Raw genomic sequence first — 110118 nt, forward strand, 5'->3', positions numbered from 1 at the left:
ACAATAACAAATAATGTGACACAACATAAAAAACACAGCCAGTCACTCTTCAATCTTCAGCACTTATTGCACACTGTTATATGAAGCAATTCTAGATGAAAGAAGAGAGGATCAAAGCGTCCTTTTCACCAGTGCATCAGAGACAGCTCCACTTGTGCATCGGCTCTCTGTGTTCCTTTCTTCTCATCGCGGGCGCTTCAAATCATGCATCCATCCATCAACAGCACCAACCTTTCCGCTGAGCAAAGCGGGGCTGTTAAAATGCTGCCCATTACAGGTGCAAAAAAGCGCAATCGCCCCAGAGCTGTCCAGTGATGACAGTCAAATGGCACCGACATCCCGCTGCCGAAAAGGCACAACCGCTCAGCACAGTCTCCTCTAGATGAATGTCGTGGCCAAAAATGCTGAAAAACAATCCGCATCCACACGATGCATAACAAGACAAAGTAACAAAAGAAAACTGCTTGCTGACGGTTGCCTACTCTGGTGCCATCTTGGACTTCAGTAAAACAACTCAGACTTCCTAAAGGAACACAAGTTGGTAAAAGCACAGCACTGCAGTTGAGTTCCCCAATAAATGAAAAGTGACTCACAATGGATGTTGTGCCTCCTTCATTCAGTTGTTTTTCAACAAAATTCAAAATGGCTGAAGTGACATAAAACAAATGGAATGGTGTCAGCATTTACATACACTGTTTGATCATAAACCTTAAAGACATGTTGGTGTGCACTAGCAAACTTAATGCCGGTCTGTCTGAGGATCTTCTTGATTTTAGGAACATTATGGACAATGTCAGGCCATATGTGCCAGTGTGTTCTATGTGTTTTCATTTTGCAAATTTGATTTTGCACAATGTCATTGGTGAACATGAAACTTTTCAAGAAACCCAAGACGATCAGGCACCACTCATGCAGTGAGAGAGGCGCTCGCGGTGAACACGTCAGCACGGAAGGAGGCACACACCACAGGCAGGGCTGCCTCTGAGGTAGCGCTGTGGCCGAACTAGGATGAGGAGCGCTCTATAAGAACACAAGCCACCGCGGAGAGGGCTCACATTGTCCAGAAACGACGATGACGTAAAAGCCACGAGACAGGGAGAGAGGGAAGCGCGAAAGAGAGAGCAGTGAGCGGGATGATCGAGACTAGTTTTAGTCCCGATCAGGCTGAGGAGTGAGCGCCTGGTGCGAGAGAGAGTAACGAGCCGGCGAGTTTCAAATGGCAGGAGGGCGAGCTGCTGCTTCTTTAAGTGTAACGTTGAGCACCTGGGTGGTTGTTTTCTCCCTCGACACCATCCTCGTCCATTAACTTGACTCCAGCCCTTCAATGTCACCACTTGTAATTTGACTTTGAGCCCCGGGAAGTCTGGAACAAGTCACTGAGGAAGGGAGACATTTGCCTCAATATGTACCAGGGGCATTTACAGGTAAGAGCCACTTTTATCATTGGTGTTATTTTGATGTGCATGCTTTGATTCATATTCATTTTGGAACAAGATGCGTTGTTCCAAAACATAGTTTACGGCGAAGTTCCGAACGTGTATGTAAGTCGGAATGCGACGTTGTCTGCCTCCGACCAACGTCACGATTCCAGTAAATGTTTTCTGAGAAAGCACTAAGGTCATGAACACACCAATTCGTAATTCGGAGCGGCGTATGATGGTACCGTGGTAAATTAATGACCCCTTTACATGTTTGTGCTTTAAAACCCGCACTGGAGCTAACCTGAAGACGAACTGGAGGAAGCTGACGCATACACGCTCGTGCGCACATCCACGCGCACCCAGACGCACAGACATAAACAGGGGGCACAAGGATCTTGCAAGTGCATATCACATGTAAACAGCTCTGTATCTAGAAGGACTTTGCGATTTTTCCAATATGCATACCTCTCGTGTGACGTCACCAAACTGGATATCAATTTGCAGACAGTAGAATCATTTGTTACATCACAGGAGCAGAGTGAATATGAAAACTTAGGCCATCCCCCCTGAGCGCCGAAAAATGTGACCTTTTTTTTCAAGTTATCAATATATTTTTGAAGTTTACAATTCTGTTTCTGGTGGCATGTCCTTTTTTTGGGGATGCAAGTTTGCAAAGCGAAAATATACTTTGCGCTCTCATTACGCAATGAAAAACTCCAGAGTCAGTATTCAGGAGCATTAAAGACCAAACTTGAATATTTCATGATATTACTCAAGCATGTGGTGTTCATTGAAAATGCATGAAAAGTCAGTCGGCAGCTCTTGTCTGATTTTGCATTGATATTTGTCACAGCCCAAATGAAAAACCTGTTCGGTTATGTGACGTAATAAAAAATATGTGAATTTCTCTATGATGTTTTGATTAATGACATGCCAGGGCTCTGAAATTTTCTTTTTCCCGTGTCATGCCATTAAGGTCAAATGTATATTGCATATATATGCTGCTAAATTCGATAAGATGCCTGAAAACATAGCTGAAGTATTCAATTTGATGTTCTCTAGGACTAATTTGTGTGGACAAATTAGGGATGGGAATACTAATTAAGAATAATGTTCACTGTACGGCAAATGATTGTCGATTAAGCCTGTTCACAATCGATCAAGGAAATGTTGTCTTCTGTGCAGTCAGTACTTGCTCAAAGCCTTGCTTGTGCCCATATATGCTCGATATAAACAGCTCAGACACATATTTGAGGGACAAAGTTAATCCCTAAATCACAAGTGGGGTGATATAAGAACGAGAGTGGTTCGAAACAACACCTAATAACGAACATTCACTTCTACCGCACTGTTAGAATTCTCTAGGAAGTGTTTTCCACATTACATCTGATGTTGACATGACTGCGCATCAAATTGGAGGATGGAAATGTATTGTCCTGAGTGAGAATTTGCTTTTGTCATTGTTCAGTGAGACCCGTGTATGCCACACAGGTCTGAATCAGGTTCCTGTACTGTACTTCAGAGAGCACTGCAGCATAAGTCATTTACTCTTAACAAGGATGATCAGATTTCCTTCCTGACATAGAAGCCTGTCGTGCCATCACTGTCAATCTGTCAGTCTTGTTAAATTAAAGAAGCCACACGGTTATTTAGTTTTGGACGGTCTCATTATGAACGTCTGTACAAAGATGCAGGATGGTTGCACTGTACACTATTACGGTTGCAGTATCGTTTTGACTCCGCAAATGATGAGATAATATCAGGTGGATCAAATGTCTTGGCATGAGTCGGGTTTCACAAACGATGCAAAAATCTTGTGTGATTCGTGACAACTTGGCAGAGCCTAATCGGAAAACAATTCGACACTGCAGGCTTTCATTTTTCCTCTGGAGAAAATGCATCCCAGACAAGGCCTAAAAGCGTGAAAGCATGACAGTATGCCTTTACTAACTATTATAAAAGTAGGCAATCTGCAGTAATTTTCTAGTCGAGGAAGTACTGGACTGTGTCGACATTCCAGGTCTTTGACCATTTGTGGTATGCTTTTTGTAATCCCTCCCTCCCCCTCCCCAATTATGTATATCTATCAGAAATTTAATTATGGGAATGCTTCTATTATAGGAACACAATAGATCTTGGATTAATGGAAGAGAGACAACAAGGCCTTTGGTTGTTTGCTCTGGAAAGCAGAGGGTGATTACATAATTTGATTGCCATAATGTAACTCCCTGCAGAAAAGGTCTGCGGGGAGTTTATCACTGATCAGAAGTAGATGAAAGTCTCAGGATTATTGTCATTGCATGGTTGAAATAAATCGTATATTTGAATGTTAAATGATGGGGGAGGAGGGTGTAAATGACACGAAGATTGTCAGAAAGATATTGATAGGCTTCTGCAATTAAACTGAATCTGAACCAGGCCAAGATTTTTAGCTTCCAACACTTAACTGGTTACAATGCACCAAGACAACTCAAATTCAGCTATGAGACATCATATGTGTCTGCATCCGTTGGTTCAAATTCGGGCTACATTTGCATAGTCTCATGTTGGCATAAGCTTCTCACCTTTCTTACCTTACCCCTTCACGGGATGTCATATGTCGGCATTTCTATCAAGAATTCTGCTACTGCTCAGCTGGTCAACCGAAGGTGCGTGGACTGAGGTCTTGGAAGCTATTTTTATCGCGATGCTTCAAGTCTCCTTATGTAATGAACCGTGGTCTTGATTAAAACCTATTTAATAGGCCTGCCAGGTTCAGGAGCCAGAATAATGAGGGAGATCAGGTGCTCCTTGACAGCATTTCTGTCAGAAATGGTTACGACAAGGTAGGAAAAGAAATAAGTTTATCAGTGGAAGGTAATAAATCCCCAAACTATAGTTTTAGAACCTCAGGTGAAATAAATGTATTGTGCATTGTGAACATGAGAGAAGATTATTTGATAGTCACCTCTTAATCAATGAATTAACCAAATTTACCTCCGAAGAAAATTTGATGCTTCCGTCTTTTAGTTTTTGTCTGGTAGATCTTCTGTTCAAGTGCCTTTTACTCGAACAAAGGTTGAGAGCCACACCATCAGGAGTCAAATGTCTATCAGGTGAGTGGACAACAATTCCCACAGACATGTTGTCAAAAACCACCATGGTAGTATAGAATACCTGTCATACCCAATTTCATTAATTGTTTTCACTTCTTGACTGGTACTCGTGAGAGTGATCACATAACTCCTACTCAGGCATCCCTTCACTGGCTCCCTATACATTTTAGTTATTTTCAAGATCTGATTATTTTCTTTCAATTCTTTAAATGCCTCGCTCCTCCTTACCTCTTCAAGCTCATCCACCCATACACACCTTCCCGGCACCTCCGGTCTGTTGAACAGACGTTACTACTAACTAATCGGAGGCTCGGAGGGGATTGAGCCTTTTCCGTTGCTGGCTGCAAGCCCCCTTCCCCTTGCTGCCCATCTTTAAAACCTGCCTCAAAACTCACTTGTACTCTTTGGCATTCGACTCAGCATGATTCCGACTTGATCTTGGTTTTACTCCCTGGTGCTTTCTTCTACCTTTGTCACTGCTTCATATTCTGTACCTGATAGTTGTCCATGTTACGCGCTTTGAATCTGAAGCCATTGTTTTTATTCTAGAGCAAGGCATGACGTAGTGGCGTGACGTCACGAAGAAGGGGGCGGGACCTTCTGCAACTGAAACTTTCTGAGGTCATTTTGAAGTAGTTTTGGGACACTAAGTCATTTTTATCTGTGTTTTTCATTTGACTAAAAATATCAGCCTGTGTGTTTTGGGTATTTTAGATGCTACAAAACGTTTTTCTGATGTCAGTTAGGAAACCAAAGAATGGTGTTGGTTGTCCTTTAAAGCTTCAGCTGTTGGTAAAGCGCTATATAAATCAATATGTATTGTATTGTATCGTACTTCCCATGTTTGTTCAGGTGTCCCTATACATTTTTCCATATAATGTAGGTCATACTGTAGTCCAGGAAAGGAACGAGCTCAGCATGCCAAATCATGTCAATTTCTATCACATTTGTTTGTGGCTTTGTGACAAGAATGAATTTACTCTGAAGCAAATTAAAATGGCATTTTTATTTCAACAGCGTCCGCAACGACTATGAGTAATGTGACAGGTGCTGTTTGGAGGGGAGAAATATCCTCCGACTCTGTCGTTTTTGGATCAAAAGCCACGACAAGTTAAAAAAAAAATATGGATGGGACAAGAAATGGATTTACAATGCTTATGAATACTTAATGTCGCTTCCAACAATGTCGCTGGATGATGCTCAACACTCAGCCTTGACACACCTTTTTTGTCATCAGATTAATAAAAAATAGAAGTTCAAAGTCACAACTTCATTCGTGTTTGTGACGTATTTCATAACGACTCACATTTTCATCATCAGTCAAGATGTTACAAAAAAGCTTCTAAAAAAACATCGTTTTGCGTGCACTATAAGAAAAATGGCTGTTTCAGAGATCTTTATCGTGAAATAATTGCTGCCATTTTAATGAGTTTTAAAGCATTCACATCCACTTTAGCTGAAATGAACTGCACCACAGGTCTCTCGTTTGAGTGGTCTAATTGCATTTGTTTAGTACTCACCTGGGTTCAGAAGAGTATTCTTTTTCCAACCTTTATGTAACGGTTAACATAGCATCCATCACACAACACATTGGCATACCTCGTAGAACAGCACGGTGTAATTGTTGACTAATAAGGTCAGTTGATGGATTTTCTCTGCTGCCATTCATCATTATACGCTCAAATAAGGAGCTTGTTTGAATTGCAAGTTACAATGTTAAAAACGGCTCCATCTGTAGGCAGTTGTGGGAGACATTCTTGTGGATAGTTTGACGGCTTATTTTGTCGCTGAGTGGTGAATATTTTTGCAACATGAAAAAGTGGTTTGAATTATTTGCATGTGAAACAAGATGTTGAGCTCTTTTGTAGCTCTTTCAGCATGGAGTTGATTAAACAGTTTCAATTTTAATTGCTTGGGCGACTGGACGCTCATCTTGAGATATGAATAATGCTGTCTGACGGGATTACACATTTTGAACTGTATTTCCAGGCTTGCATGTGCTGAAACGGGCACCCCAAAAAGGGGACTCCACTCATGCCCGAGAGTCCATAAATTTGAAGGACCTTAATGTACCTGCTTCATGGTCATACATCAGTTTGACCCTCAGTAGATTCCCTCTGTTTTGCCTCCAAGCGTGTTAGCAAAGAAGACCAGCGAGCCCCACATGGAAAGTCCTCTGAGCTGCTGTACAGTCCCCCCCCACTCACAAAAGTAGGACACGCCTCAGCATCTTTGTAACTCGGAGCAGAGGGCTGTGCAAAAGAATAGGTGGCCCATCCATCTCTCTCTCTCTCTCCCTCTCTCTGTCTCTCTCTATCAACCTATCTCACTGGCTCTCTATCGCTCTCTGTCTCTCGCTATGTCTCTCTTGTGTATCGCTCTCGAGAATTTTGAAAGGTTATAAATGAAATGTATTATTATTATTATTATTATTTATTATATTCCTCTCTCTGTCTCTCTCTATCAACCTAGCTCAGTCTCTCTCGCTCTCTGTTTCTCTCGCTCTGTCTCTTGCTATCTCTCTCTCTTTCTCTATCTCTATCTTCCTCTTTCTGTGTCTCTCTCTCCCTCTCCCTCTATCTCTATCTTTCTCTCTGTCTGTCTCTCTATATCTCTCTTTCTATCTCTCTTTCTATCTCTCTGTATCTTTCTTTCTGTCTCTCTCTCTCTCTCTCTCTCTCTCTCTCTCTCTCTCTCTCTCTCTCTCTCTCTCTCTCTCTCTCTCAATCTCCCTCTATCTACATATCTCTCTTTCTCTCTCTGTCTCTGTCTCTGTCTCTCTCTCTTTCTCTATCTCCATCTCATCTCTCTCTCTCTCTCTCTCTCTCTCTCTCTCTCTCTCTCTCTCTCTCTCTCTCTCTCTCTCTCTCTCTCTCTCAGTCTCTCTCTCTCTCTATCTCTCTGTCTCTTGCTCTCTCTGTCTCACTCTCTCTCTCTCTCTCTCTCTCTCTCTCTCTCTCTCTCTCTCTCTCTCTCTCTCTATCTCTGTCTCACTCTGTCTCACTCCCTCCTCTCTCTCTCTCTCTCTCTCTCTCTCTCTCTCTCTCTCTCTCTCTCTCTCTCTCTCTCTCTCAAACAGTCTCTGTCTTTGTCTCTCTCTCTTCAAAGCCATTCATAACAGTCATTTTCCAGTAGGGAATTAATTTGCTCCAGAAACCAGGAGTCTCAGTGCTCAAGTTGAGGCAGCATATATTCGGTCCTCCAAGGAAATATGAGGTATAACGCTGATGAGAGCACTTGATAAACAAATATGTGCTTCAGTGTGGCAGATGTGAACAAGATCTTCATATACTGTATTTTATTTAATCTCTCGCAGAAATGCTTATTTGTGTATAATATGGGATAACAATCTTGATGTCGCACCTTGTTCTGAAACTTTTTTAACTGCATTTCACAGATATACTTCGTATTCACCATTGGTGGTTTCAAAGATAATAATGTGCTGAAGATAACACGGGAAGTCCTTCAATTTGGCCCAAAAGGATGGAGGTTTAGGGATGGACTGCTATGAGATTTGGTGCTGACTTTTATGGCCAGTGGGTGAATCTTTTCAACTTTGAGAGCTTTCATTTCTGAGCAGGAGTGAGTGCACAATACTCTTACAAATGGAAACATTTTCGTTCTGCATCTTAAACAACCACACCACAAAGTCTAATAAACATTGAAAATTAAAAAAAGATGTTCTCTCGGATCCGCACTGCATTTCCTACAGATTGCTGCCCTATTTTGCACCCAACTGGAACAGATTCTCAGATTTTCAAATACATTGTGAAAACGCCACCTTTGTCTGCTGCACAGGCCAGGTTTGCTAAGCATGGCTGTTTTGCTGAGAAAATGTGCTTCATGTGCCTGGAGCAAGGAATGCTCATCTTTTGATATGTTGACTCCTAACAGTGTACCTCTAGATTTCTGCTCACGGGTTCACTCTTCACTCATGGTCCAAGAAATAATTATTTCTTTTCAGGTATATGTGCTTGTCATACAAATGAAAGGAAATGCTCCATAAAAACAAAGGTGCAATGTATGTGGTTTAATAACCCTATTAAATCTGGCTTGTGGGGACAGCTACTGTTAACGCTCATCATACGTCTCACCCACAAAGGTAGCTTTGATACTATGAAGGTAAACAAATTAAGAAGATTTTGTATCCGGTGCGTTGCAGTGGAACTTCACTCACACAAAAGTGTAGGACATACGTGCGGTAACACTTCAGCTAAATCAATGTGACAATCCAACATTTTCTGCAGAGACAGATTTACAACAGCTGTTGTTCCAATCAGGGGTCTTCTAACTGTCAGGCACACCTCCCCAGGGGGGCCGTGGGAGATGTGGGTACGAAGTGCAGAGTCAGAGATGAGAGGCTGTGATTCGTCAGGCAGCGGGACGGGTGGGGAATGAGGGGAACTGGCTGGTCAGCTGAATTAAACACACAAAGCAAGTGCTATTGTGAAGTAGCGGAAAATAGATCTAGAATTGTACAAGAATTTGAATTGTAATCTAAACAACACTGTATTTTCCGGAATATTCGGCACACCTAAAAGCATTGACTTCTCTCAAAAACCCATTTTATAATCTGATGTGCTTACACAGTACATGGCCATTGAGTGATTTGCTTGTTTGTGTTTCTATTCCATCTAGTGGTGATTATTTGCGGGAACCTAATGTAATGTGAAATGGTTCTGGCGGACACTGTAGGTTTTGGGTGATGGTGGTAGAGCAGTGGACCCCAAAAAACGGGGAGGCAGGGAGATGCAGGATAGACCTAACAGACACGTGCATTTTCCAACACGCACTCACGCAGATAACTACTTTGTGAGTTCTGTGCAGACATTATGAAACAAAGATGACCAAACCAAAAGCATAGCGAACTACTGACTAAATGAAAAAGCAAGACTTGTGTGCCTTTTTGTTGAATCGATTATAATTATAACATTTGTCCTTTTTGTTCGACTTAATTGGAAAAAAATGGAAACATTTTCTCTGAAAAAAATGATAAAAAACTGTATTTTTATGTTATTTGTGTCATGCTTCATGTTACATCCTGAAGGATGTACATATGGATCAATATTCTGATTTCTTGGGAATACTGTATTTTCCGGTGTATAAGGCACACAAGAGTATAAAGCGCACCATAGTATAAGACGCACCCCCAATGAAAGGTGTACTTTCAAACTTTTTCCATATATAAGATTCACCGGACTAGAAGGCGCACCTTCAATGAAAAGGTTTTCTAAATATAACATATCAATATATAAAAGATTTCCAAATATACGGTAAGGCACACCACATTATAAGGCGCTACAGTGGAGGCTGGAGTTATGCATGACTTCTTCTACAGGGGGAAATGAGTCGGTAGCTGCTGACAGTAGCTGCGAGACCTGTTGCGGCTCATCATAAGGTGCACTTGAGATATAAGGTGAACCTGCGTATAAAGTGCATTGTCATGTTTTGAAGAAAATTAAGATTTTTGGGTGCGCCTTATACACCTTAAAATACGGTAACTCCATCCAACTCCAACTTACCTCCCGAGATCGACCCTTTGTTCGCACGCACATAGACACGTAATGTGAAACAGCCTGACACAGAGGCATGCGACACACTTTTGCAGCCTGTTAACTATCATAGCTCACACATACCATTTTAAAGTGCTTCACGATGCCCTCTAGATTTCTGTTCTTTGACTGTGCCCTCGGTGAATATTACACGAAACAAACTCTGAATGAGAAGAATGATAACGATAAAAGATACAGCGCAACAGCTCTGTTGAGCGCGAACAACTTCTGGTGATGCAGGTAACTTGCCACCATATTTTAAAGATTTACGGTACAGTACCTGCTTTTTTATTTTATTGCTTAAATACGTTTTGTGAAAATGAAACTGATGGGAAGTTTCGGGTGAAGTGCATTTTTTTTCTCCTCGACACCACTCACGATTGACTTGGTACCAGTCCACAATTTACCAGTCAATCACGATAAGTCATGGGCACCTCTGATCGAGTGAATCCATAATCCATGGCCATCATTATATTCCATTCTATATGCCTTATAATGTAGTGTGCCGCATGCATAAAAACAGTTTTAAAATAGGCCATTCATTGAAGGTACGCTTTGTACTTCAGATCACCTTATCGTGTGGAAATTACGGCGCTCTTTGTGTGTCGGATGTCCGTAAGGTTACGGACAGAATGAGACGAGAAAATGTGGATACAGAAACATTGATCTAAGAAAAATATTTTCTGGACTATAAGGCACACTAGATTACTGTATAAGGTTCACCTTCAATGATTGACATCTTTTAAAAGTTTTTCCATATATAAGGCACACCGGACTATAAGGCGCACCTTCAATGAATGACATTTTTTATTGCTATATACGAGCATCGCATTATCAGGCGCACCTTCAACAAATTGGATTGGATTAGCCTTTATTATTCTTGCAGTGGAGAAATTTACATTTCACAGCAGCAAAGTAATGATGAAAGTAAGAGGAAAAGAAAGGAAGAAATAGAAAAACAAAATACAACACCTATGACAAAGGCAGCCACTCTTGCGGCGCCATCTTTAAATGTGTTCCACATATATAAGGCACACTGAATTATAAGGTGAATGGTCAACTTTTGAATAGAATTTAAGTCCGTTAGGTGCACATTATAGTGCGGAAAATACAGTACTAAAAAAAGGCGTAAGGCTGACAAATTGCAAATGATAACGCTGGGCAACAAGCCAAAAAGAATGCATTTATAATGCATTGGCAATTGATTCCGACTTGATCTTGGTTTTTCTCCCTGGTCCTTTCTACTATCATTGTGACTGCTTTATTTCCTGTATATGATAGCTCTCCATGTTAAGCGCTTTGTGGCAGCTTCAGCTGTTGTTAAAGCACTATTTAAATCAATATGTATTGTATATATTGTACATATTATAAAAAGTGCTTGCACGGGGCAAAGGAAAACACACACCAACAAAAATAACTTGTGTAACAAATTACAATAAAGACCAAACCATGGGGAGAGCACACCATGGAGAGATTTAAACACACTAAGAACAACTTACTTGAATAATGAAGGACACAAGCAAAAGCAAGAGCCAAAATAAAAGGCCCTTCTCTTCAACTAGACCTCAGTGCTGCCCAACATGTTACTGCACTAAATTTGGACTTGCCTGTGTATTGTAAAAACCTGTAAAAAAAGGTTCCGTAAAAAGCTGCAGTTTAGTCCAGGATATCAGCAATAAACTGCAATTTAGTGAAAAAAAACGCTTGATTCATTCAGTCACTTCAGAAGTTTATGTCAACACCTTTCATGATGTTTGCCAGTGTGCATCACTCCTTGAGCGTTAGGTGGATGCCCCATGAATCAACTACCATACGACTAATGAATTCCCAGGCAAAAGTTGAAGGCTGGGTTATGGTGTGGATCGTGGCGTGAGGATGGCATGTATGCAGAGTTCAAGGGTGCACCCGCTGAGCGGATTAAGTCAGATCGGTTTGTCAACCAGGACACGATCACTCACCTGCAGCGGTTCCCAGTCACACTTTTTATTGCGTAGGTTTGTGTGTGTGTGTGTGTGTGTGTGTGTGTGTGTGTGTGTGTGTGTGTGTGTGGCACGGATCACAGGTTGAGATTACATTTTCTGAACGCAGCACCTGAATCTCTGCACATCTGTTTGCCCACAAGCAATTATGCTCACAAAAGTAGAACTAATGAGAGAATACACAGATGTGTGATCCATATTTACCTATACGACAGGGCCTGGTCAACAGCGTGTTGTTGAGAGGGTCAAAAGGCTTCCTTTTCACGCACAGCAACAGAACATTGTTGGTGAGAGCCAAGATGCATGTGACGAGCATGTGTCACAACCAATAAGATTGCATGACCAATGTGTTTTGGTCCTTTTTGTCATAGTGGTCTGTTTTTTGTAGTACTGTACTTGCGTGGCTCAAACTACCCGGAACAAATTATTTAGTGTATTCTTAATCAGATGATTCTGATTCTGATGAGCATGGCAAATATGAGCATGGAAATATGCTAGCATGCAAAACATGAGTGCAAAAATCCAGCAATTAGTAGATACTGTAAACACAGACAAGGACAAGATGGTTAACCGAAATGCGCATCTACAAAACACAAGGCTGACAAAGTACAAGGAAGGCGATGTCAACAAATAAACAGGAAAAGGCGAAAATAAACAATTGCAAAAGTTGCAAAAGACAAGGAGCAAGATAAATTTAAGGACAAGGAAATGGATAAATAAGAATATACATGAAAAAACATAGAAATACGGATATGATTGATTCCATAGATTCCCCATTCATCCATCCATCCATTTTCCAGACCGCTTTATCCTGATTAAAATGGAAACTGTAACAAAATGGAACTGTATAGTGCCACTTAGCAGTTTTTTTGACAACGATACTAGTGCAGCGTGTTCTACCGGAAACAAATTCCTTGTGTGTTCTACATACTTGGCAATAAAGATGATTCTGATTCTGATTCTGATTAAGGTCGTGGGGGGTTGGAGCATATCCCAGCCGTCTTCGGGTATTAGGCGGGGGACACCCTGAATTGGTTGCCAGCCAATCGCAGGGCATACAGAGACAAACAACCATCCGCTATCACATTCACACCCCAGGACAATTTGGATTGTTCAATCACCCTGAGAAAACCCACATTGGCCCAGGGAGAACATGCAAACTCCACACAGGGAGGCCGGAGCAGGATTCGAACTCACGACCACTGCACTGTGAAGCCGGCATGCTCACCACTCGACTACCAGATTCCCATTCTTGATCCAAATTATTATTCTTGTACACATTACTACAGTAAAGATGACTGAAGGTTTTCTTATTTAAATCAGAATAATTGAACAAGCATGTCAATAACCGTGCCGGGATGTATTTTCTTAATTGGTCAAATGTGAAGACCAGGTTCCTGCGATCACAGAAAACAATCAGAAAAACACGGATCCATTACAATACATTGTATAAAGGTGTGACAAGCCAAACATTGTTCTATTGTATCTCGCAATTCATTCCCTTCTGTGTGTAATCCATCAATGACAGAGGCAATGAGTGCGTGTCCATGGCACTGTCGGTATCATCACACTGGGGGCTGTGCGCCATTAAGAGCTTTGCTAGCCAAGTGAATAACAGATACAACATTTTAGTGCTATTTTTTGGTTGTTGAAGCTTTTTGTCGATTTGGGGCTATATTCAAGGGAGACAAAATTATCAACCGATCAAAAGAGGTGCATGCACAATAACTTGACGGTTTTGCTAGGAAGCAAAAGAGAGAAGAAAAGCCAGCTGGAACATCATAACTTTGTTTGAGTCAGAGTCACTTTAAATTGTGGCAGATGTGCGCTGACTCCCCTCTGAACTGTGATTGAATTCTCTCTATCTCTCTCTCTCTCTCTCTCTCTCTCTCTCTCTCTCTCTCTCTCTCTCTCTCTCTCTCTCTCTCTCTCTCTCTCTCTCTCTCTCTCTCTCTCTCTCTCTCTCAGTCTCTCTCTCTCTCTCTCTCTCTCTTTCAGTCTCTCTCTCTCTCTCTCTCTCTCTCCGTCTCCATCTGTCTGTTTGTATCTCTCGTTCCGTCTGTCTGTCTCTCTCTCTCTCTCTCTCTCTCTCTCTCTCTCTCTCTCTCTCTCTCTCTCTCTCTCTCTCTCTCTCTCTCTCTCGCTCTCTCTCTATGTCTTTATTTAAAGGACAACCGACGTCTCCGGACAAGTTGTGTCCATAATTTGTAAAATGGCTTCAAATGACTTCTACTGAGCGTATTTAATAAGATTCCACCGCATATAGCTATATTTTACGTGATAAGACTCGCACTGAATATTCAGGAAGTCTTGTTTTTGAGTTGGTGACGAGTCCGTACGTGACGTCACTAAAGGACCGCCCTTTACCGCAAAAAAGACGCATTGTAGCGGTCCTTCCATCACGTCAATGTATTTTGCTGTACTTGTTTGGTCTGGGGACCTCGTGTTGCACCCAAAAGCCGCCAGAAGGCCAGAAGAGGGCGTCCAAGCGCCATATCAGGAATTCATCAGCCTGTGTCAACGGAGGTGGCTTCAGGATGTCGCCATTTCGTGCCTCTTTTTTTGGGTAAGAGATTTTCCCCCAATGTTGCCTCAAAATGGCACAAATAAATTCTTTAATCGATTGCAAACCTTTCCTCTTCAGAACTATTTGAATCATATCCATCACTGGATGTGTAACAAGAAAGCATATTCTCCGAATCTGAAGCCATTGTTTTGATTCACTAGCAATGCAAGACGTCCTGGCGTGACGTCATGAACTGGGGGCGGGAGAGACAACCTAATACAGGCTGCGGCAGTTCAAGTCGGAGTCCATGTATTAAATCGCCCAATGATGACAGGTGGAACATTGGGTGATGGTATGATCCAAGTTCGGTTCTGAAGCATCATGTAGTCTGCGGCAGCCCTTACAGTCTTGCTCAATGCACTAAAAATATCTCTGGGTTGTGTTTGTTTAACATGGTGGTTGGTGCCTTGCTTCGTCTCAGATTTTCTTCAATGAGCACTACATGCAGAATACCCCGCTCAGGGTTAGGTATGTTTGTTTTTTTTCCCCAGAAGTCCTCCTAGGAATGTTTTTTGCCACTAAGTCCGTCAAAGTGCATTTTCTGCATCCTCCTTACCTTGCGTTCTGTTTTATAGATTCTCTGATGTTTATGATATATGTGTTGCCTTCATTGATCCCGGCCTTGGATGTACGTCATTGACTGGTTTCAGGGCCAAATGGAATGATCTTTGCAAAGGAGGTGGACTGATCATTGCATTTCAGGGCAAACGTAAAAAAAGAGCTGTTCAAGCAGTTGCAAGCAGGTAACATCTATGTTGATCATACAATTGATCTTGAGAAGTTAGTATCTTAGTTAGTTCTTATTAAGATATCAAAGCAATACGTACGGAGGGACAGATTCTTCGAATTTTCATTTTGAAATTCCCCATTTGATACCCAAATTCTCTTTTACAGTTCAACTTTCTGTTATGCATACTTTTCCATGTGAAATGGCACTTGCGTGTGGTTATGGCTAGTCACTGTTCACAGAGAAAACAAGAGGTTAACACTGTATCTCACTGGTATCTGAAAACTGGCAAAAGTTTTTTCAGCCTGACATGCTCCCCTCCCCCAAAATCTGTAGCCTCATGAAAAGGTCATGAGTGCATTCAGGAAAGCGCCACTCATACAGAGTTGTCAGTACATCTCAAGACAGCAACCATTTTAGCAGCATCCCGGGCTGCCACTGTTGGGGGAAGGAAGAACAAGAGGAATGTATCTACCTCTTCTTTCATTGTTGTCATCCATACTGGTGAAGAGCGGATGTTTCGATGCACTCAAGTGCATCCTTTCTACTTTTCACATTTCACTTCCCATTCTTTTCTCTCGCCCTCCTCTGACCTCAGGAATGCTCACATGTCAATTAAAGCATATCTTGAATACATCATATACTGTACCGTACAGTACCCAAGAGTGGGAAGACAGTCTGTCGTATAAAGGCCAGGGACTACTTTAATGATGGTGTAGTGACAAAGAAAGCTATACAGAGTACCGGTAATGCTGTTCGGAGGGGCATGCTTGACCTAAAACAACAGACAACTGTTCACACGCATTTCTCATTTTGTTCTCCCAATCTGTTATAGTTCATCCCACGGGTACTTGATGGGATTGAGGTCAATGCTCTCTGTTTCTTCAACGTCAATCTCATCCAATCACAGTAATCTATTTTGCTTTGCACCCAGGGCAAAGTCATGCCGGAATAGAAAAAAGCCTTGGCAAAAATGTGGAGAATATATACAGGTCAAATATAAGCATTCAGTTTTTGGGATTATCCCAACATTTTTGTTCACACAGTAGACGGCCAATGTCGAGATATGTGTTGTGACGGAAAAATGACTTGCTTTCACGCTACAGTGTCTCGCCTCTGTAAAGTGAAGAACTTGAGAGGAAAATTGGAGTGTGAGCTCTGGCTCCCTTACGCTTCAGTGGCACAATCGCCTCTTTAGATTCAGAGAGGAACTATGCAATAAGATGCTTGGACACTAGCTAGTTGAAGTCCCCCTCTTGTATTGGTTTAATGTGTTTGTCTCCAAAAAAGGCATGCAAAATCAATCTTTAATTTATTTGTTTGTGACGCGTTTCATATAGTTTGTCAATAAAAGCATGCAGTGAGTAAGTTTTCATGAGGGTTCTGTTGACAAAAACAAAATATGCAGGCAGATGACCCGTCGAGCTGATAACACATGACATTGAGGATTATTTACAGGCGGGACCCGCTTGATCCTGGGAGGCCAGTCTTGTCACATTACGACAATGCACACCCTACTTTGCAGTGTAACCAGGAACGGAAACCACTTTGCTTCGCATGACTATCATATGATAAAGAAATATCACACAAGAGGGACTGTTGATTGAAAGCACAACTTTACAAGGTTGGGCGTGATATTGCTTTTGTACACCAGATCCACAAGCGGCATTTATCAGGAACAGCAATCAATGACAACAAATTAATTTTTTGCCAACCCACACTCATGCTCGCCAACCACTGACTGTTGATCTGATCATTTCAAATGTCAAATAACTCCAATTGTTGTTAAATGAGATAGATGGCAGATTTGCTTATGGAAACATATAATCTACTCATGTTCCCAATTGCAACTCATAAATGCAGAGTGAAAGTTTTCCAGCACCCAAACCTCCATTGAATGTTACATTGCGTCATTCTCTTTGTAGAAATGCAAATGTGCTGTGACTCGAGAGATAATGCATTGTATTCTCACATGCAATTTTCTGGCAATTTTACAGCTCCAACTCCAATCACTATGAGTGGGACTAAACTATTCTACAAACATTTCCATGATTGTATTGCGAGCCTCTCAATCCTTTTTTTTTGAGGGGGGGCTCATGAAGTTTTCAAAAGGCATCCAGTTGCACTTCTGGCAGCATGAGGATTGCTAATAAACTAAGCTAGATGACGTGCCTATGTGCGCCTCACAAGCTCCTTGTGTAATCAGCTCCACCACTCGCATCTAATCATGTATGAGGGGCACCCATGACACACACACACACACACACACACACACACACACACACACACACACACACACACACACACACACACACACACACACACACACACACACACACACACACACACACACACACACACACACACACACACACACAGGCACCGTCAAAACACTGTGGACGATCAGTGGTGAAATTGCCCTTTGATGGCTTCTCAGTATGGAGATTTATGCTGAAAATAAGACAGTACCGTGTGCACCGCGTGACACTCAAGTGACCGGGCGTGAGAAATTGGTCATGGCGAATTTCATTCACACCGATGAACATTTGATGGCTTTCTCACATTCGTTTTCATTATATTTTGCAGAATGAAGTGCAATGACGCACAGTTCAAATACATTGCACTAACCTTACAACAAATATGTCATATTCAAAAGTGATCTGATTTCAACGTCTCGTTTTGACATTGCAACATTGCAATCTTGAAAATGAGGATTCCATTAGTGGATATGAGACTCCATTTGGAAAACAAGGAAGCAAGTTTAACCAGATTAAATCTTAATCACAACAGATCAGACAAAGGCAACGTTAATGGAAATAGCAGAGTTTTGCGGATTGGCCAGTCCTCTATTTTAGAAAGAGACAGCACCACAGGTCTTCAGAGGAATTCGGTGCAATAACAGGTCCTGGCTGACTGCCATGTTTCTCAAGGCAGCCATGATCTCTCACAAAGCTGTTGTCATGTTGTTTTTCTTTGCGGGAGCTGTCCAATCAGCACATCATTCTTCCTCAGATGAATGGCTCAAGGAGAAAATCCTGCCACAGATACTTTTTGATACGCCGCCCAACCCGCCCACCCTTTTTTACATGCATTAAAAGATACCTGGAAAGCCTCGTTGGCAGTTTGAAACAATTAACTGTCACTTTACAAGAAGAATTATTGAGTTCAAAGCAAGTTAGGAAATGAGCGGAGCTCCTTCAGCACATCCTATACATCCAATCCCATTATTTATGTATAATTTGTACTCCACAATATAGCAATCTCACTCAGTGCCACTGCCTTGTCTTTCTGCTTACAGTATGTTCACATATACGTGACCAGAGCAAATCTGGCTCAGCACACTGCCTAAATCAGACATCGGCAACCCGCGGCTCCGGAGCCGCATGTGGCTCTTTCACCCCCCTGCTGCGGCTCCCTGCGGCTTTAGAAAATAAATAATGAGTATTTAATTTAATGTATATTATTTTAGTTTGTTCGTTTTTAAAATGTAATTCTAAATTTGAAGATTATGGTGATTATAAATAATACAAAATAAAACGTATTCAATTTTTTTCTCGCTCGTAATATACGTCACAACCATCGACAGTGGACGTATATCCGGTCACAACAGCCAAATTGCGCACGATTTGTTGAATTTTTCGACCCCTAGGTAGGCCAACTATGGATAAATCTAAGAAAAGAAAAGTGTCTGAAGAAAACAGAACGTTTAATGATACGTGGGCAGATTCGTTTGCCTTCACTGCTGACGAGACGGGTTTACCGTATGCTTAATATGTAATGAGAAGTTAGCAAATAACAAAAAGTTAAATGTCGCAAGACATTTCCAGAACAAACACACAGCTTTTGCTGTGGACGTATATCCGGTCACAACCGCCAAATTGCGCACGTTTTGTTGAATTTTTCGACCCCCAGGTAGGCCAACTATGGATAAATCTAAGAAAAGAAAAGTGTCTGAAGAAAAAAGAACGTTTAATGATACGTGGGCAGATTCGTTCGCCTTCACTGCTGACGAGACGGGTTTACCGTATGCTTAATATGTAATGAGAAGTTAGCAAACAACAAAAAGTCAAATGTCGCAAGACATTTCCAGAACAAACACACAGCTTTTGCTCAAAAATATCCGGATGGAGATGAGAGAAAAAGAGCAGTTTCGGAACTGATGCGGAAGGCTGATCAGAGCAAAAATCATCTTATGAAGTGGATGAAATCTACAAATTCAGCTACATATGCTAGTTTCGTGGCCGCTCAGGAAATAGTCAGGCACGGGAAGCCGTTCACAGATGGAGAATATATAAAAGAATCATTCATTAAGATGTCAGAACATTCACAGACTTTAAAAACAAGAGTGAAATTGTGCAGAAAATTAGGGACATGCCCCTCTCTGCCCCTCTCATTAAAAACAGACATCGCTCACGCCTGACAGATGACAGCTTACAGTCCTGTGTGAAGATGAAGGTAACGTCATACAGCCCTGATGTGCAGAGGCTGTGCGCTGAGGTGCAGGAGCAGAAATCACATTAACCAGGTGATAAATATTGTATTTGCCATTTTGCAAATATTCTTTTTTTTTCAAATAGACATTGAGTATTATATTTGAAAGTAATCTTTAACCCAACGTCTTTTTTTCCGAGTTTAAAATGTTTTTGTTGCGTGCAGTAATGTAATTTCGCTTCTCTGTAACAGTTCATCGATTCATAAATGCAACACGCTATAGTTTGTTTATGCATATATAAAGGTAAGAAACGATGATGGAAAGATGCAGTGTTGTCTTCATTTCAAATGTCAAAAGGATTTTGTGGCTCCCAGTATTTTCTTTTTTGTGGGAAATGGGTTCAAAGGGCTCTTTGAGTCTTAAAGGTTGCCGACCCCTGGCCTAAATTGAATTTTGCAGACACACACATGTAAAAAAAGTGAACTTGTCAAATTAAAAACAGTTGTTTTGATAGAAATATGTTGTTGCACTCTCCAGGTCTGGTATATAATTACTTGAGTTGAAACACGCAATGATTTATGCACAAATCTGCATATGTATCCTTTTCATAAAAATGCACACAAAGATGGATCATCCGTGCATATGCACGCTTTTCATCAGGTGCAAAGCAGCACTGATGCATCATCGCCTTTTTATCTTTAGCCATGAGTTGACTTCCACGGGTAAACCAAATGCGAACCTCATCATAGGAGACAAGGTTTGAGCTCAACTATTACACAGGAAAATTAGAACAGTTGGATGACACACGGGATGGAAAATTGTTGGTGAAGACTTTATTTCCTGTGATAACATTTCAAACACATGTATGGATATGAACGTTGTGTTGACTGACTGTGGAGATTTACAATGTTTTTTTCTATGTTTATACATTTCTATGGTTTAAAAATTCCTGTCTGAGAAAGTGCACGTCAGCATATTTATGGCACATGAGGTAACATGGATCAACTAAAACAATGACTGGTTTCACTGGGCACGTCCAATAACAGCTTTTAAAACGTAAGCAAGCACAAAAGATTTGCTAAGTGCATGCTTAATAATGGTCACCTTCTTTTCCTTTCGGCTTTTCCCTTCAAGCAGTCGCCACAGTGAATCAGTGTCCTCCCTCTTCAGAGATTTGAATCGCAGGCTAGTTTTGGCCAAGCTTTTACATCGGATGCCCTTCCTGACACAACCCTTTGTATTTATCCGGGCTTGGGACCGACACAACAACACACTGGCTTATGTCCCCATATTGGCTACAGAACAAGCAACTCTATGAACTCAATAAAGATGAAGATGCTCAGTAAAAGGCTCCCAAACAAAAAATGGTCATCGGCACAGCAACATTCAAGCAAAGCGTGACAGCCATTTTGATACAGTATGCTGAGCCTGTTTTGTTTTTGCTGCACATGATTATCCTTGCTTTATTTTCTTATAAAGCCCGGATAAATACAGAGGGTTGTGTCAGGAAGGGCATCCGACATAGAGGCTTGGCCAAAACAAACATGCGAATCAAACCTCTGAAGATGGAGGACACTGATTCGCTGTGGTGACCCCTTGAAGGGAAAAGCAGAAAGGAGAAGAAGAAGATTTTCATGTAATAGTAATATCAGTAATGGAAAGTAATTAAGGTGAATATTTTTTATTTTTTACTTCAAGCAGTTCAGTCAGTAAAGACAAGAGGACCGGAAAATGTCTTATACAAATCATGACCAAATGTACAACTCAAAAACCACTACTTAGATGCAAGCAAACAGCTAATGTTTACGGTTTTGTTCCGCAGTGCTAACCCTTTTGCCTGTTTAAAAGCTCTTGCTAGTGCTAGTGCTGCTCCTTCTATTTGGAATATGTGTCTTAAAAAAAGCAAACTAACATTTTAAAAAAAGCAAAACACACCACTCATCCTCTTTAGTCTGTCTGACTTTTGCGGGATGTCGAAGTGTTTACTTATGAAATTTGTAAATTCCACCGTAATTGCTTTTGCCAAAACAGTCACACCCACCGGTGTTTATATGACATGCAAATGAACAGGGAGAGTGTTAATTTCCTTTCTCAGTATGGGAGAGGATCCTCAAACAATAAGCCCTCACTAGCAGCCCATCCTGTTAGGCCTGCTGGGGCCCCGATCAGCCCCAGTGAAGGACTGGTGAACAAGAGGTAGGCATAGACGACAGCATTGAAGAGGAGTTCAGTGTCAAGGTTACAAGAGAGGGAGTGTGCATGGCTTTAATCAAGGCGAGGAAGTGGAACATCATTTCAGGAGACCTACACTTGACCTAGGATATGCAATGATATGATTAGCAAAGCAAGCATTAGCAATCACCCCCCGCCCCAAATATGATCACGACTTTTCTTAAATAAGAATCAAACCCCGTGTGCAAAATGTATTATTCTTGTGCAATGTACATGACTTTGTATGTGTTCATATGCTATCTATACAGGGTACATTTGTGTATTGTATAAATCCGCATACATTGCTAGAAATGACATTTTGTTTTCATTTTTTTTTTCATTCGACCGTGTTCCTAAGAGGTTCTCTGACAATTTTCAGCCCTTAAAATAGATTAATATTGACATGGGGACAAGCCAGTAGAATGAAAATATATGACACTAATCATAAGTGCACAAAGGTTTCTGCCCATCAGGGGCCATTTGTCATTTGTTCACAAAACACCAGTTGACAAAGTATGAAAACAATATCCACGATTCATTCTGTGGAAAAGTTCAAAGCTAACAAAAACTGGCGCCTCCCACACGAACAGAAATAGTTTGACCATCAATTTGATCGTCGTTTAAAAAAAAGCCAGGGCGGCCCAATGGTCCAATCGCATCGACCTCAGTGTGTCACATCCTGATTGGCATCAGGTGCGCGCCCCTACCCTCCCTGATCTCTGGGCTCACTCACCTGATTCCAATCCCATTGATTGTGCCTTCTGGCTATACTGTGCACCTCCTACCCGGACTTCGTGGCAGAGATTCGCCGGGTATTCCACCATCCGGTCACGGAAGTCGAGGTAGAAGGAAGACTCCTCGACTGCGTCCAGGGGTCCCGCTCGGCTGCAGAGTACTCCGTCGCCTTCCGGATTCAGGCCGCTGGCAGCGGCTACGACGACCGAGCGTTGAGGGGGGTGTTTCGTCGCGGGCTTAACTCCGATCTCAAGGACGAACTGGCTACACGCGACGCTGGCACCACCTTCGACGACTTGGTCGACATAGTCATCGGCCTTGATCACCGCCTCCAGGAGCGACGGAGGGAGCTGAGCGGTCGGCGGCCCGACGAGCCACGAACCCGGTCGTTGAGAACCAACGCCGGCAGCGAGCGCGTGCGACGTCGGGAGATTTCCCCCGAACCCATGCTGATTGGTGGGGGGAACGACCGCATCGAACCCGGGGCTCGCCGCACCCAAGGCCCCCAACCAAAGACCTCCGGCACATGTAAGTCCCTGTCGAAGAAACGACATAGGCGACCGCGGGAGGCAAAACCCCCTACCCCCGTAACGCGATTGGAGCTGGAAAGTGAATTGACTGGGCCTTCCAGCTCCCAAACAGTGCGGGCATTAGTGGACTCGGGGGCCGACGGGTGCATTATCGATCCCGAGTTGGCAGACTCATTGGGCTGCCAACTTATCGACCTCCTGCCCCCCAAGGAGTTCGTGGACCTGGACGGAGGACTATTAGCGCGAGTCACGCACATCACGGCCCCGCTCAAACTTCGGGTAGCGGGGAACCATGTGGAGCACCGCCAATTTTTAGTCATGCCCTCCCGGAATGCGCCATTGGTATTGGGTCTTCCCTGGCTCAATACCCACGACCCATCCATCTCCTGGGAGGGTCCCACCATTCAGGGCTGGAGCCCCTACTGCTACGCCAACTGCCTACGGTCGGCTACGGCAGGGCAAGATCCCTCCCGCGATGGCCCGCCCGAGGCCATCTGCCTCAAGGGTGTGCCACAATGTTACCATGACCTGCGGGAGGTGTTCAGCAAGGACAGAGCCCAATCCCTGCCACCCCACCGACCGTATGACTGTGCCATTGACTTGCAGCCAGGGGCTCCATTACCGGACTCCAGACTTTACCACATTTCACAACCGGAACGGGAAGCCCTGAGCACTTACATAGACTCCTCTCTAGCGGCGGGACTCATTCGCCCGTCGCGTTCCCCGCTGGGCGCAGGGTTTTTCTTTATCGAGAAGAAGGACGGATCCCTGCGCCCATGCGTTGACTACCGGGGCCTGAACGACATCACCATCCGTAACAGATACCCTCTCCCCCTCATGGATTCGGCCTTCGCGCCCCTTCAGTCCGCCACCATGTTTTCTAAATTAGACCTTCGCAGCGCCTACCATTTGGTCCGTATCCGTGAGGGGGATGAATGGAAAACAGCATTCAAGACACCTTTAGGGCACTTCGAATACCTGGTGATGCCGTTCGGGCTCACGAACGCGCCCGCCGTTTTCCAAAATCTGATAAATGATGTGCTCAGGGACTTCCTCAATGTTTTCGTTTTTGTTTACCTCGATGACATTCTTATTTTTTCCCGCTCTGCAGAAGAACATCGGCAACACGTCCGACGGGTCCTGGCGCGGCTCCTGCAAAACCGGCTCTACGTGAAGGCAGAGAAGTGCGACTTCCATGTCCGCTCTCTGTCGTTCCTGGGGTTTGTCGTGGAGCAGGGGCAGCTCAGGGCCGACCCCGCCAAAACCAAAGCGGTGGTGGAATGGCCGACCCCTAAGACGCGCAAGCAGCTTCAGCGGTTTTTGGGGTTTGCCAACTTCTACCGCCGCTTCATTCGCGGGTATAGTCAGAAGGCACTTCCCCTCACTAACCTCACGTCCACCAAGCTCCCTTTCAGGTGGACTCCCGATGCTGAGGGGGCATTCAACCGCCTCCGTCGTGCCTTCACCAACCCCCCTGTCCTGCGTCATCCCGACCCCGAGCTTCCGTTCACGGTCGAGGTTGACGCATCCGAGTCCGGAGTAGGGGCCGTCCTTTCCCAGCGCTCTCCCACCGACCAGAAGCTACGCCCATGCGCCTTCTTCTCCCGCCGGCTCAGCCCCGCCGAGGCCAATTATGACGTCGGCAATCGGGAACTGCTGGCGGTCGTCCTGGCCCTGCAGGAATGGAGACACTGGCTTGAGGGAGCTAAACACCCCTTCACCGTCTACACGGATCACAAGAACCTGGCGGCCATCCGGTCTGCCAAGAGACTTAACTCGCGACAGGCCCGATGGTCACTCTTCCTCACCCGGTTTAACTTTTCTCTCACCTACTGCCCAGGGTCACAGAACACCAAGCCCGATGCCCTATCCCGCATCCATGAGCCGGCAGAAAGGGAGGAGACCACCACCAACATCCTGCCGGCCCAACGCATCCTGGGTGCCCTGAGGTGGGAGGTTGAGAGAAAAGTTCAGCAAGCCCTGGGGACGACCCCCATCCCCAGGGGCTGTCCTAAGGATCGCCTGTTCGTCCCCGCCCCTCTTCGCACGGAGGTGCTCGTCTGGGGGCACACCTCCAAGATTGCCTGTCACCCGGGGGTCAACAGGACGATCCAACTCATCGCCCAACGGTTCTGGTGGCCGGGGTTCCGAAGGGACATCACCAGCTTCGTGAAAGCCTGCCCGACCTGTGCTTGTGGGAAAGCTTCCCACCAGCCCCCGGCAGGACTCCTCCAACCGCTACCGGTGCCGTCCAGACCCTGGTCTCACATCTCCGTCGACTTCGTGACAGGCCTCCCCCCCTCCCGTGGCAAGACGGTCGTCCTCACCGTTGTGGACCGATTCTCCAAGTCGGCCCACTTCGTCCCGTTAACCAGGTTGCCGTCCGCCATCGAGACGGCTCAACTCCTGGTTAACCACGTCGTCCGTCTCCACGGGATTCCGACGGACATCGTGTCGGACCGGGGACCGCAGTTCGTGTCCAAGGTATGGAAGCGTTTCTGTCGGTCCCTAGGGGCGTCGGCGAGCCTGTCATCTGGATACCATCCCCAGACCAACGGACAGACGGAGAGGAAGAACCAGGACCTGGAGGCGGCCCTCCGGTGCGTGTGCCTCCACAACCCGGCGTCGTGGGCCCTGCACCTACCCTGGGTGGAGTACGCCCACAACTCCCTGGTCTCCGCAGCCACAGGTCGGTCCCCATTCATGTCCGCCTGTGGCTATCAGCCGCCCTTGTTCCCCACACAGGAGGGCCAGGTGGAGGTCCCGTCTATTGAACATCACCTCAGACGGGCCCACCGAGTCTGGAAGGAGACCAGGGACGCCCTGACACGCACCGCATCCCGGAACCAGCGGTTGGCGGACCGTCATCGGAGACAGGCACCCAACTACCAGGTCGGGCAGGAGGTGTGGCTGTCCACGAGGGACCTTCGGCTGGCAGGGTCTTCAGCCAAGCTGGGCCCACGCTTTACGGGTCCCTTCCCCATCGAGGCCATCCTCAGCCCGGTCTCGGTGAGGCTCCGGCTGCCACCCACCATGAGGATCCACCCCGTCTTTCACGTTTCCCTCCTCAAGCCAGTGGAAACCAGCTCCTTAGCCCCCACGCCCACCCCCCCACCTCCCCCCCGGATGTTGGCCGACGGACCGGTCTACACCGTGCGGGAGATACTGGACTCCAGGCGCATGGGCAGAGGAGTGCAGTACCTGGTCGACTGGGAGGGCTATGGACCGGAGGAACGACAGTGGGTCCCACGTGCCTGGATCCTCGACCCATCTCTCATCCGGGCGTTCCATGCGGCTCACCCTTCCAAACCTGGTGGGCCGCCAAGAGGCGTCCGTTGAGGGGGGGGCACTGTCACATCTCGTCGCCGTCCTGGGCGCGCCCCGCCCCTCCTGTCATCTCCTCCGCTGCTCCCTGGAGACGGCCCCTCCCATCATCACGCACCTGGGTTCCCACAGCTGTTTGTCATTCCCGTGATTGTGCCTTCTGACTATATCTACCGATTGCGCTATCCAGTCTCCGTCGGAATATTTCGGAAGTCACCCCCACTACTACCTTGCTGTCAGGTTCGCTATTTCTTCCATTGCCTTTACGCACATTCCCCACTTTATGAGTTTGTTGTTTTGCATGCGTGTTCCAGTAAAAGACTTTACCCTGATCTCTGTCTCGCCGTTGCATTTCGGATCCAAGCCTTCCCTCCTTCCCTCGCCACTCGAGCCCGGCGTCCTTGCCTCGAGTATCGTAACAGCTATAAAAGCCACCCGGTTTCACTCGGTTTTCACCGGTGTATTCATTCATTCCATGACCCTGTCACCCAACTGTACAGTAAGGTTGGTCCCGCTCGGCTATCGTGCCTGTCTGTTCGGTTGCCTTACCTTCGTTTTTTTCCCTGCATGTCTCAGTAAAACCCTTTTTTGAACTACACCATTGAGTATTTTGTATCCAGCTCCCTTCTTTTTTGGTCCGATCTGTTGCCACTTCTCGTACGGACGTGACACAGTGCAAAGGTCATACCTTCCATTTCTGCTCTGGTCTTCTTGTGTGGAGTCTGCAAGTTCCCTCCCAGATTCCCAAAACATGCTGGCAGTCTGATTGAACACTCTAAATTGTCCCCAGGTGTGAATGTGGGTGCAGATGGTTGTTTGTGGTTGTCGTACGATTGTCTGGCAACCAGTTCAGAGTGTACCACGCCTACTGCCCAAAGATGGATGGGACAAGCTCCAGCACCCCCGCAACCCCCGTGAGGATAAAATGGATGAGAAACTCGATGGATGGATGGATGGATGGACGGATGAAAAAAGTAAAAACGTATTCTGTATCATAGTATCAAAAAAGCTTGTCAGATTTTGCCATTTTGAGATCTAGGTGGCTTGTCTGGAAAATAAATACGTTTGGCATGTCGGTGGTGTCTTGTTTGTTTTTTTTTGATGACATGCTCTCATCCACTTTCCATTACCTCTCTCTTGCTCTATTTACTATTTTGGTGTAACTAACAAAATTACATGTATTTTTTCTCATCCACGATTATGACTGATAGTATTAACAAAAATGCCATTGTCTGAAGTGCCAATAATCAGGCATGTGTAGATTCACTCTGATGCTTGTTCATCGTGATTAGACAACATAATTCCTCAGTCACAGAATCAGAATCATCTTTATTGCCAATATGTAGAACACACAAGGATAAAAAAACAGTGACAATAATTTTTGTTCTACTCTTGGTTGTCGACAAGAGTCTGTCACTTTTTGTCTCTCTCCTGCCATAAATAGCTCATCATCTATTTTGGTACCACAGGACGCTTGAGATCGAACAAACGGATAACCGTTGGAGTGAATTTTTAGGCTTGTATCCAAATGACAAAAGGCACAGTTTCCGCTTGAAGTCAACTCATCCGAAAGATCGCTTTGAGACTATCTCCCAGCTCTGAAGTTGCATAACACGGTCTGGTGTTTAAATGGCTCGTGCTGTCCACTTCTCAGTTGTACTCCCCGGTGGGACGCTGTGGCTAATGTCTTCATAATTGAAAGGAGGCCAGATCCGCATACCTCGGTGCGAAGGGGTGATTAAATCAAAACGAGAGAAGGAGCGCACCAAGAGTGAGAAAGCCGTAATTTACCACGGCTGCTTCCCAAGCAAAATGAAAAAGTCACTTAGAGAAGCCAGCAACCTCTGTCTGGAGGAAAGCAGCGGGAAGCTCAGTGTGAGAAAGGAAAGTGAGAATGTGAAGCCGTTTTCAGAGCAAGTCGCGAGTAATCAGGTTACACCCGCCTCATGCTCAGAAAAGATCTTCCTGCTTTTTGCTGCCATCCCTCATCATTAGCGGCTGCAGGCCAAGCTGCGAGCAACACAGCTAGAGCGTACGTAATGACTCGGGCTGACTGCAAGAGGGCCTTTGTGTCCTTGCTTGCCAGTTTTCCTTAATGGGAAGGTAATGGGCAAAGAGGAAATTGGCATCGGGAGCAAGGAGATGGCTTTCGTTCTGTCAAGAGGTGACAAGTTAGCAAAGAGGAAGGTAACTAAAGTGGAAGCCAAGAGAGAATTCTGCCTCGGTGTTCGAGCCCATCTTTCATTACCTTTCTTGGCTTGCAAGGTCATCATGGACTTCCCTTTAAGCTGTTAATGTCACTCCTTACCGAACAAGCTTGTGGGTGCTCTCAGTGAGAGAACAAGATGGGACATATGCACAGCAGGTCAGTGTGGAAAATTAAACAAGTCACATGTTAAAATCTCTTGCTTTGCAGTGGATCCTCACGCCGAACAATTTGGAGTCCAGCAAACATATGTCAAAAGATTTCTGCAACCAGCATTAAAAACAGTGTTCCATTCGTCCTCATTCATTTGGCACCATAAACGTGATTGCTCTATTCTTTACAATGTCACAGGAAATAGTTGAAGGGAACACAGTAAAGGACTGAATCAGCTTCTTGTAAAATGACTTTGTAGGGATTAACTTCATAAATTTGGAATTGCAGAGACAATGAAAAAGTGTTTCCCTATTAAAAAAGTGTCCCTTTGATTAAACTGCAGCTGAAGTGTTTCATAACAGGTCTAAATGGCTTCTGCTTCCCTTGTAATGCATCCCTTGAATTATTTACAAATCCTTAAAAGCAACAATACCTGAAATAATCTCTGTCATGATGAAGCATGACTTCATCATGACAACTCACCCTGCAGGGTGTGTTGCCGTTTAATTTTTATTTGTGCAAAATTGAAATCCAATGATAAAATGATTCAGCCACAGCAGTCTGGCACATTATATCATATTTATTGTCTTTCTTTTCTTTCTGTTCTTTCCATGCGGCGATAACTATATAGTGGCTTGAGAAGATAGATCAATACTGTACAAAATCTTCCAGTGTTCTACTTTTCCATTAGGTCTCACTCAACAGTTATTGGTCAGTGTAATCATTGGACAGGCTCACATTATCTACTAAAGCTGTGTGCTTAAAACTTTACCTTGAATTCAACACCATTTAACTGCTCCAGTTATATTTAAAGTAGAAAAGACAAGGAGAACGAGCGGGGCAAAAAAGGTTATCATTTGATGCCATGTAATAGTGCAAAAGTCTCAAGAGGTTCCACACAGCTTGAGAAGAAACAAGGTGAGTGGAGAGGCGATTGAACGAGCAGTGCATCAGACGACCGTTTGAGAGGCTGCAAGAGCGTGTTAACATTTGCCTCCTACATGTCAATAGCATGCCACGAATGAGGACCACAATTAGTGACAAAGGACCCAAATGAAATGCAACTCAGGCATGCAAACGAAAGCCATATGGCCTCTCACATCAACAGCCTCCTCTCCTTGAAAACAAGATGTACCCGTCTCATGGTGAATGCCTGTGAAGACTGACATTGATTGTGACAAAATGCATATTTAGCTGACTCGTTGGATTCCATGAATTTCTCCATGCATACATGAATGCAGAAACTATGGGAATCTGGAATACACATGACAGAAAAAAATACACGCACATAATTAGAATTAAATTATTTATTGCCTAATTACACATAGTAGAAACATCAGTAAAATCCGAACAAACAACAATCTCATTCATGAATTGGGGCAACACAGTGTTTAACACTGTGTTGTACATCCTGCAATAGTGTCAACATTTGCTATCAGTACTACAAGTTCATCAATTGTTTTCAGTCATTGTATACACCATCCAGGGCATCCATATTCATGAGTAAAAAATGAATCACGTGGTGTCGGTTGCCAGTTGCCCCAGAAGGCAAGTGTGTTTATGTATGTTCATGTCCACTACCAAAAAAAAACCTGACATGCTTTTTACATGCTCCGTGCTCCCACATCAATGTTTAATGTGAAGCAGCCAGTGCCTTACATTTCATCCCATGTCTCAGCCATGTTCAGTGATTCCACACACATTCCCATCAAGCCTGGATGGTGTCTTCAGCATATCTTGTAGCTTCTTGCAACTGGTGCTAAAGTATATGATTCTCCTGGTTGCCTATTTGCTGTTTACTTATTTAGATTTCTCCACAAAAAAGTGCCAAAGGCCAGTGCACCAGGTAATAGAGATAGAAACAGTTGAACAGCGAGCTGCTGATAAATATAGAATAAATTATCAAATAGTTTTTTTTCCTTAGTTACAATATCACATCACATTGTGTCCCAGCTATCTTTGGGCAGTCGGCCGGTTACACCTCTAACTGGTTTCTAGCCAATCCCTGGGCACACATTGACGCACAATTTAAGATAAGATAAAATAAGATTAGAAAGCCTTTGACTCGTTCACTGCCAGATGATGTGCAAAAATGTATCCACTCCAGTGCCTGGGTTTATGTCATTTTCACTCAAATTGGAGGACCCACAGAATATTGACTTTTAGGACTCTGTCTGTGTAAGCTCTCAGTCGTACAGCAGTGGTCCATCGATTAAAAGGTTTCTTCATCCGTCATCTGTACTTCTTTGAAGGTGCCGGACTTATCATCCAAGAGGCTTCGTGAACGAACGAAACTTTTTTTTTGCTGGTAGCTCTGGCCCTACATATACTGTATATCCCTACTGTCCAGATTCAATGCAGCTTAATAAACCTTGTACTCTCTTCTTTCATCAGAAAAAAAGAGTTAATTCCCAAATTCTAAGGGACTGCAGTTATATGAGCTTGAAATGAGGGCGGCTGTCCAGAATACAATGCAATACACATACATATTGGTTTATATAGCGCTTTAACAACAACTGAAGCTGCAACAATGTGCTAACATGGAAAAAAGGGAAATGCTGCGGAAGGGAAAAACATTGCTAGAGGTCTGACCAGCGCTCCCCCAGCCCCGTAAGAAAAAACAAAACCAGAACAAATTCGGGAATGGCGCTCCACGTCACATTTTTCAATTCCCGAAAAAATTCGGGAATGGCAGTGAATGAGTTAATAGTCCCACAATGTGGATATTTATAATCTATAGCACACTGAGCAGTTAATCTAACGTGCATCTTTTTGCAATGTGGTAGAAAACCAAAGGCCCTGGAAAAAAACCCACACATTGATGGAGAAAACATGCAAACTATGATGTAGGACCAGAGCCGGCATTCTAAAACTGACCCCTCTGTATTGTGAGGCGGATTTGTTCACCACTCGACTATTGTGCTGCCATGTTTACATTGATTTATTTTCTGAAGTGCTTGTTCGTCATTACGAATACAGTTTGGCTGCTGTGTGCATGACAATATAGAACCATTTTCATATTGCATTCGGTTTCACCACTTAATTATGAGGGTCGTGAAAACTGATTAAATGATAGTATCAGAAGGCTCTGTCAGGACCTCAGAGGTGTGGAATCTTCAATGTGAAGACAAAGGCTCGTCCCATAGTGAGTACTGTAAAATATTTATGGTCTCCCCTTACGATGTAATAAGATAATTGTCAGGGTAGAAGAGAAAATTAATTGTTTCTTGACTTGACCATCTGTGCCTCACAGAGATACGGAGGTGTGTCCTTGCTCCCCACACCCACCCTCCCCAAAAGCGTATCATTAATTTAGAGTGTGTATTTAACCCAAGAAGCATATTTGGAATGTGGGAGGAAGCTGAGCAAACTGATGCAAATACACGAAGAGCCTCCAAATGCCACACAAAAAAACCCAAGTTCAGAATCAGAACCAGAACCTCAAAAGCTATGATGCAGGTATGCCTAATATCAGTCCAGTGGTTGTAGTTGTGGTACACTGAACTTTTCTATGTTCTCATTGTGCGTAAATATTGTAAAGCTAAGGAAGAATTAATGCATGTTGACAGTGACAATGTGTTCTATTTTCGGTGTTGAAAGATATCAAAATGTTTGCATAATCAGGCTCCAAAAAGCAATCAGCGTGTCAATGGACACTGAATATGCAACATTTCCACTTATGGTCCTGTTTAAATGCCCCTTGAGTGTCATGCAAGAAGCTCTTGCCAATATCGATAGTGACAACGGCATCGGAAAACAGCTGCTCAGCAAGATGCCGCACTCAAGCCGAGGTAGGCTCATGGCTTTTTGGCCATTTAGTTGGGAGTCATAGGCCTTTTTTTTGCTGTCTGTATGTATGTGCCCAGCTGGCCCACAGAACAGCAGCCTGAACTCCGCAAGGGTCCTTTCGTCGCCATCTACCCAACTCACAAAGTATTATTGAGCGCTGTGCTGAACTAAGGCCCAGAGTGTCATGATCTGGTTGGCGACCAACGGGGGGCGCTGTCAGCCCCGCCTGCACCTGCACAGGTGCTGGTCGTCCCGATCAGATTGGCGACCAGCGGGTAGCGACGTCAGCCCTGCCGGCAGCCTCGCAGGTGCTGGTCGTTAAAATCAATGACACTTAAAAGGACACCTCGCACGATCATCCGGTGCCGATTCATTGTTTGTTTGCTGCTTGGTTGCTGCATGCATTGTGTACGTGTTTGTTTAACCTTGGCGGATTTTTACACTTGGTTTTCTTTTGCTACTTTGTATTTTTTCCATTCAGATCATTTTGATGTTTTACATTTTGTTACTGCTGACCTTTATTTTAATACAATTTGTCAAACAACCTCCTGCTCCCTCCTGCCTGCTTTTTGGGATCCGAACCCGCCATCACCACCTCGCAAAACCCTGACACACAGGAAATTGTGTGTGTAATCCCCCCCCTTCTAAATCTAATCGTGGAAATTAGTGCTTATGTGGTTGATGAAATTGCGCTTGATTATGCCTCAATTAATGAACGTGTGTTTAATATAAAGATATGCAGCGTAATCCTGATGTTGTAAAAATATGTTTTTGAGGAGATAATATTCTTTCCTATCAATCTAAACTGTTGCTGTCTCCAGGCACTCGGAGTTGAATAATAATAATAATAATAATAATACATTTCATTTTAAGCGCCTTTCAAAGCTCTCAAGGACACTTTACAGTCACAGACAAGCATAGGTACTATAATAAATAAAATACAATCACAAATAGAATACAATAAATAAAATACAATTATAAATAGAAACAAGAGAAAGAGCTACACAGAAAATGCGATTCTAAATAGGTGGGTTTAGAGATGGTATTTGAAGGTGGGAAGAGAATCGATGGAACGAATGTTGGGAGGAAGTGAGTTCCAGAGTTTGGGGGCAGAGCAGCTGAAAGCCCTGTCCCCCATCATGCTGAGATGGGCAGGCGGGGGAGGGGGGCACACAGAGGTGGAGGGAGGAGGAGGAGGATCTGAGGGAATGAGAGGGAATCGAAATTTGAAGAAGGTCAGATAGGTATGGGGGGGCAAGGTTATGGATAGCTTAAAATGTATAAAGAATAATTTTAAAGTTGATTCTATATTTGACTGGGAGCCATTGGAGCTCTTGGAGGACAGGGGTGAATGTACTGTTGTAATATTCATGCATTTTTAGAATACACAGTGCAGTACATTTTTGGCTGGAATGTGAGGGCCACTGTCATTCTTGTTCATGTGTTGCAATATGGAAACTAGCCGAACAAGGCAGAGATGCTTTTGCTTGTGGAATTTCACTACACTTAATAACCTGCACAAAACGTAATTGTGAAGTCAGTCTCAGATATCTAATTTATCGCAAAACAAGAATGTCTGTTCATCGTCATTTTCAATGGACCAAGTATCACACAGCCAATTATTGCTTCCACAAAACATACTTTGGGTTAATAGCAAAGTATAAACCTATAATGTAGCCAAGTAAACAGAAGGAATTACAACAAGGACCTACGTTCATGGTAAAGGTGAAATTGATTGCATTACAGACCAAAAGAGAAAACCAACTTTGGAGACTAAAAGACCAACCCATGTGACTAATGACTACACTATATCTAAAAACGAATTTGCCATGCATATTGCATAGACCATGAAGCTCCCTTTCCCCTCCTGCAATGATGCTTGTCCAAAAATTTCCATATCAAATGAACAAACAAACGAAGAAAAACAATATCATCAAAACTATCACCAAAATGTTTTGTGCCTACCGGGTGTTTTTGGGAATACAACAAGAAAGCAACCCTGACAGGCACACACCCTGGTCACTTGAAGATAAGTCCACTGCTGCGGTGCAAGCAATTTATGGGTGGAATGATTCACTCGAATACAACTCCCCCACCACCCTCTTGCAAAAGCTGAAAATAATTAAATTTAAAACATGGCACAAAAGCAGATTAGTTTTTATTTATGGATTTATAAATGTGACATCCTCGTTAAGCTCACTGCTCTGGATGTCATTTAATTTATTTTTAATTACCAGGTCATCAGCTACAGTGGTAGGGATTTCTTATTTGATGATTCACTAGTGCATGCTTCATGACTCGAGAGTCAACTTGGATGGCTTTCCAAGGCAATAGGTATTATTTTAGAGAATTTGGATTTAATCATTATTCGAATTAAAATGATGAAATTGTGTAAACAGACTACCGTATTTTCACGACCAAACGGCGCACCGTGTGAAAAGGCGCAGTCTCATTTATGTGTGCCATTTCTGTATTTAACACACACATTGGGCGCACCGGATGAAAGGACGCAAGTTTTATATACTGGTACATATCCTCTACTGCTATACGTACGTCCGCCTCACAACAACACACAGGCATACAAGTATGCGTATTTAAAAAAAAAACAGATCAGGAGCAACACTGAGTTTGGTAGTGCTTTATTTATTAATTACAAAGGAATAACATTTTGTAATCATCACTCAATATGCGTCGGCATGGTAAAAAGGAGCACATTACCGGTACCGACTTTTCCGAAAGCTCAAACCACCGTGCTAGCAGACACGTTAGCCCAAGCATCCACAATCCCTTGGCAAACTGTGGCGTAACATCCAGTCCTTTTTGTTTGCCTTAAGAATGACGCCTGCTGGAAATGTCTCTTTAGGCAAAGTCTTTCTTTAAAAAAAAAAAAATCACAATCGCCGAGAGTTTCTCTCCGTTAGCATGGCAGCCTTTTCGCCAGCTTTTCAGAATAATTCGCCGGCCGTCGCTACAGTAATCCCGGTCCGCATGAAAAAATCGCAGTTTCATAAAACGCCAGCACTAAGACGGACCTCCTTGTTCAATTTTCATTTCCTCCGCTAGCGTTACTGCTCTGAGTGGGACGGTGACAGTCGAAACACTCCTTCCGCTCGCTCTTAGCTCGCCGATCGATTGCTTGAAGCTTTCCTCCAACTCCGGCCACCTTGCCTTATGTCCGCGTATTATGTCACGGCGGCTCCATTCCCATGTTCCTCGGCGTAGTTGATAGCCTTCAGTTTAAATAAATTGAGCTTCATAACCATGTCTCTTTGCCATTTTCAGGGTTGTTAAAAAATCAACCACAAATGGAAAAGTTTCAACCATAAAATGCATACGTCTGTGTAAGAATAGCGAACGAAACCAATAATTCTCAAGATTCTAAAAGGAGAGGAGTAGCAGTACCGTACATTGCAGGAGTTTCTGAAAAATTACAAAGAGTCCTTTGGCAACATAAAATTCCTACTTATTTCAAACCGATAAACACGTTAAGGCAAAAATTAGTGCATCCAAAAGATAGGCTACCAAATGAAAAACAAAGTCATGTAGTTTATTCCATACATTGTAAGAATGAAAATTGTAAAGAGCAGTACATTGGGGAGACTCAACAAATTCTCAAAAAAAAAAAAAAGACTTTATCAACATCGCAGGGATAATACTAGTGGGCCTCAATCGGCAGTACATTTGCACCTAAAAGCTAGCAACCACTCATTTGACGACAATGAGGTTAAAATCTTAGCGAAAGAACATAGATGGTTTGAAAGGGGGGTAAAAGAGGCGATTCTTATAAAACAACAAAATCCTTCATTAAACCGGTCTGGTGGTGTGAGGTTCAATTTGGATCGTTCATACAATAGCCTGCTCAGGCAAAACAGGTTAGGCAACTTTCGCAATGCTGATGAGGGTCGTTATGCTGATGAGGTGATACCGGGGGGAGTGGGTGTAATACGCCAATCGTTAGTCAGGAATGTAGGAACAATCAGTAGGGCCACAGGGGGGGGTCCCGCGCCCCCCCCAACCTGAGAGTAGGGACCTATCATAGCTGTGTCCGGCGCCACCAGGTCTGGACATTAGGGATATATAAATGGGGCCGATACGACTAGTCAGACTTTAGTTCGCTGACGAAGCCTCTTGGATAGGAGGCGAAACGTCCGAAACCTTCACTTTTGTACAGATGACGGCTGAAGAAACCTTCTCATCGACATAAAATGCATATGAAATATGTGTTGGTTAAATAGTGGCTGAAGCTGACATAGCAGTTTGCATTTTGACTGGAAGATACAGCGAGAGTCCAATGCGTGATGCCAATCCCGAAATCGAAGTCAAAGTCGTTTGTTCATCAATAAAGCAAGTACAAACTACCAGAAAAAAAAACAGGAACAAGATCAACAAAACTCCAACTTGGAAAATGCCAGTCCTTTCTAAGTGCATTTACTTTGTGGTAATTTACAGGTGATCCTTTAAAAAGCAAACTGAAAAAAAACCCAGCACATATTAAACCATTCATAATTTTTTTTATGGCAGTGGTCATAAAACTGCAAGCAGAATTTACACAGTCGGCCCATGTAAGCATGGGCCATGATAGTTTCACCATTAATAACTAGCCGGCAGCTGCCGGACAAACAATCGATTCTAACTTCATGATTACATTTTAAGGCATATTCATTGTTTCTGACCTCTCAAAATGGAGGACACTGATTTGCTGTGGCGACCCCTTGAAGGGAAAAGCCGAAAGGAAAAGAAGAAGATTCATTGTTTCTGAGCAGTCAGTATTTAGTTCTATATTATATTATATTGTCTCTCATCTCATCTAATTTTCCGTACCGCTTATTCCTCATTAGGATCGCGGGGGTTGCTGGAGCCTATCTCAGCTGTCTTCGGGCACGAGGCGGGGGACACCCTGAATTGGTTGCCAGCCAATCGCAGGGCACACAAAGACATACAACAGTCACTCTCACACTCACACCTAGGGACAATTTGGAGTGATCAATCTGCCTGCCATACATGTTTTTGGAGTGTGGGAGGAAACCGGAGGACCCGGATAAAACCCACGCGGGTCCGGGGAGAACATGCAAACTCCACAAAGGGAAGCCGGACCGGGACGCGAACCGGCGACCTCTGCACTGTGAAGCCGGTGTGCTAACCACTCGACTACCGGGCCGCCCTATATTATATTGTATTCCATTATATTATATTATATTATATTATATTATATTATTATATTTTTCTATATCATTACTGAGAGAAAATGTAAAACAAAATATTCATTAGACTACAATTATCTTTGTTGTCACTCCCAATACTTCAAAACTGGCAATTTAAAAGCAAGTTATTGCTAATTTCTATTTCCCCGGAGCAAAAATATTTTCAGTCTCTTGTGACATAAACCGGCCATATACGCGTATGTTGTCAGTGACACATAACAAAAGTCATTTTTAAAGTTGTGAATTTGATGGATGTTGTCTCTTGTAAATTCGATTCTGACTAAAGTTTCTGTTACGGTTGTTGCTCGCACATTATATAGGAGGAAATTTTGACCATGAAGCTGGAGCTTCAACTCGCATCACTGTCTGTTCCTTCCTGCCTGGCCCGTAGTCCCGCTTCCATTGGTATAAATGTTTTACGACCAGTGCTGACAGGAATCGCCAGGCCAACTTCTATTATCACCTACAAATATTTTATTTTCATACACTTGGACGAACGAAAACCGTGTCACTTCTTTTGATATTTAGCTGTTTCACAAAGTGTTATTGTCTGGCAACGGCAGCAGCTAAGTTGAAAGTCTTCTGTAAAATGGCTGATGTGATGATGAGTTGCTAAAAACACTTGAGTATCATTCATAGCTGCTGATGCTACACCTGAGGGTTTGCTTTCAACATTTAGCTTGTAGTCGACGTGCACATTCCACCATGATGTCTCTGATCCACTGGTGAAAAGATGCTTTGATCCACTCCTCTTTCATCTAGAACTGATTCATGTAACAAATAGGGTACAGAATGTGCTTAAGAAGGAATGACCGTGTGTCTTTGTGTTGTCATATTGTCTTTGTTTTGTCATATTTGTTATGTAGTTTTTTTTTTTGTTCTTTTGACTTCAAGACGGTGCCGTGAGAGCGGCTGCCTTTCCAGCGGCTCATGTATTTTGTGTTTCTACTTTCATTCCTTTCATCACTTTGCTGCTGTGAAATGTAAATATCTCCACTGCGAGACTAATAAAGGCCAATCCAATCCAAATCCAATCCATAGGCTTAAAACGTTGATGTGGAGGGCCAAAGACGATTCGCTGACTAATCGGTTCAAGCCCAAACATAGTCTAGTCACTACAAAGAATTTGGAGCATGTTGTTCACAAGTAAATGGGTCGAAGTCTGTTTTTCATGAACATTCTGGTTCACGGGTTAGTGTATAAAGCAATGCACAGGGGGAACGATTTAGTAGAAGACAACTTTTCTGCCACCTTGGAAGACTCTAATTAGTGCCGTGGCCCAAGTTGCACTTTTGTTGCAGATTAAATAAGATTCAAAAGGAACTGATTAGGGAAGAACAATGAACTCGCCGTGCTGTAAGTCACGCTTGCAATTATGTGCACCGATCGAATGATCGCAGTGAAAGAGTTGCAACGGTTGCAATGAAAACAGGTCATTTGTGCCTTAAAAAAGAAAGTTGCTTCATGGCATACATAGGTGTGATCATGCAAAATGTGAGCTTTTCACAGGCTGCCAAAGTATTGTATTAAGTCAACAGCTATTATTAAATTATATCCAGTGGAATCCAGATGCATATGCTTGGTTAGGTGAGCAATTACAGCACGCTGGTAGGACACATGATTGGTGTTTGTGATGATTGGCAAAGAAATCGCTTTGTCTTTGTGGCCAGCCTCCTTCAAAGCTCGTCTCAGGACGGGCCATTGCTTTGTGACAGTGATATATGAGTGGTGCCGCGAATGCTTCAAGTTCTCATTGTTATACTCCTCAACACCAGGTCGGGGGGGTGAAATTTTCGCTCCCAAATTACACATGCCACCAAGATTCTCCATTCATCAGAAGACGCAATCCCCGTCAAGTTCATGAAAGGCAATAAACAGTGGCAAGAAATGTCACACTGAGAAACATCTCATTAGATGTTTCAGTGGAAATGAAATGACTGCAGTCAAATTAACACAACATATATAAATATCAGCAAGGCTTATCCCGAAGCCCTGCTGGAAGTGAATTATTGGCTGTCCTACTGTATGAGATTCACACAGTGAGTGTGCGTGTGTAATTGGAAACACTCCCGCCGTAATGTGTGACTATGTGAGTAGCACTCTTCGAGCCTTCTGTCTGCAGGGATGAGAAGAATATTTGTAAAACCTACAGGGAATTCATCTTTGGTCGTTCTAGTACTTTTTATACAAAGACTCAAACTCAATATCAACTGAGAAAATAATCATGATGACAGAGAGAGAAAAGTTTAGTCAACATCCAATGATGAACTATTATTGTTTAGATTTTTTGCTGCTTTTTTGGTGTCAACTGCAAATATTCACTTCTCGTTTTAGTCACGAGGTAGTGTGTTGTTTTTCTCCAGGTACTCCGGTTACCTCCTACCTGCAAAAAAAATGCATTGCAGGATTATTGAACACTCATAATTGTCTCTAGGTGTGAATGTGATGGTTATTCGTCTATGTGTGCACTGCGATTGGCTGGCAACTGGCTCAGAGTGTCCCCTGCTGACTGCTTAAAGATGGCTGGAAGCAGATTGGAGAATGGATGGATGTTCAGAACTTAATTTTGTGAAATGTCTCTGTAAGACGTTTTACGGTTCCGTGGACATCCCGATGATTACATTCATGCTTCAATTCTTTTAACAATTATTACAAAAAAAAGACATTACAGTACATCAAATCATGTGAGCTCTGGAGCTATGAGAAACACGTTGGGAACACTTTCAGGGAACAAATGAAACATTTACAAGTTGCAAATGTCAATGGTTCTGAAAGCCCCGTTGGGTTTAAATACCCACCAATGATGTATAAAAGTTGGATGCATGAATGTGAGCATGTAATTAACTCATTCATTGCCAGCGAATGTGCGAAAATGTGTCCACTCCAGTGCCAGGGTTTTTTTTTTTGTCATTGTCACTCGAATTCCAGGACCCACAGAATATTGAGTTTTATGGCTACATAAACATTCAACGCAGCATAAGAAACCATAACTCTCTTCTTTCATCAGAAACATAAGAGTTAATTCCTAAATTATATGCCTCTGGATGAGCTTGAAATGAGGGTGGCTGTCCAAAATACAATTCAATACATACATATTGGTTTATATGGCGCTTTAACAACAGCTGAAGCTGGTACGAAGTGCTGACATGGACAAAAGGCAAATGCCCCCCTCCCCCTCGTGAAAGGGAAAAAACATTTATCGGCACCCAAACAAGAAAAAACAAAACCCGAACAAATTCGGGAATGGCGCTTTCCGTCATATTTTCTAATCCCGAATAAATTTGTGAATGTCAGTGAATGAGTTAAAAAATCTGAGTGAAGATGTTGGTCATGGAAACAACTATGCATCATCAGATGCTGGGATAGTGCAGTGTGTGTGTGTGTGTTTTGATGCCACTCCATGTACTCTCAACCCTCACCTTTTGCAGCAGCTCTTGGCTTCAGAGAGTGAGGTCACAAAGAGTGGCAGGCAAGCTCTTGCACAGACATTGATCACAGGAACACGGTCAAGAAAATTTATAAATACAGTACTGTGCAGCAAGCAGACAACTGCAGCTGTGCCTGAGTGTGTATGGTAGAGGTTGTATGAATAAATCACGATGAAGCTTCATCTTCCGTGCAGCGCCGAGCTCAAGAGACAAGCTTTTCACATATGTAAAAGTCAATGAGATGGAGCTTTGAATTTGAATAGACTTTAACTGCACTTAAATATACTTTGGTGTTTGTTCAAACATGGGACTAACTGATACGTAATGAACATGTAGCATTTGAGTTGTTTCTTTTAACCTATTCTCTGCTTTCAAAAAAGAAGTGTGACACCAAACGCACATTTAACCTTGTTGTAAGACACCATAACATTAGGCACAGTTTAAACATTAATACCACCCTTAAATCTTTCACTGCTATGACAGTCAGATCAATGCCTCACAAAGTATAAAGGAATATTTCAAATCAACGCCTGTATGGCACTAAACTTCTTGAACTTCAACAGAAAGAAAACAGAAGTTATGGTGTTTTGTCCCAGTGGTCTGGGTGATTTCTCCCTCTGGGTGTTTATTTTAAACCCTACAGTCTCAAATTTGCGTTTTACATTGAACATTGATTTTCAACTGACCCGGCCAACAAATTACCACTATTCTTAAATCCAGAATTCCTTCATTTATTCAATTATTTATTCATATTTTATTTTATTTCATCAAAGGTGGCCAGGTGGCTTAAAGGACAACCAACGTCTCCGGAGAAGTTGTGTCCATAATTTGTAAAATGGCTTAGAATGATTTTTATTGGGCGTATTTTAATAAGATTCCACCGCATATAGCTATATTTTACGTTTTAAGACTCGCGCTGAACATTCATGAAGTCTTGTTTTTGAGTTGGTGACGAGCCCTCATGTGACGTCAGAAACGGACCGCCGTTCACCGTAAAAAAGACGCATTGTAGCGGTCCTTCCATCACGTCAATGTATTTTGCTGTACTGTTTTTTTGAAAACCTTATTTTACATCAAAAAGCCGCCAGCAGAGGGAGTCCAAGCTCCATTGAAGAATTTATCAGCCTGTGGAAACGGGCTGATTCATTCCTCACAGCTCGGTGGTCATTTTATGGCCTCTTTTTTGGTGAGACATTCCCCCCCACCCGTTTGCCTCAAAATGACAGAACTATCTGAACTATTTCAATCATATTCTGGATGTGTAACAAGAAAGCATATTATTCGAATCTGAAGCCATTGTTTTTATTCTCCAGCAATGCAAGACGTCTTGGCGTGATGTTACGAACTGGGGGCGGGACTTTCTGAAAATGCCCAATTCGCAGCTCATTTTTTTGCAGATTTTGGACACTTTAAGTCATTTTTATTTGTGTTTTGCATTTGAATAAAAATATCATACTGCGTGTTTTGGGTATTTTAGATGCTATAAAACGTTTTATATTGGTTGTCTAAAATAAAAAAAACAATTTCAAATACTCGGACAAAATCCTGAAAACCACATGAAACCAAAGTAACACAAAATAATATAACAAAAACAAAATATGACAGGGTCACACAGCGATCCAAGTAAGACTGACAGAACTTGGGGAACTAAATACAAGCAGAGTGAAAAGACAAGAAACACCTGGACAAGACACAACCAAACGTAACCTAAAACAATCAAAATTAAATAAATGTTTAATATCAAACTTCTTCAGCATAGATTCAAATGTATTGAATTTAAAAGTTAAATACAAACGAACGGCAGCAATTCATGCATGTACGTACCTGACTTCAATAATCACTGTTTTGATCAACCCTGACAATACATCATTCATGAATATCAAAAATATGCCGGGATGATTTGTGCTGGTTATGTCACATGTTTGCCTTGCAGACTTTAAAGAGCTATTTCATAACTGCCGCATATGCCCCCCCCAAAAAAAATGTAATATGCCAACCATGTCCTCTAAAGGCACACGGCATCATCCCCAAAGAGCAGGGGTGGTGAACCTTTTTGACAAAGAGAGCCATAAAAATAACATATTTAGAAATGTTTTTTTCAGTGAGAGCCGCACACACACGCAAACATGCACGCACGTGATTTCAACAAAATGTCAGAATATATTATTTAAAATGACTTTGTGAGAATAGTCACCATGAATCTGAATAGTTTTCCGTTCCTCATGATTGACAAAAAAATCCAGCCAAACGATCGGAATGAAAGTCAAGTCGCCGGGTCCATAGGCAAAGTTACTGCTAGCTAGCCTCCACACGGCTCATTAGCTTGCACGCTTGCTTTCTGCTGTCTCTCGCAAGTATATTGATGCTAACATTAGCATGGGGCTTGTCAAAGTGCCACTGACATTAGACTGTTTAATCGACGGTATTGTTTCATTGTAAAGTAGAATCAGAAGCTTTTTCACTCCACAAAGGCGAATCCTTCGGTCAATTCAACCTCAAGTGTATGATACTCATCATTTTTTTAACTCGTCGGGCTTCCTGTTTCAACATGAACGGCCAGTATCACCCAATCAAAATTGCGCTTTCTGCCAACTGCAGCCCAAACAGGAAATGAACAGTGAAAAAGCGAGAATATGTATTTAGTTTTATCAGCGAGCCAGATGCAATTATCAAAAGAGCCATACATGGCTCGCGAGCCATAGGTTCCCCACCCCTGCCCTAGAGAGAAGAATGCACATGAAAGTGAATTACACCAAAAACAGTTAATGAATGAATTTCACAAATCAATACACAGTTGACGCTAAATTGAACAAAAATAAGTCTGAATACGAACGGCAATGCAAATGTGTGTCTCTTAATACATCTTCTGATCATTTGGAGTAGGCACCACTCAATTGGCACCCTTCTAGGACAAACTACTATGTATTGACCAAAAAAATAAATAACATTGTCAAGTATGCACTGTTATTTAAACGCAAAGAGCCAAAAGCGCTCTTGTTGATAGCTTAGGCAGCAGCAAAGCTTTCTCCATCTGTTATTCTGTCTTAAAGGGAGTGAGTGAAAGTAATACTCTAGGGACAAATATTTCAGCCCTTCGTGATGAAGGCCGAACTAATCCCTTCTCACTGGATAAGCTTGCATATTTCTTCAGGGTTAGCCTCCTCATGTTATTGTTATGAATCAGGTATACTCCTTTAAGAATTGCAGTTTGATGATGACCGATTAGCAGACGATCTTGTGTATTGAGCCGATATTTGGGGTCCTTAGTGTCTCATACAAGTCCCAAATAAGCAATCCAAATACTGTAATGTTTGTTTTACTGCACTGCTTTCCTCTGGTATGAAGCGTCACTGGCTAATCAGATGGGCAAACACGGAGCCTTATTATCATACTGAGAAGTTGTCAATATGACACAGGCAAACAATGTCATCTATCAATACAAAGTCACTTATCTCCATGTGAGAACCCGTCGTCATAGTGGTGTGAAGTGCTGCTCTGGATGATCACGTTTATCACAGTCTCAAGTCAACGCATGGTACAGTGACTTTTCATCGCCATAGTCTTGTGGATGTCTTGTGAACAGAGAGAGTCTCACACGACTTAGTATGTCCATCATCATAAGGTAAAGTCTTATATGTAAGACGCTCTAGATGTGGGCGATGCATTGAACTTTCCTGACACAAGTCATTGTTGATTTCACTGTTGTAGGGCAAAGACTCTAGGTCTGCAGATAAGACTGTTGCCATGGTCCTGAAGGAGATACCAAGTAAGGCGTCATCAGAAGGGAAGCTCCTCCTCACGGTGACTACCAAGGTGGGCAGAACCTTTACAGAACACCTGCTGCCTACAAGTGAATTCTCCTCCTGTTTTTGTTGTACAGATGCAATAATAATTTGACTTCCTGTTGTGTATACAAAACATAGTATAGAAACAGTCACTTTCAGCTGCCGGGTGGGCCGATTTGGGATTAAATATGGAGAATCGTGATTACAATGTATTATATTTGTGGACAGACTTTCCATGGTACTAATTTTCATTTTCCTAAATGTTTTCACACCCTTGAAGCCCTGATGCTACTGGCTGCGTGAACACATTATTTGTTGATTTCAGTGAATTTGGTATTGTTAGTGCCAAAACATGATTGACAATTAATCAACTTCAAGGTCTAATTGTCATTCCTCAGTCGTAACCCCCTAACATGTCCATCTCAGAGCACATGACTCAATTAACAGTTATATGTACTGCTACAATTACAATTGAGGAAGGGCTGAGGGCGGAGTCGATTGCGATTATTAGTATTTTTTTCTCAATAAAGGGTTTTGAATATTTTTACCTTGACTTGAATAGATTTTCATTGGATTTTCATTTACCTTCACTTCAAGATACGCACAGTGCATTAATGCTTTCTCTTCATTACTGGCGAAGTAGAATCAGAAGCAGGGTTGAGTGTCTTCCTCAAGGACACTTTGACATGGTCACAATTCTTATATGCCGAGCAGGGATGGTTTGTTCTCCTATCTATTCTCAACTCAACCATAAAGCATTTCATTACAACCACTGCTGCATCCAAATTGTTTTAAATGAAGCCAACATCTATCAAACAATAAGAAAGGCAGTTGAAACCTGAAATAAATAACAGAAAAAAGAAATAACATCACAAAACATTAACCACAATATTAAGTCTCATGATGAGTCAAGAGCCAAAGATTGAAAATGTGATTTATGGCCAGTTTAAAACAAATGATCTTACATAACATTTAGTGGAAAGTCATTCCCAAGAGAGAAACCAGCAAGAGAAAGGGCTTTAGTCTATCCCCACTGAGTCTACACATAGTCCTCAGTATCTTCAGGAGCATCTTGTCTGTTGACTTGAGGCACCGGGCAGGTGTGTAGGAGGACCTCATGAAAAATTAGAAGGAAAAACAATCTTAAATTGATCTGTAAAATATACAAGGGAAGCAGTGAAAAGAAACCAAAATGGGAGTTTTGTGCTCCCTCATGTGTGCACCAGAGCAGAGGCAAGAAGCAGAGTTTTGAATTAACTTGAGATGCTTGAAGGAGGACTGGATGATGCCAAAATAAAGTGCATCAAAGTAAATTCACCAGTGATGTAACAGAGACATGGATTGCTATTAATCACAATCATAATATTAATGGTAGTCATAATAATAATAATAATAATAATAATAATAATAATAATAATAATAATAATAATAATAATAATAATAATAATAATAAATAATTATTATTATTATTATTATTATTATTATTATTATTATTAATATTATTTTATTATAACAAGAAGAATTGCTCTTATTATGATTATGATTATTATTATGATATTATTATTATTATTATTATTATTATTATTATTATTATTATTATTAGTATGATAACAATAAGTGGGCGACGCTTGAATGGTTTGGGCGTCCGCCTCACAGTGCAGAGATGCGATCTTGGTGAGGATGTGGTGCATTAGAAAAAGCCTGGGTGGATGGATGAATGTTTCCATGAATCAACCAGTTTGGCCTCATTATGCTCATTGAAGAGATCTGAAAACAAATCAGATTTTGGTTGAACGATTAGTCAACAAAACTTGGAAATATAGTGGAAAATCAAGTAATTAAGTCACCGCACTGTTTAAATCACAGAGATTATGCACTTATTTTATGGGACTAAATATAACCATCTTGGACAAAAATTGTGCTCCTTCGACAAATAGCACGACTCCAAACGGCGTTTTCCTTCATGTCAATATTCATCTTCTTAGCGTGTTTCCAGGGTTTACCTTTGGGATCAACACATATTTCATCTCTCTAATCAACTCTGACAAACCTTCTCATTACCATTCAACACCTTATGAGCAGGGCATCAAAAAACTTTTCAAATGCAACACAGATACCCATGACCGGACTGAACTCATTGCATCCTTCTGCTTCACTCCATGATTGCTTTCGTGAAAAATGCGTGTGTGCCGCTCCATGTCATCTTATATTTTTCTCTGATTCAATAACAGTAGCATGCTTTATAGTCAATTGATTTCCTAATGCAATGTCTCATTTGATAAGCTGTCACACAACCGAGATAATGGTTCTACTTTTGAGAAAAGATTAACATATGGCTCTACGTTATTGCTGAAGGCTAGAAGCTTGTACAGGAGATTGGACATCAACATGGAGTTTCTGTATTCGAGAATAGCTACAATGTTATTATTGTTCTGAATGACACTTCAAACACATGGAAGAACATCTTTCTCAACCACTAAGTAAGAGTGGTGAAGAAATCCTCACATTTCTGAATGAATTGTGTCATCTTGAAATGTCTTCCAGGGCTGTCGGAAGTGATTTGCAGTCAAAGTGAGGATAGCGCTTTCTGTGTGGCATTTAGCTGCCTATCAATGACAAGATATATATCCTCACTGACAAAAATATACACATACATATATATCCACATCTCCAAATCTTATATGACTTTTTTGAATATCACCACTGTATTTGTCACTGAATCCAAAAAAGCAAATTTCTTCACAGTTGGTATGCAAAATAAAGTACAGTGTATGACTATTCAGTCACTATTTCTAATGAGAATAGATTCAATCTAAATGTCAGTTATTTAATTTATAGGAAAAGATATCATGTTAAATTGTAAATGTCCCAAGTAAGCAATATCTTAGAAAGTTTTTAATCCCTTGAAAAATATAGGTATAAGTTAAATCAATATGAAATCACAATCGGAGCAAAACATTTTTATGAAACCAAGACTGTTTCCATATAGAGCACAGGGACACGTCTTTGATTAGTTTGCCATACATACTGAAGGAACCGGTTGTTTCAAAACTGCATTGTGTGGTAGAGATCAGGAAAGCACGAAAAACAAATTAGATTGTTTGTGTTTCTTGTTAGCTTTCAGATGCAAAAGTAAGTAAGAGAAAAGCCATTCCAAAAATATCGATGTCTTAACATTTTTTAAAATGTCTTCAAAACATTCACACAAAAACTGACTGTTTTTCTAAATATCCGGGGGAAATCATCATTACTTTAGTAATGATTCTTCAGCGGTTTAGATGTTTTTAAGGGGCACCGTGTCCTGAATTGATGTCACTTAGCAAATGACAGAGGCTAAGTGACAGGCTTCGGCTCCTCAAGCCGCATGTCAGGTCAAGTCTATTTGTAACGCACATTACTGTGTAGATCTCACAGAATTTTACTGAGTGAGGGGTGAGATCCTCGGACACGACCTCCCAGAAAAGTCTTTGCTTATCTGAATGGTCATTATATTTGTCAACATGGTTATGTATATTGATTAGCTCCCATGAGTAAAAATATTATCACACAACCTTTATAGGTCATCTTTCCACTTCACAAAAAACTTTCTATGTGCCAAAAAGGTGTTAAGTGAAAAATTAATTCAGCCATCAGTATAAAGTATGTGAAATGTAAATTTCTCCACTGTGAGACTAATAAAGGCATATCCAATCCAATCCAATCCAATCCAATCCAATCCAATCCAATCCAATCCAATCCAAAGCATAGCAAGCACAGATAACCCAAACATTTAATCACAACTAACAAGCATATGTTAGCTAACCAACTCACCACATTCCTCCGACTTCTTCTTCTCGACAATAGCACATTCAGATGGCTAATTGACAACCAAAATATAATCATCACTCAGGATGAAAATACAGTATTTAGATATCTGAATTTTTTTTTTGCCTTGGATCAAAAGTTTTTTTGACTTCTCTCGAGTCTTCTCTCTGTTTAATCACCATAAATGTGACATTGACTGAAATGAGGTCGACAGAGTTGCACCATAATAGGTCATGTCCAAAATGTGTACAACAGTTAAAGCATGTTTTCCCCTGGAATAAATTACTAGATTTCTACAAGCTTGAAGGCATTGGAGATTTGGTTACACCATATATATCAATAATATATGAACTAAGCAACAGATATCTAAAAAGGTCACAGCAGCGGGTGTCTGAATCACAAACTGAGCTAAGTTGCTCCTGAGACATTTTCAGTCTGAACTAATACCGTTAATTGATTCTAATACTGGTTACAAAAATGTGAAAAGTGAAAGATAAATCCTGCCAAGTCAGGTGAAGGAGTTAAAAGAATACTAAGAACTGGCTACAACAACGTTAAAGATAACATTGTCATGTCTTTTTTATGATGATACTATAGTGCAGCTTGGCCAAAACAAACATGCAGATCATACCTTTGAAGATGGAGGACATTAATTCGTTGTGGCGACCTTTTGAAGGGAAAAGCTGAAAGGAAAAGAAGAAGAAGACTATAGTGCAGCGTGTTCTACTGCAGTGACGTGCAGTCAGAGGAGGCAGGGGAGGCAGTGCCTCACCTGTCATCATGGAAAGCTGTCATGGAAATATCAAATGAAAAAATAAATTAAACAGTTATATGTATTTAGTGATTTGTACTTTAAAGTTCTTGTCCATTTAACTTCACCGTTTTAGGATTTTTTTCTAAATCGCTGAATTTTAACATTTACCGTTCAAATACTAAGTAGAGACGAGCAGTGAGGCACCAGGCGGCTGATCCTCACTATGGATTGCGCAATCACTATGCTTACTGTGCTGGCTTGCTCTGCAGTGAGACCGCATTGCTGTCCTTCTGCATATCGCTATTAAAGCGTTCAAACACGTTTAGTATATGAACTAAATTTCTACAGTTTAGCTGGTGTATATAATGTAGAGTCATTGTACATTATAAACACTGTATTCCAGTGTTTATTTTGTTTTATTTTTATCCAAACGCTGTGCGTAGGTGAGGCACACAGTTCTCCCGCCTCATGACAGGCAGGGGGCGCTTGTGATTTCAGAGATACTTCTTACTCCACGTCTGCAGAATAATAGAATTAGAGACAGAAAGCTACAGTAAACAGTTAGCAAGTAAAGTGCAACCCTGCAGTCATTTTTTCGTGTTGCTTGGCCTCACTTTCAGAATGGAGGATTACATATCTAAATTGAAAGAATTTTCTAAACTGGACTTTCAATCGAAGCAGGAGGTAATAATTAAAGGAAGACCAACACCGGAGCTAAAAGGTTTGCTTCAGACAACGGGACACAATAATCGCTCTTTTCAGGCGGACTGGTACACACGAAAAGGCTGGCTGTGTGGATGTCCAGCAAGAAACCGCCTTTTCTGCTTTTCCTGCCTTCTGTTCTCAATTTGTGACAATGTCTGGACTCAAATGGGATATTGTGACCTGAAAATTTTACAATGGAGCCTCATCAAAAATGAGCGAAGACTCAACATCAGCATCCACAGTGCTAAGGTAAAGGAGAACCGGGAGATTTTAAAAGATCTCATCAATGCCACCTGCTTCCTTGCCAAACAACAGCTGGCATTTCGTGGAAATGATGAAAGTAAGGGCTCTGCTCATCGTGGCAACTATTACATGCTTTCGCTCAGAAAGATAACAGGCTAGCGAGTCGTTTTGGGACATCCACTGTATTTTCTAGCCTGTGAAACAGAATACAGAACGATTTAATTGAAGCAGTTAGTGATGTCATTAGAAATGACATTAAAAAGGAGATCGGTGCAGCCCCATTTGTTGCTGGAGAAGTAGACGAGATTGTCATTCTCAGCACTGAAAACATACAGTCGGAACAGGACTGATCAAGGACGACTTTCTTCACTGGCAGTGATCTCCGTTGAGGCAGAGAGACTTTTAAAACTGAAGAAAGATAAGGAAGGCTTCTACAAAGAAGTTATCGATGCCTTTCTTCAGAAGGAGCGGCGCATGGACTAAAGGTAACACGATAAAAACATTTTTTTTTTTTCTATGCTACAGTTTGTATATATAAAAATGCTGACATGAAATTTTAAACAAAATACATTAACTGTTGCCAATCAAATGGTGAATAAACTACTCTGTAGAGTTCATATGTTTGTAAATCGGACTATGATGACGTCAGTGCCTCACCAGCCATGAACCTCCCGCACGTCACTGTTCTACTGTCGACAAATTCCTTGTGTGTTCTACACACTTGGCCAATGAAGGTGATTTTGATTCTGATTCTGAGAGATACTAGCAAGCGAAAGACTGAATTATTAAATACAAGCTGAAGATAAAACGACTGAATGAAACTGGCTGCCTCCAGGTTCCCCCGCAATAACTTTTCTTCTTTCCTTGAGTTTTCCTTTACGTAATTCCAAACTCACCTTGAAAGCTGATGTTTATTTCTGTCCCTTGACAACCTCTCTCAAAATCTCTCGAGTAAAGCCCAAGCGGCGTAATTAGTAAAAGTTCCCCACTATAAAATTCATAAGATTAATCCTTAAAGGAGACGCAAAGAGATATATTGTACTGTAGCATGAAAATGCATGTTCGTATAAGTAAATGCTAACCTCCTTGTGGAGATAGCAGGTTGCGTTCTAAACCAGGCCTGAGTTTCCACCATACACAAACAGTGTGGCACAAGTGTTGTGCAAACCATGAAGATATGCACTTGAAGCAGACGCCGTGAAAATAAACAAAAACACCATTAATGGTGAATTAATGTTAATAATAATAATAATAATAATAATAATAATAATACATTTTATTTCAAGCGCTTCAAAGCTCTCAAGGACACTTTACAGTCACAGACAAGCTTAGATACAATAATAAATAAAATACAATTATAAATAGAAACAAGAGATAAAGCTACACAGAACATGCAATTTTAAATAGGTGGGTTTTGTGATGGGATTTGAAGGTGGGAAAAGAATCGATGTTACAAATGTTGGGAGGAAGTGAATTGTGTGTTTGTTTCTTGCAGGATGGATTCTCATTGGGATTTAAAAAAAGCAGGACTTTTTCGAAAATGTTTTTGTTACTCCCATCACATTCAATGACAATCAATAACAAATTCAACATACCAGACAACACTAACACAACACTAACACAACACACTGTTTTATGGTTGGATTAAAGTATTTTGATCGCCTTATGAAGTTACTAAAGCTAAGCGACAGTGAAGCCTTCAAATTGTCTTGTTCGATTACATAGATATACCATGACAGTTCTTTACTTTGGTAAGATTCAACTTGAACAAGGGGTAACTGTAGTCGTCCCCATATAAGAGCAAGAGATGCACAGAAAGACAGACTGGTCATGTTGCGATATCCTGCAGACAGAACGACAGTCAGCAAACTAAAAGTTTCCTTTGGGTGAGGTATTATGGGTGGACAGAGCAACTGTGAGAAATCGCTTGCTAGTATCTCTCAGAATCAGAATCAAAATAACCTTCATTATATCTGAGCTGACTGATAACCAGGCTGAGAGACAGACAGCCAGGTAGACTGACGGGTACTCCACTCTAGAAAGAAAGAAAGAAAGAAAGAAAGAAAGAAAGAAAGAAAGAAAGAAAGAAAGAAAGAAAGAAAGAAAGAAAGAAAGAAAGAAAGAAAGAAAGAAAAAACGAAAGAACGAAAGAAAGGTAGGTAGGTAGGTAGGTAGGTAGGTAGGTAGGTAGGTAGGTCGGTAGGTAGGTCGGTAGGTAGTACCTACTAGGTAGGTAGGTAGGTAGGTAGGTAGGTCGGTCGGTCGGTAGAGAGAGAGAGAGAGAGAGAGAGAGAGAGAGAGAGAGAGAGAGAGAGAGAGAGAGAGAGAGAGAGAGAGAGAGAGAGAGAGAGAGAGAGAGAGAGAGATATGAAAGACAGACAGATACATTATCTAAATCAAGGGTGCTCACACTTTTTCAGCATACGAGCTACTTACAAAAACTACCAAGTCAAAATGATCTACCCACGACAAAAATGCAAAACATAATTATTTTCAAATGTTTTAAGGATTCTTTGTATGTACAATGTATGTTGATGTACCTTGCATAACTGAATAAGCCAATATTGCACAACACACATAATAACTACATATACATAACATAATAAATAACTATTAACATTTTTTTAGAATTACCTGAGTTTACTTTGATGACTTGCACTGAATTGAATCAGCCAGGGATGCATAGTCCGGACAGTAGCTGCTGACAGCCAGCCTCAAGCACATTTCCAAATGTTCATCATTCATGGTGGAACGGTATTTGGACTTAATGATCTTCATGTAGGAAAAGGCTGACTCACATAAATAAGTGGAGCCGAATAATGCACTCAAGGAGGTAGCACATTTCCTCAAGTTGGGGTACTTTTCCTGTGTGAGTAAGTTACAGAACTGTCCAAGTCTCTGAACAAGGAGTCAGCTGCTTCAACAAATGCTTCTTTTACCATCTCTCCGTCTTGGAAGGACTTTTTTAACGATGGCGTGACTCACCTGGAAAGATGCTTCGGTGGCGACTTTCGCTTTTGAACTATGTTGAGTGAAAAATGACTGCTGTCCGGACAACTGGGATTTTAGTTCGTCCACCGTTCTCTTTCTCAGCTGGCTTTTCGGCGTGAAGTCAATGTCGTATTTTCCAGGAACAGTCCGAAAATGGCGCTCCACATTTTCCCATTCCGTATGAAAGTAACATGTTTTGGCCCCTTACTTGGTCCCGCTTTCTCACTCATTTTGATCACCATATGTTTTATCAAGGGCTTAAAATCTGAGGTAATTCACTGACTAGCTTGTACATTTTGCTGCGTTTAGCGCCGTTGTTTACGCATGCACGGCGACCTAAAGGTAAAAATTCAGTTGTCATCTGAATGGTTGCCCTGTATGTCAATCAAGTGAGGGGACGTTTGATAGGCTGACAAATGTTTTTTTTTACTGTCACGCTGCGATCGACCAGTACTACCTCCGCGATCGACCAGTAGATCGCGATCGACGTAATGAGCACCCCTGCCCTAAATGAATACTTTAGCATCTGTCAACATCTCCATATTGTCAAATTCAAAACTGGGGATGAGATGAAAATGTCTGCAAGAGGCCTTTTTGACAGCCCTGACCTTCAGCCGCTCACGACACGGTAAATATTACTCTGCAGGGAATGACAGCAAATTGACAGGCATCTCAGAATCAGAATACCTTTATTCGTCCCGCAATGGGGAAATTTGCAGTCCACAGCAGCAATTGAAGAGGGATGGGGTTGGGGTGGGAGTGAAAGGATAGAAAACAAGATATTCTAAGCATAACAAAATAAAAATGTCAACTGTATACTGTGCAAATGTAGATGTGCAAAAACCGTTCTATAAACAAGACTGTACATAGTGCAGAATCAAGAAATGCATTTAGATATATTGCAACAACCCATATTTACAAGTGTACAGTCTACAGACATATTTACATTCCCAGTGAAAAAATATAAGAGGAAAAAGCCAGCTAGATGGTCACTCCAAACTTTTTTTACCCAATCTAAAATGTGATGTCCACAATACGCCAAGGTTTAATGGTTGACATTTAACTCCTTATAAGTCCAACAAAGAAGACTGACAAACACGACAATAATTGGTATTGACTGACTTGTCACTTTGGTTTTTATTTTCACTCTTACACTGAACATTTGCATTCATACATACCCTTTACTTTGTTCATAAATTTACTGATTGCTTGTAAAGATAATACAACCGTTGAGCAATTTTAGCAGCCCTCAAAATCTCTAATTTTAAAATTAGATTAAATGGATTAAAATGGTTAGACATGTTATGAGCGCAAGCTGTCCACATCGAAGTCAACACATTTCTTTTCATTATATTGAGAAGAGTTGTTATTTGAAAGCTAACTGCCTCCTAACCACACACAAACCTTTGCCTTTACCTCTCACTATCACACCTCTTTGTCTCAAAAAAGGAAAAAATGAAATCAGCGTAATTCAAGTTTTCAAAATCAGTTTGTAGGTCACATATCAATAGGAATGATGACAAAAGTGCAAAAATTACCATCCATTCCATGAACGGAAACAATAAGGGTATATATTATCAGAGGAGGATGGTGCTGGTGGGTGGGGTGGGAGGCACAAGTATCTCTCCTTTTCCGGCCAGAGAAATCCAAGACGCAGAGGTATATCTTGCGGCATAACATGATTCACTGCCATGCATAACGATGACTTTGCTTGTCAAAGTTCTGTTCCTAATCTTTTTCCATAATAGAAAGTCGTCATTAACTCCACATACCTTAAGGAACCCGAAAAGTTCTCGCTCCATCATTCAGGCTCAAAATTTGACACCATAACTTTTATGGGATGTGATGGCCGTCCACCAAACATATACAGTGGGGCCTTGGCTTACAAACTCAATTGGTTCCCAGACAGTGTGTAAGGCGAAAAGTGTGCATCCCAAAAATTAATTTCCCATAGGAAACCATTAAAATGAGAATAATCCGTTCCCAGGTCTCCATAAAATATAATTTTCAACTAAATAAGCCTTAAAACTACACACAACATACCTTATTATATATTAATTATATTATATTAATAAATGTGCTATTGTATTGTAATGAAAGAAATACACTGCACTGTATAATAAAGTCACTTTATTTACATTTGTGATGGTCGTTGATGGCTCTTAATTGACACCTGTCACTTTCTGACTTGTAAGGTCTTACGGAACTGAGGCATCACATTATCATTCATCATGTTGATGATTCTCATAGCCACAGTCTTTTCTGGGGGGAACTGTTCAATAAAAGCCTGCACATCGCAAATTCTTCCATGCTGCTTTCAAGGATCGAAGGGTAACATCATGCCAAGCCTTTTCTATCAGCTGAACACAATGATACTGTCACGTTCCGAGCTGAGACAGGGATAGCTGACTCGTCGGAACGTTAATAAAAGGGGTTGGATCCCTAAGCAGGCGGCAGAGACGTAGGTGCTAGCAGAGATTTTATTACAACAAAAGGCGCGAGTCCGATGAGTCCATGGACCCGACAAAACAAGGCGGGCGATCCGTCCAGCCTATCAAGCTAGGCGAAGTAAAATGGCACGTGGGGGTGAAAAAACATGCGATCCCCGAATGCAACAAACTTACGCGATCGTGGCTAACAATCACCACGGGCGAAGCAAACTCTTGTGCTGGCAAGTCCAAGACACTGGCAAGGCGCGAGGCGTCATAATCATGTCAATGGTGAGGTGACAGCGACTCGTTGAAATGTCCCAGTATCGGTGATTAGGGGATTGACATGAGCTGGCGGCGGTCGGGAGCGGCGGCCCCACCCCAGCTGTCAACTCGCACGTGACAAGTGTCATTAGTCACGTGAAAGCATCTAGTAAATAACGCCTTTGTGTAAAGCTTTGTTGCCAAGGATGGTAGCAATGGTGGACTTAGCATATCGGTACCGGGCTCTTTATTTGTAGAATGTTAGTAGAAAGTTACTCTCAGGGAAGTGACACACAGCGTGGGAAATGTGTCAGGCTGAGATTCACATGAAAGCCGCGGTGCGCACCGGTGACGCCACAAACGCACACCTCGTTCGTGTTTCTCAATGATCTACTTCTTCTCCTCGACTGTAATTTTGTTTTGTGTCTTCTACGGCTGAATCTGTGGTGCCTGTCGTGGGGTCTTTTTCGGTCCCACAACAGCAAAACTATCATTGCAGACGATCGACGTGTGCACTCATAGAAAGGGGGTGTGGAAAGGTAGGCCAAATGGGGCGCTGTTCGGTCATGTGCTTTGGTGTTCTTCCGCCGAAGATTACTCCGCCAGCCGTGGTGGGGGGTGTGTATAGAGAAGTAGTGCTTAATCCAAGGTTTAATTTTCATAAATTTAACGTTCGTAAACCGAAAAGTTTGTAAGGCAAGGTATTCGCAAACTGAGGCCCCACTGTACCATTATCTCCATCTTGACCATCCACTCGGATGCACGGCACTCACGTAGCAAGGCATACCACTGCATCATTGACTACTACGGGCATGAAATTGGTGAAATTCATGGTCCCCATCCAAACCACAGATTCAAGAACGGAGTCTGATATCCTGCAAATAATTTCAAACAAAAAAAATCTACAAAAATGTTCAGTAGATGAGAGATATGTGGAGTTGGTATCAATTACAAGGGCTTATGTTCAGATATAATTAAACGTTTTAAGATGGTTTGACTAAAATTTATTTTGATTTGAGCAAATAACACTTCTTCATTCTGCAAATTCAACCAATAACAATTTTAGTTCCTTACAGCCTATAGATTGTCTTGAAACACTCCTGTCCCTGATCATTTTGAACCGTGCATTTAATATTGTGTTTTTATTTCTTTGGGCCATAACAAAAATAAAATCTGTTTCTTTTCAAAGTATTCAACATAGTCTGGAACAACAGATGACTTGAGAAATTTGCACTGTGAACACTTGCACAGATTGTTCAAAAAACCTGATAAAAATAGTCTTTTACATAGCAATGTATTGTTTATGGTTGTACAAAGCATTTCAAAATATGCAAACCGTTTTAATTTGAACATCTCCCTAAAATATAGCAACTCGAAGAAAGAGCTTTTGAAAAAAATGGAGGGTCCAGCAAATACTGTAATTCCTGCCCTTATTCCTTATTTATGTCCAATTGCTTATTTCACCCACTGCTACTCTCGAGGAGTCAACGACAAGCTCAGATTCACAGTGAGTTTAAACTAACTAGAATAAATAGACTGCAGTTTAGGGAGACATACTGCTACTCTGAGGTATTACTGCCACACATAAAGACAATTAGAGTTTTACTGATGCTTCACTCCTCCCCTCACACCCCACAGCCCCATTCATTTTCTTTCACAAAAAAGCTTTACCGGAAAGACTTTCCCTACCACATGATAATAACCCAGTCAATTATGTGTGGCTCTTGGTTTATTCCAGATAACATTTAATTAAGCACGATACTCGTTGCGCTGACTCATAGCCTCCGTAAAAGGTCAATATTCAATCGTTCACTGCCTAAACTGAAGTCATAGACCAAGTTTAAACAGAGCTAAGAACACTTTCAACCAGTCAATAAACATTGCGGGCAACTACCCTTTGTAAATTGTATCACGATTAGTGTTGGTGTGACACATTACATTAGTTTTGTTCTAACACAGCAAAAAGATTTATCTGGAACACAGTATTGTCCGATTCTCTCAATTCATTTATATTTTCACTCTGTTCGCCGAGTGCCAAAAGCTCTCTCTCCAAATGTGCACCAAACCATGCAATTGTCCAGACCCACAAAATTATGTGTTACGCAAAATGGCCTTTATCTATTGAATTCAAATTCCACATGCAAATACAGCCCTCAGGGCAACAACAGGAAATTTCACGTTTCCTTACTGCCAAAATCTGAGCGCTGACAACGATACTTACCTTTTCTCAGGGACACAAATTGCTCTTACCTCTAAAATTTTGAAGCACTGATTCAGTCTTCCGTTCAAGCTTCAAGACAGCAGAAATTGAATTGGAAGCATTCTACAGCGGCACAGCAAGATTTCTCTGTCACAAAAAAATGATTAGCATTTTCATGGTATGGTAAAAGAGATAAGCAAAGTTGGGTTATTGTTTGGGCCATATCCAAGCTCATTTGGCTCAAGGTGGTGACTAGTGAATACATAATACGATACGTGATGGGAGTAGGTAATTGTTGAATGTGGATTTATTTTGAAGATAGACTGCAAATTAGGAAGAAAACAAAAAAAACAAAAAAAGCTCCCCTGAGGCTGTCTCTTCGCTTTTTGTAAATGTCACTTGTATTCTTTCACAGAATATTGAGAGCAACTTGTTCTACACCACTCTATCAGAACTAGACATCGACTTCCGTTGTAGTGTGTTGCTGTACTATCTATTCTAGAAGTAGACAAATGAACAGTCACGTTAAAAAAAAACAAATCTTTGACAAAAATATTAGACAGTAGCAGTGGGCCGAGACAATTGTCTTGATTGTTTCACTATTCCATTGTGGTCTTATTATTGTGTATACTTGCTGTATTATTCAATAGACTATTTCCTGAGGCCAAAACTGTTTTTGGGAAACTTTCCATGGGAATTAAATTTCTGGGAGTTTACAAGAAGCTATCAATGTTATGCTTTTGCAACACATGTTACAGAAATAAGTTGTAATAAAATGACCATTGATTACCATAAAATTCCCTATCTAAAAATAATTCCAAATACATCCAAACATTTTGAATGAAAAAGGAAATGGCTTTTCAAGCCTTGTCATTCCCATAGCTTGTTCATTGTGTATTGAAACTTTTTTGGTTTCATTCCTCCAGTTGGGGAGTGAGCAACAAGAGAGTCGCCCGCTTCTCAGTCCATCCATTGATGATTTTCTCTGCGAAACCAAGTGTGATGGACTTTCCCGCCCGGTGACCTCCAACACAGCAGGTACGAGACACAACATCCATATTAACTAAATATTTACAGTGTATAAAGTCAAAACTACTTGTATATTTTACCTAAATAAACAGAATCCATCTAGATTATCTTCAAACAATGAATGAATTATATCAAAAGATGGTGTTGGAAAGACTCAGTTTTTGTCTCTCAAGCACTTCAAGTAACTCCTCTTGTCACTGGTTTAGACCTAACATCAATTGTCCTGCATGATTTCCAAGTGTCACTGTTGCAACACACCTGATTCATATGATCAGATAATCAGAAAGCTCTGCAGAAGCTGCTCATTTAAATCAGGTGTGTTGCAACAGGGATACTTGGAAAACGTGAAGGACAGTGGCCTTCCAGGTCCTGAGTTTGACACCCCTGCCATAGAATGTACAAAGTGTGAATGTCAATCTTTCTTCTTGTACACAAATCATCCTGGGTTCCAAACCCTAGTTTTGCTCCACGAAGTGAAGCCTGAGTCTGGATGCATTCATTATGCAAAACGGGTTTCCCTGCTACAGTTTAAAGATGTGCAAGTGAAGTGGATTTAGGCTTGATCCTTTGTCAGCCTGTCACATGATGTGATGGACTGAAGAAACAGTAAATAATGCTGAGCAGGAGTAAACAAACAAGTGACGAAAATCAATGCAGGATTTTTAATGATTTTAAAGTCAAGTATATGCAAATCCGCAAGCGGATCTCTTGGGGAAAAAATATGTTTGACGAGTTTAAAATTTAGTTTCAGTTTAAAGCGGGGAAATGAGTCAAAACAAAGTGGTATACACCTTTGCCAAAGTTAACGCACCACAATTACAACATATTACCGAATCATGAAATTGTGCTTGTGTGATTTTAGTCCCGGTTGTGGACAGTCACACAAGAAATTAGGAATAGATGGGGATTCTGACTGGACTTTTTTTCCATGTAAAACTGTAGTGGGTTCTTTCTCGGTACATGTACCATCCCTCCATTAAAAATTCACTGTAATTATGTAGTTTTTGTGTAATCTAGATCACTAAACCAATAAGTCATTAAATGGCCTCTTGATTTCACGCTAGATGGAGGTAATCAAAGGATCACTACCACGCACACAAAAAATGACAAACCACTGGGTCATCAATTGCCGAGTGGCTCATATGGCTGACTGTCGTACACATTCAGTGTCTCAATGTTGGCCCGATCCAGGATGTCATCACCTTTTTGCCCAGTCAGCTCAAAGGTTTTGGCTTCATCTTAACTGTGACCATGAACAAGACACGAGTGGGCAGTCAATAGCTTCGGATGTCTTGTTATCATCATGTCCTGAACAGCGTGATGCTTAATGCTGTGGGTGTCTGTGTGGATGTCTACATTAGCTCAAACTAGTTTCTCATCAGCCTCCACTTTATTTCCTTCAACCCCCATGCCATGATAGTCACACTCACATATTTTGTCCTCTTGTGAGCACTTTCCTCCAAGATATTTGCTCAGTAGTCCTGCAAATTGGGATTTGGGTAAGAACAGACCATATACATTAAAACTAACAATATGTCAAGACTTGTAATTGCTGACTATAGCCCCAGCACTATGCTGTTCAGTTCTGGGTAATAGGGAGAACTCTGTCCATACATAATATCTACTTATATGGGTCTGGGGTGAAAAGTCAATACAGGGATGGCCAGACCTTTGCCATCTCCCGCCACCTCACTTTGGTCAACCACTTAACAAAGCTGTCCCAGGAAATGCTGATGGTCAGTTTGGTTTGGCCATCGTGCCTACATAATTTTCAAATAAGCAAACCTGTGGTTGTCAGACCACAAAACCCTCAACCAGGAACCCAGATACAACTTTTCCAGAATCCTGGGTGACACAATGACTCACTAAGGGCTGGCATAAGAAGACATTTGCATGTGCACACACACTCACACATGCATTCGCATGCCAACACAGGGGTTACAAGGTCTGCCTTGGCTACACAGCGTACATGGTTGAGAAGTCATTGTGTATGATTCCATCCACAGTCGAGGTATTGTGAAATAAAGTGCACACATACACAGAATCTTTCCCAAAGCATCCATTGTAACAAGCAAGAGCAAATCTCAATAAAAACCGTTTTGGTGTACTTATTTACGATATTTCTGAGCGGAAACCAGCGATCATACATCCATCCATCCATCCATCCATCCATTTTACGTACCGCTTAATCCTCATTAGGGTCGTGGGGGGTGCTGGAGCCTATCTCAGCAGTCTTCGGGCACTAGGTGGGGGTGCACTGAATTGGTTGCCAGCCAATCGCAGGGCACGCAAAGACAAACAACAGTCACTCTCACACTCACACCTCGGAACAATTTGTAGTCTTCAATCTGCCTGCCATTCATGTTTTTGGAATGTGGGAGGAAACCGGAGAACCCGGAGAAAACCCACGCGAGCCCGGGTAGAACATGCAAACTCCACACACGGTGGCCAGACCGGGATGCGAACCAGTGACCTCTGCACTGTGAAGCCGACGTGCTAACCTCTTGACTACCGGGCCGCCCCAAGCTATCATACATTCCAATGAAATTCCAAACACACACACATAATAATAATAATAATAATGATAATAATAATAATAATAATAATAACAATAAAACTAACATCAAAGACCAAACGAATTTTTATTCATCAATCAGTTTAAATTACATAAATGCAGCCATATTTCTAAAGGTATTTCTAAATTACATACTCAATGGGCACCTATATTTCTTTACTTTGAGGGAAACTGCAGAACATCTTTCCACATAGCATAAGATTTGCAGTCTATCTTCAAAATCCACATTCAAAATTCTGTCGTATAAATAAAATTTCACAGTCTGAGCAACCTTCTTTTGACAGTCTCATTAATTTTGGCTGAAGGGTGTCAAAACATTTAGAAAGACCTGCTTTGTAACGAATGCCTTTTCGTGTCTTTTGATGCTAAAATCTCCCCAAGCAACCTCCCTCCTAAACTGTATCTCACACCATTTGTAATTGTGCTTGTCATCTAAATAGCACAAGTCACGGGTGACATTCATACGCTCTGATTACGCCTAGATTTCAGTCAACAAACCCTCTCAGCTGGTTATCATGAAACAGCAGCACACCAATTTTCTCGTCATCTCTCTGCAGCTTTGAGCTCTCCTTACACGGGTGTAAACAGTCAACCAGGACCCCAGGAATCTGACTGAGATTCTACAAATATGAGTTTTAATAGTTACCACCCATTGTACGAAAGAATTAGCTGCAATCAGAAGAAACCATTAAGAGGCAGTGCAGTGGATGTGAAATGCACTGATTGATCAAAACAGTTATTTTGCTCTTAAGAAAACTGTAAAACAAATTAAAAATGACCGTAGTGTGTTTTTTTTATTTCTTCTTCCTGTCAGATATAGGCAGTTATCATCAGTGACGTGCGGTGAGGTTCATGGCTGGTGAGGCACTGACGTCAACACAGTCAGATTTACAAACATGAACTTCACAGAGTAGCTTATTCACCATTTGATTGTCAATAGTTAACGTGTTTTGTTCAAAATGTCATGTCAGCATTCTTTATATACTGTATACAAACTGTAGCATAGAAAAAAAAGAATAAAAAAAACGTTATTATCGTGTTACCTTTACTTATAAATGAAGTCCAAGTGTTATGATGCCAAAAGAAATGTTAAATAATTTTGTGTGTTCTGGATTTTGGATGGGAGAAAGGTCCGCATTTCTCCCCATCCAAAACAGTAGAGTTGGGCGACCACTAATTAATTCTGAGAAGGTGATTGCAACCACCTGGGAATGGCCAATTGCCGCTGGGACCCGATTGGCCAGAAGCTTAGGTGAAGCACCTTTAAAGCCAGACTGAGCGAGTCACTTCGGGGAGGAAGAAGAGGGACAAAGGACAACCTGGAGAGCAGTGTTACCTAGGGTCTGCCGAAAACTGATATCAACTTCAAATAAAGAAAACTCACAACACCCTTCCTGCACCTGGCTGAGTGAACTTTTATCAACTTTCCACCTGCTTGCTGTCTCACCGCACGACACCAAGTCTCTCTGTCTCAATGGAGATCACTGCCAGTGAAGAAAGTCGTCCTTGATCAGTCCTGTTCCGACTGTATGTTTTGAGTCTTTTGTGCTGAGAATGACCGCTCTATACTGATGCTGTAGTAGCTGTAACAATGAGCACGACCTGGAGCAACTTTGTCGCTTCAGGAATAGTTTCAATGAGATCTTTCTTGGCCAAAAAGCTGAGAAGCCTTCCAGGAGATTTACATTGAGCCCTCACCGTTTGTGACCTATACAGTCCGGTGTTGGTCTTCCTTTAATTATTATCTCCTGCTTCGATTGAAAGTCCAGTTTAGAAAGTTACTTCAATTTAGATATGTAACCCACCATTTGTGTAAGCTCTCAGTCGTACAGGAGTGGTCCATCGATGAGAAGGTTTCTTCAGCCGTCATCTGTACAAAAGTGAAGGTTTCGGACGTTTCGCCTCCTATCCAAGAGACTTCGTCAGCGAACTAAAGTCTGACTGGTCGTATCGGCCCCATTTATATATCCCTAATGTCCAGACCTAGTGGCGCCGGACACAGCTATGATAGGTCCCTACTCTCAGGTTGGGGGGGGCGCGGGACCCCCCCCTGTGGCCCCACTGATTGTTCCTACATTCCTGACTAACGATTGGCCTATTACCCCCACTCCCCCCGGTATCACCTCATCAGCATAACGACCCTCATCAGCATTGCGAAAGTTGCCTAACCTGTTTTGCCTGAGCAGGCTATTGTATGAACGATCCAAATTGAACCTCACGCCACCAGACCGGTTTAATGAAGGATTTTGTTGTTTTATAAGAATCGCCTCTTTTACCCCCCTTTCAAACCATCTATGTTCTTTCGCTAAGATTTTAACCTCATTGTCGTCAAATGAGTGGTTAGTAGCTTTTAGGTGCAAATGTACTGCCGATTGAGGCCCACTAGTATTATCCCTGCGATGTTGATAAAGTCTTTTTTTGAGAATTTGTTGAGTCTCCCCAATGTACTGCTCTTTACAATTTTCATTCTTACAATGTATGGAAAATGAAAAACAAAGTAATGTAGTTTATTCCATACATTGTAAGAATGAAAATTGTAAAGAGCAGTACATTGGGGAGACTCAACAAATTCTCAAAAAAAGACTTTATCAACATCGCAGGGATAATACTAGTGGGCCTCAATCGGCAGTACATTTGCACCTAAAAGCTACTAACCACTCATTTGACGACAATGAGGTTAAAATCTTAGCGAAAGAACATAGATGGTTTGAAAGGGGGGTAAAAGAGGCGATTCTTATAAAACAACAAAATCCTTCATTAAACCGGTCTGGTGGCGTGAGGTTCAATTTGGATCGTTCATACAATAGCCTGCTCAGGCAAAACAGGTTAGGCAACTTTCGCAATGCTGATGAGGGTCGTTATGCTGATGAGGTGATACCGGGGGGAGTGGGGGTAATAGGCCAATCGTTAGTCAGGAATGTAGGAACAATCAGTGGGGCCACAGGGGGGGGTCCCGCGCCCCCCCAACCTGAGAGTAGGGACCTATCATAGCTGTGTCCGGCGCCACTAGGTCTGGACATTAGGGATATATAAATGGGGCCGATACGACCAGTCAGACTTTAGTTCGCTGACGAAGTCTCTTGGATAGGAGGCGAAACGTCCGAAACCTTCACTTTTGTACAGATGACGGCTGAAGAAACCTTCTCATCGAAGTAACCCACCATTCTGAAAATAAGGCCAAGCAACACGAAAAAAATGACTGAATGGTTGCACTTAACTTGCTAACTGTTTACTGTAGCTTGCGCTCACTAATTCTATTAATCTGTAGCCGAGGAGTCGCAAGAAGAATCTATAATCACCATCGCCCCCTGTCGTGAGGCGGGAGAACTGTGTGCCTCACCTATGCACACAGTTTTGATAAAAATTAAATAAAATAAACACTGTAGTATAGTGTTTATAATGTACAGTGACTGTACATTATATACACCAGCTAAACTGTCAAAATTTAGTTCATATACTAAAAGCTTTTGAACGCATTAATAGCGATTTGCAGAGGGACAGCAATGTGGTCTCACTGCAGAGCAAGTTAGCATAGTGGTTGCACAATCCATGGTGAGGCTCTGCCGGCTGCTCCTCAACACTCGTCTCCACTTAGTATTTGAACGGTAAATGTGAAAATTCAGCGATGTTGAAAAAAAATCCCAAAACGGTGAAGTTAAATGGAAAAGAACGTTAAAGTACAAATCACTAAATAAATATAACTGTTTAATTTATTTTGTCATTTGATATTTAATGATGACAGGTGAGGCACAGCCTCACCTGCCTCCCCTGACTGCACGTCACTGGTTATTGTGATTAAACTCTGAAAACAATAAATGTGTGATAATCCAGTGTTCCAAAAGGACACAGTAAATTTTAAACAGAAACAAGACGAAACAAGAAATCGCACCCGGGTCTTGTCTGACTTCTATCACGAGATCATAAAATGCATCAGCAAAGTCAATAAGGTAGAAAGATGGTCATCGTTTTCAACCAGACACATATTTGGATTGTAGCGCTAAAAGACAAATATAAAAAATAAAAACACAAAATATTGCAGTCTACATTTGACAGTTAATGCACATCAGGGGGAAATCCGAGCTTTTTTTCACCCCATCTGGGCATCAGTTTCCCTTTGAAGCCAGGTTGCAAATGATCAAATAGCCAAAGAAATCTAGATTTACACATGAATTTGCCAATAAAAAGTGCTCTCTTGGCAGTTCTGTCATCCACATTGGACCTACTGGACCTCAGTGAGCCAAGCGAGCACAGAAAGAACAAAGACAGGAAGAGTCCGTGTTCATCCCGGAACGACAAACACAACAGTCCACAGAAGAAAAAGATTGCAGAGACAGAGCTAATCCAGGTGGAGGTGGAACAGAACATGTCACCAGAGAGGTCGTCATTGAACTCTGGTATGGACGTTACGCAAACATTTTGAAGAAAGAGTCAAACACTTTCAAAGAAATGAAGTGTTCACTGGGAACTCAGTGAAGTGAATAATTCATGGCAGCATGCATTTCCCAGATGTTATTTATATAAAAAATGTCTGAACTTCCAGTCAATGTTATTTTTACAGCACTCCCAGTTCTAATCGTTTATTTTTGTGCACTTTATTTGACCAGTAACACCATTAGTCGTTTCACAGTTGAACTTACAGTAAAGTCTCGTTATATCGATATTGGTTATATCGATAGTACTGATTATTACGATACTATTTCTATGAACGCAAGGAGAAAATTTACATGCCGCAGGATCGGATATATCGATAGTCCGGTTATATCGATACTTTTTGCGACTCCCGAGAATATCGACATAACGAGACTTTACTGTATTTGAACTGTGAAACTACTAATGGTGTTACTGGTCAAATAAAGGGCACTTAATTTTGGTCACCTCTTCTGTCAATTAAATCCATTCGTAATTCTAACTTATTTTTGTGTCCAGCGATCATTGATTCACCATTGGATAAATGGGAAGAGTTGAACCCCAACCATGAAAGAAACGGGAACAGAAAGTGGAAACTGGAGAGACGTCATTCATCAAAAAACTCCTCAAACGAATTTCTATGGTAAGCACTATGATGGGCACTGACATGTGGCTTTAGTGATAAAAGGGATCATGCAGGATATATGCTTAGGTCCGGAATGATGAGAACAATTACAGAGTTCATTTGCCTTTCTTCGCATTTGAAAGAGGTTAACATACCACATCCCGTGTCAAAAGAGTGGAGGCATGTCGTGGGTACAGAGGATTACTCTGGAAACAGGCTCCTTTGAGCTACTTGATGAACATGGCACTGAAGTCAGTCTGTCCTCTCGTGGAGTTCCTCATGGGTCAGTTTGAGAGCCCATCCTCTTTGCGCATGAAGAAGACATCAAGTTACACATCTTTTTCTGTGATAGTGCAGTTGGGATAAATGTAACGATCAAAACTCCTTTCAGTTGAACAAAGTGAAAATTGAGTATTAATTCTTACCTCTGACAAATAGAAAAAGAAGTGATTTTCATAAAACAGCTGAATCCGTCTTTAAACCGATATGGGGGGGTGAGGTTCAATTTGGATCGTTTGTACAACAGCCTACTTAGGCAAAATATGATTAGGAATACTGATGAGGTGATACCGGTGGAAGTGGGGCATTCAGGCCAGTCGTTGGTCAGAACAATAGGAACAATCAGTGGAGTGGCAGGGAGTAGTCCTCTGCTCCCCCCAACCTGAGAGCAGGGACCTATCATAGCAGAGTCCGGCACCGCCATGTCTGGACAGTAGGGATATATATAGGGCCTAAACTACCAGTAAGACTTTAGTTTGCTGACGAAGTTTCTTGGATAAGAAGCGAAATGTCCAACACCTTCAAAGAAGTACAGATAACGGCTGAAGAAACCTTTTCATCTCTGACAAATAGCTTCCTAAAGTCAGCATGTGTTTCGGTCATTTTCAAAAACTGTATTCACCAATATAAGAAGCAAGTGAGGGTCCCTACAGTAAAGCCCTGACAAAGCATCTCTAGAGAGGAACTGATTGATGCCTGTGGATTCTAGACTTTAGGCACTTCTTGAATGCAAATGAATGTCATCCAAATATTGAACAAGCTGCATGTCCAATTGTTTACTGTCCAACCTCAGTGTAACAGTTTTAGGTCAGTTTGTGTTCCATTTTATTATAAGTATCTGTATGGTTGAAGTCACAACTGTGTAGGGTCTTTTATGTACGACAAAAGATGCAATTGCACGTACTGATTTCAGCGTCTTGCGTCTTTTGCCCTATTTTAGGTCCATTGACAGTAAAACCCAATTAGAGCAATTGAATAAGAACTGTGTGGAAGCAAACACCAAAGTGGAGCCAGAGTCTGCCCTTGCATCTCAAGTAAGTGTTTGGTGTGATTAGAAATTGGCAGTAATCTTTTTTGTTGACGCTCTAGTCAACATCCTTTCAAAGTGACACAACTCGGAAATATTGTTTGCTATTAACAAACATTTATACCCTGAAGCAAACCACAACTGCATGATAACCCTTCAAGTTTGTGTGTGATTGTTTCGCCGTCATTTGTCCTAACACCTATAATTCTTCCATTTTCAGCTCAACAGGCAGTATATTAGTGGAAGACATGTAAGCCTAACCCCTATGCATCCTTTCATTTCATATGGAAAGACTTAAACATTTGCACCGGGAAAACCGCATCGCACCATGTCATGAAAATTTACTTCCAAAACGAGTGTCTTGACTTGAAGCTGAGAGGTGCTTTTGTGGAAATCCAGATTGTCTCTGGTGGTGCAACATGGTCCAAATGTGAAGCTCTTTCTTGCTAGGTGGATGTCTGTGCAGGTCTCCGTAAGGGGTCTTATTTCTGATGCCATTATTAGATTAATATTAATGAATTATTGAGGCGTCTTACTCTGAGCCCATTAATGTTGATCTCACTGAGCTAGTTAAGCCTACATCACCTTTTCAGAACACCCCATTGTAGTATATGCCACACTGCCACATGACGTCGCGGCAGTGTCGTAAAACAGGGTGGTTGACGGCAACAAGTTCAGGTGAAGTTAGTTGAAATAAATACCTTGCACAGACAAGTCGTCTCTTCTCGTTCCTCCGACATAACATTGGCGACGAAGATGGACTTCCACGCAGCACCCCTCCCCTCGTTCCTCGCGCTCCCCGGTGAGCCACCAGTCCAGTGGTCCCGTTGGTATGACTCGTTTACGACGTTTCTGACGGCGACCGGACTAAACGAGGCAAGCGAAGCACGCCGAACGGCTGTGCTAATACACAGCTTAGGTAGTGAGGGGCAGCGCATTTTTCGCTCTCTTGGACCCGCGCAGACATACGGGGATTGTGTCAGTTTATTGGCCCGACATTTCGCCCCACCCCAGAGCGTCATTGTCCGCCGGATTGCCTTTCGTCAAAGACGGCAACGCACGGGCGAGCCAGTGCACCACTACGTAGCCGATTTGAGGTGTTTAGGGGCCCTCTGTAAATTCGGCCGCTTGGAGGAGGAAATGATAAGGGATCAACTAGCGGAGCACACAATTGATCCCAAGCTACGGGAAAAACTACTATTGTCGCCTGATGACCTCCCACTATCGAAGGCTGTGGAGATGGCGTTCCAATTGGAGAACGCAGCACAACTAACGGCTCGGCTTGTGAACCCACCCGCACCTTCACACTCTCCCGCATTGGCACAGATTGTTGCTCCAACCTCGCCACTCCCAGAAGCCACCGCCACCTACGACTCCACCTCTACATACAACAGTGCCGAGATAAATGTGGCCAGACGTCAAGGGGCCAACACGCGCACGCCTTGTGCCAACTGTGGGTCTGCCTCGCACGCCACGCGCGCGCCCGCTTGCAAGGCCACCGGACAACGATGCCAACGCTGTGGTAAAATGAACCATTTCTCCAGCATGTGCCGCTCTGCCCCTACGTCGACAAACATATCATCCCGCTCCCTGGGCCGCTCGAGCCGGACCACCATCCACTCCCTGGGCTCCTGCACCAAGCCATTTAAGTGGTGCACAGTAGAGCTGGACGGAGTGAGCTTGCCACTCCTGCTTGATACTGCAGCCTCCAAGTCGCTGTTAAACGTGTCTACCGTGCGGCGCCTATTTCCTCGGCTCCCGATCAAGGCCAACGCCGAAGACTTGTTTGGCTACGGCCACACCAGGATTGGCATGGTGGGCACTGCCACCTTCACGGTGCGCTATGGCTCAAGGACTCTCCCTGCCTTCACTTTCCAAGTGTCCCGTCACGGCGCCAACCTCTTGGGCTTCGACTTGTTTTGCGCACTAGGGTTTTCCATCACTGATAATGTGGGCGCCACAATTCTGACAGTAACTACGTCCTGGCAGCATCGTTGGCCATCGCTCTTTATAGGGTTGGGCTGTATAACTGCCTTCGACCATCAACCACTTCTTGACCCTACCGTGGCCCCCGTGATCCAGCCCCTTCGCCGTTTGCCCCTCGCGCTGCGTGACGACATTGCAGCCGAGTTACAGAAACTCCTTGACGCTGGGATCATCGAGCGGATTGATGCATCGCCTTGGATTTCAAACCTGGTGGCAGCGAAAAAAAAGACGGGCGGTTTGCGGCCCTGTGTCGACCTCAGAAGGGTTAACAAGGCAGTGATCCCCGACAAATACCCACTGCCCACAGCAGAGGAGTTAGCTGCCAAGTTCCATGGATCAACTATGTTCACAAAGCTAGACCTGCGCCAAGGCTACCTCCAGGTTCCCCTGCACCCAGACAGTCGTAACCTTACAGCCTTTGTAACACACATGGGGGTTTTCCGTTACACACGGATGCCTTTTGGCCTCAGCTCTGCCCCCAGCTGCTTTCAAAAGATCATGGCCACCATCTTCGCAGGCATCCCAGGTGTGGTCGTGTACCTGGATGACATTGTAGTGCATGGTGCATCGGGTGACCAACATGACGGCCGCCTCGCCAAGGTGATGGATGTGCTGGCTCGCCACAACCTCACCCTAAATGGGGAGAAGTGCATCTTTTCGGCATCGGCTATTGAGTTTGTGGGTTTTCGCCTGACCGCCGATGGCCTGAGTCCAATACACTCAAACGTAGAAGCAATACTGCACCTGCCAGAACCCTCATGCCCCGCAGAATTGTCCTCTTTTCTGGGCATGACAGCCTTCTACTTGCGTTTCCTCCCGAACTACTCCGACACAACCACGCCACTTCGGGCCCTCCTAAAGCAGAACACCCTTTGGTCATGGACACCAGCATGCTCTGCAGCTGTTCGCCGACCCAAGACACAGCTCACCTCCCCACCAGTACTCGCCCATTTTGACCTAGACAGCCCAACATTCGTGACTTGTGACGCATCCAACACATCGGTTGGGGCTGTGCTGTCCCAGCTCCATCACGGGACGGAGCGCCCGATAGCCTTCGCATCGAGGTCGCTCACTTCAACTGAGCAAAAGTACTCGGTCGGGGAGAGGGAGGCCCTAGCCTGTGTGTGGGCATGTGAGAGGTGGCACATGTACCTGTATGGCCGTCACTTTACACTCCGCACTGACCACAAGGCTCTCACAGCCTTGTTGGCAACAACCGGGCCAGGGCATAAGCCGCTGCGGTTGTATAGGTGGACAGAGAGATTGCAGGCTTACAATTTCTCCACTCAGTTCACACCAGGAAGAGACAATGTGGTGGCGGATTTACTTTCCCGCGCCACCCCGACCCCTACACCGGACACTCAACAGGATTCCTTCGAACGCGGTTTGATCCTAATGCTCCACACACCCCTCGAATCGACTGTGTCACTGCAAGAACTGCAGGCAGCATCCACGGAAGACCCAACACTGACAAAGCTCCGGACTTTCATTCGAGAGGGCTGGCCCACGAAGGTCCCTGAGGAACTTGCACCCTTCCACCGGGTCAAGGGTGAGCTCTCATGTTGGAACGACGTCTGCGTGGCTCGGGGCCTTTGTACTGTGGTTCCCCTCACCTTGAGGCCCCGCATCCTGACCATGGTTCATGAGGGACATCTCGGTATTGTGCGGGTCAAGCAACGCTGTAGGGGCCTAGTCTGGTGGCCAGGTATAGACAGAGATGTCGAAACTATGGTCAAGGACTGTTCAGCATGCCTCGCAAGCGGCAAGACTGGCCAACCCCCCGCTTGCCCGTTGCAGCCCGTTGCATGGCCGACCCGCCCATGGAATCAAATCCAGGTCGACATTTGGGGTGAGCTCCATGCCATGCCTCAACACCAGCGATTCCTCCTGGTAGCATACGACCTCCACTCGAAGTGGCCTGAGGTCTTGCCGGCCGGGTCAGTCACAACCAAAGTCGTCACGGACTTCCTATCTTCTCTTTTCGCACGATGGGGTGTGCCTGACACTATCACAACAGATAATGGGCCTCAGTTCATCTCAGCAGACTTCACAGCTTTCACCGAGGCGAGGGGAATAAAGCATGTCAGGACAGCCTTTTATCACCCCCAGGCCAACGGGGGGGTAGAAAGGTTCAACCAAACTCTGAAGAATGGACTCAGAGCACACCTGGCAGACGGCCTTCCATTCTCTTCCGCACTCCAGAACACTCTGTTGCACTACAGAGCAACACCTCATGCCACAACGGGCGCCTCCCCAGCTTTCCTAATGCTGGGACGTGAACTGCAGCTTCCTCTCGACCGCCTCCGTCCTCCTGCTAGAGCCACACCCATGTCGGAGTCTTCTTCAGCCAGCAGAGTGGCCAACGAGCAGCAGCGCATGAAGCGACAATTTGACAAGAAGCGCCGGGCGAAGCAACCCACACTTACCGTGTCGGACTGGGTCCGCATTCGCCGCCCCAACCGCTCCCACAAATTGGACTCATTCTGGACAGCACCACTCCAGATTACCGCCCAACTTGGACCGGCCACCTTCCGTCTGGCTGACGGGTCGCGTTGGCATGCCAGTCGCCTAAGGAGAGTGGCATCGCCGACTCCTGACGCAGATCCAGACCTCTCAAACAACGACGTTGACCTTCCTGTCACATGCCCGACACCAGTGGAACGCCTTGAAGAGCATGGTGAACCAGCCCTGCCGGTGGGACCAGAGCCTCGGCCAGCTCGCGTCCGACTTCGCCCGCGGTATTTAGATGACTACATCACAGACTTCTAATGCTCTGACCCCAGCCAGTGCTTAGCCTATTGCGTGGCAGAATAACCCACAAGGCTAAGCGGGGAAACCGGCAGTCTACCCGGTTTCCCTAGTTAGAAGAGTTTTTCTGGTTCCTTCAGGGAGGGGGGTAAATGTAGTATATGCCACACTGCCACATGACGTCGCGGCAGTGTCGTAAAACAGGGTGGTTGACGGCAACAAGTTCAGGTGAAGTTAGTTGAAATAAATACCTTGCACAGACAAGTCGTCTCTTCTCGTTCCTCCGACATAACACCCATGAATAATTTATCTGGTATTAAAGATAGCCGTCCATGATGGATGCTCGTCACAAACAAGAGCTTCAAATTTTTGCGCTCAAGAGTTGTACATTTCACTGACGTGCCTAGTTTCCTGCTGTTTGGAAGGAATCCAAAATACGTGTTCAAGCTGCATGCAAAAAGTAAAAATGTGTTTTTCATAGAATTTACAAAATCAGTAAACGAATAAAAACAAAATTATTATATAAAATCATTAGAAAAAGGTTGTCAGAAGCTTTCATGTACATCTTGATTATATAAATGAAATTGACAAACGTGCAACACCTGAAATTGAAAATCAGATTCAAGTGCTGTTTTATTCCAACAGTTCGTCAAATATGCGTTGTTAAATTGTAAGTTAATGAGTCTTGTTCTTCATCACTCATCTGGAGTAGGTAAAGGAAAAGCTACACTCACAAACTGGAATTCTAATAATTACGTGTTTCGTGTTTTAGAGGCGACGTGCACATGACCTGGAAGCCAGTCGATAGACAAATAGTCATTCAAACACACAGTAATACCAATGGACAAGGTGCAGCCTTCAAATAACCTTATAACCAGTGAAAGAAGGCTGTCGACAATCCCAGCATGCCAAATCCCACACAGGAAGGTCAATGTTGAGATTTGGGCCTGAGGACTGTGAGGCATACCTGCTCATAGTAACCAATAGGGCACTGCTCTCTCCTCTGGAAATTGATATTGATTCATTTTGATAATGAAATACCGTCATTATGTTTTAGAAACTCTATAAAGAATTTATATACATAAAAACGGTGTCATTAGTTGTATGGTTTTAAGACCTGACCTGATTTGGACGCCTCCATTGAATTGTAAGGATTTTTTCTTTGATTAATTGGACGTATGGATGTGTTTCATGGTTTTCAAAAATTAAGCATGAAAAGTAACATGACGGTCAACTGTCATCCACCCATCGATGCTGATATTATTGAACCCATTCCAGAAGATTCCATTAACTCCACATGGAGCCGTTAGTTCTTCAGTGTCCGGAATAGATTTGATGACCTCATTTCATAGATAATGTTCGCTCTATATAGTTGCTGCACTAAATCACACTTCATGTGAAATCGTTTAATCAAGGCTGCACGTATGTATAGATATAGGCACACGTTTGCCAAGCTGATCTATTTTCAATTTAACAACAGCATGTTTGAAGTTACACGTGTGCGGGCGTCAGCGTATTGCAGGGTGTAGGATTGCATGTGCGGGCACACAAGAGTGGATGGCGAGTCAGGGTTGAATCTGAGAGAGGTTGGCTGCGTATAGCATGGTGTTCAGATGAGGGTTGAGGCGAGCTGCTGACACGAGTGATTGAACTAAAGCATGTCAGGGGCTTGGTTGAGGAAGAGATATTCAGTCGTCCCTGAGAGAGCAGAGAAGGCTGACCCTTGCACACTCTCCCTGCCTGTGCCCCTCCGGCTGATACTGTGTGTGTGCGCGCGTGTGTATGTGCAATGGGGGTATATGTGGATGATTAATGGACTGTGTTTATTCATATGCGTATATACAGTGAGACCTCAACTTACAAACACCTCAACTTACAAACTTTTTGTCTTACAAACGTCAAATTTATGAAAATTAAACCTTATAATAAGCACTATTTTCATAATACACACCCACCACGGCTGGCGGAGTGATCTTCGGCGGAAGCACACGACCGAACAGCACCAGAGGTTAAGGTACCAACAGTCCTTATGGTAGGTGACTCTCCTTCCATAAGCCATCAACGACCATCAAAAAGGTAAATAAAACTTTATTTTACAGCACAGTTTATTTCTTTAATTACAGTCCTCATGTAATGCGCCTCTCTTTCCAAAGAGCAATTCCCTTTGACCTTCGACCTCCAACGCCATTCCATCAAGCCATAAATGACCATCACAAATGTAAATAAAGTGACTTTATGATACAATGCAGCATATTTCTTTCATTACAATACAATAGCACATTTATTATACATAGAATAAGGTATGTTGTGTGTAGTTTTAAGGCTTATTTAGTTGCACAGTATATTGTATGTAAACCCGAGAACGAATTATTCCCATTTTAAAGGTTTCCTATGGAAATTTATTTTTTGAGATACACACTTTTCGGCTTACACACTCTGTCTGGGAACCAATTAAGTTCGTAAGTTGAGGTCTCACTGTACTATGAATTGTGTGTGGGTGTGGGTACGATTTCTCTGGTGCGTGTCTGCATCTGCGTGTGTTTGTGTGTGTGCGTGCGTGTGTGTGTGTGTTCGCGCGCGCGTGCATGTATGTACCTGTGTGCGTGTGTCTGTGTATCACAGGCTCGTCTAACCAAGGATCAGCGGTGGGGCAGCGCCCTCCTGTCCAGGCATCAGTCTCTAGAAGAAGAGTTTGAGCGAGCCAAGGCTGCTGTGGAAGTAAGCAAACCGTCGCTTGGAGGAGGTAGAGATTTTTTGTCCTGTTGTTATGGCGATTTGGTTACACGACAAAAAAAATAAATCATTGACATGCATATGCATGTTCAGAGTAGCATTTGCAAGAACGGTAAATCCCAAACTAAACAACAATGACAGGACACACTTGTTTGTTTGTTTGTTTGTTTGTTTGTTTGTTTGTTTGTTTGTTTTTGTTGGACGCACCAGATGAGGAATTACAGTGCAGGGTTGAAAAAATAATCAGTTATCCATCCATTCATTTTCAAAATCCCTTATATTCAATAGAATTGTGGAGAGTTGCTACAACCTACTCTAACTGACTTTGGCCGGAAGACAGACGACACACTGAACCGGTCACCAGTTAGTCGCAAGGCACATAAAGAGACAAACAACCATTCACAGCCAAGGCCTTATTGATCAGGAACCAATGCCATGCTGCCCACATACCAGACAAGGCAATGGACCACTTCACCATCACTGACTTAATTGGAGTCATACAGAGTTCGATTCACATGAAAAAAACTGGATATGCCAGTTAAAGCTGCTCTAACATATTTTAAAAAAAGAGACACAGCAGTTTTAATTTTACTTTTTGAGTTTTCTCAACAAGAATTTCCTGATGCAAACTTTACTTGCCATAAAAGAGCTCTTTACATCCATCCATTATCTGTCTATCCAGCCATTATCTGCCACTTATCCGAGGTTGGGTCGCGGCTTCAGTACGGAGAGACTGAGCCCCTCCCGGATGATCGAGCTTCTCACCTTATCTCTAATGGAGAGCCTGGACACCCTACGGAGAATGCTCATTTCGGCTACTTGTATTCAAGATCTCGTTCTTTTGGTTACGACCCACAGCTCGTGACCAAAGATGAGGGTTGGGACATAGATTGACCGGTAAATTGAGAGAACATATTTACAATTAAGAATTATTAAGTGCGTGACACTGGGGAGGGTCACCAAATAATTTCTAAAAGACTTGATAACTTGAACAGGTCTTTGGTGGTCACCCTGGTCCTCTCACTCACCACAATTAGCTCCTTAATTTTAATTTTGCTTGTGTTGAGTGTGTCCGTTCCTCATACAGCCCATCAAAATGTAGTCATTTGAAAACTGCCGTATGATCAGTGGTGTGATGTGAATCTCTACCTGAAGGCCCGTGAAGCCTATTTGCTATTAAATTGAGGCCCATTTTCTGCTTTTGTCGAATCATCTCCTCACTGTTCATACCCCGCTGTGACAGTTGAAAACCGAATGTCAGATCCTCACTCTCAAGTTCAAGTTGCATTTGACCAAGAAAATAAATTGTTCACAGCCTTCATTTTGCTCAGAAAGAGAAAGCCAAGACGTCTTCTATCCATATTCTCTAACGCTTGTCTTCATTATGATGGCAGGAAAATTGTGGCATGTAGCAGATAATTTAGGGTGAGAGGCATGGCACACCCAGGACTGGTCACCAATATGTCACAGGGCAAACAGACATTATTTGGGTTTTTTCATGATTACGAGGCAGATGTCATGTTCTCTTATCTGGGTTGCTACATGAGGATTGAATTCATTCATATCCATGATATTTTTGTGTCTTGCGCTTTAGGCCTTACATATTGTATTCTGGCTTTAGACACGTCTTGCACAAGGTCATGTCAATCGAAGTCATACAAATCTTTCTGAGGATTTTCCCAATTCTCTCTTATAAAAAGGTAGCTTCCTTTTATTTTCCTGAGCATTGCTTTGAACCCTGCACTCTTGAGTAGTTGACATATGCCAAAGACGAGACCCTGTTATATGTTGTGTTGATGAATAATAGAACAGGGACAGGAAGATTTTTGAGAGAGAAGTGTGAGTGAGAGAAGCAATAGATGAGCTGCACACTCGACCACTTGGGGGATCCCATACCAAAATTAGCACTGATGTCACAGGGTGTATAAGTGGTAAGCCTTCAAAATATTTGTCTTCGGATCAACTGCAGGGCAGCTGAAAGAATAGATTTAGCAGCAGACATGAGCGTCAGAGCATGACTCATCGATTAGTAACATTACCTCCAGTCTTGGAATTAGCACAGGCTTTTACTGTGGGCGAATCGTCGTGCCGGTGGCCAGCCATTTGGGTTTCAGGTTTTATCAATATCCACAATCAGGAGATTTCAGTTGCTGCATATACATTACAAGGAGACGAGTGCCGTGATGCCTGACCATTAAACCAACAACTTTTGTTTTCACGATGTCATGGTTGTTAGTACTTTGAAAAAATACCAATAACAGTAAACAACGTCTTCGGTCTTTTGAAGCATAATTGTGTAATTTCCCTCTAAGGCTTACTTATTCACCAAACAAAAAGTTCCTTTTATTACACAAATTTGGCCACAGCATGAATGATTTAGGGCTTGACCACGGTCTTTTATCCACAGGAAAGATGTCCATTCAGCATGTAGGATTTCTTTCACTCAATTTGATGAATCCGACAATGTTTCAGAAAAATAGACCCCTCAAAAGGGTGTCGATGTGAAAGCTCTTCCAAATTTCATCCATTTTACAAAATTGCCATTGACGAGAGTAAATGCCTCTTTTTATGGCTTTACAGATAAGAAGATAATGGGGAAATGAGGAATGGAGAAACAGCTTTAAATTAATATAAGATGGCTATTTTAGGTTAGTGACTCTTCATGCTACATTAGAAAAGTTGTAACTACTATGGACATACGGTATTGTTATGCTTCACTTGGATAATGTTGGGAAAAGTGTAATGCATCAGAAATATGACCCCCTGAGTGCAAATAACGCATAGCCTAAGTTACTGCAGCATGGCATTTCCTTGATTAAAGCGACTGCATATGTCTGCGCTCTATTATTGCCTATTATCTCCTACCTACAACATCGGTCCTCGTGTTTTTATCAGATGCTCTGTTGTTTGCCACATAACACTCTTTCGCAATGCTGATGAGGGTCGTTATGCTGATGAGGTGATACCGGGGAGAGTGGGGGTAATAGGCCAATCGTTAGTCAGGAATGTAGGAACAATCAGTGGGGCCACAGGGGGGGGCCCCGCGCCCCCCCCCCCAACCTGAGAGTAGGGACCTATCATAGCTGTGTCCGGCACCACTAGGTCTGGACATTAGGGATATATAAATGGGGCCGATACGACCAGTCAGACTTTAGTTCGCTGACGAAGTCTCTTGGATAGGAGGCGAAACGTCCGAAACCTTCACTTTTGTACAGATGACGGCTGAAGAAACCTTCTCATCGATGGACCACTCCTGTACGACTGAGAGCTTACACAGACGTATAACACTCTTAATGCACATCAAAATCGGGAGCACAAATAACTACTGCATTTATCTTCTTGACTGGACGACTTCAATTTGGATGAAAACATTTTCAGTTCAACATAAAGCCAGAAAACCTTCTGTCAAAATGACTGACATTAGTTTGGGGGTTAGCAAAAAAGCAGTTATTTTCCGTGCACTCCCAAGTGGTAATGACGGCTTCCTTTGTCCATTATCTTCCCCTGTGAGGAGTTTGAGACATTTTATAACTTTGCGAGCAATAAAATGTTCATTCAATTTTGCCAGAATGAATATTAGATAACTATCCCAGTAAGAGAGAAAAGTAATTTGACTGCGCCACAAATTTAAGTCTCCAGGACAGTTAAACTTGTCTGAGAGATGGAAACAATATTCTTCATTTTTGTTAAAATATAGAATTTTTACTGTAGTAATTTATGGACCGATTCAATTCAAAATTATAGATCTCGGTGCCTAATTTTGAATAGTAATGTTGCTTCAAAAAATAAAACGGTAGAAGCTTCGAAATTGAAAGCAGGGAGAGTGTCCAAGGGTCAAACACTGGATGAGTTCTAAATTGCTCTAATTTCAAATACTGTACTTTGCTTCATTGGAAGCAATGGAAATTGATTTTTTAATGATGATGATGATGATGATGATGATTATTATTATTATTATTATTATTATTATTATTATTATTATTATTATTATTATTATTATTATTATTATTATTTGTTGTTATTGTTGTTATCCGGTGGAATTGTGGTAAATACGCTGGCTTCACAGTGCAGAGGTCGTGAGCTCAAATCCCGCTCCGGCCTCCCTGTGTGGAGTTTGCATGTTCTCCCGGGCCCGGGTGGCTTTTCTCCAGGTCCTCCGGTTTCCTCCAACATTCCAAAAACATGCATGGCAGTCTGATTGAACATTCAAAAATTGTGCCTAGGTGTGAGTTTGAGAGCAAATGGTTGTTTGTCTCTGTGTGACCTGCGATTGGCTGGCAACCAATTCAGGGTGTCCCCTGCCTAGTGCCCGAGGACGGCTGTGATAGGCTCCAGCACCCCCGCGACCCTAATGAGGCATAAGCAGTACGGATAACAGATGGACGGATGGATGGATTGTATTTATGTCTGCATCTCGTCTACTTAGTACCATTTCTATCTGTAAATTAATTGGACGTAGTCACATCAATCTTTGCTGAAAAAGTATGCGACAGTATTTGTTCCCTGAAATACTGGCCTTTTATTTTTGCCGACAGAGTAGAAAATTGCATGTGCTGATGTGTTATTGCAGACATTCACATGATGGGTAATTTCATTGTCTAGCAAAATACAACCAGGGCACTTTGTCCGATAAATGCGCGTTATTCCATTAACGGGTCACTGGCTTGCTATTTTTGGTCCGGCTAGCCGCGTCGAGCGGTGCGGAACTGTAGAAGGCTTGTTAGCGGTGAAAGGCCAGGCCGGCTCTGGAGAGGCTTGTGTCAATGAGAAGTAATTAAACTTTTTTGTTTTGTGATGGAGGGGCAAAGATAGATCACCCCTTTATTCCTTAGTTGTCTCCCAAGACGTGCTCGCTGAGCTTTTACAGTAGAACCTCAAGTGAAGCGATGAAGTCGTGATCCATTTAAAAACGGAATATTCCGAGATCAATATGGCTCTCAGCCGGCCTCAGGACTTATATGTATTGTCAATGAGCAAGTGGACAAGTGTGTCATTGAGCAAGTGTGTGTGTGTTTGTTTGTTTTCTTATTTCTTATTTGATCTTAAGGATCAACATTTATTCCTTCATGTCGAGTCATGAACGACTGCTTCTAAACTATCCTTGAGGCAAACATTTGTTTGGCTTTGCATAAAGTGTGTTGACATTGGCATCATTTTCGGTGTTTTGAACAATCATTCATGGAGTCGCCTATTCATTTTTATACCAAGCTGCTCATTCTCAAATAAAAGTATTCCTCCTCATCGCTCGCTTCAGTGGAACATGGGTTGTAAATCACCTCGCCTTGTTCCACATAATGAAACTGACAACACCCGTATTATTTAATTTAAAACACACTCCACTTACTGTAAAGTAGAAAAGACAATTTTTAAACGACATCCAGGTATTTGATGCATAATCCATACAGCACATTGAGTTTCAGGACATTGGTTGTTCAACAAGAGACTGTATTCTTATGGCTTAGATGCTGTAGTTCTAAACGCTGCTGCCATTGATTTAGACAGTGTTGGTTTGGTCACACTGCAAATCTGTTGGTGTTAAAAAAACACTGGATAAGAATAATCCAGCATTGTCTTCGTCCCTTTTGGACCGAGCGCTGGTTTGGGAATACCGCATCAGACTAGTGTGATTTCACGGGGCTAAAAAAATGAAACTAAAGGATGAAAAGTGTCCTGTGAAGTGAAGCATGTCACCGACATTTCAATCACTCATTTAAGGACTGTTTTAATTAATTTGTAGGTAATAGAGATGTGCGATATCCGTGTGGTGTTGCTTCAATAAGATCACATTTGATGTGATTTGTGAAAGAGTCCTCAAGAGGCGGTAACCATGAAAAGTCACCTCGGGGCAATTTGGCTTGAAACAGCAGCAGCCGCCAATTACCTACCATGGGCTGCTTGTCAGGAGCCACAATGGCTCCAGTGTCATTCGGCATCCTCTGAAGAGAAGAGATGAGACCTTATGACACGTTGGCTCTCTTTCACTGCAGCTCTCGACCGTGATCCCGTCTCGATTGTCAGTAGACACACTTGCTTGAAAGGACGTTGCTCCGTCTTTCAACCCGTGTGTTTCTAACAATGGAGAAGGCCATAAGTGAGAAGCGGGCAGTTGTTCGGCTTTGATTGGAATCATTCATCCCGGCGTGGCTGAGAACCATGGACGCTCTGATTAATGGATAAACTAAAACTGGATGAACATAAACTAGAGACATGAATGTGTTGTATGCAAGAAGCACATGTAGAATATTTATATTGCTGTGCTGTGACATGTGAGTTGAGATGATAGTGTGTCGTTAACTCACATTTTCTTAATTCTTTGAAATAAAAATGGAACAGTCTTTTGCTTTTCACATTTGAAGTATTAAAATCAGGCAAGGTGAACGGAAAACTTTGTCAGCTGCCCACGTGTCATTCTTTCACCTCTGTTTTTCAGCGTTTTTTGACTCCTCTGCTTCCCACTCCGGCTCCTTCTTTTCTCATTGCCTTTAGTCCGACACAGAGTTCTGGGATAAGATGCAGGCAGAGTGGGAGGAACTTGCTCGGCGAAACTGGCTGACGGAGAATGAGCAAGCCCAGATTCCCTCCACGGTCTCTCCTCACGAGAAGGTTATTATTGTTTCTGCATTCACAAAACATTTTTTTGTTATCAAACCAAATTCAATTCATGTATGTTTCAAATATATAATAGTAGGGAATATTACATTGTATTTTTTTGGTTATTATGATAAATTATACAAGGGGCTAGATTCTATGGTGAGGTTCCCCGTTGAGTTTTTGGTGTGTCATTGTGAGTACACGACACAAATAATCATAATTTGTGCAAGCAATTATGGTTATGAATTGTGTGCAATAAACCGTGCACACCGTTTATAACAATAACAGAAGCCAGTGCAAAGCGGGATCCTCCATGAATAGGACGCTGGCACACGTTTTAATTTATTTATTTATTCATTTTCATCTTGAATTCTTGAAAAAAAATTGTTGATACATAGTCTCATGAGATGTGATTTTCATTTATCACCGCTAATTTTTGAAATGCATCAATGCATTTCCGGTGTATAAGGCGCATCAGAGTATAAGGCTTTTTCCATATATAAAGCGCACCGGTCTATAAGGTGCACCTTTAATGAATGAAAATAGTTTGCCAAATATAATACACACAGCTGTTGTTAAAGCACTGTATAAACCAAAATGTATGTATTGAATTGTATTTTGTACAGCCGCGCCCATTTCAAGATCAGATAACTCCAGACCCATGTAATTTAGGAATTAACTCTTTTTTTTCTGACGAAAGGAGAGAGTGTAAGGTTTCTTAAGCAGCATTGAATGTTTATGTAGTCCTAAAACTTAATATTCTGTGGGCCCAGCAATTTCAGTGAAAATGACAAAAACCCTGGCACTGGAGCGGATTTTTTGCATATGGTCTGGCAGTGAATGAGTTAATTTTCCCACAATGGGGAAATTTGCAGAAGCAAAATTGAGAAGGGTGAGGGGTTCAAAAGATTTCTATGCACAAACGAAAATGTCAGGAGACTGAAATGTACAACTGCACACAAAAAATTTGAAAAAAAAAAATGTAAATAGTGCTGTGAGTTAAACACACTTGTGGACACGTTCCTCAAATCCATGTGTTATGCTGTTTGTTAGAAGAAAAAAAAACAAAAGATGTCATTCAGCAGCCACCTGAGCATCTCACGGTGTATCGTATACATAATTCAAGCGAATATATTTGTCGGCAGGGCTCATCACCCATGAGCTGACCTTCCCGTGCGAAAGCGAGCCCACTTGCGGGCCTCCTGATTGATCCCAGCGCAGAGCAAGCTCTTTCAAAGTCATACTGCGCCGAGACTCCCGTAAACACGCTGGGGTAATCACGGTTGGAAAATTCAAAGTTTAACATTTAAAGAGAACGTGGGGGAAAACCCCCAAGGAGTCCCGTCAAGGGTTGATGTGATGTGGTAACAATCGATTCTTTTCCACGGCTTTGCTTCCGAGGGGCTGTGACGTCACCACTCAACTATTGTGTATTTTTGTTTTTGCTGACAGGGTTACTACTTCCACACAGATAATCCCTATAAGGACTTGCCTAATGCCTTTGAGGAGGGCCTGAAGAAGTCTCGGGAAGGAGACTTGCCAAATGCGGTGCTTATGCTGGAAGCAGCTGTCTTGCAGGACCCTCAGGATTCAGAGGTTAATGCATTCATGAAAGTGCATGCACGCACGCACGCTCGCACACACACACACACACACACACACACACACACACACACACACACACACACACACACACACACACACACACACACACACACACACACACACACACATGCTAAAGCTGCCATTTTCATTGCAGTTCCTTGTCAATTGCTTATCATCAATGAGGTTCACCATACCAATATGAATTGAGATGCAATTTACAAAATGCATTCACGTTTTATGATCGCATGGGTCAGCACGACAGTGGCAAAAAGCTCCATCCGAGCCGATTCGTGGTGAGCGAAATATCGAGAACGAATGTCTCAGTGACCACCAGCTGCGCGAGGCAGATTTTGTCCTCACAGGACACGGGCTGAACGCTGATTGCCCAGAATTTCTGCCTTCTTTTTGAATTGTTTACAGTAACAAAAAGCTCCAACTTTCTCCTAGTCTTGATGAGAATTTCCATTCGCCGAGTTAAATGAATCGTTGCTCATTTTATTTTCTTCACTTCTTAGACAGGAGTGACCTCTTTGGAGGTCAAAAGAGCAACGTCTTTGCATAAAGTGCTTCTGGAATCCTTTGGAAAATATGGAAATGTGGCAATTTTTGCAAGGAAAGGATAATCCCTCAGTGTATGGAACTAATACTATTCCAAAATCCCACCTGGGCGTGCTTAGTGGCTCGTTGCTTCACTCTGAAGACCTCTGAAATTATTTCTTCCCTTATATTAATAGAGCGGGACAAGAAAAACAGAGAGCATTAACTGGTTTTATCGGGAGGTTTTACAGAGAAAAAACACAGAGGCGATGTTAAAGTATTACATTATGGATTTAAATCTTCCCTCTTGTGTTTCTCTGCATAGCGAACATTCAAAATTGTATTTAATTACAATTATTGGGGCAACAAGATGGAGCAGATTACACAACTGTTCAGGGTTGGTATGTTCGCAATCGGATAGTTGTGTACATATGTTTCTTTAATTCTCCTATTTCAAAACCAGACACGCGAGGCTTACTGAAGTCTAAATTATCCACGTGTGAATGGTTATTTATCGACATGTGCCCTGTGATTGGCTGGCAGCCCGTCGAGGATGCACCCCGCCTCTTGTCCTAATGTCTGCTGCTCACCCACAACTTTAATGAGGACACAAGAGAATACACGTGTCAACCTCGAGTCCTTGAGGGCCACTATCCTGCCTGTTTTTCTCCTCCGACACACCTGATCCAAATGATCAGGAGCGCATATATATATATATATATATACAGTAAAGTCTCGTTATATCGATATCGGTTATATCGATAGTACCGCTTATTACGATACTATTTTCATTTCCCTTGCACATTTCTAGTCTTTTTATGTATAATTAGTACCGTTTAGTACGATACCCGGTTATTACGATAATCCGGTTATTACGGTGCTCCTTTTCATCCCCCGCCGGCCATTTTTGTTGTTTATATCGATATATCCATCGCGCCATTGGTCAACTTGGTCACGTGTCTTGTTACGTGAGCCGCCATCGGTCGCGCCATTGGTCGACTTGGTCACATGAGCCGCCATCGGTCGCGCTATTGGTCGACTTGGCCGTGTGACTTTGTCACGTGACACCCCATCGGTCGCGCCATTGGTCAACTTGGTCACGTGTCTTGGTTACGTGTCACGCCATCAGTCGCGCCATTGGTCGACTTGGTCAGGTGACTTGGTTACGTGCCCAGCACCCGTGTAGCAGAGCCATTTTCATTTTCAGACGCTAGCTCGTGTGTAGCAGACGAGATTGAAGTGTTTGTGTTAAAAGGTAAAAATGGGAAGCAGAAGAAGATTGATGACTTTTTTAAATTGTATACATAATACAGTAAGATGTAAGCGTTGCAGTTTCCCTGTTGTGTTATGTACATGCCCACTGTACTGTATATGAATGCAATCGTTTTTTGCAACAATGTTTCTTGTTTTGTCTGCTGAAGCGCGATGATTTTGAAAATTATTAACATTCCATACTGTGTATTAAAGGACAGCCTATGTCACTTTTTATTCAAATGCAAATAAAAATGACTTCACGCCAAGACGTCTTGCATTGCTTGTGAATCCAAACAATGGCTTCAGATTCGGATAATATGCTTTCTTGTTACACATCCAGTTATGAATATGTTTCAAATACACTGTAGTTCTGAAGATTAAAGCATACATGTTTACAATCATTAAAGAATTACAGTAAAGTCTCGTTATATCGATATTCAAGGGAGTCCGAAAAAATATCGATATAACCGGGACTATCGATATATCCGACCCTGTTTGCATGTAATTTTCTCCGTGCGTGCATAGAAATAGTATCGATATAACCGGGACTATCGATATATCCGATATCGATATAACGAGACTTTACTGTATTTTATTTATATATATATATATATATATATATTTTTTTTTTGACTTACGAACGTTTGGTCGGAACGGAACTTGGTCGTAAGTTGGATGTTACCTGTATTTTATATATTTGTTCTGTGTGTATATATATATATACATATGTATATATATATACATATACATATGTATGTATATATATATATATATATATACATATGTATGTATATATATATATATATATATATACACACACAGGACAAATATATAAATATACATATATACATATGTATATATATATATATATACACACAGAACAGATACATATAAAATACAGGTAACATCCAACTTACGACCAAGTTCCGTTGCGACCAAACGTTCGTAAGTCAAAATGGTCATAAGTCGAAATACATTCAAAATATTGAATAGAAACTCGGAGGCTGAATGACTCGCAAACTCTCCCCTTCGGTGCCATCACACGCTGTGCGAGAGTGAGATGCTGGTTGGCTGGCCAAAATTGTCATACGTGTTGCTGGCCTACTATAGCGCGTTGCGGTGCCAGGCGTAGAATTAAAATTTTTAAAATAAGGTCTGTGCGGGTGGTCGTAAGTCGAGCTGGTCGTAAGTTGGATGTTACCTGTATATAATAATATATAAATATATAATACATATATTTTTAAAAATGTTTTCCAAATATATGGCACACCACATTATAAGGCTGGGGTTACGCACAACTTCTTCACAGTACATGTAGTTGGCAGACCTGTTGTGGCTCAATTCTACTTCACATATAAGGCGCACCCGCGTATAAGGCGCAGGGTAATTTTTTGAAGAAAATGAAGGCTATTGGGTGCACCTTATACACCGGAAAATCTGGCATATATATATATATATATATATATATATATATATATATATATATATATATATATATATTTTTTTTTTTCATCATGCAGTGTACAAGGCACACCAGGCTAAAAGGCACACCTCCAATGAATGACTTGTTTTCAAGTTTTCCATGTATAAGGCACACAAAATTAAAGGCGCTACAGTTGAAGCTAGGGTTACATTTTATACATCCCAGCATGGACCGCACACTACTCCTTCTGCAGAGGGAAATTGAGTCGTGGCTGCTAACAGTAGTTGCGAGACCTGTTGTGGCTCAATATTACTTACTGTAACATATAAGGTACACCCACATATACGGCGTAGGGCCATTTTTTGAAGAAAATGTAGGCTTTTGGGAGCAATTTATCCACCAGAAAAACAGTATATTGTATATAAATAAAAGTGGTTCCCATTGTTTGTCATCCAACATCAGCAAGCGATAGATAGAGCACCTTTGGTACAAATGATGACAAGAAGAACGATTGATTGTCGACAATAGTCCATTGCGCAATCTTCATTCCCAGTATATTGAACTGTGACGGAGGAAAAAAACAGAGTACTGATGCCCGGCTTCTCCTAACATGGTCTCCTTATTGCATCTTCACAGGCTTGGCAAGTGCTGGGGACCACCCAGGCTGAAAATGAGAATGAGCAGGCAGCAATTGTTTCCCTCCAGAGGTAAATTACTGATTTTATTTTCTAAACTGATGGTGTCATTACAGTAATACATTTTCATCAAGAGGAGTGGAAAATATTTTTGCGTCAAATTCTGTTTCAGGAATATTATGAAAGATTAGTACAATTCGTGTCAAGTGAACATGAAATAAAACTTTAAAAAATGCCCATTACGGAGAGCTCAATGGTACACCGACATATGCAACATTATGGAGCGATCACATGACAGGAGAATGAATCGGAATACTAAGAGGTTTCGCATGACGCAAGATCTTTGGGGATATGACTGCAGTTCAATCCAAAAGCCTACAGACCATTATTAACTCTATTATGCTGTCCATGTGTGAATAATAGCATCTATGAATTGTGTGAAATGCAATTACAGTGATTATTGGGGGGTCCGTTTCTTTCAACCTTTTGCAAGCTTACGCCAGTCATTGGGTCGCACACTCACACACACACACACAAAATATGATTTTGTCCACACAAGCCGAGTCTAAACACGTAATGTGGACCACTGTTCTATTGTTTTATAAGAAGAAATGACCGTGGTCCACAGAAATCACTAAGAATAACAGTTGAAATAATAACAAGTCTTTCATTCCGTGTTGACAATCAAATGCACAAACAAAAGAAATATTCTTTGCTTTTCCAGGCAAATGTGATTACTCCAGAGACCATTTTTGCACTTAATCCCTGCAGATAGTGACCAGTCAAATATGAGGCACTTCAGTCCACATTGTGTTGTTGTTACATAACAGCTGCCATCTGTGTGCACAATGTTTTGGTATGAAGTGAGATGAAATATTTTACCTGGCTTTAGTCCTGTTGGAGCCACACGCAACACTGAACAGTATGCATCCTGTGATTATTCCGTCGGCATAATCATGTGAAAAACGTTTGTCAAACTACAGTAAAGTCTCGTTATATCGATATTCAAGGGAGTCCGAAAAAATATCGATATAACCGGGACTATCGATATATCCGACCCTGTTTGCATGTAATTTTCTCCGTGCGTGCATAGAAATAGAATCGATATAACCGGGACTATCGATATATCCGATATCGATATAACGAGACTTTACTGTATTTTGTCAAACAATTTGAAACACTCTATGGTAATATTCATGTGTTAGACATTGAACAATTAATGGAAAACAAAGCACGTTTCAAAACATTTATGTTTACGAATGAAATTTATGTGAAGTCAGTCTGGCTATTAGAATATGTAATTAAAAAATATATATGATATATATATATATATATATATCATCATATATATATATATGATGATGATATATATTGCAATATGTTGTAAAATATAAAGACAGACTATTACACGTCAAAATACATTGCCCCATTTTCTCTTAATTGCAATACATTTATCGATATATACACATATATGGTCCATATCCATATATTGCAATGTATTAGAAAATATAAAAACAAAATCAATTACATGAAAATATATTACTTCATATATTGCATGATATCTTCCAATATATTGCAATATACAGTAATTTTCTTCCGTAAGGGTGTGCTGGTAAAATTCTAAATTGAACATTTGCTTCGGACTTCAAAGCTGTTGTCTTTGTTTCTGCATGATGAAAAAAGAAGAGATCATTTTTGCACGCGCTGCGGATTTGAGTGCTTTGACTTTAAATTTATGTAACCCTGACCTTCAATACCCTGCGGTGAAATAATTTATTTGAGATTAACAGAGATTAAGAGTTTGGCATGTGTGTTTATTTTGCCAAATCTTATTTTTGGCCCCTCTTTTGCTCTTGAAACTAATCCACGACATTTGTCCAAAACAACTCCGCTTCATCTGTTTTACTGCATCAGAATCAACAACACTTTCTAAGCACATTTATCCGAGGACGTTAAATGACCACACGCAAATTTAGCCGCTGCCTGTCTTCGTTCAGGTGTTTGGAGCTCCACCCAAACAACCTCCCTGCACTCATGGCCTTGGCGGTGAGCCTGACCAACACGGGGATGCGTTACGACGCCTGCGAGGCTCTGCTGCGCTGGCTTCGACACAATCCGAAATACAAACAGCTCCTGAAGGGCAAAAACCATCTTGTGGGATCCCCAAACTCCCAACGCAGGATGTCCCATGCACCCAACAGTGGCAGGCATGAAAGGTATTGAACAAAATGGCGGCTTTTTTAAAACTCATTCACTGCCAGACATGTGCAAAAATGTGTCAACTCCAGTGTCAGGGTTCTTGTCATTGTCACCTCATATTGCAGGACCCACAGAGTATTATTTTTTTTCGGACTACATCGACATTCAATGCAGCATAAGAAATCTTAGTCTCTCTTCTTCAAACCGTTATTTGCTAAATTATATGAGTCTGAAATTATATGAGCTTGAAATGGACGCAGCTGTACAAAATGAAATTCAATACATACATATTGGTTTATATAGTGCTTTAACAACAGCTGCGTGTAGTATTATATTTATATTCGGAAATTATATGAGTCTGAAATTATATGAGTTTGAAATGAGGGCATCTGTTCTAAATACAATGCAATACGTAGATATTGGTTTACGTATAGCACTTTAACAGCAGCTGAAGCTGGAACAAAGCGCCGACATGGAAAAAAGGGAAATGCTGCCCCCTCGTGGAAGGGAAAACATTGCCAGAGGCCATGGACAGCACTTTATCGGCACCCAAACGAGAAAAAAAACAAAACTCAAACAAATTCGGGAATGGCACTCTGCGTCATATTTTCAATTCCCGAATAAATTTGAAAATAGCAGTGAATGAATTAAGGACAGTTCTCGTCGTTTTTTTCTCCATACCATACATTAAATCATGTGTTCACCAACCTGACATCCATTCTAGTGTGTCAAAGCACAAGAACGAGCAAGCTCTTTGAAACACGGCTTCTGCTTTCATTCTTTCACTATCTTGACAAGGGTGCCCTCTTGACCAAACGACTCTCAAGCTGCTTCTCCCTTGAGCTTTTAGAAATACGGTTTTAAGATATGAACATCAGATAGAAAAGACTTAATTCTTCTCCCGAGAAAACACACTCTATCAAATCATTCATCGTCTAGTCAGAGTGAAGAGATAACAGGTACATCCTAATTACACTGATGTTCCCGTGAATCCACGCCGGATCTTCCCTATTCTCTTCTGTCTTCTGCTGCCCTCCATGCTCCTTTTTTAACCCTGCTGCTGATTTCCTGCTCGCAGCAATTATCCACTCGATATTTTACCACCATCTTCCATGCATTCATAATGTCGCAGCTCACGTTGGAGGAAAAAAATGACTTCCAATGACAAAACCCGATCATTCTCTTTGACAAAAGTAAAACAACGCTTATTGTCACTGTAGCCCTAATTCTCATCTGAACATGTCCCCAGCTCCTTGTTACCCGAGGTCAAGGAAGTCTTCCTGGAAGCAGTCCAGCATAACTCGGACACCGTTGACCCGGACTTGCAGACGGGCCTGGGAGTACTTTACAACCTCAGCAGCGAGTTCAACAAAGCGGTGGATGCTTTCAACACGGCCTTGTCAGTACGGCCCAAGGTATCTCAGCTATATACGCTCGCTTGTTTGCCTCAGGAAAGACATGAGCCTGTAGATTCATCTGCATTGCTACTCTTTGGTTATAACTTGTAGCGAACATTCACTCGGCTCGCTTATGTAACGATCAGAATTTATTAACATATGAATTTGTGTGAATATCCTGTCCTTGTTTTAAAGCATTATATCTATTCGTCAGGCTACAGGAAACATTTGCAAGTCTACATGTAGATACATTCTTCAACATAATTGCACATCACACATTACAAATGGGGTGGCCCGGTAGTCAAGTGGTTAGCACACCGGCTTCACAGTGCAGAGGTCGCCGGTTCGCGTCCCGGTCCGGCCTCCCTGTGTGGAGTTTGCATGTTCTCCCCGGACCCGCGTGGGTTTTCTCCGGGTACTCCGGTTTTCTCCCACACTCCAAAAACATGCATGGCAGGCAGATTGACTACTCCAAATTGTCCTTAGGTGTGAGTGTGACAGTGACTGTTGTACGTCTTTGTGTGCCCTGCGATTGGCTGGCAACCAATTCAGGGTGTCCCCCGCCTCGTGCCCGAAGACAGCTGAGATAGGCTCCAGCAACCCCCGCGACCCTAATGAGGAATAAGCGGTACGGAAAATGAGATGAGATGAGAGAGACATTACAAATGGCATGGGAACTGGGCTTATGACCTTTAATAACACTTTACTGCGTGTTTGAGAACACCATGTTGTGCAAAAAGTACTGGACTTGCGGAGCCCAAATTTCAAAGTTTAGAGAAGGTTGAATGAAGTGGAACTGTTAAGGTGACAGTGCATTTTCGGCTCATCCCGAGACTTCAGTCGACAGGCCAAGCCAAAAATAAATTGCAGGGATTCTCGGCGCTCATTCACACAAAACACCACATAAGCATCAAAATGTGCCCGCATCTCCGCGATGCAAATCAGCGTCTGTCCTCCCCCATCACGTCCCAGGTCGGCAAGAGCATTACTCACCGTTAAATCCACCCTTCTACATTTGACTTGGTAATATCTGCCCCCCTGCTGCAAAACTAACTCTGAACACAAAGGAAGATAATTATATCCCCACTGCAAGGCTCAACCTTAGTTAAAGGGCCCCTGTACTGTCGTTGACCATGACCTCTGTCTGTGTGTGCCTGTGTGTTTGTGTGTGGGCGTGAATATGCTCAGGCGCCGGCAGGTGGCAAACAAAGCACAAGGACACCTTGAGTGATGTAACTGAGCTCGACCTAAATTACCCTTGTTAGTTTAGCAAGAGGCTGACGTTGACAATTTTGTCACTTTTTCACAGCAAAAATCAAGCTGCTTGTTTTGTTCCAAAGCAGATAATTCCCCACCCAGGACTTAAAGGACAACAGACATATTTTTTTTGTTTACTAAACAACATCAGAAAAACGTTTTATAGCATCTAAAATACCCAAAACACGCAGGCTGATATTTTTAGTCAAATGCAAAACTCCGATAAAAATGAGTTTAAGTGTCCCAAAACGACTTCAAAATGACCCTGGAAATGCCGAGTTTCAAAAGGTCTCGCCCCCTTGTTCGTGACGTCACGACATGACGTTTTGCCTTGCTCTAGAATCAAAACAATGGCTTCAGATTTGGAGACGATACTTTCTTATTACTCATCCAGTTATGAATATGATTCAAATAGTTCTGAACAGGAAAGCATAAATGTTTGCAATCGATTAAAGAAGTCCTTCCTCTATCATTTTGAGGTGTCTGGACTCCAATGTAGCTACCTGAAAATGCACAAGATGGCGCCCAAGCTCTGTTGGAAATGGGCTGATTTGTCTGCTGGGAATTTGTGTCAACTAGTATCAAATAGTCGTCTGGGTGCAAACACAACGATTAAACATCATGTTATTTATGTGTTTTCCTTCTAATTTCGCCATCAACACGGATCAACACGAAGTTTTCAGACCAAACAAAGTACCCAAAATGCATTGTGTGTCGCTTTCTCGGTCAGACGTGAAGTCACGTCAGGCATTGTCATCAACTCGAAAACAAGACTTCACCTGAATATTCAGCGCCAGTCTTAAAACGTAAAATCTATCTATATGCCATGGAATCTTTGTAAAGTACGCTCTGTAGAAGTCATTTGAGGTGATTTACAAATTATGGACACAACTTGTCCGTAGGCGTCGGTTGTCCTTTAAAAGGTCTATATTTCACCCAGGATTACTTGCTGTGGAACCGGCTAGGGGCCACTCTGGCAAACGGAGACCGGAGTGAGGAAGCTGTGGAGGCGTACACGCGAGCTTTGGAGCTGCAGCCGGGATTTATCAGGTCCCGATACAACCTGGGAATCAGCTGCATTAACCTCGGAGCACACAGGTGAATGAGTGTAACTGCTTTGGAGCTGGAATTAGGAAGGAAAAAAAAAAGTTGAATGAACGAGACAAAGTTGAATCATTGGAGTGTTATACGAGTCATCGTCCCTGCCAGACAAATCCGACCAAAGTAATAAAATGTTCAGGTCCGCCTTGTCCTTATGAAGAACACATATCACAGACTTGAGAGTGACCACACCGAATCCAACATAACAATAAAAACAAACGTTACCATGGTTTGAACAAATATTTGAACGAACAATGTGTCTATCTATACACGTTATTGTATTTTTGAAACACTCACATAAACAGAGAGGGAGTTAGTAGAGATTTGGGGAAAAAAAGGACAAAACATCTTCCAGCTTCAGCATAATTGCCTATGAGCCAGACAGCCGTGATGGCAGACTGTTCTGTCATGTCGAGGGATGAAATTACGCGATAAATGACCAAACCCAAGCAACAATATACGTCATCAGGGAAGGATCGGATTCAGGGGGATCATGAAATGAGACTTTTGCTGTTTTATATTAGCGCACCATCAAGTTTTAACAAAAGAAACAAAACTCAATTAGGCCTCACAATTTTAGGCGTCCGTGAAACAGCTTCCATTAATTTTATCTTGGTGGTGCTATGATTGGCCCTATTAAAAAGAATTTGAGAAATGAAAGTATAATTTACAAAAAATGAAATGTTTCTAATGGCAAACCATTTGCAATTTCACAAGAGGAGCTCACGATAGTATACGCCCTCTCCAGAAGAGTTTCAAGAATGTAATTGTTCGGTTTACCATAACAGCCATGCTAAATCATGGTAGGGGTGTTCTTTTTCAACTCATTCACTGCCATTCACAAATGTATTCAGGAATTGAAAATATGACAGAGAGCCATTTCTGAATTTGTTTGGGTGTTATTTTTTTTCTTGTTTGAGGGCCGATACAGCGCTGCCCATGGCCTGTGGAAATGTTTTTTTTCCTTTCCACAAGGGGACAGCATTTCCTTTTTTGCCATGTTAGCCATTTGTTCCAACTTCAGCTGTTGTTAAAGCGCTACATAAACCAATATCTACTGTATGTATTGCATTGCATTTTGGATAGTTGCCCTCATTTCAATCTCATATAACTCCAGTCCCATATAATTTAGGAATTAAGTCTTTTTTTCCTGATGAAAGAAGAGAGTCTAAGGTTTCTTACGCTGCATTCAATGTTTATGTAGTCCTAAAACTCAATATTCTGAGGGTTCCGGAAATCGAGTGTCAATGACAAAAATCCTGGCACTGGAGTGGACACAGTTTTCCACACGTCTGGCAGTGAATGCGTTAATCTATGACAGGCCCCACAGCAATCGACAATGTCAAAATAAAGCAGCACTCACACATTAACATTCTGTCCCACTATCAACCTTAAAGTCCTCTGAGGCAGGACTATTTTGTTATCACACCTATTCTCCCCCAAAAAAGAGAAGAATCGACGCACTGTGTTTGTGAGTCAATGTTTCACAAGTGTTTCCGATGACGATCAAATGCGGGTGTGTTGAAAGATACAATTTGGGGTGTAACAGGGATTAAAAAAACTGTCGAACAGCAGCTGCGAGAATCCCTTTGCATACCCAAATAATTTTTTGTCCAAATTGTCAGAAACCATCTCAGGCAATCTCATTTGCATGCTCGCCATCCTCGCCGGGGTCTCGACCTGAGTGCAGATTTTCGTTAGAGCTGACTGGAGTTGTCCAATTGCTCACTCGAGTCTGGCATTTATTGGGATGTGTTTTTCCTTCATGGATTAATTCTGGTTTTTCACTGTCGAGGGCTCATGATGGGCATCTTATATGGCACCGTATGTCTGTCTGTTCTGCAGATTCTGACATTGAGGTTTGGGCAGTAATAGGGTATCGGACATAAGGGATAATGCACAACGTATCTCGGTCAAGGTAATGTTCTCGAAAACAGATTTAGAAAGATTTGTGAACAATATCTCAGATTTTTTTGTGTACAGTGACAAAGGTTTTAATCTTTAAATCGGCTCAAGAAAAGAATGCTTTGTAGAAATGTGGTGACAGTGTGACACAGATGAATTCTATTCCCATTATTTCTGATGACCAAAAATCTCAAATACTAAAGAAACCCAATGTCAACCGGTTTACGAGAACGGTTTGCGCTCACCCATCGAGATTTCCCTGATAATCTTAAGGCCCGGAGGATGAAACTTGACCAAGAGGCAGCCCGACCGATTAAAGCAGAGTGAATGCACTTGTCTTCCCAGAGAGGCAGCCAGCAACTTCCTGACGGCTCTCAGCCTTCAGCGGAAAAGCCGGAGTCGGCAGCAGTCCCACCAAGTCATGTCTGGAAACATCTGGGCTGCTCTCAGGATAGCTTTGTCAATGATGGATCAGCCTGAACTCTTCCAGGCCGCAAACATTGGTGACCTGGATCTTCTGATGAGAGCCTTCAACTTAGACATATGAGGAATATAAGTACGGTTGATTTCCTCCTCTCTCTTCTCGCCCATAGCTCAAAGCCCAAAGTGGATACCTTCAGAATGCATTGGATGTAACGATGATTATTCTATTTCTTTTTCCTGCACGTTGTCCACCCCAATTAACTCGGAGCGGTTCTGGGGACAGGTTCTTCTAAGTGAGTGAATTGTGACGGATTTGCACTGCAATTTGGAAGTACCCCGAAGAGCACAAGGACGGGCAAAGATTGTACGTGCAATGCCTTAGAGAATACGTCATTTAAAAACGGGCTCACTCAACGGAACCTGGCTGAATGGGGAGGGATCGAATGGATGGAACCTCGTGTACAGTTTGCTGTTTTCACACAACCAATGTGGTTTTGGGAAAAACAAGCTTTCCTGACTCACAAAGACTTGCGTGAACAAACGAAAACATCGGCACCTGAAGTTGACATTTTTCTTCCTGGCTTGGAATGACGCTCCCGCATGACTTTTCAAAAGTTTCCCTTTTGCACTTGAGACAAACCGGTAACCTCCTCCATTCATGTGGAATGCGCAAGCCAAGTTGTGTAAGCCTTACTCAAAAGCATGCCAACAAGATTTATTGATTCTATTTTTATGGCAACACAAAATTACTAAGCCATTGCATCCTACATATTATATTACTTAGACTGGTTTCACTTTTTTTTTACTGTCATCTGCAATAACTTGAAATCTTTTTCCCGTCTGAGTCGTAATTTTAGTGGGAAAAAAAATCATTGTTCACTTTTGGGTAATGGTTCTCAGAACTTTGCAGCTGAGAATCACATTTAGAAGTAAAAAAAGCAAACAAACAAACAAACCTTTCATTACTATATACTGTGGTTACGCTTTGAAATTCCAGACTCTGTCTTTCTGATCAGGCATCAATTAATGTTTCCACCAAGCGGTGCAGTTCAGTTTTGGGTTGGTACGCTCACAGAAGGACAGACAAATGTGGTATCCAGATAACCTTTCCCAACGAAAATGTAAACATTTACATGGTAAACACCAAAGTACTGCTTGGTGAAAATGAGAATTTGGTCCACAAAATTGTAAGTCAAATATTCGGTGTAAAGTGTCCTCCGCCACGTTATTATCTAAAAGTCACTCTATGAATTCAGCGACATCCATTCCGATCCTCAAGGACCGGTATCATACCCCTTTTCAATGTTTCCCTCTTTGAACGCACCTGATTCAAATGGTCTGTATCGTTAACAGGCTCCTGCAGAGCATGCTGATGATTTGAATCAGGCGTGTTAAAGGAGGGGGAACTTGCAGCCTTATGACACCTGCGTAATAGCTCATCTACTTTCCTTTACGTTCAGCCCAGCACCTGGCCATGTCCCTCCCAGGTTGAAGATGATGCTATGCAAAAGGTCATGTTAAATGTTCAGCGGACGCTTCCAAAAATCTATTCTTTTCTCCTCTCATATATTGCTGCTACACTGCAAATCTTCTGTTTGAATTCATGTGGTGTACCTTTCAAAAAAGGACACCCAAGTAGTCACAGGAAATATGCAACTAATTGGACTTTCAAGGTAGTAATAGAGATGTTTGAATAGCCTCTTTGAGCTAACAGTCAAGTACTAAAAGGTCTATTTTAAAATGTTTAACTTGGCTTTATGCTCGGCTATCCTTCCACCGATGTCCTCCGGCACCGCCCTGCCCCACTGAGAAAACAGTTACAACCTGAACAGAAAGAAAAGTATAGATTTGGATTGCCGTTGTAGCTACCATGCTAAAGTGGTAGTTGTGGGAAAAAAAGGAAAATGCAGATGAAAAGAGGCACTTCAGTGAAAATTCAAATAAAAAAATCTTGATAAAAACAACCACAGGCCAAAAATAAATTCACACCTAGAACTGCCATTAAAATCCACCAAAACCGGAGCCGCAGGAGACGAGCACAAACGCCTCACCAAAATGAACCGAGACAGTAGGCTGAGTACGCAGTGACTAATTACACAACAAGAGACCGATGGTGAAGACACAAAGGGGACAAGCCGATTGGCCGAGCGACATGCAGTGCTGATGATACCAGGTGATGCTTCTTAAGTAATGAGCACAGACAGACCAAAAAAAAGTAGAAGCATGAAAACATGGGAACACAAAGTAAACATTTGTAAAAACAAATGAAACACACAGCACGAGCTGTGACGTCCGTGAATGAATTGATTAATTTGTTTGGATGCAGTTCTTGTCTTTGTGCTTAGATTGTCTTTGCTCTTTCCCAATCTTTTTTTCTGTCTTTTCCAGTTTTCATTGAGCCAAGGCACATATTTTCCTTGACAAAAATGCCTTGAAAAGACCACCAGGCAAAAGTGTCAACAAAAATATCACGATAAAGCATCTCAATTTATGTATTGAGTGAGGAAACAGTTCCTGTTTAACTGAGCACAAAGCTGATACATTGCCATTTCATACTTGTGCCTGCCACCATACATCAATGGCATAGACAGATAAGCTGTTGACAGTATTTGCCGTAATACTACATTTTTGAACCTTTGGGTGAATTTGTTATCATTTCTTGCGGAACACTAATGCGGCTCCCTGGCTTAGTGATTGAGAATCACTGCTTTGCTTGATTGACACGCAGTACTTCAGAGGTCACTGATGTGTTCTAATACAATTTCTGGCATAATTAATTCCTTTGGAATTACTTTACAACTGTGTTAAGATCCACTAGGTAAGTGTGAGGACCTGCCATGTAGTCCCGCAAGCAACTACAGCTTTTACAGGCCAAGACACGTCAGAGCGAAAACATTTATTATGGGTAGGTGAGACCACAAGAAAGAGGTTAATGGTCCCCAAATAATGTTTTTTGTTTGTTTTCACCGCACCCTGTCCTTGTTATTTCAGTGTTACACTAAAATGCAGCCAGATAAAAATGGCTGAATGCCTCCCGCATGAGTCGTTGGTGCCTCTGTGTCACATTTCCAGGTACCCGCAGACCGTCCAGCCCCGTTGGACCAATACAAGCCTCAATTCAACTTTCTCTTTCTTCCTATAAACATAGCAGTCATTTAGAAGCATTTTACAGTCTATTGATGATGTGAGTTTCCAAATGTACAAAATCCGATCAAGTTTTCTGATCAAGGTTTGCAGGCATTCGCTGTGTTTTATTTAAAATGAAGACAATATTATTTATTTATTTATTTATTTATTTATTTATTTATTTATTTATTTATTTATTTATTTTTCAAGAATCATTCGAGGGCATATTGTGTTGCATTGGGTGTCATTAGAAGTGACTTGTTAAATCCTCTCGGGTGAACAATTATAGAGCATGCTATACTGAGAAACAAAACGAGGTTGAGCGCATGACAGATCCTTTACACTTTTTGTATGCATGGACAACGGGGAACTGCTTTCTTTTAGTCCCAATAACTTCACAAATATTACATTTCATTACCATATGTTGGCGTAAAAACTGCAACCTCAACAAGAAAATGAATATTCATGAATCTATACAATGTAAACTGCTTTTATTAGAATGAGCAGCTGTGAAAGAGAGAGATTAATGGGGGTACATATTATAACACTGCGTTATTGCTTGGAAATTTTCAAATGACCACATGACTTGACTACTGATAACATTTTTGAATCACCCCAAAAATAAGGGCAATACATTTCCCCAAATGTATTTTACTCAGTGGAATTAATAGCGATCGGTGAATCAAGTTAAAACTACATTCATAGCAACTAATTAATCACATGGAGTCTTCACATTTTATGCGCGCAAGAATTGCGCGCAAAAAAAGAATGTGGAAAGTGTAGCAGGGTCAAACTGAATATGACATTGTTCATAGAATGCAGCCATCTAATTACAACCATGAAAGTTAAATTATAAGGACTTTTAAAAATAAATTTGCAAAATTTGGCTGTGAAGTTTGAATTTTAGGAAAACACAAACTGCACTGGAATTGAGTGGGAATCAGAAAAAAGTAAATACAGTAAACAAAAAAAAGTACTTTGAGAACAAATTGAGGAGATATTACAAAATTATTACTTCAAGAGAATAACATTGCGATGTTGAGAGTAAACGCGGAGATTTGAAACCGAAAAAAATCACATGTAATTAGAATGAATTAAAATGTACAGTTGTTACATGGAAAAAATGTAGAAACAAATATATTCAAATGAGGACTTCACTTTCATTCTTTTGCAGTCTAGTCCAAATACGGCATCAAACTGAATCAAAATTACTATTTGCAAGATGTTTTGTTTTCCGTTTCAACGTGATTTAATACCAAAAGTACAGCACACTAAATTCCGCTACTAAAAGTGTTTTATTTTTCCTATTTCTCCATGTGATGAAACAGTCACAGAATTCTAAAATATTTGGCTAGCTTTTATTCAATAATCATTATCTTGCCTTATGACTATCAATCTATAAATGTGCCTAGTCAACTTTCATGAGATGTCAAGGTGTACTGATTTCAAGCTTTGGCCCCAAGGTGGGCCAAAGGTCGAGGTTGAAAAGAGTTATCAGCAACCTACTTTTGTCTTCACTCCGTTACACAAAAGGCATTTTGCTGCTTTGTTTAGCCACACATTCAAGATCGATGAAGCAAATGTTATTTTGAATGAAAGGACATTGAAATGACATGCTTTATACCACAGGTGTCAAAGTCAAGGCCCGCGGGCCAAATCCGGCCCGCCACATCATTTTTTTCGGCCCGCGAAAGCAAATCAAACTTGTTAAATTCCATGATGATTGCTAAAATCTGAGCCAAAATTTCATATTTTTGGATGTCAACCACAATAAAAGTCATTATTCTTGACTTCAGATTTGAAAACGAGTTATTCATTAATTTGCTGTGTGCTCCATATGTAAGATTTGAAGGGATTTAAACATTCTAATGGGTTCCCCAAATTCATAACGGCCCTCGAGAGGAAACCATAACTACAATGTGGCCCGCGGCAAAAAAATGACTTTGACACCCTTGCTTTATACCCATGGATCCATTCAGTTCCACGCTATAATGCATATTACTCTCCATGTATAATCACAATGAACGCATTAGAACCTTTAAAATGAACATTATGAAAGTAATCTTTTCAGAATAAACAGTTGGTATACATACAAAGGCCATGCATGTGTGTCTTTCTGTTGTTAATGCAGGACATTGCAAGTGCGGGAAGGATGAACGATCTTCATTTTAAGGTCGGAATTTAGAAGTTAGCTGTTCTGCTTGGGTACTTGTTGAAATTATGTGACATTTTGCAAAATAGGCGTGCCATGTCCAAGTTGCTTTGTTGATCAATCTAAAATGGAGGCAAACACTTGCAACATGAAGCTCAACTTGCGGCAATGTGGCTTGTTCTGTGTATTTTGTTTGACTTTATTTTGTGATCTGTGTAATTTTGCCATTCATCAACTTGCACAGTAAATAATTGGGTGACACTTAACATTCAAATGTCGCCGGAACATTTGAGGTACACACTTCTTCCAGTGTCAATGTCAGGCAGCAAAACCTTGAGTGCAAAGAGTAATAATTGCAGACAACTCTTAATCTTTGCAATTACAAATATCTGATTCACATTGGATTTTTCCACACAGTAAATGCAACCTTAATTATGGCAGTGCATCTTGGCCAATTTCCAACAAACTGTAAACAAACAACAAGAGTGGACAAAGTGTTGTTTATTAAATTACTCAAACATGGCAAGTAAACGATGCCATTCAGCATCCTGTCATGATTCTATTCACATACGGCCAAGCCACATCCGGATAAATGCAAACATTTCAAAAGTCAACGTAAAACAATCTCTTGAGCAAAACTAAAAGAATGGGCACAAATCTGCTTCCCAAAAAAGGCAAAAAAGAACCACTTGAGCATGTAGTTACATAAAAAGAAAACCCGGCCAAATAGAAACTTACAATCCAAATAACTGAAACGTCAACATATAGTGCACGTGCTAACAGTGGAGACGAACTGAAGCCTATCTTGAACAATAGCTGGAAGGGAAAGCTCAGACGGAACATACACGCGTGAGAACATGATCGGTGCTTGGAGATTAACTGAATACTACACGCCAACGGGGGATTAGAATACATTCATCAATCGATGCCGGGAAGAAGACGTCTGCTGATCACATGACAATCATTCATTTGATGTGGTGGATGGCAACACAATGCCCGGCCGGCCAAGGTATGCATAGATATGGATATGCCTTTATTAGTCATTATTATATTATTATATTATATTATTAGTTATTATTATATGTTTGATCATGCCTTCAAGGCAGGGGTGGGGGGAGTGGCTTCTGATGAGATATACTGCATTTAAACTTTCTCGAGGACGTTGTAGGCACGTCGCTGTTGAAAGGAATCGCTACTGACAATATTACACCGACGCTCGAGTGACACGTCAGAAACCTGAGATACTATAAAACCAGTTGTGATATGTAGGTGTCGATTTCTCAAGTCTTGAATTACAAGCAGAGGTTAAAATCAACCCCCCTTAAAGGACAACCGACATTACTTTTTTGTTTCCTAACTGACATCAGAAAAACGTTTTATAGCATCTAAAATATAATATACAAATAATTTTAGTCAAATGCAAAACACCAATAAAAATGATTTAAAGTGTCCAAAAAATGAACCCGGAAGTCGCCAGTTTCAGAATGTCCCGCCCCCTTGTTCGTGACGTCACCCCAAGACGTCTTGCCTTGCTGGAATATCAAAACAATGGCTTCAGATTCGGAGAATATGCTTTCTTGTTACTCATCCAGTTATGAATATGATTCAAATAGTTCTGAAAAGGAAAGCATTCATGTTTGCAATCGTTTAAAGAATTTATTTCGTGCCATTTTGAGGCAATGGGGGGGAAAATGTAGCACTAAAAAAAGAGGCAGAAAATGGCGACAAAGCTCCGTGTAAGGAATTAATCAGCCCGTTTCCACAGGCTGATTAATTCCTTACACGGAGTTTTGTCGCCCTCTTCTGCCTCTTTTTGGTGCAATACGAAGTTTTCAGACCAAACAAGTACAGCAAAATGCATTGACGTAGTGGAAGGACTGCTACAATGTGTCCTTTTTTCGGTCAGGGGCGTTCCTTCAGTGACGTAGGGTGACGACTCGTCACCAACTCAAAAACAAGACTTCCAGAATATTCAGCGCGAGTCTTACAACGTAAAATATAGCTATATGCAGTGGAATCTTTGTAAAATACGCTCAGTAGAATTCATTTGAAGCCATTTTACAAATTATGGACACAACTTGAAACGTCGGTTGTCCTTTAAGGATGAGACGACGTACTGTATTTAACCTAATGTTTGCTCAACTGCAGCGTAGTGGAAGGGTAATTTATTTTAAATCCACACTACATTCCAGTTAAACAGGTGACGATAGCGCAAGAGAAAGCCCTTCCCTTTTATGCAGACTGATGTCTTTTGGCTGATGTCTGATGGCTTTTATTGATTATTAACGCCAAAGACGACTTTGAGTCACCATTCCTTGATCTGGAAAAAGGCGGTATGGGAAAAATTATGCCATTCTCTTTAAAATTGAGCTTTACAGATGCCGTTTCTTCTCTGCAGGCATTTGATGACAAAGTGCTTTATTCCAGCTTCAGCTGTTGTTAAAGCGCTATATAAACCATGTATGTATTGCATTGTATTTTGAACAACCGCCCTTATTTCACGCTAATATAGTTCCTGACCCATATAATAAAGTAATTAACTCTTTTTTTGATGAAAGAAGAGAGGCTAAGGTTTCTTACGCTGCATTGAATGTTCATGTAGTCCTAAAATGCAATATTCTGTGGGTCCTGGAATTCGAGTGACAATGACAAAAACCCTGGCATTGGAGTGGACACATTTATTTGGATTTGGATTTGCCTTTATTAGTCTCGCAGTGGAGAAATTTACATTTCACAGCAGCAAAGTGCACATCATCTGGCAGTGAATGAGTTAAATGTGACAAACGAGCACATTCAATTGGATAGGATTGAGGGGTTTCGGAGCCACCCCCCAAAAAATAGTAGTATTATTTGCTCAATGTCAAAATACTTCTAAATCTCAAAGATGGAGTTCGTGGATGAGTGGAGGAGGGGAGGTTCTTCATATCAGAAATAAAGTGAAATGAACAAATTGCAAGTTGTCATTAAATAGCTTTGTTACTGTGAATTGTGAATTTCTCCATTTTGAGAGTAATAAATGTTATGTAATCTAAAGTACTGTCTTATTACAATACCGTACATCTACAAAATGTACCTTTTGGAAAATACAGGCAGTCCATCTGAAGGCATCTAAGAGTTACCAGTGGGATATGATGTTGCATTACTTTGTGGGCAGAGCACAGCAGAGATGACACAGTCCCACTGGACTGATGATAGACAACAAGCACATTCAAGTCCACAAAACAAAGCACAAAACGAGCGCATCACTTTCCCTTTGTGAACAGAGTTGCTTCTCACCGACTGGTTAAGGCAGGTAGATGATATGAGGTGACATTTCCATGGTTACCACTGAGACTGTGGCTACCTGTTGTGGGCCATTCTCCCAAGTAGATGATGGTGGTTCATTGGTTCAGTGTGGGTGGGGAAGGGTAGGTTTAACTGCTTGACAGTCGATGGTAAAAGTAGATGTAGCCCAAGTCTTTTGGAGGCCTCTCTGACAAGCAGACTTTATGGTCGTTGTAGATCACCCACCTGTAGAAAGACAGACGCATGTCATCATAATAGGCATTGTTTAATTGTTTAAGAACTTTTATTCTTGGCATGGAAGTTCACAAACAAACACAGTGGTGTCTTGTGGGTGAGAGGTGGGTATAAAGGTTATAAAACAAAATACACAAATAATGATGAATAAATACAAGTACATTTGAGAGAATGTACTGTATTGTCTTGTCAACTCACCTGCCTTCTTTTTTAATGTGACAAACATAATGTCCAGACATTGTGGATGCTCCCATGTGACTAATAAAAGCAAAGAGCTCATAACCTGAGACAAGAAATGACAAGAAACGGTTTACAAAAAAGGCAATCAACATGAATACATTTGAATAGAGCACATCATTTCTAAGCTATAACACTGACTTTACAAAGCCCTCGGCTCAAACAACTGGAATGAAAAAATTATCTAATGTTATCATGCAGTTGAAATGCAGTATTACATATTGACATTTTATTGTTTATTGTTATTTATACATATTGTATTTGCAGATGTGGCATTCATAACTCCAATGACAATGAGTGTGACAATGGTGGCTGGATCTTAACTCATTCACTGCCATTCCCAAATGTATTCGGGTATTTTTTGAAAAGCATGCCGTTCAGCGCCATTCCCGAATTTGTTCGGGTTTTGCTTTTTCTTGCCGGGTGCCGATAAAACGCTGGTCAGACCTCTGGCAAGGTTTTTTTCCCTTCCACGAGGTTCCAGCATTTGCCTTTTGTCCATGTTCGCGCTTGTCTACAGCTTCGACTGTTGTTAAAGCGCAATATAAATCAAAATGTATTGTATTTTCTACAGTCACACCCATTTCAAGCTCAGATAACTCCAGACCCATGTAATTTAGGAATTAAATATTTTTTGATGAAAGAAGAGAGTCTAAGGTTTCTTACACTGAATTGATAGTTTATATAGTACTAAAACTCCATATTGCGTAGGTTGAGTGAAAATAACAAAAATCCTGGCATTGGGGTGGACACATTATTGCACATCGTCTGGCAGTGAATGAGTTAATATCTATACACATATAACATGAAAATAGACACACACTAAGACTCCTATTAGTTCAGTTGGTATAAGCGACGTAATATGAATGTTAAGGTCCAATGAGTTGGCTCTGAGGGAGCACATCATGTCTTGGTTATGCTCAGAGATTGTCTTTTCAAATAATAAAAAGATATTAAAATATTCCTTTGTCGTCCTTCCATTCATACAAAATGAACGGCAACTAAAACCTGCAGACAAAAGAAAGTCATTGACTCACGTCCCGGTCCGTCTTTGATGCGCGGTCCCGACGTTTCCCCGTCTGGGGACAATGTGGAATCACTGTGCGAGTTGCCGTTGAAGAGAGCATTGTCATTAGGCTCCGTGTCTGCTATGTTGGAAACGGCGTTGCTCTCCTCCTCCTCCTCTTCCTCCGGGTGGGTGAAGATCCAGTCGAGTGCTCTCTCAAGGTTGTTGTTCTTCACATTGAAAAGCCAAAAAAACGCAGAATCTCTAGATATGACTTTGGTTTTATGGAATTGGTAGAACACAAAGTACGCTTGTACAACATAACGGGATCCAAAACAAAAGTTGTAAAGGCCACACGGGAAATCTGAGATGCAAATCCAGAAACTGGTAATGGTGCCTTAGACCTCATCAATGCGATCTACTATCATTCATGTATTCCATCCATCCATCCATTTTCCAATCCACTTTGTCCTCACTAGGGCGTCTGGTGTTGTTTGAGCCTATCCCAGTCTTCTTTGGTGTGGAGGTGGGGGACACCTTGCATGCAAACTACACAAAGGGAGGTGAGATTGAACCTATGACCTCTGCACTGTGAGCTCGAGGCACTAATCACTGGACTACGAGCCGTCCTTTGCTAGTATTTTCACTCAATAATATTCTCAAGCTCTATAATGTAGTGTGTTCTCACCAATGCAAACAATAACCACAATAATAATTATTAACTTTGCCAGACATTCAAAGTTTTTTCCGCCGCATTACGCATATTAATGTGATTCAAGTGTTTTTTTCTCCCTTCCATTGTCCCCCTTTACTTATTGCCTCACAAATATTTTTGCGGTGTCACATGTCAAATGCCGCTTCTGCACCTTCCGATAATGTTTTTAGGTGATCCAAATTAAATGCGTAATTCCTGCAGAATCTGCATCCACATCACGCATGAGGAAAGAACTATAATATGGCTTAGTTGGGTCAGTAAAGTTGAGCAGGAAGAAAAAAAATATAAATAAGTCGTACCTCCTCCTTACTTTGAGCTAATAATAACCTGAGTGGTGAGAGCCCTCCACCAGTTTCACATTAATTAAAGGCAATATGTGTTTATTTGTGCGCTCATACTGCAAGCACGAGATGACAAACAAGGACGCTTTGGCTCTAGTTCCATATTTTAATAACAACCCGCTGCAATTATTGAAGTGAAACCTCCAAAGTCGAACCCTGAAAGGTACCATGCTATTTATTGTCGTGCTGAAATTAGCTTATATGTTTTGCCCATTTCACCAGCAGCCTCTGAAAACACATGTGCATTGTCTTTTCAAAGTCGCTGATGAATTAGCGGCTTAGGAGTGGGCAGTAGGGAATCGGTTTCCACTCAGTGTCGGTGAGCATGTGAGTGGCCGTCTCTATATATGTAAATCCTGCGACTGACTGGCGACCAGTTTGGGGTGTAGTCTGTCTTCCGCCCAAAGTCAGCTGGGATAAGCAGTGTTGAATGTGAATGGATGGATGTATTTTGAAACCCATTTGAAATGATTTTGATATTCTGCCAAAAGCAATCACTAGCAATGGCATGAGCTCAGTAGAGCTACACAGCGTTGGGATGGGAAATGAGTATTTTCCGTGAGTATGTAATTGTCTACCTCCTAAAATGTTCACTATCCCCATTGAAGCCACGAGATGGCAGCAAAGAACTAGATAAAGCTCCTCAACTCACTTCAACATTGCTCCTTAACAACAATAAGTCCCAGGATGGTCCAAGAGCAACACTTCCACATTTGATAATACAGTACTTTGAATGCATTTGTCAGTCTGTGTTATGACCAGAGAGTGAAAGCCTGACTGACCATGGCTTTGAGTGCCCGGATGGTGTGAGATCGAGGGAATCCCATTGAAGTGAGGATGGCTATACTCTCCTCGGGCGGCGAGTTCTCCAGCGGGGTGGCCCCCATGGGACTGTCTGTGATGCTGGAGGGGCCCGGACCCAACATGAACGGCAGCATGAGCGGCTCGGCAAAGTCTACAGAAAAGGTAAAGTGAATGATTTCTTGACCACAATTACTGGTACTTGCAGCAGATCAATATCGATATCCTCCTTTCCGTGCCCAAAATATATTAATCACTAAACAAAAAAAAGATATGTTTTGGCCTATTGTAGTTGCTTGCTGGTGCTCCAATTTGCTCTAATTATCTATTCTGTGCGCGCACGCACGCACACACGCACGCGCACACACACACACGCACACACGCACACACACACACACACACACACACACACACACACACACACACACACACACACACACGCACACGCACACACACACGTAACTTAATTGAAACAGCAGCTTAATTGAAAACTTGGATGGCCACAAACAGAAAACAAAACTGAACAAAATACAGTAATCAAGCGATGGCACATGGCACAAAGGTAGTAGAAATGATCCCACCCATCTGCTGTTCGTAATGTGAGTGTTCTGTTAAATTAATCTATAGTGTTTTTCTGCTTCCATTTTTTGTTAAAGTTAGGCTATATGTTGGCTGATATTATTTATGATCTTCATTTAAAGAAGCCTTTAGCTGTTTAATAATGTAACTATACTTAATCGTTGACACGTGAGTTCATTATTGTGTGCAAACCAGATGCATGATGTTGATTCTTTGTGGTCTATTCCATTTTAAGTGATTTGGTGTAACATTTTGAATTTAATAACAATTGCAAACCATGTTCCACAAAAATAGCATGAGTTGTCACAAGTTGAGAGTTGGGACTCATAAGTCACAGTACAACTGTGCCCTGTGAAAATCCATGTAAAAATATCACTAAAACTAAATTTTCCGAGTATTGCGCATTTCCACGATAAAAAAGGGAATGTGTGGCACAAAATGTCTTTATATAGCAGGACCATGGCGGGTGAAATGCGATAGCGGGAATACTTTAATACAGTATGTACATTAATGAACGTAAATAAAGCTCCCCACCATAAAAGAAAAATGCAAAGTCCTTATCTACCCGCTAATGCCTTTATCTCCTTGTTTTGTGTCTTTTCCATTGCCACTCATTGTGATGTCGAGCCATCATAAAACAAAAGAGGTAAATAAACAAATGGCACGTTTTCAAGAGAGTTAAATGGTTGTTAAACTGCTTGTTTCCACTTCACTGCTAATGGAGCCTTTCCGTCTTGAAGTGCTTATCTCAAGGCATTCATGACAGCGTATATATTGTAGCCAATTCTTTGGTTAAGAGCCTCCTGGAGAGGTCACCAGTGGAAAGAAACAAACCACATCAAGTTCCGCATCAAAAGTGGAGTTGAGTGAACGCTGGCGCGTGTGGCTGCCGCCGCTCACCCGCAGAAAGAAAATTCCTGTGACTGCAAAGTGTCCTTGAGAGTTTTGAAAGGTGCTTAAAAATGAAATGGATTATTATTATTATTATAAAGCCTTTCTAAATGTGTTATGAGTTTGTGACTAATATCACACCTTGTAACCGAAAAGACACAAAACTCCACAAATTTATGGTACAAGGCAGATTATTCATTAACTTATTACATTTTGGAGAGAACTGACATTAATAATTAGCAAGTGAAAATATATCAAAGTCCAAAATTAATTTTCAACAAACATCTATTGAGTCATACAGTACCTCAAATTGAAAGGTTTTATTCCTACTGTCACATGTCACCTGATGTTTTTTGTGTGTGCTTTTTTTGGTAAATGATAAACAAATACATACCTAAATTGGAAGCCAGTCACATCGTGTCATATTTGATGATAGATTAAAAAAATACATCATTATCTTGTCAATTGCACAATAATGCAATAAAAATGTC

At 41.9% G+C, this 110118-nt stretch overlaps 2 protein-coding genes across 8 annotated transcripts in view; one reads left to right on the forward strand and one right to left on the reverse strand.

Moving 5' to 3' along the window:
- The first annotated feature begins 987 nt into the window (after positions 1-987).
- On the forward strand, positions 988-99560 carry pex5la (peroxisomal biogenesis factor 5-like a). Of its 4 annotated transcripts, none has more exons than XM_088999966.1 (15): positions 988-1424; positions 45058-45162; positions 59451-59562; positions 66328-66522; positions 67055-67178; positions 68380-68473; positions 68687-68716; positions 75823-75918; positions 82420-82536; positions 83977-84120; positions 87980-88050; positions 89976-90194; positions 91427-91592; positions 93772-93929; positions 96183-99560. In XM_088999966.1, exons 1-15 carry the CDS (start codon positions 1404-1406, stop codon positions 96382-96384), a joined length of 1854 nt encoding a protein of 617 aa, XP_088856092.1. In that variant the 5' UTR covers positions 988-1403; the 3' UTR covers positions 96385-99560. The 4 variants fall into 4 exon arrangements, with proteins under 4 accessions (XP_088856092.1, XP_088856095.1, XP_088856093.1 ...); XM_088999969.1 differs by having other exon boundaries at positions 98649-99560; XM_088999967.1 differs by lacking the exon at positions 68687-68716.
- A 2459-nt stretch (positions 99561-102019) lies between these two features.
- Positions 102020-110118, reverse strand: part of usp13 (ubiquitin specific peptidase 13) — a 36397-nt gene continuing 28298 nt past the window's right edge. For all 4 annotated transcript variants that reach the window (XM_088999965.1, XM_088999963.1, XM_088999962.1 and 1 more), the window contains 4 exons: positions 108139-108311; positions 106332-106530; positions 105256-105340; positions 102020-105048 (listed from right to left, as the gene is read on the reverse strand). In XM_088999965.1, the coding sequence (XP_088856091.1) occupies positions 104952-105048; positions 105256-105340; positions 106332-106530; positions 108139-108311 (554 nt within the window). In that variant the 3' untranslated portion in view covers positions 102020-104951. The remainder of the gene's footprint in view (positions 105049-105255; positions 105341-106331; positions 106531-108138; positions 108312-110118) is intronic.

Source organism: Hippocampus bargibanti, linkage group LG07, assembly GCF_051943395.1.
Source record: "Hippocampus bargibanti isolate YZ-2025 linkage group LG07, ASM5194339v1, whole genome shotgun sequence".
NCBI classification, from domain to species: Eukaryota; Metazoa; Chordata; class Actinopteri; order Syngnathiformes; family Syngnathidae; genus Hippocampus; species Hippocampus bargibanti.

What these genes read in the sequence shown, in the direction of transcription:
- pex5la (XM_088999966.1), top strand. Translation starts at nt 1,404, where the DNA reads ATGTACCAGGGGCATTTACAG. An exon ending in GGTGACCTCCAACACAGCAG is followed by an intron (nt 59,563 to 66,327) that starts GTACGAGACACA and finishes CTCTCTTGGCAG; the next exon opens with TTCTGTCATCCACATTGGAC. An exon ending in TCCTCAAACGAATTTCTATG is followed by an intron (nt 67,179 to 68,379) that starts GTAAGCACTATG and finishes GCCCTATTTTAG; the next exon opens with GTCCATTGACAGTAAAACCC.